Source organism: Chiloscyllium plagiosum, unplaced genomic scaffold (genome assembly GCF_037043375.1).
Source record: "Chiloscyllium plagiosum isolate Xiang-an unplaced genomic scaffold, Cpla_swu_hap1 HiC_scaffold_12, whole genome shotgun sequence".
Taxonomy (NCBI): domain Eukaryota; kingdom Metazoa; phylum Chordata; class Chondrichthyes; order Orectolobiformes; family Hemiscylliidae; genus Chiloscyllium; species Chiloscyllium plagiosum.
The window spans coordinates 51910579-52054757 of record NW_028270150.1 but is presented as its reverse complement, the minus strand read 5'-3'; the positions used below and the strand labels follow the sequence as shown (position 1 = coordinate 52054757).

At 40.4% G+C, this 144179-nt stretch overlaps 3 protein-coding genes across 8 annotated transcripts in view; 2 read left to right on the top strand and 1 right to left on the bottom strand.

Moving 5' to 3' along the window:
• Window positions 1-44582, top strand: part of ccdc80 (coiled-coil domain containing 80) — a 51950-nt gene extending 7368 nt beyond the window's left edge. Inside the window, exons 2-7 of one of the 2 annotated variants that reach the window (XM_087992812.1) lie at window positions 6544-6646; window positions 9100-9233; window positions 28741-28892; window positions 32286-32389; window positions 35865-35945; window positions 41847-44582. In XM_087992812.1, the coding sequence (XP_087848938.1) occupies window positions 6544-6646; window positions 9100-9233; window positions 28741-28892; window positions 32286-32389; window positions 35865-35945; window positions 41847-42163 (891 nt within the window). In that variant the 3' untranslated portion in view covers window positions 42164-44582. Of the gene's footprint in view, window positions 1-6489; window positions 6647-9099; window positions 9234-28740; window positions 28893-32285; window positions 32390-35864; window positions 35946-41846 lie in introns of both variants that reach the window. The other variant, XM_043700868.2, reaches the window with a different exon arrangement.
• An 18219-nt stretch (window positions 44583-62801) lies between these two features.
• slc35a5 (solute carrier family 35 member A5) lies at window positions 62802-92010 on the bottom strand. Of its 3 annotated transcripts, none has more exons than XM_043700869.2 (7): window positions 91937-92010; window positions 87296-87442; window positions 81969-82067; window positions 77361-77494; window positions 73251-73318; window positions 66194-66980; window positions 62802-64736 (listed from the first exon to the last, which is right to left on the bottom strand). In XM_043700869.2, exons 2-7 carry the CDS (start codon window positions 87417-87419, stop codon window positions 64668-64670), a joined length of 1281 nt encoding a protein of 426 aa, XP_043556804.1. In that variant the 5' UTR covers window positions 87420-87442; window positions 91937-92010; the 3' UTR covers window positions 62802-64667. The 3 variants fall into 3 exon arrangements, with proteins under 3 accessions (XP_043556804.1, XP_043556805.1, XP_043556806.1); XM_043700870.2 differs by having other exon boundaries at window positions 91826-91954; XM_043700871.2 differs by lacking the exon at window positions 91937-92010 and adding an exon at window positions 89888-90330.
• A 107-nt stretch (window positions 92011-92117) lies between these two features.
• On the top strand, window positions 92118-128129 carry atg3 (autophagy related 3). Of its 3 annotated transcripts, none has more exons than XM_043700874.2 (12): window positions 92227-92292; window positions 96450-96497; window positions 99518-99559; window positions 104951-105000; window positions 108201-108271; window positions 108538-108645; window positions 110042-110176; window positions 114039-114076; window positions 118599-118751; window positions 119149-119276; window positions 123300-123368; window positions 127666-128129. In XM_043700874.2, exons 2-12 carry the CDS (start codon window positions 96462-96464, stop codon window positions 127745-127747), a joined length of 912 nt encoding a protein of 303 aa, XP_043556809.1. In that variant the 5' UTR covers window positions 92227-92292; window positions 96450-96461; the 3' UTR covers window positions 127748-128129. The 3 variants fall into 3 exon arrangements, with proteins under 3 accessions (XP_043556807.1, XP_043556809.1, XP_087848937.1); XM_087992811.1 differs by having other exon boundaries at window positions 92240-92292; window positions 96450-96506; XM_043700872.2 differs by lacking the exon at window positions 96450-96497 and having other exon boundaries at window positions 92118-92292.
• Window positions 128130-144179: the final 16050 nt, after the last annotated feature.

The following is a 144179-nucleotide window of genomic DNA, read 5'->3' as shown; positions in this document are numbered from 1 at the left end:
CTCCACCTCAGAGTTCTGAAGAGATAGTGCAGGCATTAGTGGTGATCTTTCAGGAATCACAAATCAGGGAGAGTCCCAGAGGACTAGAAAATCGCTAATGTAACCCCCCAGTTTAAGAAGAGAGTAATGCAAAAGATAGGAAGTTATAGGCCGATTAGGCTGACTTCGGTCGTTAGTAAAATTTTGGAGTCCATTGTGGGGATGAGATTCCTGAATAATGGGAAATGTATGGTAAAATAGGACAAAGTCAGCAGGGTTTCATCAAGCGGAGGTCATGCCTGTCAAATCTGTTTCTTTGAGGAGGTAACGAGCAGGTTAGACCAAGGAGAACCAATGGATGTTATCTATCTGGACTTCCAGAAGGCCTTTGATAAGGTGCCGCACAGGAGTCTGCTGAGTAAGATAAGGGTGCATGGTACTAGCATGGTTAGAAGCTTGGCTGTCTGGCAGAAGGCAGAGAGTGGGGCTAAAAGGGTCCTTTTTGAGATGGCAGCCAGTGACCAGTGGTGATCCGCACAATTTTTCATTTTATACATTAATGATCTGGATACAAGAACTGAGGATATTTGCCTAAGTTTGCAGATATTTCAAAGATAGGTAGAGGGGCAGGTAATATTGAGGCGGCAGGGATCTTGCAGCAAGATTTTGACAGGTTATGAGAGTGAGAAAATAAGTCCTCAAAAATTGCTGAGAAAAGAAGTGGCAGATGGATTACAGCGTGAGAAACTGTAAGGCCATGCACTTAGATAGGAAGAATAGAGGCATGGACTATTTTTTAAATGGGGAGAAAATTCATAAATCTGAAGTGCCAAGGGACTTGTGAGCCCGAGCCCAGGCTTCTCTTAAGGTAAACTTGCAGATTGAGTCAGTAGTTAGGAAGGCAAATACAGTGTTGTCATTTATCACAAGAGGACTAGAATATTAAAGCAGGGGGATACATCTGAGCATTTATAAAGCTCTGGTAAGATTACTTATGGAGTATAGTGAGCAATTTTGGGGCCCATATCTCAGGAAGAATGTACTGGCCCTGGAGCGGGTCCACAGGAAGTTCACGAGTATAATCCCAGGAATGAAATCTTTAACATATGAGGTTCTTTTGGCCTATACTTGGAGTTCAGAAGTATCAGTGGGGATCTAATTGAAGCTTTCAGAATACTGAACTGCCTGGACAGAGTGGTTCCATTGGCAGGAGAGACCAGGGCCAAGGTGCAGCATTAGAGTAAAGGGAAGACCTTTTAGAACAGAGATACAGAGAAACCTCTTCACCCAGAGAGTGGTGAATCTGTGCAATTCATTGCCACAGAGGGCTTTGGAGCTCAGGTCATTGAGAATATTTAAAACAAAGATTGATGGGTTCTTGATTGTCAAGGGGATCGAAGGTTACAGGGAGAATACGGGAGGATGGGGTTGAAAAAATTTATTAACCATGATCGAATCGTGGAGCAGACTTAATGAACTGAATGGCCTAATTTCTGCTCCTATGTCTTATGGTCTCTAGTTCTCATGACTTGAAAGATAATAGAAAAATACATTTGGTATTTTAAAAGTGTTCAAATAAAGAAAGTAGACTTTGTCTGTTCAACATTGGATTGTACTGTTAGTTTTAGTTTGTAAATAATGTAAATATGAGTTATACAGTGTAAATATCTTCTTGAATTAAGCCAAACCAAAGTTTAGAAAATGCAATACTACAATTTTTGTGTGGAAATAATTACTTTACTGATAGACATTATGCACACTGTGTATTTATGCATATAACAGTTCTTTAGCTCCAGAATATCAGTTAGAAACACAGAAGATAGAAGCAAGAGTAGCCCATTTGACCCCTCAAGCCTGCCCTGCAATTCAATATGATCATGGCTGATCATTGAACTCGATACCTTAATCCCACACTCCCCTATAAAAAATGTCTCAGGCAATTAAAATCCAAACAAGTAACATGAAAACAAGGTCAAGTCATTGGTTTAGATTTTAATTGAGTTGAAACTGGTTTATCAATTGTATCACTTAACAGGAATGTCTCCAACACTTTGCATCCATACTGACATCTATTGATAACTGCATTTGATCAATGAACTGGCAGGACCTGACTCAATTTACTAAATATTGTATTCTGGATTAGTGGTGCTGGAAGAGCACAGCAGTTCAGGCAGCATCCGAGGAGCAGTAAAATTGACGTTTCGGGCAAAAGCCCTTCATTAGGAATAAAGGCAGAGAGCCTGAAGGGTGGAGAGATAAGCTAGAGGAGGGTGGGGGTGGGGTGGGGTGGGGTGGGGAGAAAGTAGCATAGAGTACAATAGGTGAGTGGGGGAGGGGATGAAGGTGATAGGTTAGGGAAGAGGGTGGAGTGGATAGGTGGAAAAGAAGATAGGTAGGTAGGACAAGTCATGGGGACACTGCTGAGCTGGAAGTTTGGAACTAGGGTGAGGTGGGGGAAGGGGAAATGAGGAAACTGTTGAAGTCCACATTGATGTCCTGGGGTTGAAGTGTTCCGAGGCGGAAGATGAGACGTTCTTCCTCCAGGCGTCTGGTGGTGAGGGAGCGGCGGTGAAGGAGGCCCAGGACCTCCATGTCCTCAGCAGAGTGGGAGGGGGGAGTCGAAATGTTGGGCCACAGGGCGGTGTGGTTGATTGATGCGGGTGTCCCAGAGATGTTCCCTAAAGCGCTCTGCTAGGAGGCGTCCAGTCTCCCCAATGTAGAGGAGACCGCATCGGGAGCAACGGATACAATAAATGATATTGGTGGATGTGCAGGTAAAACTTTGATGGATGTGGAAGGCTCCTTTAGGGCCTTGGATGGAGGTGAGGGAGGAGGTGTGGGCGCAGGTTTTGCAATTCCTGCGGTGGCAGGGGAAGGTGCCAGGATGGGAGGGTGGGTTGTAGGGGGGTGTGGACCTGACCAGGTAGTCACAGGGGGAACAGTTTTACCTTTACTAAATATTATATACAGCGCCATTGCTTTTGTATTGTTCAGTGAGGGTGTTTTGCCTCTGCCATACTCATGATTTTACATTGTCCCCTGGTCTTTCTCCTCCCATGGTTGTAATCACTGAAAACAATATCTTGACTGTTTTCTTGTATCCTTTATGATTCACTTCCACACGATTTTCCAGCCTCACTTCCTTCTGTTCATGTCTGTTTTCTCAGTTGTTCACCACTGCATATTCAAACTTCCAATTTCCTAAATTCTTGCTTTCAGTTTGCCCCATTTCTATCTTTAACGCCTTTAGCCCTGACAAAACATTTAATTGTTGCCAATTCTGCTTCTTTCCCTGATATGACCCTGTCACATTCCTAGCTGAAATTAAAGGATACAACTTCTTCAGCGTACAAAAGCAAATTATTGTAAATGCTGGAATCTTGAAATAAAAACTGAAAATGCTGGAAAAACTCAGCAGGCCTGGCAGCATCTGTGGAGAGAGAAACATAGTTAGTATTTCAGATTGCTGACCTTTCAGGTGAACGGCCTTAAACAGTGTTAACTGTACAACCAGTTTAGCTACTGATCCTCAGATCTTGCTGAGTCATAGCAAATTCTTTAAAGTTCCCCAAACTCCACCTGTAGCTGCCTTCTTTATCCTATATGCATGCTGTCATTTAGTAACAGCATTTGCAGCCATAGGGTCACATTAGTGTCAGTGACATCCAACTTCACTTCTCCACCACTTGGCTCAACCCCTACCACTGTCTGTAAGTTGTTGGACTGCTTATAAAACCATAACACATAGGAGCAGGAGTAGGCCATTCAGCTCCTTGGATCTGCTCTGTCATTCAATGAGATAACTGCTGATCTGATAATCCTCAACTCCATTTCCTGCCTTAATCCCGTAGACCTTGATTCCCTTACTGATTAAAAATCAATCTCAGCCTTGAAAATATTGAATGGTGAACCCTCAATGGCCCTCTGTGACAAAGAGCTCCACAGATTCACAACCCATAGGCCCTCTGGTCCTAGACTCCCACAAGAGGCAACAACCTTTCTGTATCTACCCTGTCATGTCCTCTAGGAATCTTGTGTATTTTAATAAAGTCACTTTTCTATATTCCCATCGAGTGGTGGGCGGCACGGTGGCACAGTGGTTAGCACTGCTGCCTCACAGCGCCAGAGACCCGGGTTCAATTCCCGCCTCAGGTGACTGACTGTGTGGAGTTTGCACATTCTCCCCGTGTCTGCGTGGGTTTCCTCCGGGTGCTCCGGTTTCCTCCCACAGTCCAAAGATGTGCAGGTCAGGTGAATTGGCCATGCTAAATTGCCCGTAGTGTTAGGTAAGGGGTAAATGTAAGGGTATGGGTGGGTTACGCTTCGGCGGGTCGGTGTGGACTTGTTGGGCCGAAGGGCCTGTTTCCACACTGTAATGTAATGTAATATCATGTAAAATGTAAAAATGAGTACAGACCCAATCTATTCAATCTCTATTCAACAACCAGTCTTGGATGAAGCACAATTTCTTTAATTCAACGTGTGGAAGACTGAAGCTATCACCTTCTGAGCCACACAAAACTCCACATTCACCGTCGTAACCCCCCTCTCTGGCCACTGACTCAGGTAACAGTGAATTATTACAATCTCAGCATTCTATGTGAAGCAAGCTGTGCTATTAGTATCATATCAATTTGCTGCTGAAATACTCATTTAGGCTGTTGTTACTTCCAAATACAACAGTCCTAATACTTTTCTTGATAACAATCCATGCACTGTAAGTTTCAAAGTCTTTGTTCCAAATCTAGCAATATATTTTTCACAACAGTATTTTTCAAATTGCCTTGTGGTTCTGGCTTATTCTATTGTAAGTTCTTCCCTACTATATGCAATAACGTTTTGGTATTAAAATTCACGATTATACTTTGCTGTTTTCTTCACTGACATTCTGGCACCAACATATCACAAATTAAACTGTGATTGTAATTTTGTCTGGCTTCAGCAAGACTGTTGATTTACACTTCAAAACATAAACATGCAATTGTTTTAAATGCTATTTACTTAATTATAATGTGAAGTTTTCTTTAAATTGACAGATTTCAAAGAACCTGGCATAAATATTGGATACAGGTTATGTTTTATTTCTAAACTTTAACAATATTTAGTCATTTCAGACAATGATCATATTTAAATCATTCACGTGTTGGCTTCAGTGATATGCGACACTAATTTTGCAAATGTTTGTCTTTATCCTTCTTCAAAGCATCTGTTCTTTAGAGTTTTAGATCACAATTGTAATACACTCATTATGGAATAAAAGTGGCATGTTCACAAGTGCTGCAGGATGTTAATGTGCTTGGTGGTCTGCTGAATGATGGTAACACATTCACTGCTAAGCATCAAAAAACACTTCGCAGAAGTGGCAGAATGCAGACTTTGAACTACATTCTGCTGCAGATTGTTTGCCATCCTGGAAGGAACTGCTACCAGCCATAACATGCTGGCTAGGCTAGGCTAGGCTAGGCTAGGCTAGATGAGCGTTGGACATTTTGCCCTTTGGAGCACACTAGTGTGTATCACAGGAATAGTAGGAGGAGGACAAAGAAGCTGAATGGTTGTCAGAATCCAATAAGTGTTGGGCTTTAGGGGAGGGGAGGGTCTGAGATCTCAAGGAGAGGGTTGTGCGGAATGGATATTGGATGACAGGCAATGAAGATGCTGACCCCAATGCGCTAGTATAACTTAATGCCCAAGAAAGCTGGTGGCACAGTGGTTAGCACTGTTGCCTCACAGCGCCAGAGACCTGGATTCAATTCCCGCCTCAAGTGACTGACTGTGTGGAGTTTGCACATTCTCCTAAATTGCCCATAGTTTTAGGTGAAGGGGTAAAATGTTGGGGTGTGGGTCTGGGTGAGTTGCGCTTTGGCGGGTCGGTGTGGACTTGTTGGGCCGAAGGGCCTGTGTTCACACTGTAAAAATCTAATCTAATCTAATAACCCTCAAATGACATGTCACCTCACTGTCTTTATTCAACATGGCTGCAAAAATAATACTGCCCACTGGCCGTGTCAACAGTAATATGGCCTTTACAGTCTAATATTCCGATCAGTTGGTTTTATAAAATGTTCAGTTGACCTTTAATTATTTAACGGGGTGCTTATTTTGCCATCAGCCCATCTTTGTTGTTGAAGGGACAAGTCAGGGCTTAGGAAAAATGGTGCGCTGGGCACTTGTCATATTTTACATCTCTTCTCTCCCCTTGCTGACAGTCTGGCAGGGGGAGGATTTCAAATCCAACCTTTGGAAATTCACAGTGACTGTTGTCACTGAGGTTAGTAAAAGTTCAATACTTGAATATATTATTGTGATGCAGAATACAAGTTAGTCTGAAAATTATTGCTGTACATGTGATGTGAGACTTTTCACACCTGCAGAGCAATGTTGCATGACATTTTCAGGGGTGTAACATACATAAGAACATTATTTGTGTTTAAAATATTAGTGTTCCTTTACATTGAAACTTCAGACTATTTTACTTCTCCAATTTGAACTTTTCCTTCTTACTTATAGCTTATTACCTCTCCAAATGACAGAAACAACATGTATGAACAGCAGCGAGATGAGTATTTAGAGCACGTCTGCGAAATGGCACTAAGAAAAATCTCAATTATCACCATTTTTGGACCTTTGAATAACAGCACGATTAAAATTGATCATTACCAGCTGGGTCAGTATTTTAGTATTTTTCCTCTTGGTCTGTTATTTTCTTCCATAACTGATTCATGGTTGTGATTTTTAGCATATTCATTATTTTACCAGTGGCACTTGTGTTGTTTTTGTGAGTGATGTCCAGTGCTTGTCTGTCTAATAGTTGCTGCAGGTTTCTCCAAACATTAGAGCAGCAGTTTATATTTGGGGCCACGTAGATTTTTGTTATGTGAGTCTGTGAGGTAGAATGAAGTTCCACATTCTGGCAAACACAAGAGAGCCAATGATATGAACCTTTTTTCACGTAGCTGCATATATTTAGACAATTTTCTTTCCTGAGGAAATGAATTCGGGTTATTCCTTAGTCTGGCGAAAGTTTGCAGTGTGTGTCAGGATATTGGTTGCTGGAGTGCAGTGATGAGTCCAATTATCATGCTACATCTTATAGTTTCTGCACCTATTTGAGTGGGCATCTGAGAAGGCAGGGCAACTTAATTACAAGTAGAAAGGTAACTAGAATTTTCTGGGGGGATGAAGAAACACTGGGCTCACTTTAGACAAGCTATGTTATTATCAGAACTGTGAATGAAAGGCAAGACAATAGATCACAACAGTGGGCAAACAAGAGCTGGGAGAAAATAACCTGTGGAACATTCCAACCCCTGCTCCAAAACCAACAATAACACCATTAATCATTCTTCAAGTTTGTTGACAAGTTTGACTTGTTTTTGGGTGTAAGTTAGACTTACAATTCTGTTAAGTATAGGTATAAAGATGTAGGCATGTGCCTGGTGGGTGTTTCATCCTGCTTAATTCCACAATACAAAAATATTTTTAAATGTTTTTTTAAAATCTTGACAAGTGAACAGCTTTTTCTCATACAATACAAACTATCTTCCTTTTGAAATGTAGTTTTCTTGCATCTGTGTTCTGGATGGAAGATGAAAGACTTCAACAGTGTGTCTCTTTTTTTCAGTGATACTTAAGCTCTGTAGTAATGCACAATTTTTAAACTTTGGCTAACCTCATCTCATGCTACTAATTTTCTAAACCTGTAAAAAAACTGCCTCATCAATTATTCTTGGTGGTAGAAACAGAAAGTAAAAAGTCTATGATTTTTGAGTTTGCACTAAACGGAGTAAAGTAATGCAAGAATGCAGTGTAACTGCTGCTCATTAAACTTCACAAGTGCTGTTGGTACTGCATTCAGAGGTACAGTGCAACATCAGAATTACGCATTTGTGTTGTGTGAAAACCCATGGGGAACTTGGTTTTGCAGTGAACAACTGCTCTGGAAACTGGTCTCAGGTTACTCCAAATTGATGGGGTCAAAACTATTCACAGAAAGCAAAAGTGTTATGGCACAGAAGAAGGCCATTCTGCCTATCATGCCTACACCAGCTCCTCAAACGAAGGTCATTACCGAGTGCCAACCTACTGCTATTTCTTCATACCTTTGCATGTTATTTTTAGTCAAATCATCATCTAATGCCATCTTTAATGACTCAGTTGAACTTGCCTCTACCACACCTTTAGGCAGCACATTCCATACCCTAGCTATTCACTGAGTGAACAGGTTTTTTACACACATCAGCCTTGCCTCTTTCCAGACTATTTTATATCTGTATTCTCTTGTTTTTATTCCTTTATAAATAGGAACAGTTTGAATCTATTCAGTCCAGCTGATGATTTTGAAAACCTCTATTAGATATCCTCTTAGTCTTCTTATGTTCAAGGAGAACAGTCCCAACTTCTTCAGTTTATCCTCAGAACCAAAGTTCCTCAACCCTGGAAGCATTCTTTTAAACCACTTCTGCACTCTCTCCAGTGCAGTCTAAAATGTGGCAGCCAGTTCTATGCACAGTACTCCATTTAAGATTTAACATATGCCTGTACAAGTTCAACATCACCGCCTTGCTGTTGAATTCTATGTCCTTGTAATAAAGCAGAGAATACTGTATGCTTTACCTAACTGTCCTCTCTACCTGTCCTGTCACTTACAGTGATCTGTGTGAGTTAAATCTGGATGCTTTTAGCACGTCTAAATAGGCTTAAATGCACAACACAACCTGAAATAGGTTTTGAGATGATAAGTGTGGAATTCTACTGGACAAAATTATTGTTAAAATGATGTCTTGCTATATTTTACTATTTCATTTAGTGCAACAGAAAGAAAAGGGCTTGGATTGTCAGTATTCCTGATACGATTGACACAATTTAATGTGTTTTATTTAATCTGGCTTTCAATGTGCATAAATGGTGTCCTTCCAATTTATGTGAAATATTGTGATAGGGGTGTAAATGGGAAGATTTCAGCACTCCTTTGAACCATGCTTACCCATGCTTGTTTGTTCATATCAAGTAACTTGATTTATAAAAAACTATAAATGATGTCATTTAGTAAGGAATATAAGTTTAACAGTTTTCTTATTTAGAAATATATTAATTAGTTATATGTTTCATTATCTTAAGACAATGAGAAGCCAGTGAAAGATATAAGACACGGTGATTTGGATCAAGGCCTCATCACTGAACTTCGCAAAGAATATGGGATAACAGAAAATGAGTTCTTCATGGTGCTAACTGATGTGGATATGAGAGTCAAGGTATGAGAACATTATATTTTATGTTCAACATATGTCAATATGGGGCATCAGTTTAGTTATGATGATCTTTGTACAGTCTGTCATTTGTCAGTTTGATTACATTGACAGCCTAAGTAATTTGACAACTCGATCAAGCTGTCTAATTTTATTGTTTCCAGGATTCTCCCCTTTCTCTGAGGTGTTGACTCATTGTGCATTTTGTATTGATCACATGTGACTCTGAACAATGAGGTGCAGTGGCCATCAATATATTGCATCTTGCTGTCATGCAATAAATACACACTTAACAGTATGGCATAATCTAATAACACTTGTGAGAATACCTGTCTCTTCCCTTAATTGGCGATACTTTAATAGCATTACATTTCAATTCTGTCAGTGACTTGTTAATTGTGGAGAAAAATTAACTTCCTTAAATTTTTCTTTGCAAGAGGAAAGCAATTTCACTCCCAAGACAAGCTTTTTCATTCATAGATTCAGTGATATGGAGGCCACTCTTGCTGCTGTCCTAATTGAGATCTATACTTTAGGCACAGATGAGGAATCATGGCCATGACTTTCCTTAGGTACAAAGATGATCATTAGCTGCCAGATTCACATAAAGCACACATTGAAATCTGGATGAAGTGCTTCAGATATCTTGGCAGATTGAGGGACATCTTGGAAACAGCCCTTCCAGAGACTTCCAGATCATTACCATCTGCTATATGCTCCACAACTCTATAAAAAGATAACCATGGAAATGATGAGCTCACAGTAAAGGCCAGAGCAGGCTGTTGATGCTAACCAAACAGAAATTGCTGTAGAAATACCAGTGCAGCCAGAAAGATTACTTCACCAGACCCATTGTCCAACAGACAGTAGCCAAGTTTTTGAAAACCACAGCAAAGAAGCAAGCCTTACTGAGCAAAATCATTCTAAACATTGTTATATATTTTTAGGATGTCTTCCAGCTGCATCTCCTGTAGTTAGTGATGAAGGCTGCTGTAAAGTCTCTATAAACTAAAATGTGACCTTATATGTACAATGCATTGCATCATTGCCACAGCTAGAGCAGAGAACTTGCTTACTGTAGGTTTCTCACTGGAAATGATATGAACATTCTTTTCTGGAGAACTGGAGAATGATCACTATAATCTGTAAGGTAAGAAACTAAAGAAAGGAGCAGTCACTTTATTGGGAGCTTTTGACTGACCACCTCCCAACCCTCCACCATTAGTAACAGAGACACGGAGGAGCAGATTGGGAGACAGATTTTGGAAAGGTGCAAAACTAACAGGGTTGTTGTCATAGGTGACTTCAACTTCCCTAATATTGATTGGAACCTCCTTAGTGCTAATAGTTTGGACGTAGTAGATTTTGTCAGGTGTGTCCAGGAAGGATTCCTGACTAACTATGCAGATAAGCTGACCAGAGGGGAGGCCATATTGGATTTGGTGCTCGGCAACAAACCAGGTCATGTATCAGATCTCTAGGTGGGAGAGCGTTTCAGTGATAGTGATCACAACTCTATGACCTTTACTATAGTCATGGAGAAGGATAGGAGCAGATGTTATGGGAAAGTGTATAATTGGGGGAAGGGGTATTACAATGCTATTAGGCAGAAACTACGGAGCATAAATTGGGATCAGATATTCTTAGGGAAATGCATAACAGAAATGTAGAGGTTGTTTAGGGAGCACTTGGAATGACAAAAGATATGGAACATGTAGTCAAGAGGAAGAAGGAAGCTTACATAAGGTTGAGGAAGCAAGGATCAGACAGGCTGTAGAGGGCTATAGGGTAGCTAGGAAGGAACTGAAGAATGGACTTAGGAGAGCTAGAAGGTGGCATGAAAAAGTCTTGGCGGTAGGATTAAGGAAAACCATAAGGTGTTCTACACTTATATGAAGAGCAGGTGGATGGCCAGAGTGAGGGTAAGAATGATCAAGGATAGTAGAGGGAACTTGTGCCTGGAGTTAGAGGAAGTAGGAAAGGTCCTTAATGAATATTTTGCATCAGTATTCAGTACTGAGAGGGACCTTGTTGTTTGTGAGGACAGTGATGATTTGCTCAAATACATTGATGTTAAGAAGGAGGATGAGCTACAAATTTTGATAAGTTCCCTGGGCCAGACGGGATATACCCGAGGTTACTATGGGAAGCAAGGGAAGAGATAGCTGCACCTTTACCAATTATCTTTGCATTCTCACTGTCCACTGGAGCAGTACCAGATGATTGGAGGCTGGCAAATGTTGTTCCCTTGTTCAAGAAAGGGAATAGTGATAACCCTGGGAATTACAGACCAGTCAGTCTTATGTTGGTGATGGGCAAATTATTGGAGAGAATTCTGAGAGACAGGATTTATGATTATTTGGAAAAGCATAACAAGATTAGAGATAATCTTTATGAGGGGCAGGTCATGCCTCACAAATCTTTGAGGATATGACAAAACACATTGATGAAGGTAGACCAGGGATGTGGTGTTCTTTGAATTTTAGTGAGGCATTTGTTAAGATTCTCCATGGTAGGTCATTCAGAAAGTAAGGAGACATGGGATACAAAGAAATTTGGCTGTCTGAATACAGAATTGGCTGGCCCACAGAAGACAGAGGGTGGTAGTCATAGAGATGCACAGCATGGAAACAGACCCTTCAGTCCAACCTGTCCATGGCGACCAGATATCCCAACCCAATCTAGTCCCACCTGCCAGCACCCAGTCTATATCCCTCCAAATCCTTCCTGTTCATATACCCATCCAGATGCCTTTTAAATGTTGCAACTGTACTAGCTCCACCACTTCCTCTGGCAGCTCATTCCATACACATACCACCCTCTGCGTGAAAAGGTTGCCCTTTAGGTCTCTTTTATATCGTTCCCCTCACCCTAAACCTATGCCCTCTAGATCTGGACTGGCCCACCCCAGGGAAAAGACTTTGTCTATTTATCCTATCCATGCCCCTCATGATTTTGTAAATCTCTATAAGGTCACCCCTCATCCTCGACGCTCCAGGGAAAACAGCCTCAGACTGTTCAGCCTCTCCTTATAGCTCAAATCCTCCAATCCTGGCAACATCCTTGTAAATCTTTTCTGAACCCTTGTTCCACAGATCAGTTCTGGGACCTCTGCTCTTTGTGATTTTTATAAATGACTTGGATGAGGAAGTGGAAGAGTGGGTTAGTAAGTTTGCCAATGACACGAAGGTTGGTGGAGTTGTGGATAGTGTGGAGGGCTGTTGAAGGTTGCAACGGGACATTGACAGGATGCAGAGATGGGCTGAGAAGTGGCAGATAGAATTCAACCTGGAAAAGTGTGAATTGATTCATTTTGGAAGGTTGAATTTGAATGCAGATTACAGGGTTAAAGGCAGGATTCTTGGCAGTGTGGAGGAACAGAGGGATCTTGGGGTCCACGTTCATAGATCCCTCAAAGTAGCCACCCAAGTTAGAGTTGTTAAGAAGATGTATGGCGAATTGGCTTTCATGAGCAAGGGATTGAGTTTAAGAGCTGCGAGGTTATGCTGCAGCTCTACAAAGCCCTGGTTAGACCACACTTGGAATATTGTGTTCAGTTCTTGTCATCTCACTGTAGGAAAGATGTGGAAGCTGTAGAGAGAGAGCAGAGGAGATCTACCAGGATGCTGCCTGAACTGGAGAGCATGTCTTATGAAGAAATGTTGAAGGAGCTAAGGCTTTTCACATTGGAATGAAGAAGGATGAGAGATGACTTGATAGAGGTGTACAAGATGATGAGAGGCATAGATAGAGTGGATAGCCAGAGACTTTCTCCCAGGGTGGAAATGGCTATCACGAGGGGGCATAATTTTAAGGTGATTGGAGAAAGGTTTAGGGGAGATGAGAGAGGTAGGTTCTTTACACAGAGAGTGGTGGGTGCATGGAATGCACTGCCAGTAGTGGTAGTAGATTCAGATACATTAGGGAGATTTAAGCGACTCTTGGATAGGCACATGGATGATAGTAAAGTGAAAGGTATGTAGATTAATTTGATCTGAGAGTAGGATAAAAGGTTGGCAAAACATTGAGGGCTGAAGGGCGTGTACTGTGCTGTACTGATCTATGTTCTACGTTCTCAACACAATTAAACATAACAAACGACATTCCACTTGATTCAAGGATGTTTACTTTACCTAGAAAAATAACAAAAGGATCAACATTCCCACACCATCCAATTAATATTACTTTTGGAACAGCATCTTGTTTCGTGAAACATACAATTGAGATATAATCTGCTCCCTAGAGCCTTCAAATCTTTCATTTATGACTATGACACAGTCAATAGGAAAATAGAGAAAAAGCTACAGGCTGGACTGAAAGTTCTTCAATTTCTATTGAAGTTCAAACTGGGACAAAGGAAATCAAGAAGATTTTAATTAAAAACAGAAAGCACTGGTGAAACTCAGCAAGTCTGGCAGCATCTGTGAAGAGATTAACAGAGGTAACAATATGTCACTTTAGGAAGATTTCCTTGTAATTAAATGATAGTGTTAACCAGCTAGATTTTAAGCACAGATATTTGCCACTACCATCAATTTGTCAGTATCTGTCAATAGGCATTAATGATTCAGTGGGTCACCTTTCCATGATCAGAAGTTATACCCATTGAGAAACTAAATGATGTTATTACTTAATCACATCACAAACAGATGTTGAGGTTTAGAGGGTATGATTCTTGGGTAAGACAAGACAGGTTTGAGTTCAAGCAGGGATTTAATTCCAAAAATTGAATACAACATGGATCCCAATGTCATCCCACCTTCTGGGTTCCACCTAGATTGTCTTGAAGGCAAGTGATGAGCCCTGTGAAGTTGTCAGACAAGGCATTTAAGTTTGATATTAGATAGTTAAATACTGTTTTAAGCCTCAATATTGGTTTAATAGCAGGCTGCCTGTTTCCTAACCTATTACCAATATAAATGTGTAACAGGAAGAGCTTCCTTCGTGCAGGTGACAAGCAAGAAGGCTTGCCAGGTTATTCCTAACTTTTTGAACGTGACTTCACACATGTCCAGCACCTCACTCAATGGCAGCTGCACTTCCCTTCTACAAACCTTCACCACAGCACGGCCACAAGCCAAAGGGCTCAACCTTGCATCTATGATGAGGAACAAAAGAAGGAGCAACAATTCCAGGAGCAGTGCCCATTCTCCTCATCCAAATACCATTCCACATGGCAGAGAGGGTGGAAGGAGGCTAGGCCCCCCAACACAGGGTCTACAGGCAGAGAATCAACTTTCTGAACATGTGCAAGCACTACTGTCTACATCTTTACTGTGGGCTGTTCTTGACATCTACAGTTTCCTAGACAAAGTCTACCTTCCAGTGGTCTAGGCTGACAGATATTGCTGATTGCCCTGAAAATGTCTATTACTAGGACAATGGAGAAAAACATCTGGGTCTCTGCTGCACCTGAGGCTTGTGTAGTTGTCTTTTGCAAAGAAAGACAATTGGAGTTCTGAGTGCTTGGAATGGGTCATGTGGGAAGCAGAGAAGGGTTAGGTCTGTAGGGATGACTGTGCAGCATGGGTGTGAGAAGGCTGATGGTGAGGGTGGGTGTTGGCTGTTCAGATGAGGATCTGATGCTGGGGAGAGAGGAATGAGTGCAGATACAAGGTATATTAGTCTGAGGTTTTCTGTGTAGGCGAAGGCTGGAAAAGTCAGTGTTGCATGTCAGGTCTCATGTCCTCCTCAGGTTTTGGGTCCTTGTAATTGTATTTTCTCCAAGTTGAGGAAGTTGTTGACTTCTTTCTCCCATCTTCGAAGGAGCTTATCATACCACAACCATTCAGATTCCACAGCAAAGCCTCTTGGTAAGAGGGATGATCAGAGAAAAAGCTTTTCCAGACCTCCTTTTTCCATGTGTCAGTAGAAAATTTTAATTTCCAGTTTTTAAAAAAAGTCATAAGTTGTGATGTCACTGGTTAGGCCATAATTTATTGTCCATCTTTTTTTACCCAGAGGGCAGTGCAGAATAATGTTCATTGCTGTGGATTCAGGTGTAGACCGGACCAGGTGAGGACAGCAAATTTTCTTCCTGAAAGGAAATGAGTGAATCAAATGGATTTTTGACAAATGGTTACATGGTTGCCAGTGGTTGGCTTTTTATTCCCAAACTTTAATTAATTCAAGTTTCACCATCTGCTGTGGTGGGATTTGAACCTGTTCCCAGGATATCAGCCTGAGTTTCTGAAGTACATCCGGTGATACCACTACACCACCACTTCCACTTACTCCTCTTCAGGAGTTTATTACAACTTATTTGATGCAACCTCCTTAAACACATTATCTACATCGTTTGGTATATGTGTCCTGGAAGATGAAGTAGTGTGGGGAGACAATAGACAATAGGTGCAGGAGTAGGCCATTCTGCCCTTTGAGCCTGCACCGCCATTCAATATAATCATGGCTGATCATTCCTAATCAGTATCCTGTTCCTGCCTTATCTCCATAACCCTTTATTCCACTATCTTTGCGAGCTCTATCCAACTCTTTCTTAAATGAATCCAGAGAGTGGGCCTCCACTGCCCTCTGGGGCAGAGCATTCCACACAGCCACCACTCTCTGGGTGAAGAAGTTTCTCCTGAGCTCTGTCCTAAATGGTCTACCCCGTATTTTTAAGCTGTGTCCTCTGGTTTGGCACTCACCCATCAGTGGAAATCTGTTTCCTACTGCCAGAGTGTCCAATCCTTTCATAATCTTATACGTCTCAATCAGATCCCCTCTCAGTCTTCGAAACTCAAGGGCATACAAGCCCAGTCGCTTCAGTCTTTCAGTGTAAGGTAATGCTGCCATTCCAGGAATTGACCTCGTGAATCTACGTTGCACTCCCTCAATAGCCAGAATGTCTTTTCTCAAATTTGGAGACCAGAACTGCACACAATACTCCAGGTGTGGTCTCACCAGGGCCCTGTACAGCTGCAGAAGCACCTCTTTGCTTCTATACTCAATTCCTCTTGTTATGAAGACCAGCATGCTATTAGCCTTCTTCACTACCTGCTGTACCTGCATGCTTGCCTTCATTGACTGGTGTACAAGAACACCCAGATCTCTCTGTACTGCCCCTTTACATAAATTGATTCCATTGAGGTAGTAGTCTGCCTTCCTGTTCTTGCCACCAAAGTGGATAACTATACATTTATCCACATTAAATTGCATTTGCCATGCATCTACCCACTCACTTAACCTGTCCAGGTCACCCTGTAATCTCCTAACATCCTCATCACATTTCACCCTGCCACCCAGCTTTGTATCATCAGCAAATTTGCTAATGTTATTGCTGATACCATCTTCTATATCATTAACATATATTCAAAGTTTGTGCGAAGATTTGTAGCTCGGGTGCTCGTTGCTGTGGTTCTGTTCACCGAGCTGGAAGTTTTTGTTGCAAACGTTTCGTCCCCTGGCTAGGCGACATCATCAGTGCTTGGGAGCCACCTGCGAAGCGCTTCTTTGATGTTTCCTCCGGTGTTTATAGTGGTCTGTCCCTGCCGCTTCCGGTTGTCAGTTTCAGCTGTCCGCTGTAGATTAGATTAGATTAGATTACAGTGTGGAAACAGGCCCTTCGGCCCAACAAGTCCACACCGACCCGCCGAAGTGAAACCCACCCATACCCCTACATTTACCCCTTACCTAACACTACGGGCAATTTAGTATGGCCAATTCACCTGACCCTGCACATCTTTGGACTGTGGGAGGAAACCGGAGCACCCGGAGGAAACCCACGCAGACACGGGGAGAATGTGCAAACTCCACACAGTCAGTCGCCTGAGGCGGGAATTGAACCCGGGTCTCTGGCGCTGTGAGGCAATAGTGCTAACCACTGTGCCACCGTGCCGCCCACGGTGAATTTGACTGGGACAACACTACTATCATAGGGCAAGCCAGACAGAGAACAGCCAGGGAATTCCTAGAGGCATGGCATTCATCCACAAACTCCATCAACAAACACATTGACCTGGACCCAATATACCAACCACTACAGCGGACAGCTGAAACTGACAACCGGAAGCGGCAGGGACAGACCACTATAAACACCGGAGGAAACATCAAAGAAGCGCTTTGCAGGAGGCTCCCAAGCACTGATGATGTCGCCTAGCCAGGGGACGAAACGTTTGCAACAAAAACTTCCAGCTCGGCGAACAAAACCACAGCAATTAACATATATTGTAAAAAGCTGCGGTCCCAGCACGGATCCCTGCGGTACCCCACTGGTCACTGCCTGCCATTCCGAAATGGAGCCGTTTATCACTACCCTTTGTTTCCTATTAGCCAACCAATTTTCAATCCAATCTAGTACTTTGTCCCCAATACCATGCGCCCTAATTTTACTCACTAACCTCCTGTGTGGGACTTTATCAAAAGCTTTCTGAAAGTCCAGGTACACTACATCTACTGGATCTCCCTTGTCCAACTTCAGAGTTACATCCTCAAAAAATTCAAGAAGATTAGTCAAGCATGATTTCCCCTACATAAATCCATGCTGACTCTGTCCTATCCTGTTCCTACTATCCAGATGTGCAGTAATTTCATCCTTTATAATAGACTCCAGCATCTTTCCCACCACTGAGGTCAGACTAACTGGTCTATAATTTCCTGCTTTCTCTCGCCCACCTTTCTTAAAAAGTGGTATAACATTAGCCACCCTCCAATCCTCAGGAACCGACCCCGAATCTATTGAACTCTGGAAAATAATCACCAACGCATCCACAATTTCCCGAGCCACCTCCTTCAGTACCCTGGGATGCAGACCATCAGGCCCCGGAGACTTATCAACCTTCAGACCTAACAGTCTCTCCAACACCAAATCCTGGCAAATATAAATTTACTTAAGTTCAGGTCCTTCAGCTACTGTTACCTCAGGGAGATTGCTTGTGTCTTCCCCAGTGAACACAGATCTGAAGTACCCATTTAATTCCTCTGCCATTTCTTTGTTCCTAGTAATATATTCCCCTGTTTCTGTCTTCAAGGGCCCAATTTTAGTCCTAACCATTTTTTTGCCTTGCACATACCTAAAAAAGCTTTTACTATCCTCCTTAATATTCTTGGCCAGTTTACCTTCGTACCTCATTTTTCCTCTACGTATTTCCTTCTTAGTAATCCTCTGTTGCTCTTTAAAAGCTTCCCAGTCCTCAGTTTTCCCACTTATCTTAGCTATGTTATACTTTTTCTCTTTTAACTTTATATGTTTCTTTACTTCCCTCGTCAGCCACTGCCGCCCATGCCTCCTCCTGGGATCTTTCTTCCTTTTAGGAATGAAGTGATCCTGCAACTTCTGCATTATACACAGAAATATCCGCCATTATTCCTCCAGGGTCATCCCTGCTAAGGTATTACACCATTGAACTTTGGCCAGTTCCTCTCTCATTGCTCCATAGTTCCCTTTATTCAACAGAAGTACTGTCACTTCTGACTGTACCCTCTCCCTCTCAAATTGTAGATTGAAGCTTATTGTATTATGGTCACTACTTCCCAATGGCTTCTTCACTTCGAGGTCTCTGACCAATTCTGGTTCGTTACACAATACCAGATAAGAATCCATCTCTGAGGCACTCCACAAAGTCTCTTTCTTGAGGCCCAATACTATCCTGATTCTCCCAGTCCACCTGCATGTTAAAATCCCCCATAACAACTGTAGTGACATCTTTGCGACAGGCCAATTTCAGCTCCTGATTTAACTTACATCCCACATCCAGACTACTGTTTGGGAGCTTGTAGATGACTCCCAAGAGGGTCTTTTTACCCTTAGTATTTCGAAGCTCTATCCATACTGACTCTACATCCCCTGACTCTAGGTCCCCTCGCGCAAGGGACTGAATATCGTCCCTTACCAACAAGGCCACCCCACCCCCTCTGCCCGTCAGTCTGTCCTTACGATAGCACGTATCGCCTTGAATATTCATTTCCCAGACCCCGTCCACTTGAAGCCACGTACCAGTTATCCCCACAATATCGTATTTGCCAATTTCCAAAAGAGCCTCAAGCTCATCCATCTTATGTCTAATGCTTCGTGCATTCATGTATAGTATTTTTAATTTGTTACTGCTCTCACCCTTCCCATCAACCCTTATTTCACTCAACCTTACAGCATGATGCCTTTCCGAGTTTTCTGCCTCATTGATACAGTTGTCTTTCTTGACTTCTCTTGTTCTAACTTTCCCTTCAATTTCCTTTTTAAACATCCAGTTTGTCCCCTCCCCCCCGCTACTTAGTTTAAATGTAGCGATGTTGCAGTAGAAAACCTGCCTGCCAGAATGCTGATCCCTAACCTATTAAGGTGCAAGCCGTCTCTCTTGTAGAATTTATGCTTACCACAAAATGTACCCCAGTGATCCAAGAACTTAAATCCTTGCTTCCTGCACCAGTTCCCAAACCACACGTTCAAGTCCATTATCTCCCTGTTTCTGGCCACACTAGCCCGAGGAACTGGAAGCAAACCGGAGATAACCATCTTGGATGTCCTGCTTTTTAGCCTTCTTCCTAGTTCTCCGAAGTCTCGCCGTAGTATGTTCCTCCTCTTCTTCCCGACATCATTTGTGCCGACATGTACCACCACCTCTGGCTCTTCACCCTCATCCTTGAGGATTTCCTGCACTCTGTCCGCGATGTCTTTCACTCTAGCACCAGGAAAGCAACACACCATCCTTAAATCCCGTCTGCTGCCACAAAAACCCCGGTCAGTTCCTCTCACGATGGAGTCCCCTATTACCACGGCTCTGTGCAATGTCTGACTCTTCCACTCTGCCTCTGCGGCAACTTTTGATTGACAAACTTGGCCGCCTTGCGAACTGGCAGTGTCATCAGTCTCTGTTTCCAAAAGCTTCAACTTGTTCCTGACAGGTACTTCTCCCGGGGTCTCTTGCACCTGTCTCCTCTCCGCCTTCCTCATCGTCTGCTCTCTTCTGGCATGATTGGTGTAATAACATTGCTGAAGGTCTTGTCCAGAAAGATCTCGTTCTCTCGGATGAGCCGAAGGTCCTCGAGTTCGTTCGTCAGCGCTGCAATATGCCTGAGCTGACTTACTCAGGCTTGTAAAACAAATAAACATATGTACTTTAATGTGGCATCTTCAAAAGAAGTTAGTTAAGTTATATTCTAGATAAATGAATCCCTTCAAGTAAGTTGGGAAGATGAAAATGTAACAAGAATCGGATAGGACTAGCCCTGTACTTCAGGTTGCACCTGCCCACTTCCCCAACTTTCTCAATACTTTAATATTCAATCAAGTCCACTGTGGTGTCTTAAAAAGTTGTCATGGATTGATTTGTCCTCCAATTTGAGTTCATTCCCTCCTTATAACAACACCAGTTTTTCCAAAAACGTAGCCTCAAGGTGTCAGGAAATTTAAGGAGCATTTACAACAATACACAAATGCTCATCAAGTTGAACAGTGATTGAATGGCCATTGTGCAACTTAGTTGAGAAGAAAGATTTCCAGTATTAAATATGGATGAATAGGATTATTCAAAACTGTCAGATAGAAACCAGCACAGGCCCCTAATATTTAGAATCATAGAGTCATAGAGATGTACAGCATGGAAACAGACCCTTCGTTCCAATCCCTCCATGCCGACCAAATATCCCAACCCAATCTAGTCCCACCTGCCAGCACCCGGCCCATATCCCTCCAAACCCTTCCTATTCATATACCCATCCAAATGTCTCTTAAATGTTGCAATTGTACCAGCCTCCACCACTTCCTTTGGCAGCTCATTCCATACACGTACCACCCTCTGCGTGAAAAAGTTGCCCCTTAGGTCTCTTTTATATCTTTCCCCTCTCACCCTAAACCTATGCCCTCTAGTTCTGGAATCCCCGACCCCAGGGAAAAGACTTTGATGGACATTTTGGATCTATGTAATTCTGTGGAAATGAAAAGATGAGAGAGGAATTGATGTGGATTATTTGAAGTATTTCTGATGATGTTTCATGGGTAGTTATGGTCTCACAGTCTTTATTAGTGTCTAGTTTTTTCCTGCAACTAGCTATTTTTATTTTCACCTCTCCCAAGAGTTGCTGCTAATAACTGGTGAGGAGAGTAATGCACACAATTACGTTATGAAATGGGCAGGGTGGACATTTAAGGGCCGAATGTGTTTTCCCAACATTTTCCTCTGATATGTTGTACAATCTGAGATGTAAGTTCTAGCTAGTATTTAACCTGCAGAATAGCAACTCTTGGAAGGATTCAGTGGGCTGTAAGACTGTACACCAATATTACTGCCTTGAAAGGACAGCAAAAAAATGTCGAACAGTTTATGAAGAAAAGCTTGCAGCACACTTGAAACAGTTTCTTTTTATAGGATATTTTTGAATAGCCTTGCTATGGAATCTTTTCAGATGCATTTGCCGCCAGTACTTTAGATGTTGCTCATGATATTCCGCAATAGCTATATAGAAACGTGGGAAACAGCATCTGGAGTGGAGCATTGGGCCCTTTAAGACTGCTCTGCAATTCAGTATACTCATGGTTTACCATTGTTCCTGTATTTGTTGGAGCATTTTTTTTTGCCTTTCTTGGATCCATAATGAGTTCAAGCCCAGGTCCTCTGAATCTGATTATGCGTGAGCAAGAATTTTCCATTTCCCAAGGATTTGGCAGCTGTGATTTCCATTGTCTTCTGCTTCAGAATACAATGCCTTTAAAGAACACCAGAAGCCTTTAGTTCTGTCATTATGTTCATGTGTAAGTGATCTCCAGGCAGCCTGCTGCGCAGGTGGGAGCTGCCTCAGATTACATAACTGATGTAAATGCCAAATGTTGCAGGAATTACATCATGTAACTTCACTCAGTGATAGCAAACACATTCTACTGTTCCTGTCAGGTTTGCACACCATCAGTAATTTCTACTCTGTAGTCACTAACTGGGTTCTTCACCTGCAGAGTATAGTCGTTCCCATGGAGTTGAACCTGTGATCCTTGGAGCTTCATGGTGTCAGTCATAATTGTTGACACAAACTTTCCTGAAAGAATATGTCATAAAATGAAAAAAAAAACAAGTCTTAATACGTTGCAACTTTGTCCTCACCCATCATCCCACCAGCCTGCACATCGAGAGGATTGTAAGTTGCCATTTCCACCATCTCCAGCAGGATGCTACCACCAGACACACATTCCCTTCCCCTCCCTTGTCAGCCTTCTGCAGGGACTGTTCCCTCTGGGACACCTTAATTCACTTCTCCTTCACTCCCAATGTCCATGGCACCTTCCCCGGCAGAAGCCGTAACTCCTGCCCATCTACTTCCTCTCTCCTCACTATCCAAAGCCCCAAATACACCTTACAGATGAAGCAGCACTTTACCTGCACTTCACTCAGTCTAGTCTACTGTATTTTCTATTGACAATGAGGTCTCCTCTACGCTGTGGAAACGAAGCGCAGACTGGGTGACCGCTGGACCATTCTATCCGCAAAAAAGACTGACTTCCACTTGCCTGTCACTTCAACACACTGCTGTGTTTCCTGGCCAACATCTCTGTCTCGGGCTTGCTGTAATGCTCCAGCAAAGCTCAGCACAAGCTGAAAGAACACCTCTTTTTCCACTTGGAAACTTGCCAGCCATCTGAACCTAATATCAAGTTCCAACAATTTCATGGCTTGAGGCCATGTCTTTACCTCAACCCCCAACATACCAGACCTCGTCACCAGATTGGCTGCAACCACACACAACTGTAGTCCCCATTAGCGGGCATTCATTCGCCCAGGCTGACTTTTAACCACTCCTTTGTCTGTCCAACTGTTTTTCTCTCTCTTTGGGCTCTATCTCCACTTATTATTTATTCTCCCCCCCTCCCTCCACCCCATCTTCTGCTTACACACCAATCTTCTCCTAGTCTCCATCAGTTCTGAAGAAAGGTCACTGGACCTGAAGCGTTAACTCTGATTTCTCTTCATAGAAGCTGCCGGACCTGCTGAGATTTTCCAGTAATTTCTGTTCTTGTTTTTGATTTCCAGCATCCGCAGTTCTTCTGGCTTTTTGTCTAATACTTGGGCAACTGTTTGATTTTTGAAAAGAGTGTCTTTTAAAAACTTATTATCTACAATTCTATACAGGCAGATCATCTTCCAGTTTAGATATCCAAACATTGCTTTATTAATATAACTGGCCCAACAGTAAGCTAAGCATCAAGTTTTTCCATAGTCTTCTCCCTCCCCATCAGTGCAGCTTCTTTAAGGCTACATCCTTCCAAAAATGTTGCTTTCTTTAATCTGTGATCTCTACGTGTTGCCACATCATGAGTGATCACGCCTTTAGTCATATAGGCTTTAGCTTCTGTAATTCCCTCCTAGACATCCTTTCCACAATAACCCTCTCTTCTCAGGTGCTCCTTTTTTCACGAATGCATGCTCACATTTTCTAATAACTTTCTAAGTTGACCAGCATCAATTTTCATCCAACTGTGTTCTTGAGCTATTTTATTTGAGGACATGCTAGAAATGATGTTTATTGTAGTAGACCGGGTGGAATGAGGCTTCAGTGTATATTATTGGAAATTTACTTTTTAAAACTTTTTAAAATATGTCCACTCAAATGTTATTAAACACAACTAAATCGCTTGTTCCTACCACCAAGTGACCCATTGTACTTTTCCTTTCTTATCCACCACCACCTAATTACCCGTTTTTCCGAATACTCAATTTGTATATAAAGACCATCAAGCGCAATGCAGTACCACCAATGGTGAGGAAAAAGGTAGGAAGAGAAGAAGGGGATTAAATTAAAATTGAGTTTGGGGGAACACCAGAAATGTAACCACTGGATGTCATTATAGCAAACAGTTAAGCAATTGATTAAGTAATTGACTCGGTGGATATGAAGGGGGACAGGTGGATACGAAGGGGGACAGGTGGTATTGAAGTCTGGACAAGCTGTAAGACTGAGTAAGAGGGAGCTTACAGTGCAGTGATAGTACCTCTACCTCTGATCCAGGAGGTGGAGCACAAGTTCAAGTCTCACCTGTTCCAGAGGTGTGTAATAACATTTCTGAACAGGAAAATCTAAACTAAGTGGAATGAAAGTAGGGACAGCTCTTGCAGTTATACCAGACAACAGGAATCAGGGAACTATAACAGAAGAATGAACTCCAGGAATGCACAGAATGTGGTCAACAGGTGCTTTAGATGTGACTCAGAAGACCGTTAACGCAATGTGCAATGAAATATTCTAAATGGAATAACAAGGTTTGTAAAATTATGCATAGCACAAAATGTTTGGAATAAGAACATGGTGATACTGATCAGGCAGAAATTGTACTATTTACAAGAAGCATTTGTTCAGTAATGAAATTATCAACTTATTCAGTTGCGCTGAGTTGGACATTAAGTGCATGAACACAGTATAATAAGCGGATTGGTTCAAATGTTACCAGATTCTTTAAATAGCATAAAAAAGAAGTAAATTTAAGAACTTTAAGAGTTCTACCTGCTTCGGGTTTGGTGATGTGAGCCTTAACTCAAAAATAGGTGGGGACCAGACTGGGGACACTGGCTAAGTTCTGAACTGACAGTGGTAGGGAATTTGCCAAATTACATAATTAAAAGAGTTATGTGTAAAAGTCTGAACACTGTGGTAATGAACACAGCAGTGGAAAGTCCCATCATTAACGAAATGTGTGAAAGAAATCCTATGGAAATAGATGAGATCCTTCATAAAATCTTTGCAGACCAATTGAATTATAATTAATATCTACCATGGCATGGGCATAAGAGCTCACTATGCATGGTTAAGAGCTACAGTCCATATCAGTTGGCTTTTGGGAGAAATCTAAAAGTTCTTTCAATAATGAGCAATGATCCCAGACTTGAGAAGGAATCATAATTAGCTTTCACTTTTTCTAAGCACTTGAGTGGTCTGTGTGCAAGGAGAAATGTGCTCATTGAGTTTGAGATTTAAGAGAAAATTCAGCGAACCTTGCAATACCATATAAAATAATCAGAAATACATTCTAATCCAGGGGACATGGTATATAATGAAGGAGTATTTTGAACAACGAGGTCTCCCACTGAAACACATGCACGCAATGCTGCAGATTTGGTTTTAACAATAAAATGGCAGCTTATTACACACAAACTAAAATAAAAATTGAATAAAGCAAACTGTTTACTTATAACACAAATTTAAAGATTTCATAATAGACAGTGAGATACAAGCCTTTTCATCCCAACAGCACTCATGTAAAGTACTTATACCAGAGGGAATTTACATCTCTTTCACCACAGCTTAATTAACTGTGAGGGTTCAGTTTGTAATCTGGAGAATCTGATAGCTGCTTCCTTGATTCTTCTTCTGGTTGAGGTTAGATTTTCTCAGCTTCACGGTTCAGGGTAACCCCTTCGGGGCTTTAACCTAATACATCTGGTCCATGAGTTTCAAATTAAGCTCCTTACAGTGAGGTAACCTATTTCTTAACAGTTCTAAATGTTCTCCCTTCTTCAGGGGCAATTGTCTTATATATCCAGCTTCAACCAAGACTTCTGCAAAAGTAAAATAAAAGGATTTTCTTTGGCTATAGATTTTTCTATTAAACCAAAAGAAATTCTGAATCCCTAGTCACTTATAAAGCTCACTCAATAACAACAAAACCCCATTATTCTCCAGGAGATATCTCTCTTTCTCTTTTTGTGTTTTAAAAGAAATCACCATGGCTACAGAAATACTTAAAAGTTAATTATTAAATCATTTCACAGACACAGACTAAACCTACATGACAATAGTTAAAAATCTAAACAGTAAAATAAATGGCATTATAACTCACATAAATAGCACATCATATATCACAATCCGAACATGTCAGAAAGTGATGCGGCATCATATGCTTATATTCATGTACGTTGGACAATTGAGAAACAGATTGAATATGGACAAAGTGATACAAAGACAACAGGCAAGGCTATTTGTCCAGACAACAATGACCGTTGTTAGCACTGAAATAACATGTACACCAGAAAGGACCAGCGAATGGAGAAATGCCACTATTACAAGGAAAGCAAGAAAAGCCACTTGAAAATGCAAACATTGGCTAAATATGCAAGATACGAGGTAGGAATTCAGATCTATTGATTAGATAAATAATATAAAGTTGTAGGGGCAAGAAAACATAGTTTGATTTCTGAAAGTGGAACTTGAAGTGTACGTGGCTTTAGGAAAAAAAAATCTGTGAACTTGCAAAAATAATTTTGATCACAGGAGGGTGAGATTTTATACTCTGGAACAAAATACAATGACGTGAGCAAGAATGATGGAACAGGCTGGAAATACTATGAAAAATAGAAGCTTTTCTGATTGAGTGGCTATAAATAGTTTAGGAGATAAGTTGGTTAAGAATGCCAAACAAAAAGAATAGGAGAAACAGAAAGAATTTAGTCTTGTACATCAGGTACTGGAGAGCAGACAGACAGCCTTATCATTGAGATGGAAATGCACAGAAAAATGTTTCTAAGATGAGACAGTTAAGGGCAAAGCCAGACAAGTGGCTCATAATTTCAAGCAAAGCTTGGTAATCAAGATGTTAGAGTGGATCTCTCAGTTGCAAAAGATGTGATCTTGAAGGTCTGCCCAGCTCTTTTAGCAACATACTGTTCAGAATGGATGTCAATCAGTTTTAGCATGGAGAAAAATTTCAAAGAGAAATATTTCAAAACCACCTAAAGAGGCAGATGATATTGAGGAGAAGCTATGGAAATTAAACAGATGTGCTTGTATGTGGAATGACGCAGTGAGGATCTGGTATTTCTCAGTTTACATTTGTCTTGCTGAAAGTAGATTGCATTCAGCTTAAAGCTGACAGCAATGTTCTGAAGAAGTGTCATTCTGGACTGAAGACATTAACTTGATTTCTCTCTCTACAGATGCTGCAAAACCTGCTCAGTTTCTGAGGCACTTTCTGTTATTATTCCAACAATGTTCTATTGGTATCACAAAGGGCAATTTCCAGGCATTTTGTGATAACGTTGATGATTTCCTGTGATATGGTTCTGCAGAATTTGAGCGATGTGTGATAGATAACAATGAAAAGTGAATTTTAAGATTAGAAGTTGAGCTTTAGCAGCCTTTAAACAAGTAAGGTTAGACATTAAGCAGAATAATTTTAGAATGAATTTTGATCAACTGACTTACTTGGAAAATGTTAATCACATTTTGATGGATCAAACCAGGTACTCACAAAAGGATGATTTTACATCTAGAGAAGAAACAGTCCAGTTAAGAAGTTAATTGGAGTTAAACTAGTTGTACAGTCTGCCTAGACCCAATCCAGTTGTAATATATTGGAACTGAATACTATGCTGAAACAAGCCACTGTAGAGGAAATCTTGAAAGCAAATCAAATTTTAAAGAAATTACATTTGGGAAAATGTATAATTGAGTTTGCAGCTCTGTATGATCCAGAGGATAGGAAGTTTATCCTTATTGGCAAGGCTTCACTTGCTAGTCTTCAGATAGCTATTCAAGTATGGCAGAGTGTTACGTGTTCTTCGTTTCTTACAGAAATCCTATACAAGGGACAGTATGAGAAAAGTTTGCCCATAGAATGTTGTGTGGATATGTTTTCTTTATGGGATAATGAACATTCAACAAAGGGGCGTTGCTTAAAATGGGTAAGAATTGACCTTGCTAGCATGAAAGAAATGTTAGAAAAATAGATTTCTAATAAAATAGGTAGGTGCAAGTCAGCAGTTGTCAGATATTGTCACAAAAAGGTGTTTCTTTTCCAAAAAATCATTGATATCCTCAAAGAGAGGCACTTGGTAGTATAGGAAGTTATAAGAACATTTCAAAAAATCAAATTTTGCTCGGTTAACTTTGTGATCAAGTTTTTAAAATTTAAGTAAAGAAGTGGGAGAGTGAAAGTTTGATTATACTGTATGGAATATGAAAACATGTTGCTGTTCAGTTGTATAATTAAGATTTGTACAATATGAAAAAGGTATCTTGTTGAATTTTCCATAGTATTGTTCAAGGATTGTTTGTTTGCATTAAGTTTTATTTAAAAATGAGGGGAACCAGTTGTGTGTAATAACATCTCTGATCAGGTTCATTGGGAAATATCTAAGACCAAGTAGTTCGAACTCTTGTGGCACATTGATAGTGCCCCTACCTCTTGACTACTAGACCCAGTTTCAAGTCCCACCTGCCCTGTGTCAATGTCAATGCATATTTGAATAGGTTGGATTTTTTCAAACAAATAAAGTAGTGAGGATCATTTCCACAGGGCTTGTATTGTGAAGCAGATGTGTTATGTTAAAATTATACAGAATGAAGGTCAGACCACACTTGAAATACGGTGTGCAGTTCTCAGGTATTAGGGAAAGTGAATAAAACATTTACAAGGATGTGACAAGAACTGAGTAGTTAAAATTCCATCTGCAGTGAAAGATGTCTTCTTTCTGTCTCACTAACTGCTTTGGATCCAGATTGACATTGGATGGGTGCTATTGTGGTATTTTGTTTTCATGTCTAACTGAATCCTACAAACAGAAAGAATTGAAGTGATAACCAAGGATGTTTGTTTCCATAGCAACACTATGAAGTACCAATCGCTATGCAAGCTGTGTTCAATTTGATTGACACCTTCACAACAAGAATCAAGGAGATGGAAAAACAGAAGAGAGATGGCACATCATGCAAGAAAGAAAATAAACCTAGATCATTGGAAAATTTCCTATCCAGGTACGTGTGGTTTTAAAACTAAAGGGTAGTACAATTGAAACACATTTTAAAGTGCTTTTTTTATATTGCTGAATTATTTGTCTCCTGCTGTCTGAACATTAACTTGTACTTTTATGTTGGGAACCAGTCACATTTGACCCAGTGTAAAAATAATCTTGTATTTTTGTGCAGTCACTGTGAAATTATATTTTGGAGACTGGATACGCAACACACAACTTGAACACTGATTTCATTTGGCTGAATCTTAAATTTTTTGGCAAAGTATGAGTTGAATCATGTTTCTTGGAAGGTCCTCTAGCCATGAGACCAAGTGAGGTCTTTTGCCATACCTTACCAAACTCACCTCATTAACTATCTACACTGCCTCTATAGTGATCATCACATCCAATTCCAGCCTCCTGTTATCACGTCATTTTCAGAATAACTCACCACTCAGCAGTTGTCCACTGGAAAATCAGCATCTCTTGAATCTGTCCCATCTTTGAAAGCCGCTGTATACCTGGATGAACATTGGCATTCCGAAGCTGCCCTGCTTAGTCAAGGATATTTCCAGAAGAAAGGGGAAGCGGCACCACAATTTTCCATTGGGAACCTGGAGGTCCTGGTCGAAGGGGTGGTACAAAGGAGAGGAGTCCTCTTCCTGGAAGATCAGCAGAGCAGGCCACACCAACTGACCCTGGCAGCCTGATCTGGGTCAGTGTCACATCCATGGTGTGGAGGAACCAGCAGCAGTAGCATAAAAAGGTCACTGATCTCCTCTATTCTGCCACAGTAAATGCTACACACTTCTTTCCGCACCTCACACTCACTCTATATCTGCTACTACACTTACCTCACTCCAGGGCTCATGCTCTGTCACTCTAAATGAAACATGCATCACCTTCCCTCACTCACCGTCTTCTCTCACCCATTGTCATTCCCCCTCCAACCTCAATGCATCATGCTGGGAATCAAAAATGAGCAATGGCAAAGCAAATGGCTCACAAGGTAAGTGGCTTGACCTGAGGGATTGAGGTAGCACATTGCCTTGTTTGAGGACTGCTGATCAGAATTGGTACTGCATGGCAAGGCATGGGTTATGTAAGCATGCAGGTGGGTATGAAGTGAGTGAGCTCTAAGAGAGCAAGTGAGCAGCCCTGAGTTGTAGCCTGGTCCAGCCTGTGAGTTGGGTCCCAGCCCATGCACACAAAGTGTCTCTTGTCCAGGCTTTCAATACTAGATGCTGGAGGGTTCTGCAAAGCAATGTCTATGCTTTCTGACTGGCCTGTAAGTGGATTGGAGCGATGCAGTGATTTGAAAATGCCACGCATTAGTGGCTCACGATGAAGGTTACATATGGCTGGTGCCTATGGATAATACCTTGAGCCCCTGTTTGTTTATACACAGCATAGAAATCATTTGAGCAAGTGGAGAGCTGAATCCACCAAGTACCCACTCTGATATCCTTGTTGTGTTTAATCAACGTGTAGCTAGTTTTGCTCATTTGTTAGGATAGAACATTCGCTATTAAGAGTCAGTGTCAGTGTTGTGGAACAAGGAAGTCGCACAGGCAAGTTCATTTTTCAAATTTTAGAAAAGAATGCTGTATCTGTAAAACTGTGGGTGCCTTCTTAAAAATGCACAAAAGTAGGAATCATTTACAGAACAGCAAAGAGTAAAATAACCACTCAGACAAGGTATTAATGCAGTAAAGCCAACAGTATTAGGAAAAATGCCCAAGTTGTTTGAGTTGATCCAAACAATTCAATCTGTATGAAGCCTGTTAAGGTCAGTGGACAGCTCTTTAATTTTAAGCTTGATACAGGGACGATTGTGATTGTGTTATCAGGTCATTTATCATTGGTGAAGAAACAGAAGTTACAAACATAACACTAAATCATCCAAGTGGATCCAAGCGCTCAAGATTAAAGGTACATTCTCAGCTGCTGTGCAACACTGAGAGTGTAAGGTAGTACAGAATGTATACGCAATGCATAATCAAGAAACCTCACTGTTGCACATCTTAGTCTCAACCTCCTGAAGTCATAGGAGATGTTTAATTAGTTACAATGGACAGCAAGCTGTTCAAGAGGGATCAAATTTGATTAGTCTGTCCCAAGACAAGGCAGTCAGAGAAAACATGGTCCAGGAACACACAATTATTAAAGAACCAGCATAGGAGTGATTAATAGAACATTCATTCAACATTAAGAAGAAACCCAAAGCTAAGAAAGAATCTATTGAAATTAACTACAATGGCATAAAAATGTGTTTCATATGCTCAAAAAGAATCAATGCCTGGCAAGCCAAAATAGACAATTCAAGAGGACCAAAAGTCTGATCTAGAATGTGCTACCATTTATCAGTATTGTTTTGAAGGATGGTAAAACCAAAAGTCCCATTAGTTGACTGAGAACACATACCTTAAGCACTAGCAAAATTTCACATCATTGATGACCTGCTAGTAGTTGACAGAAGACTCATTATTCTAGCTTCTCATCATGAAGATGTCCAGGAAAGAGTACATTGTGGATAGTTAGGGATGGCCAGTGTACAGCCTAGGCTCAAACGACAAAGTGGTAGCATGGGATTGCATGATAGATTGAAGATTTCAGATCTCATTGGGAAATCTGTGATTTCATAGAATTGACACATTTGAAAAACACTCCTGCCATGATAGAAGAAAATGTCAGTTGACAGAAGTCGGTAGCGTTTGTTTGCAGGCAAAGAGAAGAGGAATAAGCATGACAACAACCCACTTGAGCTCACTGATCCATCTTTGACTGAAATTGATCAGGAATTTTCTGATTCTGGCCAATAAATTAATAGCAATTTTGAATATGATCTCAGATGATGAAGTAACAGAGGAATATTTCAATTATTCATCTTTGCACAAATTAAAGATGGGATTGCATAAAATTGTGTAGGAGCCAAAACTCAGGTGAGACAACCAATATCCACAAATTCAGGACATGCTCAGGAAGAAATTGTTTGGTTCAGAAACACAGGATGCTTGAAAACAGAAACTAACTGTTTCAACAGAGCAGCAATCTTCAATCAAGAAAAGTCATGAGATTATAAGTCCCCATAATGGAGTCATGCAGCAAACTTGATTCAGCAGGCAAGAGTTCCTCAGAAAGAAATTCAGGAGTAAAGAGTGCTCTCAAGAAGATAATTGACTAACGACTTGGTTTAGCATTTCTGCTATACTAAGTATCGTAAGTACTGCAATTGCTGGAGATCTGAAATAAGGACAAGAAATCCTGGAGATACTCAGTGGGTCTGGGAAACTGAGTTTACATTTTATTCCAATGTATCTATTTTTCAGCCACTCACTGTTGATGACAGGAGCTACTGAGCAAACCCAGGGCCGACTCCGCAATGGTTTTCACTTGCTTTGTTTCTTTTCCTCAGATTCCGTTGGAGGAGACGTTTATTTATTATTTCTACCCCCACTGATGAAGAATGGGCCTATCAACATCAGCTTTATGCCTTAAATTCACAAGCTTGCAACCTGGGTATGATTCAGCTTCTTTACAATGTATATAACCTTCTATTACATAGAAGAGAGCCATTAGGGATGCATAACCGTTAATTTGCTAAGAATTTTGTTGCCTAATCACAATTTGTTTAATTCAGAATGGAAGAAAGCATATAGTTAATTCTTTTGCAACTTACAGGAATCAGCCTAAAATGATTATAGAAGAATAATTTAAGTAAATGCTTAATCCCTGTTCTGGTTCCCAGTTGGAGATAATTTGTAAGGTACACTGCAGTTCACCGAACAGAAGCTTAATTCATGAAGAGTAAACTGGCTTCATTAATAGGGCCTATCTTAAGGGGATATCTTTTCAGTTTTGTGTATCTCCAAATGAGAATGACAATTAGAGGCCCCTTTGGACTGTTTACATGTTTGCAAAATGTTGTAAAATAAATACAGGAAACCAGGAGCTTGATTCAATGTGTCACAGAAATAAACAGCACGTACAGTGCCGAAACAGGCTGCTTGGTCCATGTGGTATTTATGCTCCGCTTAAGTCCATTTCCTCTGTTTGTCATCTAACTTTATCAGCAAAATCCTTTTTTTTCTATCTCCTTCATTTTTATCTGTGGATAAACATATGAATTTTTCATAAGTGCATTGACGCTAGTCGCCTCAAGCCCTCTGTCTGGTAATGAGTTCCACTTTTTAAATATTCTTTGGAAAAGCCTCCTGAACTCCTTATTAGATGTATTAGTAGCAGTCTTTTGCTTATGCCTTCTAACCTGCTCTCCCCTTAAGTGGATACAGCTTCTCCTCATTAACATCAGTTAATTCCTGTCATACCTTAAGAACCTTCATAAGCTCTATTGCACAAGCATCCGGTTTGTTCAATACTTCCTGATAGTTATAAGCTCTTATGTTATGTTATCATGTACAAAATCATATTTTGTACTTGCTTCACTGCTTCCACGTTCTTTTTGTAATTTGCATCTGGAAAAATAACACTATTTTAAAAAGACTAAACATTTTCCTTTAAGTATGTTTCCTAGTAAATCTTCCTGTGCTTGTGCAAGGGCTTACTGAAACAAAATGTAGAGTGAAACTCTTCATTTTTCAGTGTGAGTAATGCAAATCAGAACATTGAGACTTGGAACTTTGTTTAGATTATCATTAACAATAACTGAACATGTTGATATAAAAACAAAAACACTAGAATTCCACAGTAGGTCAGGCAGGCAGCACTAATGGAGGGAAAGAACAGTTCATATTTCAGATGTAACATTATATTAGAGCTTCAAGTGTAGCTTTTATGAAGGAACAGAGTAGCGGGAAGGACAATCTGGGTGTTCATCTATACAAGAGAAACTAAGATGGCCAGACCTTCACTGCTGAGTTGGGTAACTCGATTCATGGAGGTAAGGTGAGCAGAGTAGATGCAGAAAACAGGTGGGCCTGCCATTGTTACTTTTGTTGCATTGCTACAGGCAGCCACTGGGATGGTGGGTAATCAAACAGGCTGGTTAGAAGGCCCACCTCAGGTCTCTGGGACTTCACTCCTCTTGCAGTCGACACTGCTAGGCTGTGAATCCTCTACCATCCACTTCCTATGCCACCTTCTTGAAACACCCATACAGTCCCATTACCCCATAGACCAATGCCAACGTATGCAGTCCAACTGCCCTGTATGACTCCCACATTCTCTATGCCAACTCATGGATCTTCCATGGCCATTCACTAAGTATACACTACATTCCTCACCAGTGAACCTTATAGTAACAATGAGCCATTCACAAATCTTCTTTTGAAAGAAATTACACTGTTATTCCTACCTGTTTGTAAAAGTGTGAATCAGACAGACTATTAAATTCCACATAACAGAGGCTCATTTTAAGCCTCCTGATCTTGTCCAAATAAAGTTTGAAACATCAACAAAAGTAATCAAAGAACAATTTGTTAGAATTAAAAGTGGTAATCAAACAAAATCAGAAGGTCCCTCCAGCTGTCAAAACAGTTCACTGCTGAGAAAATCATCTTGTGAATCTGGTCTGTCAAGCACACATACATCACAGAGAAAAGTGTAAGAACTCTTTCAGTAGAATGGATGGTCTCATGACTCATGTTTGACTGAGAGCCCACTTTCATTGAATTCATTGGAACAATGTAGAAGATCAAAAACAAGGGTTCTTATAGCACAATGATAGTGTCCTGGGCCTGGGCTCAACTCCAACCTGCTCCAGGGGTTCGTCGTAACACGTCTGAATAGGCTGATTAAAAATGTCGAGATGGCATGGGACAGAGGTTAGAGTGGAATGGAGAATTTAAGTGATTGGGAGATTAGGGTCAGACTTAGAGTCAGTAATTCATTTGTGTTGCTGTTACAGATTGAGCTCAGGTCTGATTAACAGTGGTGAATTATTCCTAAACCAGACACTTGCAAAAACATCATCACAAACTGTAAATCTGATCAAAGTGACTTCTGAAAACTGTCCTATGCTAGAAACTTCTGGTCAAGGAATTCAATGTGCTGTGGTCATACAAGTCTAACATTGTGAATGGCATGCATACGTTCCAAGCTGGAAAGGTGTCATCCATCATTTTGATTTTGGCATCAAATGTGGAGCCAGCATGCAACTCTAAAACCAGCATTAAGCTTTTTGCGTATGTAAATAAGCAGCTTTGCACCCATTTAATGGGCTCATTGATACATTGATGTGTAAAAAGCAGACCTGCAGACAGCCTAGTCAAGGGGATCACTTAAAACATCTTCTCAAGGGTAAGTTCTTAAATAATTATATAATGTACTGTGGAATTGTGAGGTGAGGGGATGCTCACCTCAGCTCCATTTGAAAAACACTGGATGCTGACAGTTATCAATTGCCACGTTTTCTTCAGCAGCACCCCATTACCTCATTCCATCATTCCCATTTGTCTTCATCTTGTGAAGACATATTTCAACAACCAGAAATTAATTTGTTCTTCATTGGCAAGATAGCTAGAGAACCTTCAATCAGCTCACTGTCATCTTGTAACAAAGGTCTGGGAGCCAACATTAGATCATTCCAGTGCTCAGTTCACATGGGAAGGTTGCCCAAACCAATGTCTAAATTACCATATCTAGTTGAGAAGTGAATATGCAATTCATGTCCAGTTAGGAAATTGTAATATTGACCTCATGGTTTTATTCCTGTAACTCATCGGGAACTATATGATGTAACATACCTTTTCCTCGCTTTTTACAGACTTATATTTCCAAATTTTTGCTTCTGCATCTATTTCATTTATTTTTCTTACTCTGTTAATGATTTTTTTTTAGCACTTACACTTCCAAACTAAGTTGAGTGTACTGAGCTAATTAGCTTATCTGGAATTTGTGAATCTTAAATGGAAAGAAGAACATTGCAGAAACATAATAGCATAGCTTTAAGTTTTCCTTTGTAGCATTTACTTAACTAGTTGTGGTCAACATATTATTTCATAATATTAACACAAGGATAAATCTCTCTTTTAAGGTTTACGTCATTTGGCTGTTCTGAAGTTGATGGGTGTGGGTATTGATGTTGGAGGTGTTTTGGAACTCTATCCAATAAATGGTAAGAGTACTTTCATTATGATCAGATATATTTAAAAATACTTATGCTGCTATGAGAGCTGAAATTGTATCTGGTGATGACAGCCAACATGTTCCAGTGCAAACATGGCACTATTTAATAAGTAAATAATGATTGTGCCAGAGGAACAGCTTAAGAAGCAAGAGGCTTTGCAAGATTGCCTGATTCTTTTATTCTCTTTGCTAGTTTTTAAATTAAGGTTATAGCAGTAACTGTTAATCTTCCTTTAGCAGGAAGATGATTCTGTAAGTTTTAATTTTTAAAAATCCTTTAAATCCAATTAAATTACAACTGATTTTGAAGAGGTGATTAAATGCAATGTAACAGTATGCATTCTGTGTTCCCTGTCAGAAGTTACTTTACTAATGAGTGTTTTCTGAGACAGAGCTTTGTCCCTGCATGTGGTGTTGAGAGTGTGTAATGAATGGGGCCTGAGATGGTAGTGAATAGGGTTTGTGTCCTGATGATGACCATAAGACACAGGGTCTTGAAAATTACAGAGTGAAAGGAGGTGGACTGTTTGCCACTCTTGACTAACAGATTGGTTAAAGAGCAACCCTGTGCAGAAAAAGTCTAAGAGAGCTAAGAGAGGGCATGAAATATCTTTGGCGAATAGGATCAAGGATAACCCCAAGGCATTTTATGCATATGTGAGAAACATGAGAATGACGAGAACGAGGGTAGGTCCGATCAAGGACAGTAGTGGGAAACTGTGTATTGAGTCGAAAGAGATAGGAGAGGTCTTGAATGAGTACTTTTCTTCAGTATTTACGAACGAGAGGGACCGTATTGTTGAAGAGGAGAGTGTGAAACGGACTGGTAAGCTAGAGGAGATACTTGTTAGGAAGGAAGATGTGTTGGACATTTTGAACAACTTGAGGATAGACACGTCCCCCTGGCCTGATGGGATATATCCTAGGATTATGTGGGAAGCAAGAGAGGAAATTGCAGTACCGTTGGCAATGATCTTTTCGTCTTCACTGTCAACGGGGGTGGTACCAGGGGACTGGAGATTGGCGAATGTTGTGCCCCTGTTCAAAAAAGGGAATAGGGATAACCCCAGGAATTACAGGCCAGTTAGTCTTACTTCTGTGGTAGGCAAAGTAATGGAAAGGGTACTGAGGGATAGGATTTATGAGTATCTGGAAAGACACTGCTTGATTAGGGACAGCCAGCACGGATTTGTGAAGGGTAGGTCTTGCCTTATAAATCTTATTGAATTCTTTGAGGAGGTGACCAAGCATGTGGATGAGGGTAGAGCAGTGGATGTAATTTACATGGATTTTAGTCAGGCATTTGATAAGGGTCCCCATGGTAGGCTTATGCGGAAAGTCAGGAGGCATGGGATAGAGGGAAATTTGGCCAATTGGATAGAAAACTGGCTAACCGGTCGAAGTCAGAGAGTGGTGGTAGATGGTAAATATTCAGCCTGGAGCCCAGTTACAAGTGGAGTTCCGCAGGGATCAGTTCTGGGTCCTCTGCTGTTTGTAATTTTTATTAATGACTTGGATGAGGGAGTCGAAGGGTGGGTCAGTAAATTTGCAGATGACACGAAGATTGGTGGAGTTGTGGATAGTGAGGAGGGCTGTTGTCGGCTGCAAAGGGACTTAGATATGATGCAGAGCTGGGCTGAGGAGTGGCAGATGGAGTTCAACCCTGCCAAGTGTGAGGTTGTCCATTTTGGAAAGACAAATAAGAATGCGGAATACAGGGTTAATGGTAGGGTTCTTAGTAAGGTGGAAGAACAGAGGGATCTTGGGGTCTATGTTCATAGATCTTTGAAAGTTGCCACTCAGGTGGATAGAGCTTGTAAGAAGGCCTATGGTGTATTTGCGTTCATTAGCAGAGGGATTGAATTCAAGAGTCGTGAAGTGATGTTGCAGCTGTACAGGACTTTGGTTAGGCCACATTTGGAGTACTGTGTGCAGTTCTGGTCGCCTCACTTTAGGAAAGATGTGGAAGCTTTGGAGAGGGTGCAGAGAAGATTTACCAGGATGTTGCCTGGAATGGAGAATAGGTCGTATGAGGATAGGTTGAGAGTGCTAGGCCTTTTCTCGTTGGAACGGCGAAGGATGAGGGGTGACTTGATAGAGGTTTATAAGATGATCAGAGGAATAGATAGAGTAGACAGTCAGAAACTTTTTCCCTGGGTACAACAGAGTGTTACAAGGGGACATAAATTTAAGGTGAAGGGTGGAAGGTATAGGGGAGATGTCAGGGGTGGGTTCTTTACCCAGAGAGTGGTGGGGGCATGGAATGCGCTGCCTGTGGGAGTGGTAGAGTCAGAATCATTGGTGACCTTTAAGCGGCAATTGGATAGGTACATAGATGGGTGCTTAAGCTAGGACAAATGTTCGGCACAACATCGTGGGCTGAAGGGCCTGTTTCTGTGCTGTATTGTTCTATGTTCTATGTTCTAAGTCTGCCCCAGAGTTGTGACATGCAATGGGCAACATTAACAGGTTGAAAGTGGGCCTTGTGTGTCTCACTGGGCAAGAAGTCTCACTGTCTCAAGCTGCCAACTAATTATACTGGCTGCACTTCCAATAGTCTTGGCAGCTTCAGAGCTCAGTAGAGGGAGGGCAGGCTGGTCCATGAAACCGTGGGTCCAGTACTTAGGTCAATGATGGGACATTGGTCACAAGTTTGGCAATATCACGGAAGTGGGTGGTAGAGTCGATTTTTAAATATAGATGGGTAAGAAGAAAGTTCGGATACTATTTTATCAATAGCACTTCCTTGCTACCATTTAAAAAAATGCTTTTCCAAAAGACCTGCCCTCACCAAGCATTTAATGACATGAGTAGGAAAGTTTGGAATCAGTTGGGCTTTTAACAAACTAAATTAACCCTTAGTTATTTATTCATTTATAGTAGATGTTCTGTTGATTACAGCACTCATGATCACCCCCGATCCCCTCATTATGGGGGTGTGTTCAGCAGTAGGTAGCAGGATGGGAAATGGGCATCCACTCTATTTTAAATGCTTGTCCACCCTCCAGCCAGAATCTCACCCTGTGGAAGCACTTAGTATCCACCCCAAGACTTTGTTTGATGGTGGAGACATTAGTCTCAGTCATCAGGATTTCTTCATAATTCTGTTTTTTTACATATACAATGAGCAATTCTTTCCTGTTTCCATAGATTTGCAGTAGAAAACATGTCAGAAACAATCCTTTCTTCAGACATTTTTCTTAAATATTGTCACCTGAACGAGTTACAGACCTTTTTATAAAGGTCTTTTTTTTACTTTTCAGCCTCTTGCTACCTTTCAGTGTTCTCAGTAAAATAGTCGCTTTAATATGTTCTGAAAAAGTAAGTGCAGTCATAACTTTAGTGAATTCATTGCATCCTAACTGAGTTTGTATCTCATTTATTTCCTGTCAAATATTGGATTATCAGAATTAATATGGGAATTCATTTTTGCATTGGGGTTACCAAAAGAATTAGAATCACGCTAAACATCTCCTGCCAAAAATTGTATTACAATGCATGTACAAACCAAAAGCAGCGTAAAAATGTTTACAAGGCCAAGAATTGCGTAATTACTATTTTATCATTACAATATTTGGCTTTTTATGAGTAAAATTGTTATGGCCCAGACCAGACTCCCTCAGAATATTTTAAGAAGGTAGCCTGGACCCTAGCGTTTTCTTATTTCAAAGATTGACGTGAAGTGCATGTTCCAGATGTGATGCAATTGGTCAAACTACTAGATATTAAGCAAAACAGATCTATTTAAACACTATAGTTACAATACATATACAAAAAAAAAGGAATTTATAATAACTTAACTATTGGAAAACTTAATCAAATAATAGATACAGGACCAATACTGCTCCAATACAGTAACATTACATTAGCACCCCCCTTGACAAAAAGGTAAATTCAGACATAGATTCTTACGTGTCATTCAACATCAAGAGAGATTTCAGGGAAAGTCACAGTTTGGAATCATTTACTGAAGCTCCAAATCTTCGGAAACTGAAAGCTTATAACTACTACAGCTAGAAAACTAAAAAAAAAGCCTGGACTGGGAGAACTGGACACTGCCCTTCTATTGTTACATCTGCTTTAAAGAAAACCTAAAGGTTTCCTAACTTATTGACTTAGGCCAGCTCCAGTAGTTCGTTTGGCGCCTCTGCCTTTATACCTCTCTTCAAAAACAAACCCAGGACAAAGTAACCTTTTTAAAGTGATAGCATCATCACAAATATATAACAGGATATTGTCTACATTTGTATAATTGCCACTGTGATTCCTGCAAGAGAGTAAATTGGTGGAACAGAGGTGTGCTGGGCTGGTATAGGAACTGTTGGCATGCTTTGAGCTCCAAAACTGGGAAATAGACCAATCAGAATCAGAAAGCTGACCAAACAAAGTCTGCTCATATTGTCCTTGAAGAGTGCTTGGCTAAATCAAGGTAAGAATTCAGAGAGTTCACTGCTTTGTTCAACATCTTCACTTTCTATGTGAAAAAATATTTGATGATTTGTATCAGAACTGCTGTCTGAAAGTGTTTCAGTTCATCTTCAACAGGTTTGGCACTTTATGCCACTATAAAAAGACAATACTCAGTCTAAATCACAGGGTCTTCCTGGAGTTAACTCTTTCATATTTGCATTGCTCAGGAAAATAAGTAAAATAGACCACTATCTGTATTTTAATTGCTACAATCCATTAAATATTTTTAATTCAAAAGAAACGTTAAGCCTCCTGCAAGACACATAAACTATTATTGGGGTTGCACAACTAAATTAAGCAATAACATTTGTGAAGAGAAACCAATGTTTTTTCAATGTAGTGGGATTGCAAAATTTATTTAATACTGTTGTCAAGGCACCATTCTATTGGACCATGTTTTGTCAATTAAAATGTATCCAGTCCCTGTGTGGACATACATTTTATATCAATGCATCTCTCAACCCAACAATATGATGTGACTCAGTTCTATTTTGGTTAAGTAACTTTACTGAAGCTCCATGAGGATTTTGTTTTTTTCAGATGTGGCAGCTTTCAGAGTTTGAGCTTCTGCTTAGATACTTCTTGAGCTGTCAAGCTCTCTGTGCATAAGACAAAATTCAAGAATGTAGCAAAACTTAACTTGAAACTCCTGCGAGGGATGTGGTTACTCTGCTTCCCAAGTAATTAGATACTGGGAGGAAAAAATACTTCTAATCCTGTGCTGCACAGTATTTCACGGCTCAACCAGTCAGTTCTGATTTTAGGGAGTATGCGTAACAAGATAAGAGGATTTATAAACAGGATTTTTTTTAAGGAAAGATAAAAGGCTTCATATTCCCAGTAATATCATATAGAATGCAATATGAGTATGACCAAATAGCAGAGATGTCACACCAGTATTGCAATAAAATGTTAAATATTGCAAAGCCCAGAGCTTGGCAGGCTTCTCGGTTGTCATCCCAATCTTAGTGAAACTGGCAGAACAATTTTGGACATCTGTATGTAATTTAGTTTATAACACATCAGATTAACAGAATAAAAAAGTAAATATTTTTGCATTTTGACTATATTAAGATATTTTAGCCTCAAAGAATAAATTATTGTACTTATGGATGTTTTCATAAATATTATTGTTGCTTTGCAAAATAAGCTGTATTTGAATATAATTTATAGGCTGAAGGAGTCTATTCCGCAATGGAATATATTCCTTGTAAGGTTTAAATAATCCTTTTTAGTAGTATTTTGCCTCGTAGTCAAATAACATTTGGATTTCCCAGTGTAAACTTAATCTTCAGTAAAATATGACTGATTTAGTATTTTTAGGAAGGATATGTTTGGAAATAGCAGTTTCTCAGAAATTGTGTTGAAAGTTAAGAAAATTTTTAAAACAGCTTGATGGCTTTGCTTGCTACATTTACAGGAAGTGCAACTGTTGACCGTGAAGATCTCTCTCCATCATTGGTGCAAGATATCCGGAATTATTTCCAAGTGAGCCCGGAGTATTTCTCAATGTTACTAGTCGGGAAAGATGGAAATGTCAAGTCATGGTATCCAACTCCGATGTGGAATATGGCTATAGTTTATGACCTTGTTGACTCCATGCAGCTTCGACGACAGGAAATGGCCATTCAGCAATCCTTGGGTATGCGTTGCCCAGAGGATGAGTATGGATATGGTTACCATGGTTACCAAGATGGATATCATCAACAGGGTCACTACGGTGGATATCATTACTAAAATTAATAAATTATATAATTTTGGTTTAAGCCACAAGGATTAAATTTCAAAAGCAATCTTAAAACCACAATGGATACCACATTGAGCTACAGCAATTGAGAAAAATGTTCATTTTTGGTTATATTTGGAAATGCTTAAAGACTAATCACCGAAAGCTCTACTGACTTAGAAAACAACCTGTAGTTTTGGAATCCATATTATAGCCAAGGTTTTTGTAAGGAAGTTTGTGCAGCTGATGCTTATGAAAGTTGAGCATATTCATAATTTAGAGGTGCTTGTTTGATCTAATATATTTATTGTGTATCAAAGTGAGAAAGATTTGTACCAACCGTAAGGAACCAAATAGAAATAACCCCTGTACACATCAGATTCCAAGATAAGTATTAAGGAAAGATGTCCTTCCTAACCTACAGTATGTAAAGTTATATCTACACTGAATCTAAAAAGCCAAAGGAGTTTAACAAAAATGAGTCTAGTTTTATTACCATCTACTCTGATGTTGTGAAATGTTGCAACAGAACAAAAATGTTTCCAAGGCAGAAGATGCAAGTCATTTCAAAAACATGTTTAAAATTAGCTTTACACTAGTTACAGAGAACACTTTTTAATAAATACAGTAACCTACAACTCGTTTCAGTCTCACCAAGGAGGACCTGAACATAAACTGTGTACCGTGCTATCGGTTTGTATAGTTATGGTGAGTAAAGTTTGAAGGGCTGTAGTCATGTTGTACTCTAACAAATGAATAAATTCCTTTATAAAGAAATGCCTGAACAAAGCATGGGTAGATCAGTATTTTGGGTACGGCCTCTTGTATGGACTAAAACTGCTCTTGGATTGGCATAGATTCAGCACAGAAGGAGGCCATGTGTATGGAGGGAGGGTTCCTACTTTTTTCAATTTATTGGGGTGGATTGGGAACAAATGGTCTCTTTTATTTTAAAAAGTACACATTGCTACAATTAGAAGTTCAGTCCTAGCCAATTTTGATTCCTTAACCAACATCATTAAATTACATTATTTGGTCAGTATCACATTAAAGTAGTGTTTGTGAGACCCTGCTATGCACTTATTGTTTGAAATGTTTCTACAGTTACTGGAGTGACTGGCTTTCTAAAGTACTTAATTGGCTGCAAAATGCTTGCAAAGTTCTGAAGTTATATTAGTGCAAGTCTTTATTTATGTGCATTGCTGCCAACTTGTGGAGATGAGTTGAATTAATATTTTTCACTAACAGTCAGAAAGCTATGGCACAAGTGTGTAGGGAAGATGTGTTTTTATATCTCAGTGGAATTGTTGCACAGTATATTACGGTACATAACTGTTTCTAGTCACAGAAGGTTAGTTTATAAAACAGTACAATTCAAAACTTTATCTAGTAATGAACAAATGTGTCAGAGAAATTCTCGAGAATATTTAGTAAGCAAGGGTGTGTACTGTATAACAATGACCTTCGCATTAGGTAGATTTTAAATGTGTATGAGTTGTGGAAAACAATCACTGCTTTCAGTTTTATTAGTTACAGTGTCCCACTAATTGAACTCCTGGTCAACTTGGATATTAGTTTTAGACACAGTATATGTTTTCCTTTCACTTTATATCTATGTGTTATTCGGAAATGTAGAAAAGGACTGGATTTTTTTTATTTAGGAAAACAATAATAACACCAGCAATTGTTTGACTAAATGGTGCAATTATTTCATTGGAGTGGTACAGTAATACTGGGTGTAAAGAAAATTCCTGATATTTAAATATGTATTTTTCTTCACAGTAAAATAGAAAATGCTAGAATTTTGTAGTAGTTCCATTCAGTACCTGAGCAAGGAAGTGAAATGTTTGTGTTTTAAGTAGACACAATTTATAGTCATACAGCAAAGAAACAGACTTCGGTCCAAGTAGTCCATGCTGGTCATATTCCCAAACTAAACTGTCCCACCTGCCTGCATTTGGCTAATATCTGAACAAACCTTTCCTATTCATGTACTGATCCAAATGTCTTTTAAATGTTGTAACTTTACTAGAATCCACCACTTCTGGTAGTTCAATCCACACACAAACCACACTGTGTTTAAAAAAAGTTGTCCCTGATGTTCTTTTTAAAACTTTCTCCTCTCACTTTAAGAATATGCCTCCTAGTTTTGAACTCCCTCATCCTTGGAAAAAGACTATTGCTAGTCACCTTATCTGTGTCCTTTTTGATTTTGTAAACCTTAGTAAGGTTCACCCCTCAACCTTCTACGCTCCAGTGAAAAATGTCCCAGCCCATCCAGCCTATCTTTATGACCAAAACCTTCCATTCCCAGCAACATCCTGGTAAACCTTTCTGAACACTCTCCAATTTAATAAAATCCTTCCTGTAGCAGGACAACCAGAACTGTACACAGTACTCCACAAGAGGCCGCACCAAAGTCCTGTCCAACCTCAACATGACATCCCAACCCCTACTCAAAGGTCTAAGCAATAAAGGCAAACATGCTAAATGCCTTCTTAACCAAACTGTCTACATGTGACACAAATTTCAAAGAACTATGTACCTAAATCCCTAGGTGTCGCTGTTATACAACATTCCCAAGGGCCCTACTATTAATTGTACACATCCTGGCTTTGTTTCTTTTACCAAAATCCAAATTAAACTCCATTTGCCTCTCCTCAGCCCATTGACCCAAATGATCAAGATCTCTTTGTAATCTTAGATAACCTTCTTCACTGTCCACTATACCACCAATCCACAAATTTATTAAACACGTCTATTAAAGTCCATGTAAACAACGTCTACTGGTCTGCCCTCATCAGTCTTTTTGGTTACCTCCTCAGAAGGTTCAATCAAGTTTGTAAGAGAATTTCTCTTGCCCAAAGCAGTGCTGACTATCCATAATCAGTCCTTGCCTCTCCAAGTGCATGTAAATTGTACCTTTCAGAATCACCTCCAACAACATACCCACCACCAGTGTCAGACTCACAGGTCTATATTTCCCAGGCTTCTCCTTACAGTCTTTCTTAACTGAAGGCACAACATTAGCTATGCTCCAGTATGCCAGCACCTCACCTGGTTTAGAGATGATACAAAATCTCTGCTAGGGGTGCTGCAATTGCTTCTCTAATTTCGCACAATGTCCTGGGAAATACTTGATCGGGTTCCGGAGGTTTATCCACCTTTGTTTTCCAGGACCTCCAGCATTTCTTCTTCTGTAATGTGAACTGTTTTCAAAACATCAGTATTTTATTTTTTCCCAAATTCTCTTGCCTGCATTTCTTTCTCCACAGTAAAGAATGATGCAAAATATTCATTTATTATCTCTCTCATCTCCTGAGGTTCAATAGATAGACAACTGCATTGATCTTTAATGGGCACTATTGTCTCCCTAGTTCCTCTTTTGCACTTAATTTACTTGTCGAATATCTTTGGTTTATACTTAACCTTATCTGCCAAGACTACTTCATATACCTTTTTTGCCATCCTGATTTCACTGTTAAGAAAGCCCCTGCATATTTTATACTCTTCAAGAGATTAATTTGATTCCAGTTGTCTATGTCTGAAATAGGACTCTCTTATTTTTGATCAGGACCTCAATGTCTTTATTCATCCATTTTGCCCCAATCTTACCAGCTTTGCCCTTCACTCTTACACAAACAGAATGCCTCTGAATTCTGGTTATCACATTTTTGAAAGCCTCACACTTGTCAGACATACCTTTACCCCTGAACAGTTTACTTTTGAATGTTCCTGTCTCATATCATTAAATTTGAATAACTCCAAATAAGAATTTTAAGTTTATTCTTTTCTATAACTATTTTAAAACGAATAGAATTACAATCACTCATCACAAAGTGTTCCCCATTAACATTTCAGTCACTTGCCCTACCTTATTTCCCAAGAGAAGGTCAGATTTAGCTCCTCTAGTAAATGTATTTACATAATTGATAAAGAATATTATCTTGAACACATTTAACAAATTCCTCACTACCCAATTCCTTAACACTATGGGAGTTGCAGTCAATGTTTGGAAAATTAAAATCCCCTTATTATAACCTTATTATTCTTACATATCTCTCATATCTTTCTCTGCATAATTGCACCTCAATTTCCCTCTGGCTATTGGGGATCCATAGTACAATCCCACCAAGGTGATTATCTCTTTCTTATTTCAAATTTCTACCTAAATAGTTTCACTGAACAATCCATCGGAAATATCCTCTTTAATTACAGTAGTAATGTTTTCCTTAATCAATAACGTCATGCCATATCCTTCCTTGTTCCTTTCTATTCCTTCTATAGCATCTAAAACCCAGAACATTGAGCTGCCAGTCCTGTCCTTCCCTCAGCCAAGTTTCTGTAACAGCTATGACGTCCCAGTCCCATGTTCCCATGAATGTCCTGAGTTCGTCAGCTTTATCTGTCAGACCCTTTGCATTGAAATAAATGCAGCTTAATTCTTCAGAGTTACTTCATTCTCTGCGTTGTTCTTGTCTGTCTTTCCTGATAAACTTGTTCTTTTTTGATTCAGAACCGTGGGTGGCACAGTGGTGCCAGGCACCTGGGTTTGATTCCTGCCTCTGGTGCCTGTCAGTGTGGAGTTTGCACATTTTTCCCCCATCTGTGTGGGTTTCCTACAGGTGGTTCGATTTCCTCCCACATTCCAAAGAAAACAGGGAAAACAGCCCCAGCCTGTTCAGCCTCTCCCTATAGCTCAAATCCTCCAACCCTGGCAATATCCTTGTAAGTCTGCCTGAGGAAGAAAATGGGACAGCAAACAATAGGACAGCAAAAAATGGCTGCAAAACAGGTGCCGAAAATAATGAGCCTCAGTGTTAGTCACTTTTTTAATTTATTCATTCTATACTTAAAGCAATGAATTGTCCCATCTCTGCACCCTACAGAAACAATAAAGTAGGGTTAACTTAAAAACAGTATTCTTGAGCTTCCTATGTATTGACTACTGAAGTTTGATGAAAGATTTGCAAGGACCGCCGTGTATACCCAGCATTTCACCAGTCTTAACTGAAGTTATAGCAGCTTCCTTTGCTTTGCTCCAGTAATTTTTACCCTGAAAAAAGTTATTAATGGATTGAATTGTCTATTGATATTTTCTGTTGTTTTTCTGAAACTTATCCCTTGTTATGACACTCCCCTTTGATGGTTTATTTAATAATTACCATTTTCAGCTGAATGCGTGCTAAAACTGGCTGACTATCTGTGCTAATATGCTGCCCTAGAAAACTGGAAGGAGATCCGCTTGTTGACATTTTCTCAAACTTGCAAAATATCACTGTTGTCAAAATTACTGTTGTTATTATTGTTGCTGAATCCCCTAGGACTTCATGTTCTTTTGAAGATTTTTCAACTTGTTTCCTGAAGTCAAATGTGTCAGCCATCTGTTATTGAAATCTCCTTGAAGTGGTAACGTCACTGGGTTAGTAATCCAGATGCCCAACACCTGGGAACACAGGTGCAAAACCTGCTGGTACACCATCCTCTCACTTCCATTCGGGGCTTCAAACAGTCCTTCCAGGTGAGACAGAGGTTCACCTGCTTTTCCTCCAACCTGGTTTACTCTACCTGGTACTCCCAACGTGATCTTCTCTACAGCGGGGAAACCAAAAGTAAACTAAGGGAGCACTTCACTGAGCCCAGAGCTGGGCCCACAGGGGCTGACCTGACCTCATAGTCACTGCCCATTTTAATTTCCCTTCCCACTTCCTTTCTGACATGACCATCCTAGGCCTCCTCCATTGCCATAATGAATCAAACCGCAAATTGGAGGAACAACACCTCATCTTCCTCCTGGGCAGCCTACAACACTGAGGACTCAACATTGAGTTCTCCACTTTCAAATAACCTCCCTTCCCATCCCCCGAGTCCCTTCCCTGTCCCTCCTCCTCCCTTCCATTCCTCTCAGCCAACTACTGGATTCATTTCTCCCATCAGCCAACCAGGTCGTACCCTCTACCTGTCTCCACCCATCCCCACCTCACCACCCCCTTTATCTGCAGCTCCCCTTACACCCACCCCCAGTCCTGAAGAAGGGTTACACCCGAAACATCAACTTCTCCACCTCCTAATGCTGCCTGGCTTGCTGTGTTCACCCAGCCTCCTGCCTGTCTACCTCAAATCCCACCTCAGCAATAGGTGAAATTTACAATTATTAAAATCTAATAACCATGGCAAGTATCACTGATTGTTGTAGAAATTCATCTGATGCCCTTTAGAGAGGGAAATCTGCCATCCTTTCCTGGTCTGGCCTAGTTGTGACTCCAGACCCACAGTAATATAGTTTATTTTAACTTCTCTCTGAAATATCATAGCAAGTGACTTAAGTCAAGGGGAATTAGGGGTGGACAATAAATGCCAGTCTTGCAGATGACACTCATATCCCATGAAACATTAAATTAAACTGATGAAAATCAGAGTGCTTTTCAATGAGTGGCTGATTCACAAGGGCAGAATTACACCAGGTGACAAGTTGTTGTTTTAGATCCAGTGAACAATCACTGAGGTAAAATAGTCGTAATGAAACAAAGTACCAACTAACCAAGAATTCTGCGCCAAACATTTCAGTAGTTCACATGAAAAGCTGGCTCTGTTCACCTGATTTAAGATACATATATTCCCTAGTAAACAGGTCAATCTTATATAAAAGAACTCCGCACTAAGTCACTCTTCATTTACATGTGGAGAGTCCTGTCAAGTTCTGTTCATGCTGAGGGCCAGCTGATAGAGTGAACAGAACTTTTTTTTATAAATATTTTTATTGAAAACCTTTTTAATTCTTTTACAAAACATTTATGTACAAAGAAAAAAAAAGCAGTACAAGCAAGGCCATAACACAATACCATTGTTAGTAAATAACCTACTATTCTACCAAAACAAATATAGCTACTTAACTTAAACTGCAAACATATTAAATAAGTACTAACTTAAACTGAATTTAAAGAAATTAAATAATATCTCATTACTTTATTCTGTCTCACTCATCACACCTCCACTGAGGCTCCCATCCCTGGGAGCACCATCTACAATACCAGTATTCTTTATCCCCCAGTCTCCTCCTCCCAGGGCCCCACAGGCACCCACACTGATTCCCACAGCTATTCCACTGCCCTAATTAATATTGCTGATAAATCTGCATAAATATAATTTAAAAAGGACGCCATGTCTTGTAAAACTGCTCCATTTTGTGGTGCACCATGTTTGTGAGGTAGTCTTGGGGGAGATGCTCCATCACCAGCCTACGCCACCCCATAAGACCTGGGGGGGGGGGGGGGGTTCTGATGTCCAGCTCACCAGAATGTTCTTCCTCGCACAGTGGGTGGGAATATTACACAGAGAGGGCACATTTGGCAACCCCAGAAGAAGAACTACCTAATCCATGTTAATTTCAATCCCCAGATAGCCTTCAGCTCCCTTACTCTTGCATTTCATTATGTCTGGATCTTACATCAGGACCAGTAGCAGTGTGTGAGAGTGTCTATACTAATTTTACATTAGGGACACCCTGATGATTCTTCTCTCTTGAACTTGGCTAGCCTCTCTGGCACCATATGAGCCCTTCAATTGCATGGCCTGCACTCTGTTACGTACTGAGATTTTCCTTACATTCTCCCATACTTCCGATGAAATATCCTCTCCTAACTCTCAATTCCACATCCTACAGTGTCCTTCCATGTCCCCCAGGGTTCGACCTTTCTGTAAATGATATAAAGTACTGAGTGAAAGAGCACCTGTACACCAGAGTATTCTTTTCTCCACGTCTGATTTGTAACACTGGACCAGGAGCGTGGTCTTCCTCTGTACATAGTCCCTTATCTGGAAATATCGGAAAAGGTCCCTATTAGGCAATCCATATTTCTAACTTAACTAACTAAATGACATCAGGACCTCCCCCTCAAATAAGTCTCCCACACAGAAAATTGAACAGAACTTTTGATGCTCCTGTTTATGTCTGTCAGCTAGGGCTCCTGTTTAGAACAGGTTAACAGCCCCAGTCAGGGAACTCATACACTTTGAGGTCCACCTGGCTGACCTCATTACAATCATTATGCTAAGAGCTCGATTTGCAAAAAAGATACCAATAGCACATTTCAGAATGACTCTTGAACGTATGCAAAAGAATTTTGTCCTGTGATATACTGACAACAGATGACTACTTGAAAATAAGCTCATTGCATTGAGTCCTTCTGTCAACTTGTTCAATCTTTGGCCTTTTGCAGCAAACCAAATTTGTTTCCATTTCAAATCACACTTCCCTACAATTTATAAAGACTTCAATAAGTGGAAGAGTGCATGAAGAAAGCTATGTTGCAATTGTTTAAACCATAGCTCACTAGAGCTACTTAAATAGCTCACTATTACACCTATTATATGTAAAGGTTTCTGGATTTAAGATGCAAGTTAGAAACCAGTCAACTGGACATTTTGTGAAGCACAATTATATTACTCAGTGCAATATTCTCATATTCAGTTCAGTCTAATTTCATCTTTTCACTTAAGATAACTTTTCAAGTTAGTATAATTCTTCAAATCACCCTGAGATCAATCCAGTTAATAAAAGGGTTGGAATTTGGTTAATGCGCGATGTAATCATACAAATAACTTTGACTGAAAAAGTGATACAAATCAAATCTTCTGTGTTTTACATCAGATTCATGAAAGTTAAGACAAATAATCTGTCTAAATTTAATCCAGGTTGCATTGTTAGTAATGGCAGCGTAGTGTTAAATATATGATGATCATAAATCATTGTAAAATTATTTCTAACATTTATACAAATGTACACATGGAAATTAATCTTGTGAACTGCCTGCATTATTACCCTGTTCTAGAATTGTAATGCAAATTCCAAAGAGAGTGAGATTGTCAATTTGCAATGGTCTTACATCTCTGACTTAAACATGCCTCCAATCAGACTGCAGATTCTAGAGTTACACAGTCTCTCTTATATTCATGTGTATTTGAACATTCTTCAGAAATGGTATATCTTAACAGTCACACCATAGATGCTATGTTTTACCAGTGTAGCCATTTTCAAACAATGTTTTATACTTGTTTAAATAAATCTCACGGGTTATTGTCCAAAGAGCTAAATTGGAGGCCACCATTCAGTAAACAGTGTTTTATTTCGGCAACCTGCTGTACTTTGTACTGACGTCTGTCATAGAACATTTCTGTTATTCTATTCTAAGGTTAAGGTATAGGCTATTTAAAAATATTTTCACCCAGAGAGTGGTGAGCATGTGGAATTCTCTGCCACAGACAGCAGTTGAGGCCAAAACATTTAATGTTTTCATGAAGGAATTAGATATAGTTCTTAGGACTAAAAGGATCAAAGAGGATGAGGTGAAAGGGTATGAGGTGAAAGCAGAAACAGGGTACTGAGTTGAGCGATCAGTCAAGATCACGTTGAAAGGCAGAGCAGACTAAAGGATCTAATGGATTAGGCCTGCTTCTTTGTTAGATGTTTCCATTTCATCTCGACAAACCATCTGATTCATAGCTTTGCCCCCCCAATACCAAGTGCAAGCTGACCATCTGCTGCCTCATGCAAACTCTGATACTGTTATCCTCTTCCAAATCCAACTCCATGACAGACGTTAAGTTCCAATCAAGTAAAACAATTAACTATTGGTCCTGGAAATCTGAAACACACAAAAATGGACATTGCTGGAGAAATTCATCAGGTCTGGCAGCATCTGTGCAGAGAAAGCAGAGCTAACATTTCGAGTCCTGGTCTGTTCTGAAGGTTCACAGTACACAAAACATAAACTGCTTTCTCTCTACAGATTCTGCCAGACCTGCTGAGTTTTTCTAGCAATTTCCATTTTTCTTTGTTTTGTCCCAGTGTCTGTTTAGAAATCAAAAAGTAAATCACTTTGACAAATTGAGCTTTGTTTCACATTTGTGCAATGTTTCTTTAATTTGTAGTGTATTCTAAAAGGATGGTTAGTTGTATCTGTTTTATTTACAAATATTATCAAGGGAATATTAAAAAGAATAAAGGAAGGGCCAACTTCAAGGAGAGAATACCTGCAAAGACTGTCCCATGAATAGAAGGAAGAGGAAAGTTCTGACGATAAAGTCCTTAAATTAAACAGGTTATATGTCTTACATTTGCAAAGGTGATTTACATGTGGAGCGAAATAGATTGGTTTAATACTTCTGTAATCGTTTTTTTGGTTCTTATTAATCTGTTACCCTGATGGCAAGAATCTGCTAGTTTGATAACTAATACAGTCTGCAGAGAATGAAAGTTGTTCTTAATTGCACTTGATTGATGCCTGGGTTAGAAAGCAGATTTGAAATAGTCATTGCAGAAGCTCATTGTAGAATATTCATTGGTACCATGTAGAGTAGAGTGGAGAACCAAAGGACAGTACTTTTAACTACTAAGGAGAGGCAGGTTTGGGTGCTTGTTAAATCCTCTCAGAGTCTAGCCTAATAAAGAACCTGATATCATCCCATCCTTTCAGTGTTTCACCAGGCAAATTAGAAAGAGATTGGCAATAGCCTTGAAGCAGTCAGGAAGGTAAATAGATTATACAAACAAATATCACTTCAAACCTGATTTCTGGTTTCAACAGTCAGCAAAACAAATTCTGGAGCTGTCAGTAACTCCATAGTAGCAGCTAGGTGAATGCACTACAGGGATTGCTTCCTCATTAAAACCAGCAAGATGAAAGGGTTGGCTTAATCAGACTGAAGAACTCGACATGCCCAAGTGAGAGGCTACTGTGTTTGTAGCAATCCTTCTCAGACATGCTTATCACTGCTTGGCATACCCACTTCTGATTATCACCCTGTTTTACACGTGGCTCAGTTACAGATCAGCTTTCTGTATGACATTGAGAGCAGCACAACCTCACATCTCTGATGAAGAGCAAAGCAATCTGGAACACCAATACCAACAGTGCCAGAGATAAGAGCAGCGATGTCAATTCCGGCACCAGGTACATTCTCAGCCATTTTCTGTTCCATTTAATAAGACTGTAGAAACATAGAAAATACAAGCAAGGGAAGACCATTCAGTCCATTATGTTTACTCCACCATTCAATATGGTCACAACTGATTGTGTATCCCTATACTCCCTGTGTTCTTCCCAAACCTTTCTATACCTTTAGTGACTAGGAATCGGTGTATATTTTTAAAATAGTGATATGGCCTCCACGGCTTTCTGGGGAAGGGAATTCCACCCTGTAGGTGAAGAGATTCCTCCATATCTCAATCCTAAATGGGCTTCCCCATACCCTGAGACTGTGATCCCTTATTCTATCCCTGCATCTAGTTTATTCAGCACTGTGAGGATTTTGTGTGTTTCAGTCAGACCTCCTCTCATTCTTCTTAGCTACAGGTCAAGCTGACCAAATCTCCCCACACACGACAAACCTGTTATTCCAGCCTGGTAAACGTTCGCTCTATCACAGGCGTATCTTTCATAGAGTCATAGAGATCTACAGCATGGAAAAAGACCCTTCGGTCCAACCCATCCATGTGAACCAGATATCCTAACCCAATCTAGTCCCACCTGCCAGCATCCGGCCCATATTCCTCCAAACCCTTCCTATTCATATATCCATCCAAATACCTCTTAAATGTTGCAATTGTACCAGCCTCCACCACTTCCTCTGGCAACTCATTCCATATACGTGCCACCCTCTGTGTGAAAAGGTTGCCCCTTAAGTCTCTTTTGTATCTTGCCTCTGTCACCCTAAACCTATGCCCTCTAGTTCTGGACTCTCCGACCCTAGGGAAAAGACTTTGCCTATTTACCCTATCCATGCCCTCATGATTTTATAAACCTCTATAAGGTCACACCTCAGCCTCTGATGCTTCAGGGAAAACAGCCCTAGCCCACTCAACCTCACCCTATAGGTCAAATCCTCCAATCCTGGCAACATCCTTGTAAATCTTTTCTGAACCCTTTCAAGTTTCACATCTTTTCAATAGGAAGGAGACCAGAATTACACGCAATATTCCAACAGTGGCCTAACCAATGTCCTGTACAGCCAAAACATGACCTCCCAACTCCTGTTCTCAATACTCTGACCAATAAAGGAAAGCATACCAAATGCCTTCTTCACTATCCTATCTACCTGCCACTCCACTTTCAAGGAGCTATGAACATGCACTTTGTTCAGCAACACTCCCTAGGACCTTACCATTAAGTGTATAAATCCTGCTAAGAATTGCTTTCCCAAAATTCAGCACCTCACATTTATCTGAGTTAAACTCCATCTGCCACTTCTCAGCCCATTGGCCCATCTGGTCAAGATCCTGTTGTAATCTGAGGTAACCCTCTTCGCTGTTCACTACACCTCCAATTTTGGTGTCATCTGCAAACTTACTAACTGTACCTCTTATGCTCGCATTCTTAGGTAAGGAGACTAAAACTGCACACAATACTCTGTGCATTCTCACCAATGTTCTTTATAACTGCAGTGCAATTGCCTTGCTCCTCTACTCACATCCTCTTGCAATGAAGACCAACATACCAGTTTCCTATCTAGCTGCTTGCTGCACCTGCATACTCGCTTTCAACAACTGGTGTGCAAGGAAACTTGCCTTTGTATATCAACATTTCCCAATCCACCACCATTTAAACAACACCATATCATTGTTTTTTTTCCCTTTGGAATGGACTTGACACACCCATATAGTTGACATCTCAACTTGTCTAAAGTTTCTTTAAATCCTGCTCTCCACTTACAGTTTCTCCAAGTTTTATGTTGTCAGCAAATCTGGAAATATTTGGAAATGAATCCCTCATCTAAAAGATTATGATATATTGTGAATACCTGGGGTCCAAACACTGATGCTGTGGTGCCCCCCCATAGGTACTGCCTTCCAGTCTGACAAAGAACCATTATTCCTACTGTTTCTTGTCTCGAACCAATTCTCAATTCATGTCAGTGTTTTGCTATTAATCCTATATGCTTTAATTTTGCCCACTAATCTTGTTTTTGACTTTATCAAGAGCTTACTAAAAATCCAAATGCACAATATTCCTCATCTATTCTGAGTTATATCCTCAGGAAATTCGAATAGGTTTGACAAACCCATTTCATAAATCCAAGTTGACTATATCTCATCTTGTTGATAGCTTCTAACTATTGCATCCTTTATAACAAACTCTGGCATTTTATCTGTCTCTGATATTAGGCTAACCAAGTGTGTAATTCCCTGTTTTCACCCTCTCTTTTTAAATAATGAGGTAATATTTACCACCATCTAAACTATTGGGACTGTACCAGGATCTACAGATCATGGCTGATCTTATTTGTCACTTTAAATCTACATCCCATTCCTACTCCTGATAACCTTTTGCAATGTTGTTTATCAAGAATCCGTACCTTTGCCTTAAAAATACTCAAAGACTCTGCTTTCCCCACCTTTTCAGGAAGAGTTCCAAAGACACAGAAAATAGTTTTCTAAATCGTGGGCCGAAGGGCCTGTTCTGTGCTGTACTTTTCTATGTTCTAAATGGATGACTGTTTATTTTTAAACAATGACACTTAATTATGGATTCCTTGACAAGAGGAAACCTCCCCTCCACGGTCAACTTGTCAAGATCCTTCATACTTCAATCAAGTTGTTTCTTACTCTTACTCAGACTCAGCACAAACCTAGCCTGACCAAACTTTCAAAGTATTAGTCTAATAAACCTTCCGTGAACTGCTTTCAATACATTTGAACCCTTTTTCATAGTTACTTTACCAAGTGAAATGCTGCGATTGACAAGAATGTGCAGTGTTAGCTTTTCCTGGTCATGGTCACACAGGTTATCATTTGGGACTTTGATTAGAACAATTTCAGAACTTGCAGGAAGAGAAATCTTACCAGCAGGATTCAGACGTGAAAGTTCTGGAAAACGTGGGCACAGACTTTAACAATACCTTTCTGTTGGCTGACTGTAACTAATGCAAGATTAATGGTTAGATTGTTCTCTGCCTGAAAAAGGTATGACAAAGGTATGTTGAAAATAGGAATAGCTGTATTAATATTGAATTACTTTGAAGCAAAGGATTTTTTCAGCTAATAAATAGGTAGGAAGATCTACCAACATTTAATCTGTTATGATGGGGTTCACCGAAGGAAGAATGTTAGCTAGAACAAGAGCCAAACTCCCCATTCTTTGAACATTGCCATGGAAATGTTATTACCAATCTGAACAGCTCAAGTATGACAATTTAACATGTTCTCTGAAACAGAATAGAACACTTCTGTACAACTTTAAATTGATTGAAGACATTTTTTTAAGGAGCTGCCAGGAATGGCTAAAGATAATAAAGGACAACATAGTGGCAGCGATAGCATTGCAACAGATAAGGCCTTCTATACCAAAATTGGTTTTACAGCCAAACCAAAACTAATTCCAACGTAAATCCTGATAAATGCAATATAATAAAAGTTAAAAATCTCACAACACTAGGTTATAGTCCAACAAGTTTAGTTGGAAGCACTAGCTTTTGGAGCGCTGCTCCTTCATCAGGTGGTTGTGGAGAATAAGTTCGTAAGACACAGAATTTATAGCAAAGGTTTACAGTGTGTTGTAAATGAAATTATATATTGAAAAAGACCTGAATTGTTTGTTAAGTTTCTCACCTTTCAGAATGAACATGTTAGTTTCAGTTCTTTCATATGTAAATCCCAGAACTTTCCTAAAGTTACATTCTCAAGTGAACTTTAACAATTGGTGTCATGGCAGCCCAGATGATGAATTGAAGGTGTGAGGTGCCCTGTGTGAGGCTGTCTGTGCCACAATGTTCAGACAGATTCTAATCTAAAAAACGGATTTACAGAACCTTACATGGATTCATACAGTTTTTGAGCAAAATAAAACGTAATTCTGCAAGTACAAATTCACCCCACAAACTTATATGTGTGGGTGTATACATGTGTGGTTTTGTGTGTGTGTGTGTCTGTGTTGGGGGGGTGGGGTGGTTATGAGTATCTGTGAGAGTGTGTGTGTATGTGTGAGAGTGTGAGTGTAAAGGGGTATAAGTCTGTAAGTGGCCAAGCAGAGGTTGGTGGCCAAGTTCGGTACCCATGGGAATGGCCTCAACCTAGACTTTGCATTCAGGTCATACTACAGGTGACCCCACTGCACTACACATACACAAACACAGACACACACACTCCCACAGGCCCATAAATTCACACAGACCCTCTCTCATACACTCACACATACACTCCCACACTTACATGCACACTCTCACAGAATTATATCCCTTTACACTCACACTCACTTACACTTATAACCGCTACCCTCCCCCACCCACACACACACACACACACACATATATATATGTTTGTGGGGTGAATTTGTACTTGCAGAATTAATTTTATTTTGCTCAAAAACTGCATGAATTCATGTAAGATTCTGTAAATCTGTTTTTTAGATTAGAATCAGTCTGACCATTATGGAACAGACAATCTCACACAGGGCACATCACACCCTAAATGCATTATCTGGACCGACATGACACCAATTGTTAAAAGTGCACTTGTGAATGTAACTTTTAAAAAGTTCTGCAATTTGCATATGAAAGAACTGAAACCAACATGTTCATTCTGAAAGATGAGAGACTTAACAAACAATCCAGGTCTTTTTCAATATATAATTTCAGTTACATCACACTGTGAACTTTTGCTATAAATTCTGTGTCTTTACGATCTTATACTCTACAATCACCTGCTGAAGGAGCAGTGCTCCGAAAGCTAGTGCTTCCAACTAAACCTGTTGGACTATAACCTAGTGTTGTGTGATTTTAACTTTGTACATTCCAGTCCAACACTGGCATCTCCAAATCAATATAATAAGTTTTATTTAACAGAATAAACTGAATGATTTAGAAGTGTTATTTAGTGCCACTTACTGGATTTTACAGTATTACAATTCACCATGAATGAACTTTTACACGTTTTGTTGAATTGTTTCAAAGTGGATATTATTAGTGGTTAATGGTTGCCAAGGTTTCAAAGTGATTAGTTTGAATTTCATGGAAAATCTAAATCCTTTTATTCCTCATCAATGCTACACTCATCCCTATGAAGGCAACCTCCCAAAAGGCTCCCAAAGTACAGAAGCTTTCCAGCCCTATGTGCCATTAAACCATTAGCTCAATAATGCTGCCTGTCCACATGGCAATCCTAGAAACTGCAACATAACATCAAGAGTTGGTGCATGTGGGTCTTGATAAAATATGCTATGAATGATGTTAATCCAATCACCTTTTCTGATTGAAGTTGGATACTGGATTCTGTCAAATCCATAAGACCATTAGACACAGACACAGAAGCAGAAGCAGGCCATTCCGCCCATTGAGTCTACTCTGCAATTCAATGAGTTCATGACTGATCTGATCAATTCCACTTTCTTTCCTTATTCCCATAACTCTTGATTCCGATAGATTAAAAATCTGTTTATCTGAGCCTTGGGTGTACTTAATAACCCAGCCACAACAGCCTACTGTGGTAAAGAATTCCAGAGATTCACAACCCTCGGTGAAGAATTTCCTCCTCACGGCCTTAGCTCTATCTCAAATAAACAGCCCCCTATTCTGAGATTGTGCCCTTTGGTCCTAGATTCTCCCACAAGAGGAAACAACTTTTTAATAGCTACCCCATCTAGTCCTCTAAGGACCTTGTGTGCTTCAATAAGGTCACTTCTTGTTCTGCTATATTCCAATGAGCATAGACCCAACTTACTCAACCTCAGCTCATACAGCCGTTCATCCATAACTGGTTTCAGCCTAGTGGACTTTCTTTGGACTACTTCCAATGCTAGTACTGTATATCTATCCTTAGATAAGGGAACTGATGAAAATGGATGCCGTGATGGCTCAGTAGTCAGCTCTTCTGCCTCACAGTGCCAGGGACCCGAGTTAAATTCCACTCTTGGCAGACTGTATAGAGTTTTCACATTTTCCCTGTGACTGTGTGAGTTTCCTGTCTGCTCTGGTTTCTCCCACAGTCCAAAGACATGCAGGTTAAGTGAATTGGCTATGCTAAATTATGCAGGCTACATAGGTTAGCCATGGGAAATGCAGGGTTATAGCTTGGGTGGTTCGCTCTTTAGAAGGTCAGTGTAGACCTAAAGGGCTGAATGGCCTACTTCTCCACTGTAGGGATTCTGTGGTCCTATTTAAGGACCCTCTTGCTCCTGATTGTTTAACATTTTTCACAAGCATTTCACAAAATGGCAATGTTTTCAAACAATCCCAAAACATATGCTTGAAATGTGAAATAGAGAGTTTCAGGTTGGTGACCTTTCTGTATTTCGCAATGCCAGACCAGCTGAGTATTTCTATCACGTTTTGTTTTTACTCTACTTGAAGCTGGTTGAAGGATTGCTTAGTTTTTGTCTGTAGCAATGTTACTTCCATTGTTTAGCATGCATACAATTCTGTGTAATAAAAATAGAACATTTATTTTGATGTAAGAGGCCTGATAGGTAAGGCAGATAAACTGACAACATTGATGGGAACATGGAACTGGAATATCATAGCTAAACATGACTAAGAGAGGAACAGAACTGGCAGCTTAATGTTCTGGGGTATCGATGCTATAGGAAGGATAGAAGAGGAGGCAAGAGAGGAGGAAGAGTGGTTTTTTTGATTAGGGAAAACATCTTGGCAGTACTTAGGATATTCCTGAGGGAGCATTCAGTGAAGCTATATGGGTGAAACTGAGAAATAAAGGGGTGATCACTTTGATGGGATTATACTATAGGCCTCCCCAATAGTCAGTGGGAAATTAAGGAGCAAAACTGCAGAGAGATCGCATTTAGCTGTAAGAATAAGAGTTATAATAGTAGAGGTTTTTAACTTTCCAAACATAGACTAGGACTGCCATAGTGTTAAGGGTTTGGATGGGGAGGAATTTAAGTGTGTGAAAGTAAACTTTCTCAATCAACATGTAGATTAGCCCTACTAGAGAAGGGGCAAAATTCAACCTCCTCTTGGTAAATGAAGTAGGGCAAATGACTGAGGTGTTAGTCAAGGAGTACTTTGGGACTGGTGACCACAACTCTATTAGTCTAACATAGTTATGGAAAAGGATGGCCACAAGTTAAGGTTCCAAATTGGGACAGGGCCAATTTTGATGGTATTAAGACATGAACTTTCAAAAATTGATTGGAGGAGGCTACTCCCAGGTAAAGAGACAGTTGGAATGAGATAACAAGAATTCAGAGATAGTACGTTCCTGTTAATGTGAAGAACAATGCTGACAGGAGTAGGGAACACTGGATGACTTGAGACATTGAGGCTCTGAAATTGAGGTCAAGAAATAGGAGGCATATGTCAGGTTTAGACAGCTGGGATCAAGTGAATCCCTTGAGGATAGGGAATGTAGGAATACACTTCAGGGAAATCAGGCAGGTTAAAAGTGGACATGAGATTGCTTTGGTGGATAAGGTAAAAGAAAATCCAAAGAGATTCTGCAAGTACATTACGGGCTAAAGAATGATTAGGGAGACAAATATGTGGAGCGACAGCAGATTGCCGAGATCTTGAACAAATATTTCTAGTCAGTATTTACCATGGAATTCATAGAAGCTTGGAAACTTCACACAATAGTAATATCTTGAAAAAAAGTGTCCACATTGCAGAAGAGATGGTGCTGGAGGTCTCAAAATGCATATATTTAACTTGGTACCTGATTAAGCATATCCCAGGACATTTTGGGAAATTAGAGAAGAAATTGCAAGGCCCTTAGCAGAGATATTTGTATCAACAGCCACAATTCAGGTCCTGGAAAACTGGAGGGTAGTGAATGTTGTGCCATTATTAAGAAAGGCTGCATGGAAAAGCCAGGAAACTACACTAGCGATTCTAATGTCAGTAATGAGTTAAGTTGTTAGAGGGGATTCTGAGAGACAGAATCTACATGCATTTGGAAAGGTAAGGACTGATCAGGGATAGTCAGCATGGCTTTGTGCATAGGAAATAGTGTCTCACAAATTTGAGTTTTTTTTTTGGAAGAGGTGACCAAAAAGATAGATAAAGGCAGAGCAGTAGACATTGTCCAGGTGGACTTTAGCAAGACCTTAGTCAAGGTTCTGCTTAGTAGACTGGTTAATAAAGTTAGATCACATGGGATCCAGAGAAAGCTAACTAACTAGATACAAAATTAGCTTGCTGGTAGGAGACAGAGGAGGGTGGTAGAGGGTTGTTGTACAGACTGGGGGCCCGTTATCAGCAATGTGTTGTGAGGAATGGTGCTGAGTCCACTTTTTTTTTGTCATTAATAAAGATGACTTGGATGAGAATATGGTTAGTAAGTTTGTAAATGACAACAAAATTGGTGGTATAGTAGACAGTATAGTACAATGAATCTTGATCAACTGGGCCAAGAAATGGCACATGGAGTTTAATTCTGATAAATGCAAGGTGCGCAAGGTGCTACATTTTGGTAACTCAAACCAGGGCACAACTTAGTAAATGGTAAGTCTCTGGGGACTGTTGTTGAACAGAGAAACCTAGGGATTCAGGTACATAGTTCCTTGAAAATGGTATCACAAGTAGACAGAATGGTGAAGAAACATTTGGCACATTTGCCTTCCTCAGTCAGAGCACCGAGTACAGGAATTGAGACATCATGTTATGGCTATATAATACATTGGTAAGGCAACATTTGGCATAGTGTACAATTCTGGTCAGCCTGCTATAGGAAGGAAGTTATTAAATTGGAAAGGGTGTGAAAAAAGATTTACAAGGATATTACCGGGACTGGAGGGTTTGAGTTATGAGAGGCTAGATTGTTTGGAACTTTTTCCCCGGAGCATACGAGTCTGAGTGGTGATCTTAAAGAGGTTTATAAAATCACAAGGGGCATTGCGCTTATGTCAATTCTCCTGGTCCTCAGATGCTGCCTGACCTGCTGTGCTTTTCCAGTGCCACATGTTTTGACCATGAGGGGCTTATTGTAAGACGTACAACCAAGGTCATTTCTCTAAGGTAGGAGAGTCCAAAACTAGAGGGCATAGGGTTAAGGTGAAAGATTCAAGACTCCTGAGGGGCAATTTTTTTTTCTTACACAGAGGATCTTGCATATGTGGAACAAATTGCCAGAGGTAGTGGTAGAGGCTGGGACAATTTCAACATTTAAGTGACATTTGGACATGTACATGCATAGGAAGGACTTAGAGCAATGTGGGCCAAATGCAGACAAATGGGACTAGTTTGATTTAGGAACATGGTTGACATGGATTATTTGGGCTAAAGGGCCTGATTCCAAGGTGTATGACTCTATGCTGGTTCCTTCTCTCTCCATATAAGCTAACATTTCATGAAATGACTTCAGAACCGAATTCTATGTCATGGTTTAACAAGGTCATTTTTATGAATGTTTGGTGCTGCTCCTCATTGAACAATGTGATTTGATGGTCATGATGTTAAGGGCATGCCTGATTATGCTGGTATACAATTTTGCCCTTGCTGATCACCAAAATGTAAAGAATTCCCAGTTTTGAACTGCTAGTTCTATTATTCTGTCCCACATAGAGTAGTTGTGACATATAGCTCAGTGTGAAGTTGGATTGTCGATGGTAGAAATGTCAATTTCACCCAAGCTTTTATAAGAAACAAAGATCTTCCAGTAAAACAAAACACTGATCATTGTAATTAAAGACAAAAAAAACAACGTAACCTGAGTCATTTTATTACAAAATAAGTAATTTAAGAAACATTTTTGTTAGAAAACTTATTGATTCATGCCTATTTAATATTTTTGAGAAGGTAAAATAATTGCTAAAACCATTTCAGAAACAAAAATCAGAGTAATTGATTGTCTTCATTTCGTTTTCTTTTATAGTTAACCTTATACTTTGCACTGTTTTCTGTTAATTTGTTCCTGTTGTATACAATCGTATAGTTTCTAACACAATAACGAGAAATATTTTAAATACCATTCCAAAGATCCTATCAATCATACTGAATATTTTCAACATTGTTTTTATTTTAGCATCCAGTACTTGCTTTTGTATTTTTTCAGATCAAAATTTAGAAAATGTTTGATCTGCTGTTTACTGTCAGAAATTTTTACTAAATACAAATGGTTAACACACATTTTTAGAATTCTTTGTACATTTAAGTACTATAATAAAAATTCACAGAATCCATACAGTCTCATGTATATCAACTAAAAATGTTTTTAACAAGGTACATTGCTTTATAAAGTTCATTTAATTGTCATTCATCTAATCTTTTAATTCAGTTTATACGCACTAATTAAATCAAGTACTTTTAATTTTACTTTTCATCTACAATTTAATCCAGAGTTAATGCTCAACAAAACATTCTGGAACTAGTTCAACACGGTGGCACATTCCATTAATAAACACTGCATTATTTTTAATGAACTCAGGGATTGTACCTCCCAAATTATTACTCCACAAATAATTACCAGTATTAGAATTGACCTCATTTGGAAATGCTATAAAGCTATACAGAAACAAGACCAACCAAGATAACAGTCTCCTGAAGTAGGCATTAAACTGCACTGGAGTACCACTTTACAACAGTATATTTGCACAAATCAAATAATTAATTTCAATGTCATGTCACAGAGCCAGACAAAGTACTTGTTCAGTTACTTTCATTATTTGTTTTCATGGTAAGAGATTTTCAAGTAATTGTTACTATAATAAGAAATGCTATTACTGAAATATAATAGAATAGGAGCAATAGAATAAATATGAGGATATGTAATGATTGAGATTTTACTCAGGATTAACAGGAAGATTATCAGTGCATGAACAGTAAAACACAGAAACCTGAAAGGTTGCTGTCAGAGATGCTCTGCTCCTTCGTACGCAGTACCCAGAGGGTGTAAAGTTACAGTACCTGTCACTAGTTACCAAGTAAATACACCAGAAAAGGTTCAGGCTTTCACGCTCTGGTGTGACATTTTAAACAGTGTAATAAATTTAATGCCAAACAAACTATGAATTTAGTCATCAAAGAATTTTTAAAAATTAATACTTCCCTTTATTTCAATTCCATGTTAACTATCAAACTCTTTTTTTTCCAGCTTTCAGTAGATAATCTTACACTGAATTAAATTTGTATGAAAATACTGCCTGGTTAAAGCTGTGTCTCTCCATAAAGATTCTTCAATCTGGTCTGTTGATGATGTAGTGTTGCTAATCCTGCTCCTTAAAGGTCTCAGATCCTTTATAGAGGTCCCTCGCTGATGAGTCTTTAGTAACCATAAGTTGCTATTCAAAGGTCCACAAACACACCAAGGCAGCTGTAAGATTGAGTGCTGTTCCTTTGGCATCAATTGCGAAATCTGAGTTTGTGCAATTTAACCATAAGATTTTTAGGAGTTAGCTTAATTTAAAGCCAAATCAGTCATTCTGGGATTATTACTTGAAAAGGCGGATTGCACAATGCTGATAATGGCCATGGAAGAATGGCTGACTTACATTTACAAGTCAATGCAAGTTAAGTACTAATTCACATTCATTAAAAAAGGAATAATTTGTGATTGTAAACTAAAAACAATTTTTAGAAGGAATCTTCATCTGTTTCTGAATCAGTGTTTGGTTTGGTCAATCTCTCCAACTCCTCACCATCCTAAAAGTTAAAACAATGAAGGAGGGAGAGAAAAAAATCAGCCTTTATAGTTTAAATAAAATCAAGAGGCAAAAACAAAAAATGCTGGAAATATTCAGTTCTAGCAACATACGTGGAGACAGTTTTGGCAAAAGGTCATCAATCTGGAATGTTAATAATGTTAGCTGCTCCACAGATGCTGCCAGACCTACCAAATATTTCCACCATCTGCTGTCATTCAGATTTCCAACATATGTAGAATTTCACTTCTCAAAATGCATTATGTTAACTTCACATTACAATTGCCTCATTACATTTACTGATGACACTTGTATAAACCCTGCAGTTCATGCACAATAGCTAAGAAAAACAATAGGGCATTGATCCATAAGCCCAGGAGATGTCAACTGTTTGTAGTTATGTGTGTTAGCAAGTCTTATTTTTACATGAATGGGACAATGTGAACTCCCAGTTAAAGTGGCGAATCTGAGGAGGATTCTGGAATTGTCAGAGCTAATGGGATGCAGTATGAGGTTTTGAAGGTAAGTTTGGTGTTATTTTGAAAATTAAACTAAGATGGTCAAACAGTTCCAATATTACCAAAATGAGAGCATAGGCATTTTTGAATTTAACTTTCAACTTTTGAAAGATAAATTGTATTATTATTCAAAGATCTAATTTTAAAAAAAGTATAACTTGGCAGGCCAAATGTATTGCAAGTTTCTATGAAAAGATACAAAAGGTATCTAATTACAAATAAAACTATTCTTGCAACAAATAAAATGCTGAACACTCCTCTGCTTCTGTGAAGTGTTTCTAAATGTCATGCCTCTTTTGCAAAACTTCAACAAATTGCCATTTTTCAATGCAATTCTTTGGTATGGTTTAGGTTTCACATGAGTGAATAATTTTGAAACTGAAGCACTACCTTCTGAACTTGCAGATGGAGATTTTACACGAGGGCCTTAAAAATAAGATGCATCCATATGTATGGTGGCATTGTGAGATTAAAATTGTTAAGGGAAACCTTTTTCTGCAGTCATAACTGAAGATTCGTCATGTTTACAGAAACACCAGTAAAATGAGCAACACAGAAGCACAGAACAGATTTGTGGCATTGCTGCAGAGGTAATAAGAACTAGTTGGTTCATTTCAGTCTCAGGCAGCTAATGCATGATTAAGCAGTCAACTGTCAGAAGTCCCCAGAAAGAATTCTTGCTTGGTTAAAGAATGGTATGACATGTAGCAATGTGTGCTAAGTATAAAATACATCCATCTTCAGTTTGTATCTCAATATGCATGTAAATACTTCTTACTAACTTCACATTGTAAATCATCAACAGTAACATGAAAGTGAAAGAATTTCTAAGTTTGGTTAGCATATATTAATGCATAAAAAATATAATTAATACAATGGTGAATATTGGTTTTGTTTCTTTTGTTATTACTTTGAGCAATAGAACATAGGGACTACTTACCCCACTGGAACGTTCCAGAAGTTCACCATTTATAACCTTGAATCTTTCTTGCTGTAGCATGTACGCAGGGTCATTTATTCTGCTGGCATTGTATATAAATATTGTCAGCAATATCACCGGGACTTCTAAGAAGAAGCTCAAGGAAGGTGTAAAATCAAATGTAAAGATAGATACTGCAGTAATAATGACAGTTATTATTTGGGCAGTGAGGACATGAAACATGTTGTCTTTGAATTTCAGAATAAAAGCCACAGACAATCCAAAGGCAGCAGTAATAAAAATTAAAGCCACAGAAAACATATTGTGTCCATAGAAGAAGCCACAGTTCTGGATGTGGACACGGGATTTAGATCGAAGTAGTAATAGCAGGCTATTAAATATAACTCCAAAAAGGTACAGTTTACTATTCTGGATAAAAATACTTTCAGTCAGCTGATCTCCTTCTTTCAGCATTTTCTCATTGTAGATGTTAGCCATGGAAGAGATAAAACACTGAATAATTATGAAGAGATGGCCAAATCCAAGGTTAAAGCTTTTTAGTGAACTTATGTTCCATTTCAAAGCTGGTAATAAAATTAGCGTGGAATTGATCTCCAACTGATGCTGTAAATTTTTATCTTGCGATGAAACAAATGGAATGCAGCTATTCGAAGCATTAAAGTGCATCGTGTGATTAAATGTGTGCTTTGCCACAACATTTTGGGTTACTCCAGACCCTGCTACAAGAGCTACGATGGAAAGGAATAAAATCACGAGTGATGCCCACTGCACTGAGGACAGGCGCCGCCTATTGGAAAATAGAAGCACATTATTATTACATGCTTAGTTTGCAAGATGTGGATGAAAGAACATAATTAAGGGATGCAAAAAGCCATTTAGTCTCCAATCACTATCACAAAAAGCAAAATACTTTTACCTCAAAAACACCAGAATTTTGGAATAACTTAATTTGTTTTTAATATAGCCAGACTCTATGACTATGATTTGATAAAAATTATCATTTGCTAAGCAAAGACATTTTTAAAAGACTCCAGAATGATTTCAGGGAGCTGGTATGGCACCCACACAATGCAATATTAGATTCTTGTGAATACAATAACTCACTACGGGAGCAGAGCAAAAATGCATAACCAGACTGGTGGGTAGTAAAGTCACAGCAGTTTTACCAGACCATTGGGCTGGTCTCTCATTACAGAGAGATGACTAGTGATGGTTCAACCCGAGAGTCACCACACCCAGGGTGAGGGGAGAGGATGAGAAAGAGAATCCTTCATGGTAACCTCAGCGAGTAAGGAATTGAACTCACACCATTGGTGTCATTCTGCATCTCAAATCAGCCAGCCATCCAGCCAACTGAGCTAAATCAACCCCCACATTATGCAAAGCAACAGCATAAGTGATATTTCTGTAAAAAAGATATTTTAAAAATTTTAATTTGGAAATAAATACAAACGATAAGGGATCATGTGTATCAGTGTATACGGTTAAAATGGTGCAAACCTTGCAAGGTTACACAAATCAAATTCAGGTAACATTTAAGATTATCTTATGGAACCAGTCTTCTAGCTCTGCACAGTTTCATTTTTTAACATTAGCAGTCATAATAAAATCCACAAAATAAATACGCCCTGAGGTGATAGAATATAAAGAAAACTTGAGACTATTCAAAACATAAAACTGGTGGATTAAGTTGTTAACTCTTAACTACTACAATCAATTATTACTTTGTAAAAGGTAGAAACTTTAATAAGCTTAATGTCAAAATGCAATTTACCAAATATTAATTAAACATGAATCCTTATTCCTTAATTTCTATACTTTATATTGTATTAATTCCTTGAATAGTTTTCAACTTTCCCGTGTCTACTTTATTGAAATAGCTTGTATCATTCTAAAGTGCATAGGCTTTTGAATGACTTGATTTTGTATATACTCAAACTATTTAAAATTGATTTGTACTGATTTCTCATCAGAATTCTTTGGGAAGGAAAACTAATTTTATTTACATAAAATGAATTTAGGTTCAAATCTAGTTGGTCGATTTAGAACTGGATCACGTGCCCCAAAATCGTGTTTAAAGCAAATAATACACAGAACAGCCTCAGTTATCCGAATGTCAATTATACGAATTTCTGATTATCCGAACAAGATCTCAAGGTCCTGGAAAAAACATTATCTGTTATCCAAACAATCAGTTTTCTGAAAAGTTATCTGAATAAAATACTTCCCACCTGTCTCGTTTGGATAAAAAATTGAGGTCGTTCTGGGTATATCAGAATTCATGGTTCACTAACAAAACAACAGCAAAGACTGGTTTAAAGTGTGGCTTGTTAGAGCGCAATAGCCAAAGCAGATTAAACAATGTACCTTTGTTTTATATGGAGAAATTTCAGCCTATAGCAACTAATTTTTGACATGGATTAACTAAACAATGCATGAACCCAGCGTGACTTTCTTTTCTATTAAAGTCATTTACAGGATAGTCAGTGGTATAATGAAGGGTAATGTTACGGGGCTAGTCATCCAGAGCCTGACGCTAATGCTGTGGCTACCATGTAATCACTGTCAATTGTCAGTAAACCCCATCTAGTTCACTAATGTCACTAATGGAAATCTGCCATCCCTACTTGGTCTAGACTGTATGTGAATCCAGATCCACAGTGGACTGATTTATAACTCCCACTGAAATGGTGTAAGCAATTAAGCAAATCAGTTGTTTCAGTCTCGATACAATGTCTTATGCACTGAATGAATCTGGACCAATCGTCGATATCAACCTAGGCAAAGGAAACAATGACAGAAAAACCCTGTGCTGTCAAACCTGCAAAGTCCTCCTTATTAAAGTCTGGATGCTTGTGCCAAAATGGAGAGAGCAGTCCAAAAGCTTGACATTGTAAGTCATGATTCTGAGAGTGAGAGTATGGTCCAGATACCACGAACCCGGAGTATGTCCTGTCCCACAATCGGACCAGATCCACCAGAAGTAGTGACACAGTGGTGTACAATTAGGAGGAAGGTTGCCCTGGGAGTCCTCAGTATTGACTCTAGGTCTGCTGAAGTATTATAGCATCCAGTCAAACATGCACAAGGAAGTCTTCTGCTGATTGTTACCTAATGCTTCCCTCTTGGCTGATGTGACATGGCATTTGGAAGAAAAGGATGGCAAGGACACACAATGTACACTGGTGGGCGGCTTCAATGTCCATGATCAGAAGTGGATTGGTAGCATCATTACTAACTGAGCTGCCAGACTGGGCTGATGGCAAGTGATGAGGGCATCGAGGGGAAAATCCCACTTAACCTCATCCTCACCAATCAACCGGTCGCAGATAGCCTGGCAGGAATGACAAACACACAGTTATTACGGAGATAAATACTCAGCATATTCAAAAAGAACAGGTACCCTATGAATAAAGTCCACCGATTAGACACAAACACAAACAAGTAGACAAAACACATCCAGAAACCCTAGCCACTCTCCCCTACATCAAAGACACCTTGGAAATGACTGCCAGACTACTCGGACCCATTGGCATCATGGTAGCCCACAAACCCACCAACACACTAAGACAGCAGCTAATGAACTTGAAAGACCCTATACAGACAACAAGCAAAACTAATGTCATTCACAAAGTACCTTGCAAGAACTGTAACAAACACTATGTTGGACTAAGGCAGAAAAGTAGCCACCAGGATACATGAACATCAACTAGCCACAAAAAGACATGACACTCTCTCACTAGTATCCTTACATACAGATGAGGAAGGACACCATTTTGACTGGAACAGCACATCCATCCTAGGACAAGCCAAACAGAGACATGCACAAAAATTCCTAGAAGCATGGCATTCCACCTGGAACTCTATCAATAAACACATTGACTTGGACACCATTTACTACCAGGAAAAAAACAACAGGAAATGACATCACCAACCCAAGGAAACAAACACATAAATAGAAAGCCGGTCACTAACACCAGTGCTTCACCGGAGGCTCACTGATGATGTTAGGAGAAAGTGAGTATTGCAGATGCTAGAAATCAGGGTTGAGACTGTCTGGTGGAAAAGCACAGCAGGTCAATCAGCATCTGAGCAGGAGTATTGACATTTCAGGCATAAGCCCTTCATTCGGAATGAGGCTTGTGGGCTGGGGGAAGCTGAGAGATAATTGGAAGGGGACTGTTGGGGAGGGGTGGGGGAATGTTAGCTGAGAATGCAATAGGTAGATGAGGGTGAGAGAGAAGGTGATAGGTCAGAGAGGAGGGTGGAGTGCAAGATGGGAAATGTGATGGTTCGGTCAGGAGGGCGGTGCCGAGTTGGAAACTTGGGACTAGGATAATGTTGGGGGAAGGGAAATGAGGGAACTAGTGAAATCCACATTGATCTGGTGTGGTTGCAGGGTCCCAAGATGGAAACATGACGCGTTCTTCGTCCAGGTGGGTGGTGAGGGTTTGGCGAAGGAAAAGGCACAGGACCTGCATGTCCTTGGCAGAGTAGGAGGGGGACTTGAAGTGTTCAGCCATGGGGCGGTAAGATTGGTTGGTGTGGGTGTCCCAGAGATGTTCCCTGAAATGATTTGCAAGTATGCATCCTGTTTCTCTGATTGGACCCCACCATGAGATATATTTTTCCCTTCTCACCCCTATCAGCGTTCCAGAGAGACCATTCCACCTGTGACTCCCTCGTCAGATCCACCCCCCGCACCCCCCCTCCCCACACCTGACTCCCAGCACCTTACCCTGCCACTGTAGGAAGTGCAAAACCTTCCACACCACTCCCCTCACCTCCATCCAAGGCACCAAAGGATCCTTCTACATCTGACAGAAATTTACGTGTACCTCCACCATTGTCATCTACTGCAGCTGTTCCACTCGACGTGGTTTCCTCTACATCGGGAAGACAGGATGCCTACTTGCAGCACATTTCTGGAATTTACCCATGTTGGTACCCACACTGTAATAGGACAGGTTCTGAGCACTCTTGGCTGGATCCAAACTGATCAGTAGTGATCCAGATACTGCTGAACAAGTGCCACTTAAAAGCATTAACCAACATTCCCACTAAGCTATGCAGCTGCATGTGTGCACAGTCACTCCTCTGTTCTGTGCACAGGGATCAGTGTTAGCCTGCCTTGGAGGCCCATGCAGCCCAGTTAAGAATATTAGAGGGAATTCAGCTGTGCGCTGATCCAAGCTGCTCCAGTACAGCTGCAACACTACCATCTACCTGGCACTGTGGAAAATTTCCCATGTCCTGTCAACAAAAAGCAGGACAAACCCAAGCCGGCAATTCATCGCTCAATCAGTCTACTCCTGATCATCAGCAAAGTGCAGGAAAGAGTGTTCACAATGCTTTTCATTGGCACTTGTTCAGCAATATCTGGATCACTACTGATCAGTTTGGATCCAGCCAAGAGCATTCAGAACCTGTCCTTATTAGTGTGAATACAAACGTGGGCAAGAGAGGTAAATTCTAGAGATGAGATGAGTGATTGCCCTTGCCATCAGGGAAATATTTTACTGGGTGTGGCATCAAGGGGCCCCAGCAAAACTTGAGTCAATGGGAATCATCAGAAAATCTTTCCATAGCACACGGAAGATGGTTTCACTTGTTGGTAGTCAATCACATCAGTCCCAAGGCATCTCTGCAGGAGTTCCTTCAGTAATTCCTTGAAGCTCTATGGTACTATCACCACTGAACTGGACCAGCTACATAAATGCTGTAGCTTGGAAGCAGCTCAAAGGCAAGCAGTTCTTCACTTCCCGGCTCCACAATCCTGTCAAACATCTATAAAGTCAGGAATACAATGGAATACTTTTCACTTGCAACTTCAACAACATTCCAGGCTTAACACCATCCAGGACAAATTTCCACCAAATTTCACATTCACTCCCCTTACCACTAATATAAAGAGTGGCCGTTGTGTGTACAATCTGTAATATGCACTGCAGAACTTCTAATCCTGCAATTCATACCACCTAGAAGGACAGCAGCAGCACGGAAACATCACTACCTACAAGTTCCCACCAAGCCACCCTGTCTTGGTATTATATTCATTCATTATTGCTCAGTCTAAATCCTGGAATTCCCTGCCAAACAGCAATGAGGGTACACCCACACCAAATGGACTGCAGTGATTCAGGAACGCATCTCACCGTCACCTTCTCAAAGGCAATTAGTGATGAGAATAAATGCTAGCTTAGCCAGTGATGCAGATCCCATGAATGAATTTTATAAAAGATTACTATAATTTGTCACAGCCTGAGGATTAGTTCTTGGCTCTTTCCTATTTCTCATCAACATGCTGCCCCTCGACGACCTCATCCAAAAGCACAGTGTAAGTTTCCATGTTTCCTGATGGCATCCAACTCTAAATCATCATCACCTCTCTTTCAACTTCCCACTGCTGTTATAATATCAGACTGCTTACCATATAGCTTGTACTGGAGAAGCCAAAACATTCTCCAATTAGATCTAGTGATGACCGAAGTCATTATTTTCAGTCTCCATGTCAAACTCTAGTTCCTTAGTTGCCTTCAGTTACTTAGGCCTCATGTTCCAAAGTTCCTTCTAAACTCCTCTACCTGGCTTTCCCTCATTTTTCTTTAAAACATGCCTTTTTGACCAAGATTTTAATCACCTTATCTAATATCTTCTTGTGTGACTCAGTGGAACACTGTCGAATAATTTATTCTGTTAAAGGCACTATACAAACATGCTGTTATTGTTGCTGTTCTACAATGGATTTCATGTTAGGACAAAGCAAAATTACTGCAACACCAAGTTCATCCGTTCCGTTCTCGATCTCGTAATTACCATTACCATTAATGTGGAGTTCGTAATTGTGTAATCTAAGAAGAAAGTAATTATAGTTTTAAATTAACTCCAGTGAAAGCCAACAACGGGTTTACTGAAGTCTTACAACAAAGATTTATGTAGATTCGGCCAACCTCTTTGCAGTATAAATAGATATTAGTTTTCTGTTCTACTTCAAGGAAATATGTTAATCTCTCCCTTTAAGTAGCAAGTTGCTACATGAATTAACCAGTTAACTTACTTTAGAACAATCCTGAACAGGAGAGCTGTTGTGATGATAACAAAATTTGACAACAAGACAGCCATCGCCTAAAATCATAAAAAAAGATAAGTTAGCCATTAACACTTCAGCCCAACTCAATCAAATTGCAGTATCTTAAAATAAACTATTATTCAGTGCTTGAATGAGAGCTGGTTCTTAATCCCATATATATAGTTTATAAAATGTAGAGCTTAAATAAAAAAGTTATTCGTCCAAAAGTGCTAAATGATATAAAATTTCAACTGGATATTTATGCTAGAATTATAATCACGGAATAAAATGAAAATATTTCATAGTTACATAGGAATAGATATATCACGACAATCTTCAATGGGAGAAGATTTTCTGAAATCATCTAAATGACAAACTGGTCTCACATGAAGTCACACAGCTAAACCAAATCAGCCTCTATATTTGCAAGACAGTAAAATTAAAACCTTCAAAGACCTTCAAAATTGACCCCAATGGTTTCTAACCAGAGTTCTTGAATAACCATTCTCAGACTTTGCGAATTATCAATTCTCAATACTGTGCATGTAGCTTACACAAAAGATTTAATATTTATTTCTCCATAATTATATTTTAATTTTATTCTGTGATTATAACTCTAGTATAAATATACAGTTGAAATTTTATATCATTTAGCACTTTTAGATTAGTAACATTTTAAACTTTTTATTTAAGCTCTATATTTGAGAATTAGTAATTTATTAAAAGTAGTTACTTAAGTAGAGCAAAAATTAAACAAAATAATCTAATTGGTCCACGCTTTCAACCGACTGCGTTGTTTCCAGCTCTATTCATACAAAAGATAGATAAAATAAAACCACAGTTAAGGGATAAATGAAAGAAAATAACAAAACTGGAGGAAAATAACAAAACTGGCCAAATCACTTAAATAGTTTTAATATGCATTATTTCACAGACATGGATAATTTGTTGTTTTACTGAAGATCTCAAACAGGGTCACTCTTTCAGTTTATTCCAATAAAAGCAGTAATACTTCTAACCTGGTTCTCTAGTCTCTGAGCTTCCAAGAGCTAATTAGGGAAGTTACAATCATAGAATCCCTACAGTGTGGCAACAGGCCATGTGGCCCAACCAGTCCACACTGACTCTCTGAAGAGTATCCCACCCAGACCCGATCCCCTACCCTAGTACTCTACATTTCCCCTAACTAATGCACCTACCTTACACATCCCTGAACACTATGGGCAATTTAGCATGGCCAATTCACCTAACCTGCACATCTTTGGACTGTGGGAGGAAACCAGAGCCCCCGGAGTAAACCTACGTAGGTACAGAAAGAATGTGCAAATTCCACACACACAGTTGCCCAAGGCTGGAATCAAACTCGGGCCCCTAGTGCTATGAGGCAGCAATGCTAACCACTGAGCCACGGTGTTACCCCTACCACTGAGCCACCAGTTAGGCAGTTTTTCTTACTGCTGTAGCATCAACAGCCAGATTCCGTTTCTCCCCCCACTGAAAACAGTCCAAAACCCAATGCAAATCCTGACCATTCTTGAAAGACCTACCATATCCTCCACAAAGTCCAAGTTACATTATGTCTACAGTTACCATGCAACACCTGCCATTTGCTTGAGTTAATAGGTATGTTCCAGACTTGCTGGAACCAATTCTCAGGGACTGACCTCATTAACAGCCAATTTCTGTTATCTGTTTATACTTCCCCATTGTTGAAATATCTGCAGAACTTTTATCAGGAACCAATCTGCAGTTAACTTCCTGGCCTGGCCTCACGGACAAATACAATCTTGTTTGGTCTGTTTTCCTTTTAACATAAGCTGTTACCCACAGTCCAAAAGTCATCTTCAGCTCACAGTTCACAGCTTCAAACCAAAACTGATTTAAAAAATAATTAAAATGAGCAAGGGCTGGAAAACTAGCAAGAAGATAGTAGGAGATGAAGAATGTTAAAACTCTCTACCCACTGTTGCTGTACTTCCTATTTCTATCTTTAGTTTCAATTTGATGACAAGTCCTAACATTCCTTTCCATACTATAATCTGTCTTTTTTTTCTTTTATTTAACATTTCTAATCCTCATATTAGAAGCATGTGTTTGACAAAATATTATAAAGCTAACACAAACACAAAAGTTTATTAAAAATCAAGTCAGGTCCATTAAAGATTGAGGCACTTCACACTCTTTGCACTGATATTGGGGAAACTATGCTGCAAAGAAAATATAACTGAGCTGGAAAGCCAGGGTGATGTACTGAGAACTGATACACATTTTAGGGCAATAGTTAATGAGTGGGGATTTGGAGTGGGATACACTTAGAGAAACAAGAGAAGCTGAGTGTTTTTGCATAAATTTTCTATTTGAGATTAGATTAGATTAAATTACTTACAGTGTGGAAACAGGCCCTTCGGCCCAACAAGTCCACACTGCCCCGCCGAAGCGCAACCCATCCATACCCCTACATTTGACCCCTTACCTAACACTACGGGCAATTTAGCATGGCCAATTCACCTGACCTGCACATCTTTGGACTGTGGGAGGAAACCGGAGCACCCGGAGGAAACCCACGCAGACACGGGGAGAACGTACAAACTCCACACAGTCAGTTGCCTGAGGCGGGAATTGAACCCGGGTCTCTGGCGCTGTGAGGCAGCAGTGTAAGATGTTAGTGTAGGGAAATTGAAAACTCAATTTTGTCCATTATGTCTACTCTGTCTCAAGCCTAGTCTGAGAAGAGTAATGTCCAATTTTCCAATTTTCATTACAGCCAACTAGTAGCTAGACTTCTGAAGACAGGTCACTGGATGTGAAGCATTAACTCTGTTTTCTCTCGACAGATGCTGCCAGTCCTACTGAGCTTCTCTAGCAATTTCTGTTTTTGAGTAACTAGTTAAGACAAAATTTGCATCTCTGATTTCTGTTTCCAATTTTTCAAATACCACTGCAACACAAGACAGAACCTTTCATCCAGGGTGGGCTTTAAATTTAGGTCTAAGATATCAATGTCAAATATTTACCTAAAGACACAACTGTATTTACAAAGCACTTTTTAACATAGATTTTACAAAATTATAAAAAGAGTTGCTTCAAAGAAAGAAGCATTTACAAAATTTGACACAATGCATGAAGTATTTTTGATGACCAGCTACTATTGTAATGCATGCACATGATAGGAATTTTCACACAGCAAAGTCTCACTGAGCGGCAAGGATAAAGCACCATATATAGCCATAGAGTAACCGATAGCCAGACACTGCGAAGAGAACTCTTCTTTGCATTTCTGGTGGGGTTGGGGTGGAAGGGGGCGGTGTTGGACAGGGTTAGGGGCAGGGGGATGGGCAAGGGGCGGGGTTGACGGGGGTGCAATGTTGGACAGGATTGGGGGGCGGACGGGAGGAGGCGGTGTTGGACGGGATTGGGGGCGGGCGGGGCGGTATTGGATGGGATTGTGGGACGATCGGGGGCGGTGTTGGACAGGATTGGGAGGCAGGCAGGCGGGGGGAGGACGGGGGGTGTTGTTGAATGGGGTTGGGGAGCAGGGGTGGGGGCGCATGGGGAATGGTGTTGGACGGGGTTGAGGGGGGACTGGGGTGGTGTTGGACAGGATTTGAGGGAGGGCAGGGGTGGGTGTGGAGTTGGACAGGTTTAGGGGCAGTGGGGCAGGTGGGGGCGGACATGGGGTGCAGGCTGGGGCAGTGTTGGACAGGACTGGGGGGGGGGTGGGCGGGGGTGCGGTGTAGGATGGGATCGGGGGTCAGATGGGATGGTGTTGGATGGGGTTGGGGGCAGGGCGGACAGGGAGAGTGGGGGCTCGTGTGCAGTGTGCTGCTGCACGGGGTGTGCTGTGTGTCGCCTGAATGAGGAGCGGACTTAACAGAAAACTTCGAGCTCCAGAGGAAAGGCATTGAATCAATTAACCAAATAATCAGTTATCTGAACGAAATAGTGCCCGACCATCTCGTTCGGATAATCGAGATTCCTCTGTAGTTTACTTTGTTTCCAGTAAATGTGAGGAAGTTCTATGTTTAGCGGGCCATATTTTCATTATGAATGCAAAGGGTCACATTTTTGTGCTGATGGCATTTTAAAATAAATACTTACTGGTTGGAGGTAGATCAGCACATAAAAGGTAATTAAATTATCCACAAAGTAGAGAAACCCTGGAACAGACCATTTCATAAATCGAAGAAAACCCCGACAGGAAGAGTATCCCAAACTCTTGCACTTCTGTCCCTCTGAGGAGAAAGAATGTATCAGTATTTTTTAAAAGAATTTTATAAAGATAACTCGTTAAGATTTAAGATACAATATATTCCTAAAGTAGCTTATTGGAGCAGAAGTACACTTTAAAAAGTTTGTGCTTGTTTGTCTCAGTGTGAGTTCTTGATCTCAACTAAATGCTAGGATAAGTAAGCTCTTCCCGAAGTAAGAGTGTGTGAAATTAAAATATTGGTTACCATTTTTCGACTGATCAATTTTAAATCAGTATTAGTGGAAAACAAAGACCTCCACCCAGATTTTACTGAGCGTCTCCATAAGAGCAAACATGCCAGAAGACATTTGGATCCCCAAACCAGGCAATTCTAATGTTCATGGGTTCAGTGCACACTGCGTGTATGTGGAGACAGGTGACCATTTAAATGATTCATTGGTTCCATTCCATTCAGATTTTGTGTCTGAAATTTGGAATGTGGAGATCAGACTATAGAAGAGCTGGATTGTTCTCAGCATGTCTTTTTCTGAATAGCCAAGATACTGTTTTGGAGATCTGAGGTACACCTGTGGATATGGTCTTAGGACTACTTGGGGTCCAGGGATCCTTTAAGAATTAAGAGGTCAGGGGCTTTTAAGATTATTAACAGTGAAGCAGATTTTCTGCAAAAATTACATAAATCTTTTGGAATTGTCCAACAAGTCACATCCTGTCCAGACATGTCAACCTGTCAGGAAATGTCAAAATCTGCTTTTATGAGTGAAAGCACTTTTTTTCTTAGTGTAGTCTGCAAAGTAGAGTTTTAAGTAATAAAACTTGTATTTTTTTTAATCCTGTATGCATGAGTACTTACAAATACTGGGTGAATTGACATAGTAGGTGAAGGGGAAAGGTTGGTTGGTAGAAAAAGGCATGAAGTTTGTATGAGAGTTTGGGGGTCCATGGTGAATGGGCCATAGGACAGGGGTAGTGACAGAAGTGTGATAGCTGGAGCAATATTTTACATTTATCCTTTTATTCTAATGTCTGTGCACAGTACTAGAGCCTCAAGGCAAGCTTTCACCCAAACTTCCTTGGGAACTTGTAGCCTCCTCAACTCTTCCTGGGTCACCTGGCCTGACTTCCAAACCAGCCCATCTACCCCAGATTACAAATGCAAAGCGCAGGTGACCATTTTTAAAGATCGGGATCACATGAATTATCTAACCTATGTTCTGAGAACTTGATGTGCAAATCCCACTTTGGCGGATGGAGATACTTTCATTTAATTAATAAATTACATTTAATTAATTACAAGATAATCCATTGGCAATCCTGAGACCATTATTGATTGCCTATAAAAATCTATCTCATTCACTGATATTCTCTAGAGAAGGTAATCTTTTATCTTTACTTCGTCTGGACTACATGTGACTCCAGACCTACAGCAATGTGCAAGACTCCTAAATACCATTTGAAATGGCCTAGCAAGCCAATCAATTGTATAACAAGTGCTGAAAAGTCTAAGGAAATGATTTAAACCAGATGGACCACCCAGCTTCAACCTTGGCACCAGAAATGAAAAATGTAAACCTAGTCCTGCAGGCGCCTCCTCGCTAATATTTGGGGTAGTGCCAAATTTGGGAGAGCTGCTCCACAGACAAGTCGAGCAAGTGTCTAACATAGTTTTACACACAAAATCACACCTTACAGACAAATTCCCTCACGCCACCATCACCACGCCTGGATTTGTCCTCTCCCAACACCGGAACAGAATGCCTAACTAACTCAAAATGTTCCATTTTAATCAAAGGGATAGGAGTGAACATTTTAAGATAATGTAGAGTAGTAATACAATGAAAATCTTTCAAAAATCACTGGAGTCAGGGAAAGTCCCAGATGATTGGAAAATTGTTGTTGTAACCCCTTTGTTCAAGAAAGGATCAAGTCAAAAGGTTAGCCTAACCTCGGTGGTAGGTAAGATTCTAGAATCCATCATTAAGGATGAGATTTCTAAATTCTTGGAAGTGCAGGGTCGGATTAGAACAAGTCAGCATGGATTTAGTAAGGGACAGTCATGCCTGACAAACCTGTTAGAATTCTTTGAAGAGGTAACAAGTAGATTAGACCAGGGAAACCTGGTGGATGTTATCTATCTAGACTTCCAAAAGGCCTTTGATAAGGTGCCTCATGGGAGGCTGCTGAGTAAGGTGAGGGCCCACGGTGTTTGAGGTGAGCTACTGGCATGGAATGAGGATTGGCTGTTTGACAGAAGGCAGAGAATTAGGATAAAAGGTTCTTTTTCAGAATGGCAGCTAGCGACAAGAGGTGTCCCGCAGGGTTCAGTGTTGGGGCCACAGCTGTTCACTTTATATATTAATGATCTGGTTGAAGGGACTGAGGCATATTGGCGAAGTTTGCCAATGATATGAAGTTAGGTGGACAGACAGGTAGTTCTGAGGAGGTGGGGAGGCTGCAGAAAGATTTAGACAGTTTAGGAGAGTGGTCCAAGAAATGGCTGATGAAATTCAACATGAGCAAATGCGAGGTCTTGCACTTCGGAAAAACGAATATAGGGACAGAATATTTTCTATAAAATGAGAAAATTCAGAAAGCCAAAGTAAAAAAGGGATCTGAGAGTGCTAGTCCAAGATTCTCTAGTGGCAAATGGAGTTTAATGCGGAAAAGCGTGAGGTACTTCAGAAATAGTAACAGGAATGCAGAGTACTGGGCTAATGGTAACATTCTTAGCAGTGTAGATGAACAGAGAGATCTCGGTGTCCAGGTGCATAAATCCCTGAAAGTTGTCGCCCAGATTGATAGAGTTGTTAAGAAGGCATATGGTGTGTTGGCATTTATTGGTAGGGGGATTGAGTTTCGGAGCAACAAGGTCATGCTTCAGCTGTACAAGACACTGGTAAGGCCACACCTGGAATATTGCATGCAGTTCTGGTCACCGCACTATCAGAAGGATGTGGAAGCTTTGGAGAGAAGAAGGTTGAGAGGTGACTTAATCGAGACGTATAACAAAATCAGAGGGTTAGATAGGGTGGACAGTGATCTTTTTCCTCGCTTGGTGAATGCTAACACAAGGGGACATAGCTTCAAATTGAAGGGTGATAGATTTAGAACAGATATCAGGGGTAGTTTCTTTACTCAGAGAGTAGTAGGGCTGTGGTACTGCCTGCTTGCAACTCACCAATGTTAAGGGCACTTTGGACATACATATGGATAATAATGGAATGGGGTAGGTTAGATCGGCATCAGATTAATTTCACAGATCGGCGCAACATCGAGGGCCGAAGGGCCTCTACTGTGCTGTAACGTTCTATGTTCTATGTTCTGAAGGTTAACTTGCAGGTTGAGTCCGTGGTTAAGAAAGCAAATCTAATGTTGTCATTTATCTCAAGAGGACTGGAATGTAAAAGCAGTGATGTGCTACTGAGACTTTATAAAGCTCTGGTTAGGCCCCATTTAGAATACTGTGTCCAGTTTTGGGCCCCACACCTCAGAAAGGACATACTGGTACTGGAGCGTGTCCCGTGGAGATTCACACGGATGATCCCTGGAATGGTAGGCCTAACATACGATGAACAGCTGAGGATCCTGGGATTGTATTCATTAGAGTTTAGAAGGTTATGGGGAGATCCAATAGAAACTTACAAGATAATGCATGGCTTAGAAAGGGTGGAGGAGAAAGTGAGGACTGCAGATGCTGGAGATCAGAGCTGAAAACGTGTTGCTGGAAAAGCGCAGCAGGTCAGGCAGCATCCTGAAGAAGGGCTTATGCCCGAAACGTCGATTCTCCTGTTCCTTGGATGCTGCCTGACTTGCTGCGCTTTTCCAGCAACACATTTTCAGCTTAGAAAGGGTGGAGGCTGGGAATTTGTTTCTGTCAGGCGGGGATACTAGGACCCGTGGGCACAGCCTTAGAATTAGAGGGGGGTCAATTTAAAACAGAAATGAGGAGACATTTCTTCAGCCAGAGAGTGGTGGGCCTGTGGAATTCATTGCCACGGAGTGAAGTGGAGGCCGGCACATTAAATGTCTTCAAGGCAGAGATTAATAAATTCTTAATCTCGCAAGGAATTAAAGGCTGCGGGGAGAGTGCGGGTAAGTGGCGTTGAAATGCCCATCAGCCATGATTAAATGGCAGAGTGGACTCGATGGGCTGAATGGCCTTACTTCCACTCCTATGTCTTATGGTCTTAAAACCTCCAAAGAAGCAATTTTATTTATATATGAATTAAACTGTAACAAACAGCCATACTAATTCCCCTGGTAGGTTTTATATTAGAATGTTACACCTTAGGATGTTAACAATATAACGTATAACTGCCTTCTCTTTCGGTACAAAGCCAGCCAGCTCATTACCAAACAAGATAATCGAGTCAATCTGATGCACACCGATCACGGATATTAATTTAATCTTTCATTCTCACTAGATGGCATATATAACCAACATCATTAAAACTGCTCAGAACTCTAGTAATAAGGAAGTAAAAGTTTGAACTCACCTTGTATCAGAACCCTTATTGCTAGAATGCTACAAAACACCAGTTTTACTGTCTCTGCACAAACATTCACTGTAGCTGGTAGATAGTCATATTCATTATCTGTGAAATATAATAAAAAGTTTTTAGTTTGTTAACCCTGACTGCAGACGATGAAAAGCTTTAAACTACAAGAATTTCACAAGAAATTGCCCTGTTCAAAAGAAATCTCCAAACAATTAACCATTAAAGCTAAACACCAGGGACAAACAATATTTGCATATTTTGTGGTAGATTTCAAACCATGGATCTAGCTAGATCTTACTAAAATGCTCCTCTTTACTGTAGTAGTTTATTTTAAGCTAGTGTAAACATAGAAATATTAAGAAATAACTACAAACTGGTGGTCAATACTTTATATCATATCTGTGATTTTTTGCTGTCAAGCTATGCGAATATCTAGCTCTATTTGCATTCCCATTCCCTTCTCTGAGCAATGCATCATACCTAAATTCGACATGCACAGGCTTCCAGATATTTTAGAATTAACCTGTTCAGAGATGTTGTTTCACACCTCTGGATCAGGTGGGACTTGAATCCCAGTCTCCTGACTCAGAGGTAGGTACACCACCAGGACACCACAGGCCACCAAAGCTACAGACTTCTTTTTTTTATATAATCAACCTGTTCTGAGATGTTATTACACCCTGGAGCACATGGGACTTGACCTCAGACCTCCCAGTCCTGGGGTAGAGATGCTACCATTACACCACAAGAAGACCTCAAACACAGACTCCTTTTATTTAATTTAACCTAATTTTCTAATCAATCTATTCAGAAATGTAATTACACGCCTCTGGAGCAGATTGGACTTGAGCCCAGGTCTCTCTGTCCAAGTGCAGGGACACTACCACTGTCTACAAGAGGGTCCCGCCTGGATCTACTTTTTTTATACTACCACTGAGCCAAAAGTTGACCCTAGCCTATTCTATTTTTTTATTATTAATCTATTTTTTGAATCAACCTGTTCGGAAACATTATTAAACACCTTTGGAGCAGGTGGGTCTTGAACCCAGGCTTCCAGTCTAGGTGTAGGGACACTACCTCTTTGCCATAAGAGATGCCCAGCCATGGACTTGTTTTTTTTTTAATTTAACCTATTTTTCTAATCGATCTGTTCAGAGATGTTATTACAAACCTCTGGATCAGGTGGGACTTAAGTCCAGGCCTTTCGGTCCAGGGATAGGGACATTATCTCTGTGCCATAAGAGGGCTCCAGACACAGACTTCCAAGGTCTCTGCAAGTATTGCTTACAGCTGCAATAGTGGCTAATTATAACCAATGAAACAAGTACACTTGAGCTGTGCAGTCATTGAAATTTAAAACAAAACTGTACTCCCACTTTAACAAGGTTTCTATTTATAAGTAATGCTGAGTAAGCTTTGTGATCTCAGGAAGTCTGGTGTGAACAAGATATCATGGAGGATTGGATATTAAATGCCTTGACAACAATGCTCGGAGCCAAATGAAGTAGTATTTCCTATTCAAATTCCCATCTCCATGATATCTGCCAGCCTGATCCTCCCTCACTCATCGATCACCAGCTTCCAAACAGTTACAAACCCTGTGATCAAACTCTACCCAGCTGCAGCAACTATCCTGCCTTAACCACAATCTCACCAACCCCGCTAGCCAGATGCCACACACCTATCACTAACATCTCAAAGCCTCCCATCAAATTATGGTCAATATTTTGTGAATACACCATGCTGGGATGATCTGAAACTCCAGACCATCTATTATGTTGGCTGTCAAGTAAGAAATCTGTAGAAAGGTTTTTGAAAACACTTTGCTGCTTGAGTCTGGTTATTACTGCTTGGTTGCCCATATGACTTCTCTCCCCCTCAATCAGCACATGGTTCAATAAATATTGGGGCCATTCTATCAGCAAAGTGATAGCATTGCTCATGCAAACTTCCTATCTGTAACAGAAGCATTTTGTAACATAATTTTATATACAATGAAATGTATGCCCTTTTCCAATAGTCTAAAAGAAATTGACTTGAAGAAAGTACAACTGCTGTTTTTGATGTAGTTATGTTAAATGCAACCAGACCGAAAGTCACACAAATTTGAGGCTGCTTGCTACTGCAACAAAAGATTTGCAATCATTGGGTTGTTCCTAAAAGTATAAGGAAAGTATTAAGCAAATTGTAATTGCTGAGGAATTTTGTTTTTGAAAGCATTTTTGTCTGAGCATATCTTGATGTACAAACCAATGTCAACACTACTACCTTTAACAGTAATTTAATGCAGCTTCATTACCGAGCTCTGCCCTTTCACACAGTTCACCATCTGGAACTTTTCATCAGAGGTTCCAGCATACATCTGATGTATTAATGCCTCAGAAAAGCCTTAGTTATATTTCACATTCAGATACACACTAAAGTGATGATTTTAGCAAAGAAGATCTAATTTTGGTGGCCATAATAAACTGCCGAGTGTGAATGTTTCGGATATGTTAATAAAACTACATTACAGCAGCTAATTCTGTCAAAATAAAAAAAATATTAACTGCCATCAGTACAAGGATGCAATTTAGATCTTATGCCAGTTAGTATCTGAAAACAGTTTTATTAACAGAATCCTCATAATTTAACCAAACTCCATAACACCAAACATTTGTGCGAATTAAGTCTTCTTCAAATAGGCTCACTATCAAAAAATGATTTCCTCAATGAAAGTTTGAGTTAATGATCAACAACAGAAGAAATCTTTATAATAGTTAATGAGTGTAGACACAGATAATATCCCAAAAATACATTTTTTGCTAAGTTTTCAAAATCCTGGAATTCCCTCCAAACAGCATTGTGGGTGTACTTACACATCTAATGGATTGCCATGGTTCAAACAGGCTACTTATCACCACTTTCTGAAGGACAATGAGGGGAGGGCAATAAATGCTGGCCCAGCAAATAACACTCAGATCCCATGAGTGAATTTAGTGGGCTCATTCAAGAGCAGTTCTGGTCACCCTGGTATAGGAAGGATGTTATTAAACTGGAGATGGTTCAGAAAAGATTTATCAGGTTGTTGCCAGGAATAGAGATTTTGAGATATGACTGGATAGGCTGGGACTTTTTTCACTTGACCATAGAGGTTGAGGGGTGACCTTATTGAGGTTTATAAAATCATGAGGGGCATAGATAAGGTGAATGACAAGTGTCTTTACCCTAGAATGGGGGAATTCAAAACTGGGGGCATATGTTTAAGGTGAGAGGAGTAAGATTTCATGAGGACAACTTTTTTTTATTCTTACAGAGTGGTTTGTGTGTGGAATGAACAGCCAGAGAAAGTGGAGGATGCAGGTACATTGATAACATTTAGAAAACAGTTGGATATGTTCACAAACAGAAAAGATTTGGAGGGATATGGGCCAAACGCAGACAGGTGGGACTAGTTTAGTTTGGGAACATGGTCAGTGTGGATTGGTAGGACTGAAGGGTTTGCTTCCATGCTGTATGACTCTATAAGAGTTTAATGTCTGAATAATGCAGCATGTGTTTTTCCTTGTTGTCTGCAGGAAAGGTAGTTCCAGACACAAGAATTTAAAATCTTCCTCAGTGTAAGGAGGTTAAGAATCCTGCAGCAAGTAACTCACTGCCTGACTTTACCTGTCCACCATCTACAGGGGATAAGTCAGGGTGTGCTGGGAGACTCCACATCTGCTTAAATGGGTGGAGTTCCAACAATACTCAAGAAGCTCGACTGGTATACATCTACAAACATCCACTCCCTCTATCATCAATGTTCGGTGTCAGAAGTGTATACTGCCTGCAAAATGTAGTCCAGACATTTCCCAGTGCCCTTAAGTGACTGGTGTAATGTTATGCAGGTTGGCTAATTACCTAGGCTCTATTAATAAAACTATTTTCAGCTACTCGCTGACTTAAGATCTGAAACTGAATCCCTGTAATGATGGTGGTTTATTTCTTTCATAGCAGCTAGTTTTGTCAAAGTAATGTGGCATAATGAACATGTGATCCAAAATCTCCACACTCAACAATTACTTAGGGTGATCACCAAAATTACATCAAATATAATTTTCTCCTTTGCTAAAATCCTCACTTTGGTGTCTATCTTAACGTGAAATACAATGAAGACTCTTTTAGGTATTAATACTGCCAAACCAAAGGGCAATAGCAGGACAACGGCAGTAAAAATATGAGAAAACCACCATTTATAAGTTCCTCTCCAAGCTATTGACCATCCTGACTTGGAAATATATCACCATTCCTTCAGTGTTGTTGAATCACAATCTTGGAATTCCCTCGCTAACAGCACCGTGGGTGTACTCACACCAAATGGAATGCCACTGTTCAAACAGGCAACATACCTCCGCCTTCTGAAGAGCTACAAGGGAAGAGCAATAAATACTGGCCCAGCCAGTGGGACTCAAATTCTCAGCTGAGTGAGCTGAGAAAAAAATTCTATAGCTAAGAGGTCAGAACTAAAAGTCATGCTCATACACTAGAAATACTTATATTATAATAATGAAGCTATTGTAGGTTTCTACTATATTTCTTACACAAATTTTAGATTTGAATATTGGCTGACAGTAAATGCATTTAAAAGCTTCATATGTAAACTAGATCAACAGGGTGTAACTGAAGGAAACTGGTGAAATGTAGCAAGGATTGTAATTGCAAGAAGTTGTTAAAGAAAGCTGGAGTGAATAAATTTCCAATTATCAATAGCAGGAAGAAAGGAAATTTTGAGAGTAAAAGATCTGTAACTTCTTTCTGATTGCTAGTCTGATTCCATCCAACAGTCCAACAATCTTTTCTTCCCTCCACAGACCAGCCTGATCCCCACATTACATCAATTTTTCCTTTCCTATTCATTGCTATACCCCAACATACATGTCCCTGTCCCCTCTCCTCATGTGCCAAGGGTACACTGTTCCTCCTGGTTTCTGCATTTTGAGCCTGGATTTCCAGGACCTATTTCTGTAATCTTGAATTGTATGCTTCTGTCACTGTCTTCCTCTTGACAGCGCTGGATTGAGAGATTGGCAGAGAACAAACAACGGCCCTCTCAACCCAACAGGCTGTCAGACAGAAAGCAGAATAAAAATAAATAATATGCTTTTACAAACATTTCCATTATTACCAGATCTCCTCCCCTGCACACAAGTGTTCCTATTCCATCCCTGTGAATATCAAGGACCATAACATTAAAATAATTAAAGTTATCAGACTACAAATAAAACGTGGAAGATTAAATTTCAAAATATCGTGTTTAGTGATTAAGTGCAGAGCAAAGAATTGCAAAGGGCAATTGCTGGCACCTTCATTAGCAGAAAGCTTCATTAGAAGAATCCGACTGCATCCGAGTATGATGTATAGTGCACCCAACACCAACGTATATACTAACGAACGGGAACAAAGGGAAGCAAAGGATTTGGAGATCATTTCCAACTTCAGTACTTGAGCATCTGCCAAAAAAAATTACACAAGGAAAAATAATTAGAGATCTAAACTCCCTAAAGTAGCTGCCAAAAATACTCAATGAAAATCATAATATTACAATTCTAATGTTTTTCAAGCAAATTTGGAAATACCACAATGTTCAGTGAGTTATTTGCACAATCATAGAATAACAATACAGAACAAGCCCATCAGCTCATAAAATACACTACTACCTACACTAGTCCTACTGTCCACCACTAGGCCTAAATCTTTGAATGTTATGACATTTGACATGATCATCAAGTACTTTTTAAAGATTGTGAGGTTTCCCACCTGAACTACTCTCCCAGGCAGTGCATTCCAGACCCCCACCATCTTTTCCTCAAATGCCCTCTACATCTCCTGCCTTTCACCTTGAAGAAATGTTCCTTTGCTATTCATCCTTCAACTAGCAGCTTTCTGTTCTCCTATCCATGCTCCTTAATCTTATACACCTCTCTCAGGTTCCCCTCAACATTTTTTGCTCCAAAGCAAAAAACAACTTGAGTTTATCCATCCTCTCTTCATAGCTGAAATGCTCCAGGCCAGGAAAAATCTTGGTGGATCTCCTTTGCAACCTCTCCAATGCAATCACATCCTTCCCAACAGTATGGTGACTGTTCCATTATGGTGACTGTTCCACAGAACGGTACACAGTACTCTTGCTGTGGCCTAAACAAAGTTCTGTGTGAGCTACAACACAATTTCCCTGCTATTACATCTATGTCATGACTAATAAAGGCAACAATTTTGACTATGCCTTAACTACCCGAGTAACCTGCCTTGTCATCTTCTAGGATCTGTGGACAAACACCCCAAGATCCCTGTTTTTCTGGGTAACCTAGTATTATTAAGTACTCCCTTGTCTTGCTTCTTCTTCCAAAGTGTATCATCCCATATTTGTCAAGATTAAATTCCATGTGCCATTGATCTGCCTATCTGACCAACCCATTTACATCTTTCTGTAACCTAACACTTTCCTCCTCACTGTCATCCACCTGGCCAAGCATTTTAACATCTGTAAACTTATCATTCCCCTTCACCCAAAATTCTCACCAATATCATTTATGAATGTCATTAACAAGAAAGAACCCAGCACTAATCCGTGTGATATGCCACTGTACACCAGGTTCCAATAACCCCCAAACAGCCTTCTCCCATTACCTTCTGTCTCCTGTCACAAAGCAAATTTTGGACCCATCTTGCCAAGTTGCCCTGGATCTCATGAGCTGTTTCTTCTTTCCCAGTTTCCCACGATGAACCTTGCCAAAAGCCTTAATGAAATCCATGCAGACTACATCAACCGCCCTACCCTCATCCAAATGTTTAGTCACTTCCTTGAAAATTGCACTAGATTTGGTAAGAATATCCTCCCTCTGACAAAGGCACACTGATTATACCTGCCACTCTAAATGGAGATTAATTTTATCTTTCACTATTTTCTCCAATAATTAAGGATTTGGGAAAAGTGGGAAGTTTTAAACTTGACCCTAACAGTTGAATAAGGATCATCATAAGGAATGTGCAACTGTGAGGCGCCCTGATCAGTGACAGCACTGACTACATAGTCAATGTAGTTCTCCACCCAGTAATTGTTCAATTCTGCTGATGGGCTCACCCGCAAGTAAGAAGTCATAAATTCCTTCACCAAACGTAAATGCAATGTATTCCAAGCAAGACATGCTGTTTATGTCTGCGTTACATGCTGCAGGCATGCAAGGTGTGGGTTATCATTGCACTGCTCCGCCATCATTTAGTTGACCACTCAAATCATAATTTAACATCTCCAATGAAAAAAAAGATTAATTTTCTACACGTTCGAAAAGAGTTAAAGGGAAATTTATCCTTCCTTCTTTTGCATTCAACATTCCCATACTGCTGGGCTCACTGTAACTTTGCAGCCAAGCCAATAAATGCTGGGTATTAATACAGTGGCTCAGTTAGTATTTGAAACGGCAGCTCAATCTTTATGTCAAAACTCTTCTAGAGTTTTTCTATGATCTTGCTTCACATTCGATTCAGATTATGTCATATTTAGTATCATTATCTTGCAAATTGTGGAGGCCCCAAATCAAACCTTTTTGAATGGGCCCCCACAAGACAAATACTGATAATGAGTGGGATATTCTAATCTCCTACACAAGCTGTCTTACAATCTTTGAACATAATTACTAAACATATGAATTGATTCATTTTTTTTTTAAATTCATTCATAAATTGTGGTTTTTGTTGGTTAAGCTGGCATTTATTGTCCAACCCTAAATGCTTAGGATGATGAGCTGTCTTCTTGAACTACTTCAGTACTTCACATGCAAGAACACTTGTAATGCTTGCAAGACAGCTTGCAGGTGGTGATGTTTCTATACATCTGCTGCCTCGTTTTTACGTATCCGGTAGAAATAACAAATACAAGCTATTTTACTCTACTCTACCTTGCCCTTCTAGAAAGTAGGGTTCGCAGGTTTGGGAAGTGCCATTGAGGGAGTGTTGTTGAGCTGTTGCTGTACATTTTTTAGATGGTGGAGACTTTTGGCACTGTGTGTTGACGATGAAGGAAGTTAATGTTGATGGCAGTGGATGATGTGGCAATCAAGCATCCGCTTTGTCCTCGAGGATGTCAAGCTTCTTGAGTATCCAGTGCCTTCAGCCATTTATTGATATCACTTGGAGTTAAGCAAATAGGTTGAAGACTGGCATCTGTGATACTGGGGACCTCGAACTGAGACAAAGATGATCATCTACTTGGTATTACTGGTTGAAGACTGATGCAAATATTTCAGCCTGGTCTATTACACTGACATGCTGAGTTTCCCCATTGTTGAGAATGAGGGTATTTTTACATCCTCCAGTGAGTTGATTAACTATTCACCATCATTCACAATTGAATGTAGCATAACTTTGGAGCTTAGATCTGGTCTGTTGGGATTCCCTTAGCACCTATCTAATGCATGGTGCTTCCTCTGTTGGGCATAAAAATAGTCGTGTGTTGCAGCTTCACCAGGGTGATGCCTCATTTTTAGGAGTGCTGCTCTTTCATACCTTCCTGCATTCTTCAATGAAAGAAGGTTGATTTTCCAGCTTCATGATAATGTAATGGGGGGGATATGTGGTGCGATAAGGTTACAGACTACGGTACTAATTCTGCTGCAACTGATGGCTCACAGTGCCTCATGGATGTCCAGCTTCAATTTGCTAATTCTGTTCACATTTTGTCCCATTTAGTATGGATAAGCCACAAAACATGATAGAAGGTATCCTAAATGTCAAACTGGGACTGTCTCCACAAAATCCTTATTGGTCTCTCTTATAAATATGGTCATGGGCAGATGCATCTGCACAGGGAGAACAGGTGAGGACAGTGTTGTGGGAGTATATATACCAACTAAGGGTTAGGGCTAGGCAGCACTCACCACGTGTTGAAATTCAGTCAGAGATGGGCAATAATTACCAAACTAGCCAGCAATGCTCACATCACACAAACAAATGGAAAAAAATCTGATTACAAATGTTCTCTACGCTCTTCTGATTCTTTAGCATATCTGATATCAATCACTCGATCACTGCAGCCTTTAGCTAACTAGATCCTATCTGAAATTCTCTTTCTACAACTCTCCACCTCAATTTCTCCTTCTAAGGCACTCCTTAAAACCTAACTGGTCAAGTGAATCAATACCTCTTCGTATGGATCAGCATCATGTTGGGTTGTAATGCTCCTTTAATACTTTTGATTATTATATACATTAATACATGTTGTTTTGAGGTAGAATTTTGGTACTCAAGCAGTGATGGGAATCTGGAATTCAGTGAAATGATGGTAGGGACAGAAACCCTCATTGCATTTAAAAATTAGACACGAAAGCTGAAGCTAGGATCAAATGGATAACTCTTTAGCCTTAGCTAATGAGCCGAAAGGCTTATTTTAGTGTAAAAATAATTAACGTTTCACATGGCTGATTAAACCACGTACAGACTAACCTATTTCTTGAGGAGGTTGGTGGCACAGTATCAAGGTTAGAATGACCGTGTTATATAACATATGGAATGGACTGGTGACAACTGACAGAAGCAAGTATCTGGTGCCCGACAGCAATAACAAACCAAGAGGCAGTAATTCACGTGAACTACAAAGACAACCTGTTTCCAAGACAATGCACCAACAACCTTTACTCTCAGGGGCAATCCTCAACAGAACAGCTGCCACAAGAAACTCTCACAGCTTGAGGTCTTCCACACCCACCTATAAAAGCTATTACCACCCCAGCGGGTCATGCCAGGTTGACCAAACGCGGCCCATGTTAAACCTGTCACGTTAACACACCTAAACCAGGTGAGAGACACAAACACAACAACCCACAGCATTTAACTAGCACCTGGACAGGGAAGCTGCCATCACCGAGTCTGCCACACAGGCTGCTGTTTGCCAGCCTGACTCCTCTGGACTGAAGCCGATACAGAGACAAGCCCAGTTGCCTGGCCTGTACCTGAGAGTTTGATGGAGGACTCCGAGGGGCTGCGTCCTCCCCGAGAGATGTCTCACGACGCTCCAGCCGGCCCGGGCACTGCGCCTGCGCCTGCGACGCATGCCCTCAGTGACATCATCACGCAGGGCCCGCGTTGAGCCTCGAGACTTGCGTCGGCCGCGCATGTGCGGGCGCAGTTGCGGAACTTGAGCTGGGAGTGGAGGGAGAGTCAGTGAGTGAGCTCCTGGAGCAGAGCTGCTGACGCTCACTGACTGCTGCATGCTCAAACCGAGAGGGGAGGCGACATGCAGAACGTCATTAACACCGTCAAAGGGACTGCACTCGGTGTGGCAGAGTTCCTGACGCCCGTACTTAAGGTGAGTGTTGTTTGTTCAGGCCTGTCACGACCATATTGCGAGTGACAGGATTGACTCTCCATCCAGCACTGAGGGCTGTGGAGGGGAGAATAGTGAGAGCCGGGGGGTGGGAATATTAAGGCTGGAGGGGAAATAATGAAGGGTGGGGGGTTCTGGGGACTCGAAGCATTGAGGGTGCTGGGGCTCAGAATTGTAACTCAATGAACTAAATGACTAGCCAGCTCATGACTTTGAAGGCTTTGTCTGGTTGGCCAGGTGCTTACTGAATGGCAGAATATATGAACAGCTCATGTCACCACTTAATGTTTAGACTCCTCTCACCCTTGTGATTGCAGACTCGGATTGTCCTGGCTTGAATTAACCAACAATTCAAGTCTCTTTGATTCTTAGCAAACATCATTGTCATTCTGCTGTAATCCACTTGTAAATTTATGTCGTTTTAAAATCAAAAATACAGTGTAAACAAGCAAAGCATGCTGCAAAGGCTGATTTGTTAAGTTGAACATTTGGGGAGTGAAGTTGTATAAGTGTTTGGTTAATCAATCAAGATAGTTTTGTAACTGTGAATTGAAAGGGAAATCTCAGTACATCGAGCTTTTGCTACATTGAGGTGGTTCTGAGTAGATGGCCCAGGATTTCAGCAGCAAGTTCTTGACCCTGATATCTATGTTCAATATCAATCACTATTATAATAACAATAAGGATACTGTTTTTGTTTTCACTTATGGGTTATAACTGGTATTATTTAAGTTGTATGTGGCTGTTATGAAGGAAATTGTCAGGCATAGAATAATGCAGCTCAGAAGGTGAATATTCATCCCATTTGTGTGTATTTACACTTTTAAAAAATATACCAATTAGTGAAAATACTGTGTTTTGCCCTGAACTCTTTCAGTTTCTCCTTTTTATTAGTACATTATCAATTTTCTTTCGTGATTTTTAGAAATTGTAAATGTTTTGAAGAGTTTTCTTCTGCCAGAACTTGGTGTGTAAAATTTTGTTCTGTTTTGTAAAGTGATTTCCTATTCATTTGAGATGTGGGCATAACAGGCTGCTTAGCAAGGCTGATGGTGACTTACCTTCTTGGATCTCTTCATAATTTTAGGAATAGAGACACCCACATGTTGTTAGAGTTCCATCATTTTAATCCATCAACAATCAAGTAAGAGCGATATTGTTCCAACTTAGGGTAGTGTGTGACTTGGAGAGGAACTTGAAGGTGATGGTATCCCATACTTCTGCCCCTGTCTCTCCATAAAATTTGAATGATGCTGTCAGAATAGTCTTAGTGAGTTACTGCTGTGCATTTCGTTGATGCGATCAAATGAAATAAGAGCAGAAGTTGATAATTCAGACCCTCAATCCTGCTATGCCCTTGTTTAATGTCCTGGATGATCTGTTTGTGTTTCAAATTCCACATCCCCATTTATTGCAATAATCTGTGATTCCCTTACCTAACACGAATCTATCTACGTTGCATTCCTGACGAAGGGCTTATGCCTGAAACATTGATTCTCCTGCTCCATGGATGCTGCCTGACCTGCTGTTCTTTTCCAGCATCACACTCTCGATTCTGATCTCCAGCATCTGCAGTCCTCATTTTCGCCAAGAATCTATCTACCTCTGCCTTAGAAATATTCCATGTTCCCACTTCTGCTACTTTTCAAAGTTACATAAACCCCTCTGACAGAAAAAAAAAGTCTGCTCCCTTCTGTCCTAAAATGTGATCTCTAATTTTTAAGAGGTATCCCCAAGTTCTAGACCTAACCATGAAAGCAATCATTTTTCCACATTCCCTTTGTCAAGATAATTTAGCATCTTGTACTGTTCAGTCAAGTCACTTCCCGCTCTTGTAAATTCAAGTGGAAACAAGTTCACTTTTCAAACTTCAATACAGGTATCAATGTAGTAAACTTCCTTTCAAATTCTTCCAACAATTCTTCAATTCATTTCTTAAGTAGACCAAGCTGCACCATACTTGAAATGTGGTCTCATCAATACCCTGTATAACTGAAGCATAATAGTGTGATACCATTTGCTGCCAGTGTTGATGATGTAGGAAGTGAATGTTGAAGGTGCTGATCAAATGGGTTGCTTTATCTTGGCTGATTGGCACCCCATCCACATCTTCAACATTGAAGTGTAAAGTGAAGTCATTCCTCAAACATTATCACTATCTGTGCACTATTATAAATTCTAACGTCTGCAAACATATATCGTGAAGATATGGCCTCAAATTATGTCACTTTAAAACAGTTTAAATGTTTGAAAGGAACTCCTTCTGGAAAGGGGAGCAAAGGGACATGAGAAAGCACACAGGTCATGTCTGGAAGATAGATGTGATCTTCATAGTAAGATTGGACTTTGTGTGTATAAATTATATGTTGTCAGAATTCAGGAAAAATAAGGGTGGACCAAAAAGGCCATTAAGCCTGCTCCATCTTGCAATAGAATAATGGCTGATCTTCATCTTCGACTCCCCTTTCCTGCCAACCTCACTTTTTCCTGGCTTCCATGAAATGCCAACAATCTTAACACAATCAGCATATTCTCTATTCCTTTTGCTCATGTTGCTGATTTAGCTTGCCCTGAAAAGATGTTATTTTTCACAGTTACTCTCTGTAATACTGATTTACACTGTCTAACATCACTCCGTATAAAAATAAGGGTCATAATGTACTAAAACACCAACTACAGTTATCATTGCCATGCTTTGCTTGTCATGGGCTTGGCACTCCTCTGTGCCATGCATTGAGTATAAGAGTTTGGAGATCATGTTGCAGCTGTACAAGATAATTGTTAGGCCACTTTTGGCATACTACGTTCAGTTCTGGTCTCCCTACTGTAGGAAACATTTTGTCAAACATGAAAAGGTGCAGAGAAGATTTTCCAGGGCTGGAGGGTTTGAACTATAGGGCGAGGCTGAGTAGGCTGGAGCATCAGAGCTGAGGGGTGACCTTAGAGAGGTTTATAAAACCATGAGGTTTAGGGTGAGAGAGAAAAGATTTCAAAGGGACCTAAGGGAACAATTTTGACATAATGAGGGTGGTGCATGTAAGAAATGAGCTGACAGAGGAAGTGGTGGAGGTTGGTACAATGACAGCATTTAAAGACATTTGGATAGATACATGAATAGAAAAGGTTTGGAGGCTTATGGGCAGCAAGGTACATAGTTTGGGATTATGTTTGGCATGGACTGATTGGACCAAAGGGTCTGTTTCTATGCTGTATGACTCTAAAAGGCATCTGGATGTGCACATGAAGGGTTTGGAGGGATATGGGCCAAATGCTGGCAAATGGGACTGGATTAATTTAGGATATCTGGTTGGCATGGACAGGTTGGACTGAAGGGTCTCTTTCCATGCTGTACAATTCTGACTGACTGTATGACCTCTTTTTTTTTTTTACTTGTTATTGGTTGCACTCTGATCATTTTGTTTTCATATCAGATAGTCTGTTTCACCTGCCTTCTAATTAATGGTTTAATTGCATTGAAGTTTATTTTTAAATGTCACATTGGTGCCCCATCTTTGGTGAAAACTAAAGTGTATTTGAATCATTTGAGGAATATTTGCTCCAATGTACACTATTACATCCAGCATATCTGTTCTATCAAATAATAAAACAATGCTGGTGTCCTTTACCAAACACTCACTTGGCATTCATATCAATTCACTTTTAAACTTAATCACTAAATTGTCTCCAGTATTCAAAAAAATACACTCACTCATTTGTCCCCTTTTTCCTAATAGTTAATAGTTAATAGCTAAGCTTGTGTAGACCTAAGAGTGTTGTGGTCACACCATGTGGAGCGATCAAACTTTCTGGTTGGTAGCTGCCTGTGTCTCTACAACGCACTCAGGCAGTGCATTCTAGATCATGATCATTTACTATGTGGAAAAAGCTATTTTGTTGCTTTTGCCTATTACTTTAAATGTGTGCCCTATTGTTCTTAATCTTACTGTGAGTGGCAACAGTTTCTCCTTATCTATGCTATCCAGACCTCTCATTTTTAATTTGATATGCCTCCCCGTTCTCCTCTCAGCTTGCTCTTCTAAGCAGCGCACAGTGCTAGTTTCTCCAATCTATATTCATAACATGAAGTTTCTCATCCTTGGCAGCATTCTCATAAATCTCTTTGTCCAATGCTCATACAGATTTCCTAAAGTATGGTGTTCAGAACTGGATGCAGTACTCCAGCAGAGGTCAAACTGGTATCTTTTACAAGTTTAGTATAGCTTTCTTTCTCTATGCCTATGTATACTTTATTACCCATGCTCTCAACCTCTTCCTTAATGACTTGTTCACTCAGTTCCTGCACCTCCTTTTGAATTGTACCCTTTCATTTATTTGTCTCTCTATTTTTGTTCTTATAAAAATGCAACATCATTCATTTTTCTATATTGAACTGTTGTCTATTCCATCAACTTGTCTGTCTTTTCGAAGTTTTACACTTTCCTGATCTCATTTCACAATGTTTCCAAGTTTCAAATATTCTGCAAATTTTGATTTGTGACCTGTATGTCCATGTCATTTATATGTATCAGGAAATGCAAGGGCCCTGCAGATCTGCAGCACAGACCTTCTCCAGTCCAAAGAATATCTATTAACTCCCACTTTGTGTCTTGGCACTCAGCCCATCTATCTCCATGTTAAAACTGACCTTTTTGTTCTCTGAGTTATCACTTTGCTCATAATTGTTGTGTGGCACTCTAATCAAGTCCCTTTTATAGGTTCACTAACATCGCATCAACATCATTATCCTCATCAACACTGTTACATCTTCAAAACAAAAAGTCACATCATTTGTGTATGATTTCCTCTGAGGAAGTCCATACTGGTTTTCCTTTATTAACACTTTTCGGTGTGGTCATTCATTTTATTCGCAATTATTATTTGCAGAAGTTTCTGTACAGCTGACATTAGACTGTTTTGTAGTTTTAGGACTTCTCTTTACATCTTTGTTTGAATAAGGATGTGATACTTGCTGTTCTCCAATCCTCTGGTACCACGCCTGAATCTAAGGAAAACTGAAAATCTATGACAAGTGCATCTGGACTTTGCACTTGCAATTCCCTCTGTACCCATGGATGTATCTCATCCAGTCTCGTTGATTTATCAGCTGTTAGTTCAGACAGCCCATCCAATATCTTTTCATTATCAAATGTAATTTCTTGTAGTGACTGAATTAACCCATTTTTCTCCATAGCCTGTGCAACATCATTTCCTTGGTAAAATTGAAAAGCAGTCATTAACTCTTTAACCATGCCCCACCTCTAGACATAAATTTTTAATCCTTAATTGGCACTGTGACTGTTTTATTATTTTATGACCCTTTTATTACTTATCTGCCGATTTGAATATTGTTGGATTTCCTTTTATGTTGGCTGCCATGTTCTTTTCATACACACTGTTTACTGCTCTTTTAGAATCGTAGAATCCCTACAATGTGGAAACAGGCCCATTGGCCCAACAAGTCCACACTGACCTTCTGAAGAATAACCCACCTGGATCCATTCTCCTACTCTATTACTCTACATTTAACCCTGACTAATGCACTGCATCTACACATTCCTGGAGGTGACCCACAGCAGTAGAATCTGATTGTTGGGAGTGCTGCTGCCCCTGATGGTGTTTCTGCAAACTGCAGGACGATGTGAACCTCCACCTGTACTCTAGGCAGGCGGACGGCCTCTCCCCGGTATGGACCCGCTGGTGCTTCAGCAGGTTGGAGGAATTGCTGAACCCCTTCCTGCACTCGGGGCAGGGGAAGGGCTTCTCCCTTGTCTGGACCCGCTGGTGCTTCAGCAGGGAGTAGGAATCGCTGAAGGCCTCCCCACGCTTGGAACAGCTGAAAGGTCTCTCCCCAGTGTGGGCGTACTGGTGGCAGTAGGAAGGAAGAATTGTTGAATGCCTTCCCACATTTGAGGCAGGGGGAGGGCTTCTTGCCAGTATGGACCTGTCGGTGGTCCGGCAAGTGGGAGGAACGAGTGAAATCCTTCCCGCACTGAAGATAGCTGAAAGGCCTGTCAGCCGTGTGGACCTGCTGGTGCCTCCGCAGGGAGTGGGAATCGCAGAGGGTGTTTCTGCACTCGGGGCAGCTGAAGAGCCTCTAGCCAGTGTGACTGCACTGATGAGTCTCCAGGGCAGATGGGACACTGAAGCTGTTCCCGCAGTTGCCACACGTCTGCGGTTTCTCCACTGGGTAGGATTCCTGGGGTTTTTCCATGGCCATAGCTTCAGCTGTGCACAACCGTTCTTTGAGTTTTCACCTTCCTTCTGGACCTTCAATAGTCAGCATGATCTCAGTTGTATTTTCTGCTTGTTGATTATTAGCACTTTTATTTTTTAAAGTGTCATCTTAATTACAGTGTCTTTTATCATCCAGGGACTGCTGAATTTGGCTTCCGTACCTCCTTGTATGAGGAAAATACCTTGACTGTATACACATGATTTCAACCTTGAATTTTGCCCATTGTTCTCTGTAACATTTCCTGTTGATCTTTAGCTCCAATGTATTCAACTGAACTCTATTCTTCTCCCATTGAAATAAAAGGAAATTACTGATGCCGCAACAGATTTGAAATAACATCAGAGGCCAGTGTCTGCTAACACTCGGAGTCATTTACAATTGTGCATGTAGAACAGCGGAGGGGGTGAGGATGGGAAGATCAGCACAGGCACAGGCAGGGAGATGATTGGGAGGGAGAGGGGACACCACCCCTGTCTCCTTCACCACCTTCTATCATCCTTCACATGTGTCCTGCCCTCACCTCTCACTTCTCTCCCTTATCACTCCCCACATCTGAGGGCCCTCGCATCAATCACCTCCCGCTGCCCCTACCCTGCAATCACTTTTGACTACCCCCGGCCCCCTCACCTGCACTTCGCCCACCAAAACTCTGCCCTCATTCAGCTGCCCTCCTCTCCCACCCCACCGGCCCCTCTCCCCCACACCCAACCCCAGAACACTACTTTTAAATGTACTTTCTACAACTTGGCTTTCTGCTTCTCCAAGCTGTAAAACCTGCAATTACGCACTGCTGTGATTTATCTCCAGTTCTTTTGAAATGGGTGTTATTTCAGTCATTCTGCTATCTAGTAAGCTGAGGCATTGGAACTTTAACCATCTCGAGTTAGTCACAGCACTAATTAAGAAATAGTTTGAATAATGTGCGAGGACTCTCCTATCATTAATGAATGTGTTCTTCCATTTTCAATGTAGGAATCAAAGTTTAAAGAGACTGGAGTAATTACCCCAGAGGAGGTAAGTCTGAAGAATTTGTTTAACCAAGCTGTTTAGAAGAGGAAGCCCTTTCTCTCATTTTTATTTGAGTGGATGATCTTGACTGTAATAAGTGTTGATTCTAAGTAAAGAACAAGCTGAATCATGGACCACTTTGATTCAAGTGACTTTTGGTCAAAATTCCCAACCTGTGCTCAAGGTTATTATATATAATAGAACTTCCCTTCCTCAGTCCACATGCTGGCAACAAACTTGTTATCCTAATTTTCAGCTAACTCTAAGCTTTGCTGTTTGACAGAATATTTAATGAAATCTTGAATTAAAAATATATTCTTTTGATACAGGTGTGATTATGAAAATATACCTGGAAAATCTGGTGAAAATCTGGACTATATATAACACGCACATACTAGAACACAAATGGTACCTGTTGACTGGAGGATAGCTAGTTATTTTAGTTAAAAAGAAAACAACCAGGAAACTTTAATCTGATTATTTTAGTGCCTCTTATTCCTGGTAATAAAACAGAGTGGAATCTTTTTCTCAAAGATGTAACCGATAAACACACAGTATAAACACACTCAAAGTATAAAAGATTTCAATAGCACAGATATCAAAACTGAAAGTCATGCTTGACCAACCTTTTAAAATAATTTTGAAGGAGTAATAAAGTTGGTACATAACTATGATCTAGTTTGATTTTTCAAACGTCCTTGATAAGATGCTTTGCAGTTAATTCTTGATTAAGATCAGGACGTCTGGATTTAGACAAAGATAGAATAGATCCGCAAAATAGAAACACGATAGGAGTTCACAGTATTCACTCATGCAAAAGGTGTGAAGTGTCGTTGTACAAGGATTTGCATAGATATCATATATTTTGTACTAATGATTTACATGAGAATTTTCCTCAATGTCTTGGACAACATCAAATCATAGTTACTGTGTTGAGATGAGGATTCATAACATATTGTTTAGGAACTTGAGTTCTAAAGTGGAGGCAAATGACTTTTAAAAGATTGCAAGAAATCATGTTACTTCAGATGAATGAATAGTGAGCCAACTGTTAAGATAACTTAGGATGTTTACTGACTTAGGTTTTACAACTGAGAGAAAGAGAAATGAGTCCAGAAGCAGTTTCATTCAGAGAGAAGCAAGGTGCATTAGAAAGAAGTCGTCCTTCTCAGTAGAGATGCTGTTTATTGGCAGTAAATGCAATTAGGGCTAGGGAAAAAGTCCTGAGAGGCTTAGAGAGCCAGAAGTAAACGATTGTGTATGTACCTTATTTATCTTATAGAGCTGCTGAAGATATGAGATTAAAGAACCCATATGGGCTGAGTTAACTGCTTATTTTAGAAGTCTTGGGAAAAGGCATTTTTTAAAAAGTGCATAAATTTAACAAAAATAAACTTTTCAGGATAAACACTCACTGAAGCTTAGGTGCCTAAGATTGTTGTGATTAAAAAGGTTGAATCATTTTAATATTTCTGATAAGAGTTTCAAAATAATAGGATAATATAACATAGTTTGACTATTTCTCTTTTGTGTAATAAACATCTTTTGTTTTTTAATTAAACATACATTGCAGCTTCTCATGAATATGTTCAGGATCTGACCTCCACAGTGAACATAAGTAAAAATTCAACTTATGTCACTTAAAATTAAAATCAGTTCTCATTCTGGGATATTACTTGTTTAGCATTGCCATCAGCTGGGATCATATCAAACGTGAGCTTTTAATAGAATCAAATTTTTTTGAAATCAGAAGGGGATCCATGAATCTTTGGAAACAAGTGCATGGAGATACTGGGTATCAAAATAGGAGTTATTGTGAAGTACTTTACATGGATTGGAATTTAAAAATGGCCTTGGCTTACTGCAGGTAGATGGTACAACAGTGGATTATTTGAAGTCTTTAACGAGGGCTAGTCTAAGAACAGGTGAGTTGCAAGTAGAAATAAAATCAGGTCCTTGAAAGGGTTAGATACTTAAAGTAATTGCTCATTATTTTGAATTAAGAGGAGGGAAACTTGAAAGTGGCGTATTAGCTGAGATTCAGTTAGAAATGAAAAAAAAATGAATCAAGAGAAATTAGCCTTAAATTGGAATTGATATGAAGAGAGGACAAGAAAAAAGAATTAGAACTACTAACAAGCCTGAGCTCCAGAGAGAGAGGGAGAACTAAGACAAAGTGACAACAAAAAAAAATATTATAGACTAGGAGTTCCGAGGAAGGGTCACTGAACCTGAAAAGTTAACTCTGATTTCTCTCCATAGTTGCTGCCAGTGCTGATAAGACTTTCAATTATCCAGTTTTTTCAGTTTTATATGACTAAACTAAAGCTTGGAGTAAAGGAACAAAATAAAATGTAGTCCCACTGATTCCAATGGCAGATTTGATTTAATAAGAAATCTGTGTTTAGTGCCTCAATTTACAAAGGGTGGAGTTAAAAGCTATTTCATCTCATTTGAAAAGATAGTTGTGAATTTGTTGGTGGGCAAAAGATACTTGGGTTTTAATTTTAGTGTCCTGCAAAGTATAGCAGTGAATGTATACTTCTGTGTGTGAGAAGACCAGTCTGCAGACAATGAAGCTGTTAAAAGGGCTATACTTAATGCTTGAGAGCGTGTTTTTGAAGCATATCAGTTAAAGCTGGGGATAAGAAAGTAACCTAATCAGGCCTTTGTGCAATTTTCAAGAGAAGGAAATGCCAAAGCAGTCTCTTCAGATTATCAGAGTGTTTGATTAGAAGGTAGGAGAATATTTCCACTTGTAGCGAAGCCAGATATAAGGGTGAAAAGAATATACAATCCACAATATCCATTTAGAGAATAAAACCGAAAATTGAAGAGCAAAAGGAGGCATGAAAGAATGTTGATGGGGAAGATTATGGAGAATCTCCCGATACTTTTTTTAAGTTTTAAGGGGAAGAGAAGAACCAGGTGAAGAGTAGGACCCATTATTGACCAAGGGGCAATATGTGCGTGAAGTATTAGTAGAGTATTAAATGAGTACTCCGCATCTGTCTTTACTCAGGAGAAGGATGCAAATGCAGACTTTGAGAAGATGGACAGTGAAGTTCCTGAGCAGATTGATGGAAGAAGTGAGGAGATGTTGGAGGTTGTGCCAGGTTTGGATGAGTTGGATCCTGCTGTGGGAGATGAGGGACATAATAATAAGAGCCCTGATCCAAATTTTTAAATCATCTCTGGCCACAGGGGGATGTGTCTGAGGATTGGAGACAGTTCGAAACAGACGAGGGAACAATAAACCAGTGGCGGTCACATCAGTGGCAGGGAAATGTTTGGAGAAAATGCTAAAGGACAAAATTTAGTGTGGAGAGACAAACTTGATCAGAGCATGATTCTGTTAGAGGGAGATCATGTTTAACAAATCTGGTTGAACTTTTTGAGGAGATGGCCAAGTGTGTAGATGAGGATAGGAGAAAGTGAGGACTGCAGATGCTGGAGATCAGAGCTGAAAATGTGTTGCTGGAAAAGCGCAGCAGGTCAGGCAGCATCCAAGGAACAGGAGAATCGACGTTTCGGGTATAAGCCCTTCTTCAGGACTCCTGAAGAAGGGCTTATGCTAGAAACATCGATTCTCCTGTTCCTTGGATGCTGCCTGACCTGCTGCGCTTTTCCAGCAACACATTTTCAGCTGTAGATGAGGACAGGACAGCTGATGTAGACCATATAGATTTCAGAAAAACAGTTGATGCAGTCCTGCATGGGAAGCTGATTTGGTAACAGCACATGGAATCCAGGGTAATTTGGCAAGTTGGCTCCAAAATAGGCTTAGTGGCAAGAGACAGAAGGTGGTGGTGGAAGGCTGTTTCTGTAATTGGAGTCTGGTGTCCAGAACTTTGGTTCGAGCACAGCTGAAGGACGGTGTGCAGTTCTGATCACCAGACGATAGGAAGATGTGATTGCCTTGGAAGGGGTGCAGAGGACATCCACCAAAGTGTTGCTTTGGATGGAGCATTTCAACTATGAAGAGAGGCTGGTAGGTTTGGGTTGTTTACTTCAGAGCAGAGAAGATTGAGGGGGGACCTGATAAAAAGTATACAAGATTGAGGAGCATGGACACGGGGAATAGAATATAACTGTTGACCTTATTTGAGAGGTCAAGACTAAGGAGGCATACTTTTAAAGTGAAAGATAGGAGGTTTAGAGGGGATTTGATGAAAAATATTTACCCAGAGGGTAGTGGAAGTCTTGAATGCACTGACCTGGGAGGGTGACCGCACAACCTTTAAAAATTACCTGGATAAACATTTGAAGTATCTTAACATTCAAATTGGTGTCTAGTCCGGGAAAGTGGGACTAAGGTAGTAGTAGTGTTTTTATGGCAGCAGAGTCGATGGGCTGAAGGGCCTCTTCTGTACAGTATGATTCTATGATCATTTGAAATAGTGGTTTGTTTCTGTGCTGTAGATTCAATGTCACCTCCTTTAACCTGATGTAGAATAGTTTCCTAATGTATCTTGGATAGTGTAGCTTTGGACAAGATATTTCAGTAGTTAGTGAGTTTTAAGAAGATTTGTAGCTTAGGTTGAGGTTCTGGATGTAGGTTTGCTCACTGAGTTAGAAGGTTCATTTTCAGACGTTTCGTCACCAGTCTAGGTAACATTCGTCCGGAGGCTCACTGAAGATGTTAACTGGTTATGGTGACGAGATGTCTGAAAATGAGCCTTCCAGCTCAGCAAGCAAACGTGCATCCATATTTCAGTAGTCATATAACAAATTATAGAGGTTATTCACCTTCAAAGGGAAATCTATAAGTTTATTTCTAAAATGTTGTTAGTGGAATACTTTGTGCTGAAGATTGCTTATGTACTTCTCGGTATTTCTTTGATAGTCAGATAAAGTAAGGGATTACTAAATTCCTCTTTTATTGTTACAAATCTTAAAACATTCAGGAAGTTAGCACTTAAGTTTGTAACCTCTCTTGGTTGAATTATTTGGAAAAACAAAACTTTTCTAATACACAACCAGAAATTACTGGTGAAACTCAACATTTCCTTTTTTAATATACTGATTAGAATGCTTTGGGCATTTGCGTTATACCTTGAAACTTTTGTGAAATAATTGATACTTGTTATCCTCTGGACATTTGCTTCTGACTGTGTTCCAACAGGCTATTAAGTTTAATCCTTGAAGGAAAATACATTTGTGACAGTTTTTTCCAATAATTGACTCTAAATTCAAATCTCTCTCATGGAAACATTGTTTTAAAGAATTTTGCATGACACCTTTCAATTGGTCAGAGTGCTCCTTAGTTATTCAAACAAATGACTGCGTAGAAAAATGCAGACATTCTCAAAATACTGTAGAACAAAGCATGATTTTCTTTTTCCCAGTTAAATGTACTTAATTTTGTGGATATCCACTTTCTTTTTATCTTTGCAGTTTGTGGTAGCTGGAGATCACCTGGTCCATCACTGTCCCACTTGGCAATGGTGAGTGAATAATGGATTGTGAAAATTTAAAGTAATAAATGAAAACTGAAACCTACATCTAGAACAAATGAATCGCTTTGAGCCTGTGTAATTCTGCATAACATGTAATTAAAATTTGTGATATGCAACATTTATCTGGAACGGGGTCGGGTGGTGGGGGGGTGGGGGGGGGGGGTGGTTCGAGTAAATCTAAATGCCTGACACTGGATGGAACACTACCTAATGTTATGTATTATGGGTGATCAGATAGAGCTTTATGATGTCTTGAGGGATTTAAAATATTATACCATTGTCACTACCAGAATTGAGAACCACAAACGTGCATGATTGTGGTGCCAGCATCACTAATAATTTCAGTTTTAGCTAGTCAAGCTAACTGTAGTAACATGATTGTTCCAAATTATATTAATGATCTGTTAGGATACAGATTCAGGAAATCAGAATAGAGAATATTGCCATATAATGTATATGTTAGAGGTTATTCACCTTTAAAGGGAAATCTATAAGTTTATTTCTAAAATGTTGTTAGTGGAAGATTGTTTAGGTATTTCTCAGTATTTCTTGATAGTCAGATGAAGTAAGGGATTGTTAAATTCCTCTTCTTTTGTTACAAATCTTAATACATTCAAGAAGTTATCACTTAAGTTTGTAACCTCTCTTGATTGAGTTACATGGGAAAATAAAACTCATCAATGGCCAAATGAAGCTTGTCGCAGGGAGATAATTGGAAATACCAGTTAGTAGAACAATCTAGTTGATACAGTGCTGAATAGCACAAATTTGACTACAACTTGCAGCATGAAACGTCTGTTTAATCGAATGGATGAGCTTATGCTGTGTAAAAGCCTTCTCTTGCATCCTTTCTCTAACCTGATAAATGTAATCCATTCTCAGTCATGTTTATCTAATTTTCCTGAAATGCATCTATACTAGCAACCTTTACTGCTCCTTGTTGTAAGGCATTCTGTGTTTAAGCATTCTTTAGGTAAAGAAGTTTCTCCTGAACTTCCCATGAGTTTATTAGTGACTGTCCTTAGATCTTTGACCTTACTCTGGTTTCACCGTCGGTGAAACCTTCCTCTTATTGTAGACCTTTTGACAATCCAAACATATTATATCTTTATCTAATCTTCATGGTATTGCTTTAGGTTGAGCAAGCATTGTCATCCATTTTAGATTCCATGCTGATTTTAAACTTTGTTTCCAGATGTTTTTCTATTAAACCTTTTGAAGATTCTATTATCGTTCATACCACTGACTAAGCTAATTACTTTGGTTCCCGAGATTGTTCCATCTCCCCTCCAATCATAGGCATCTTACAGTTTTCTGATGCTGTTTCTTTTCTAATAAGTATGGTAGTGTACACATGAGCTGGTGCTTATACTGTCATTCTCCTAACTTTCCAATATATCTGGATGCAATCCACCTAGACCAAGGGTTTTTAATCATCTCTGTTTGATTATTTCATCAATTATCTCTGCTTTTTTGTTTTAAATGTCTTATTTTTTTTTCCTAACCTCATATATCCCAACTTAGTTCCCCGGCTAAACAATGAGACAAATTTGATAATGCTGCCCGTTTTGCTAGAATTATGAGAGTCTATCCCTGTCCCTTTTTTTGTGCTGTTGGTGATTTGAAGATTACAAATTTTTATTTTCGAAGCTAATTTTACTTTTTTATTTCCCATTGTTTCTTTAGCTTTATAGAATTATAGAATCCTTACAATGTGGAAACAGGCCATTTGGCCCAACAACGACCCTCCGAAGAGTATCCCACCCACACCCACTCCCTTACCACTCTATATTTCCCCAGACTAATGCATCTAACCTACACATCCATAGACACCGTAGGCAATTTAGCTCAGCCAATTCACCTAACCTGGACATCTTTGGATTGAGAAAGGAAACTGGAGCACCTGGAGGAAACCCACGCAGATACTGGGAGAATATGCAAACTCCACACAGACAGTCGCCTGAGGCTGGAATTGAACTAAAGTTCCAAGCATTGTGAGGCAGCACTGAGCCACTGTGCCACATCTCTCTCTAACCTTTCTTTTGTCAGCTTCTCATTTGTTGTCTTGCACAGACTATGATAACAACTTAAATGAAGGGACTAAGTGGCATCTATTCAAACTTGCTGAATATACAAAACTAATTGCAAAAATAAGCTGTGAGGAAATCATAGTGTATAAAGCAATATAATGTTTTCATTGGGGCCTCTTTCCATTTTTCTTCCCATGTCCTTCCTCCTTTTCCAAGTTCCTTTCCACTTGCTTTGAGATATCCTGTATCTCTCATTTTCTAGCACACAGGCAAAACATCCTTCTGGACTCCTAGATGCAACTGTATAGAGAACATAGGACAAAATCTAAAACACTACTGATTGAATTTACTCTTTCCCCATTTGAACTGCATCCCATTCTATAATTCCATGATTAGTATTCTTGCCTGTATAATAAGCAATGTTTATCTTTGTCCTTGCATGTATCTGTTGCACAGGACCAGTGTCTGCACAATCTCCTTCTCTATGGCACCGTATCTTTCCTTACCCTATTGAATACCAGTCACACACTCCTCTTCCTGCACGTCTGGGGAAAACTATCCAAAGACTCTCTTTCCCTTATCATCACAGTGTCTCTAACTTCTATTGCAGGTCAACAACTCTGAGTTGCTTCTTGTGTCATTGTTATACTCTGATGATTTCTTGGATTTTTGGGTCACAAATACAGGGAGCCAACATCAGATCTCTAAGTTAGGGTTGATCCACTGAGAATCCTGTGTGACCCTGCCATGATTATTTAGGAAGGGGAGGATCAATGATTTTAAAATATCGAATGGGTGCATCTAAGGAGCTGGAAGAAATGGCATTGGCTTATCACTCAGGTTAAAATGGCAAACTCTGATCCAACAATAAAACTTTGAGTGGTTTCATGAAGGAGATAATAAGCAATCAGGCCACTGGTCGGCTGAAGTAATTTGAGACCAGACCAAATCGCAGGGATGAATCTTTAGCATCTCAGTTCTGTCGATGAGGATGCCATTTTCATTTGCAATAGAACAGAAAAACCTAGTTTGCCTTCAAAAAGTATGTAGCCCAAAGGAAGTGTTAATGCAAATTGTCATTTTAATTGATAAATATAAAATGATAAAAGACAATTTAAAATGAAATGATTGTTATCTGTATGCTATTGTTTTTTGCAGGGGAACTGGGGAGGATGCCAAAGTCAAACCGTACTTGCCCAAGGATAAACAGTTTATGGTGACAAGAAATGGTACCACTGTTTTCATACTGAATCAATTAATTATATCTTTTTCACTCAGTCATGATACACTAATTCACACTAATGTATCTTTTCAGTTTAAAATATTGCTGAACATCAAGTGGTTTAGTTGTTCACTGAGCAAATATACTTTATATTTTAATATGGTTAAATGGTCTACATTTTAATAAATAAAGCTATAATCTTGTGTAGCTTTAAGTAGAGGAAATCTACTGTACTGCTTGTATTGTTTCACAGTTTTTTCTATTCCCATATAGTTCCTTGCTATAAGCGTTGCAAACAGATGGAATATTCTGATGAATTTGAAGCAGTCATTGAAGAGGATGATGGTGATGGGGGATGGGTGGATACTTACCACAATTCAGGTATCAGAATAAAAAAAATCAAAAAAGGACCTTTAATTCTAAAATTGTCAAGAAATGTTACTCTTCTAATTTATTAAATGGTTTTGAAAAATAAATATAGATCAGAGCCAACTGAGTAAATTCTAGACCGTTTCTGTGGTATTTAGTCTGGGCATATTTATTTATATTCACAAAGCAGTAAGATTTCTGGAAAATTTACTTTTCAGCTAATTTTGCACAAAATTATAAAAGAATTGGTAAATCGCAGTTTCTTGAATTACTCTATAGCCACTTGTTTTCCTTGCTCGTAAACTGTGACTTAATCATTTACCTTAGAATTTAAAGATATTTGTGCCTTTATTTGTGCGTACATTGGGTTTCCTTTACTGACAGGTTTTGCAGTACTGGGATTATGTACCAGGATTTGAACTAATTAGTTTATCTGAGGATTTGCTATGCTTTTAAGAGCAAGGGTAATGAGGATGGTTGAAAATGCTACCTGAAAAAGTCAGGTGACCTGAATTATCCAGTAAATGGCAGAACCTTAAGAAGCATTAACATACAGAGGCATCTGGGTGTACAGGTCCACAGATCCCTGAAAGGGGCAACACAGGTGGATAAAGCAATCAAGGCATACAGAATGCTTGACTTCATCAGCATTGAATATAATGCAGCTTATATTACATCTGTATAAAATTTCAGTTAGGCCACATTTGGAATATTGCGTGCAGTTCTGGTTGCCACGCTACCATAAGGACATGGATTCTTTAGACAGGTTGTGGAGAAGTTTTATCAGGTTGTTACCTGGTCTAGAGGATTTTAGTTATGAAGAGAGGTTGGATAAATTCTGATTGCTTTCACTGAAAGGATTGAGGCTGAAAGGTGACCTGAAAGATGTCAACAACATTTATGACAGGCACAGTTAGGGTGGATAGTCAAAGGCTTTTTTTTCCAGGGTAGAAGAGTCAACTACAAGAAGGCACAGGGTCAAAGTGCAAGAGGGAAAGTTGAGGGGTGAATTGTGGGGAAAACCTTTCATGCAAAGGATGATGAGTGCCTAGAATGCACTGTCTGTGGAGGTGGTGGAAGCAGACACGTTAGTAAGATTTAAGGCATATCATGATAGACACATGAATGGGAGGTGAACAGAAGGATAGAAACCACATGGGGCAATAAGTAGTTGGTCTAAACTGGCACAGGCTTGGTGGGCTGAAGGACCTGTCCCTGTGCTATAAAGTATTGTATAATCTTAATGTCTGAATTCTCGTTGAGACAATTGTAATAACTCTCAACCTGTCTGTTTGTCTTCATGTATAACCTGACTTAATATGAAGTAAATATTTTAGAAATTATTTTGTTCTTATGCATTGCAAATGTTGATAGACATTTCATAACTGCATTTTCCTGGCGTTGACAGGTGTTGCTGGATTGACAGATTCTGTCACAGAGATTACTCTAGAAAGCAAAGACAACTCAAAGTGTATAGGCAGCAGCACAGCCTGTATGGATGATAATGATGAAGACGATGATGGAGAAGCTGCTGATATGGAAGGTAATAGCACTGCTATACTCTTAGTTCTCAGTAACAGTCCATTTGAAATACTCTAATCTTTCTGGGTTCCCTGACTCTCATTCATTTCCTCTGTATGAATCACTCTCTGACTTAAATATACTAATTTGCCGAGCCTTCCTGGCTCTCTAGAGAAATGTCCCTTTGTTTCATTTCAGACCATTTTTTCTCGACCCTTCAGCCAACGAACGTACTGCCACAGGGAGTGGTTGAAGTGAATAGTATAGATGCATTAAGGGGAAATTAAAATAAAATAATAATTTATTGTAACTTGTACTTTCACACAAAAACAGTGAAAAATGTTTAAATCACCATACAATGACACCTATATTAATAACAAGACCTGGATAAGATAAGCTGATGGCGAAAGAAAGGAATGGATTTGGGTGAGATCAGATGGAAAAAGGCTTGGTGAATCATAAAGATTGACATGGACTGGTTGGGCTGAATGGCCTGTGTCTCTGCCATGTAGCTTACAAAATGCGATATAAAATCTACCCTATCAAGTCCCTTAAACTTGTGTCTCAATGAGAAACATTTCTTATTATTCTTAACTCTAGGGATTTTGGGGCCAGCATGTGGGATTGCCCAATCTATTTTCATTGGATAATCTTCACGCTCGGAACAAGTATTTGTTTCACTCCCTCTAAGATTGGTATGGCATGCATTGCGTAAGGAGACCTAAATTGTACACAAGCTCTGGATGTGTCCTCCCAAGACTTTGAGAGAATACAAATGAGAGTTATGCCTCATTTACACTAATAATTTTGGAACAAAGTCTAATGTGCCATTTGTTTCTCTAATTGTTTGATACAAGGTCTCTAATATGAATGAGTTGGAAAGCATTGATGGAGAAACAATATTTCTGGAATTTAAAGCCATGAGCCATTATTAGAAGATAGTCGTACAGCTCGGAAACAGCTTAGGTCCAACTCATCTAAGCTAACCAGATATCCCAATCTGACATAGTCCCATTTGCCAGCATTTGACCCATATCCCTCTAAACCCTTCCTAACCATATACCCATCCAGATGCCTTTTAAATATTGTAATTGTGCTCAACTACCACTTCCTCTGGCAGCTTGTTCCAGAAGTGTACCACTTTTTTCTGCATGAAAAAGCGACTCCTCGCATTCTTTTTAAATTTTTCCCCTCTCATCTTAAACCTATGCCCTCGTTAAGTTTGGAGCCCCCCCCCCCCCCCCCACCCACCCTGGGAAGAAGACCTAGGCTATTCACCCTATCCATGCTCCTCATGATTTTATAAACCTCTATTAGGTCACCTCTCAGTCTCCAAAACTCCAGGGAAATTAGCCCCAGCCAGTTCAGCCTCTCACATAACTCAAATCTCCCAATCTCAGCAATATTCTTGTAGATCTTTTCACGTTTCGCAATGTCCTTCCTAAAGAAGGGTGACCAGAATTGTACATAGTCCTATACAGCTACAAAATGACATCTCAGCTCCTGTACGCAATGCACGGACCAATAAAGGCAGGTGTGACATATGCTTTCACCACCCTGTCTACCTGATACTCCACTTTCAAAGAACTATGCACCTGCACCCTCAGGTATCTTTGTTTGACAACACTCCCCTGGGACTGTACCATTTTTACTGTGTAAGTCCTGCCCTGATTTGCCTTTCCAAAATGCAATGCCTCACATTTATCTAAATTAAACTCCATCGGCAACTCCTTGGCCCCTTGGCCCATCTGATCAAACTCCCATTGTACTCTGAGATAACCTTTTTTACAATCCACTACACCACCAATTTTGGTGTCATTTGCAAATTTACCTCCTATTTTCACACCCAAATCATTTATATATGACGAAAAGCAGTGGACACAGCACCAGTTCTTGTGGAACTCCACTGGTCACAGGCCCTTTGTCTGCTACCTTCAAGCCAATTTCAAATCAAATTAACAATCTTTAAATTCAAAAGAGAAATGAGGGGAAATGTATTTACTCAGCAACCAGTTTTTAATTTGCTTGTGGGACATAGGTGTCACTGGCTGGGCAGGCGTTTATTGCCCATCCCTAGTTGCTTTTGAGAAGGTGGTGGTGAGCTGTGAGACTGTGGAACTTGCCCTCACATGAACTTGTTGAGACAAATAACTTGGGTGCTTTCAAAAAGAATGTAGATGTGTACTGGTTGGGAAAGGGAAGTGAAACATATACCGAAATGGAATAGAATGGAACGAGACTTTCATAAGGTACCAGACTCTTTTGTGGAAACTTATGAATATCTTCTCGAATTCTGTACAAATTAAATTCATAAAAGTTCCCTGGTTTACTACTAGTCAATCCTGATATCCATATTTATGCATTTGTAAGCAGGAGTCACTTGTCAACAAACAGACATGTAAACCTATTGAGACCATTGTTTGGTCTCAAGAGATCAGTTAATCAGGCAGGCATCCAAGATCAACCTGGGGCTTTTCTAATTGCTCTGTACAATTTATTTTTGTGCTAATACATCAGAGCAGCTTAAATAATGTATTATCGGACTACATTATTTTGTTAAAAGGGAAACTGATGAATGGGTTCTTACAATACTCCATTGAGACCAAATTTAGCAGCAGTTCAGTTTTGTTATCACTGATTAATAACTACTTGCTTAACTGTAATGGAGTGGAATTTTACTTAGAATCTATAGCTGCTAGGATTTCTTCATTCCTTCTCATTAGGGGAATAGATAACAGTCTGTAGTTGACAAAAACTGGCATTATGATAGCTGTGTTAGAGGTTTATAGAGTCATAGAGATGTACAGCATGGAAACAGACCCTTCGGTCCAACCTGTCCATGCCGACCAGATTTCCCAACCCAATCTAGTCCCACCTGCCAGCACCCGGCCCATATCCCTCCAAACCCTTCCTATTCATATACCCATCCAAATGCCTCCTAAATGTTGCAATTGTACTAGTCTCCACCACATCCTCTGGCAGCTCATTCACCCTCTGCGTGAAAACGTTGCCCCTTAGGTCTCTTTAATATCTTTCCCCTCTCACCCTAAACCTATGCCCTCTAGTTCTGGACTCCCCGACCCCAGGGAAAAGACTTTGTCTATTTATCCTATCCATGTCCCTCATAATTTTATAAACTTCTTTAAGGTCACCCCTCAGCTTCCGACGCTCCAGAGAAAACAGCCCCAGCCTGTTTAGCCTCTTCCTGTAGCTCAGATCCTCCAACCCTGGCAACGTCCTTGTAAATCTTTTCTGAACCCTTTCAAGTTTCACAACATCTTTCCGATAGGAAGGAGACCAGAATTGCGGTTGTTAGTAAGTTTAACATTACAGTAGATTATGGTTCTTTCTTTCATACTTTACTCCCTTTGAGATGCTGCTTAAAAGCTATCTCTTTGACCAAGCTTTGTATCAGTTGCCCTAGTGTATCCTCATTTAGTTTGATGCCCAGTCTTGTCTAACACACTCCTGGGGTCATTTTGCAATGTTAAAGTTTAGCTGCACATTGTTAATGTGGGAGTTAAGACAAACAAAAAATATGGAATTATCTCAAAATTATCGCACTTATCTGATTAAATTCTGTTGCCTGCTCATTACCCTATTATTTGTTATTATCAGCCATATACTATAGCAGTGCTGAGTACTTATCGTTTATTGAACTGTGGCCTGTTATTTGTGGTTCTTGTGTTGCTATTTTAGTTTTGGTTTTTGATTGCCCCAACTGACATATAATTTTGAACATAATTCTGTGGGTGAAAATAAAATTTTATCCAGTGATCTATGCTATTACATACCTTCAGTGGCAATTTAATGATTATATTGTTAAATCAGTGTATAGTTTGTTTTCTTGTTCTAGCGTCTTAGTAAATTTTCCTTTCTCGCAGCCTATGAAGAAAGTGGATTGTTGGAAGAGACAGATGATGTAAGTTACAAATTGCTACAGTGTTTAAAACAAAATATGTTTTAATTGCCCTCTTCAGTTATTTGCTGTTTGTTTAAACTTAGAATTGATGTTTCAGGAAAAGTAGTTTGGAAACTTGATATTTGTGTTAAATACAGAAACTTATGCACCTGAGTAATATGGTCTCACTGTTTCATTACACTGAGGAATTTTGAGATGGGTGGCATAAATAGCTATAAAGAAGTCCACTATTTAGTTTTGGTTGATAATTTGGATATTCCAGCATGTACTGCTTCCAGGAGATCCAAACAGTAGAAAGGATTGCAGCACTTGAAACACTTTGGCCTGTGGGATCTCATGACCGTAATACAGAGAAATATCAGGCCAGCCCAGGAAGACCGTGCAAATATTTTTGTTGAACCTCAAAGGACCAAGACAATAATAATCTAATATCTAGTTAACCCAACGACCTTCTATTTTAATCATTCATTCATGAGACGTGGATATTTCTTCCTAGGCCATAGTTTATTGCCCATCCCTGGAGATGGTGGTAGTGAACTGCCCTCTTAAACCCTTGCAGTCGTTCAGATATAGAGGTATCCAGTGTTGTTAGAAAACAAGTTCCAGATTTTTTGTCCCTGCGATTGTGAAGGCATGGTGATATAGTTCCACTTCAGGATGGTGTCTGACTTCAAAGGGTGATGGTGTTTCCATGCAGCTGCTACCATTATCCTTTAGTGGTCACAGTTTTGGAAGGTGTGGTCAAGGGAGACTGGGTGAGTTACTGCAGCGTATCTTGTAGACGGTACCTTGTTACTGTGTCAGTGCTGAAGACAATGAAAGTTGAAGGTGGTGTACCAATCCAGCTGGCTGCTTTGTACTGGATGGTGGCGAACTTGTTGAATGTAATTGGAGCTTCACCTATCCAAGCAAATGAGTACTCCAACATACTCCAGACTTGTGCCTTGTAGATGGTGGACTAACCTTGGGAAGGCAAAAGATGAATTACTGTCCACGTGATTCTTAGCCTCTGACCTGCTTTTGTAGCCACAGTACATGAGGCTGGTTAAGTTCAGATTCTTTTCAATGGTAACAGCCAGGATGTTGATGTTGTTTGGATTCAGTGAAGGTACTGCCATTGAACATTAAATGAGCAATGGTTAGATTCTTTTCTATTGATTTATCATTGCCTACTAGCACTTACATGGTGCATTGTTACTTGGTAACACATTAGCCCAAGCCTGAATGTTGTCCCAGATCATGCTACATATGTACGTGACTGCATCAATACACAAAAAGTTGTGAATGGCATTGAGCACAGTGCAATCATCAGTGAGAATTCACACTTCTGACCTTATGTGGGAAAGGAAATTATAACTCAAACATGCAAATATATGAATTTATTCTTTTGACTGCTCAAGCCTGATCAGGCATTCATTAAGATCATGGCTGACTTGTTTGTGGCCTCAACTCCACATTGACACTTGGTCTCCACAATTGAGTCACAGTGTCTTTCACTTGTGGGAGTTTATCCCATATTTTTACCCTTCTACAAATTATTTCATAAACATGTTGGCAAGCTGTTCCAGAGCACGACAACTTTGTACAAAAAAAAAGCACTAATATGTAACCTAACTGTTTTCTCACTTTGTATTGATGCCCCGACAGGCACAGCCCAGTCCACCATAGAATGAGTGGCTAGTGAGATAGTTGATGTGGCTTGGCTTAACATCTGTCCAAGGATAAATGTTTGAAGCTATTATTGAATATTATAGCAGGGCACTTGCTTAATAATCTTGAATTTATCCAAAGTCAGTATATTTTTGTGAAATTGAAATCATGTTTATTCTCCAATTTATTGGAGAAGCTTGAGGAATTAACATTCTGTGGAAATCTGTTCTTAGATTTCCAGAATGCTTTTGGTAAGGGGCCACATCAAAGATTATTGTGGAAAATAAAGGCATATGGTGCAGGGGATAACATTGGCATAGATAAGAAAATTGAGTAGCTTACAAGAAGCAGACAGTAGACGTGAAAGTGTCTTTATCTGGTTGGCACAATCTAGACTGATGTACTACAGAAAGCCTCAACATTTTACAATTTATATAAATGACCGGAATGAATAAACAGAAGATGTAGTTGTCAATTTGCTGATAACACAGAAGTAGGTAGAAACTTAAGTTGTGAAGTGGACATAAGATGCCCACAAAAGATGTGTAGATAGTTATGTCCGTGTGGTAAATAGAAAATAATGTGGGAAAATGTGAACTTGTCCATTTTGATAGGAAGATTTAAAAGAAAGCATTCACTAAATAGTGAGAAATTGTCACTCTGCATACTAGAACATTTAAATCTCTATGCATCTCAAAGGGCAAAACACTAGTATGGAGATGTACAGCAAGTAATTAGAAAAGTGAATTTGTATCGTTTATTGTGAAGGTCATTGAATACAAAAGTAGGAAGAATATCCTTCAATCTTACAATGCACTGGTGAGGTTACATCAGGAGTACTGTGTGCAGTATTTTTTCCTTTTAAGTTGGGAGAAGGTCTATTAAACTAATAACAAATAGGCAGCTCCACTGATGGGGCTAGGTTAGACAGACCGGTCTTCCATTGGTTGGAGTTTAACAGTATGGGGGGATTTGATTGAAACATAAGATACTGAAAGATCTTGACAGGGTAGATACAGACAGCAGGTTTTGGGAGAGTCTATAACTAGGGGTTACAGTTTAAAAATAAGACGCACTCCTTTAAAACAGTGAATTTTTCTTTAGTCTCTGGAACGCCTTTCCTGAAAAGGGTACGAAAGCAGAATCTATGAATGTTTTTCGGACAGAAGCAGATAAATGCTTGGTAAGCAGATGAGTGGAAGGTTATCAAAGCAGATGGGAATGTAGATTTGAGGTTATAAATAGATTCACTATCGGCAGCCAAATGACCACCTCCTGCCCCTTGTTCGTATGTTCATATCATTGCTAATCACCATCTAACACTCAAATAGATGATCTTATCACTGGTCTGTGTGATTGCCAGGCAGCAAAATGTCTTGTGTTCGGATATTTTTCTTGTAAAGGAAGGTTAGAGTTTGCCCTAGCTTATCCCTAGTAATCGAGTCCTAGAGATGTACAGCATGTAAACCGACCCTTCGGTACAACCTGTCCATGCAACCAAATATCCCAACCCAATCTAGTCCCACCTGCCAGCACCTGGCCCATATCCCTCTAAAGCCTTCCTATTCATGTACCCATCCAAATGCCTCTTAAATGTTGCAATTGTACCAGCCTCCACCACATCCTCTGGCAGCTCATTCCATACACGTACCACCCTCTGCGTGAAAAGGTTGCCGCTTAGGTCTCTTTTATATCTTTCCTCCCTCACCCTAAACCTACACCCTCTAGTTCTTGACTCCCTGACCCCAGGGAAAAGACTTTGTCTATTTACCCTATCCATGCCCGTCATAATTTTGTAAACTTCTATAAGGTCACCCCCTCAGCCTCCGACGCTCCAGGGAAAACAGCCCCAGCCTGTTCAGCCTCTCCCTATAGCTCAAATCCTCCAACCCTGGCAACATCCTTGTAAATCTTTTCTGAACCCTTTCAAGTTTCACAACATCTTTCCGATAGGAAGGAGACCAGAATTGCACGCAGTATTCCAACAGTGGCCTAACCAATGCCCTGTACCACCGCGACATGACCTCCCAACTCCTGTACTCAATACTCTGACCAATAAAGGAAAGCATACCAAATACCTTTTTCACTATCCTGCAACTCCACTTTCAAGGAGCTATGAACTTGCACTCCAAGGTCTCTGTTCAGGAACACTCCCTCGGACCTTACCGTTAAGTGTATAAGTCCTGCTAAGATTTGCTTTCCCAAAATGCAGCACCTCGCATTTATCTGAATTAAACTCCATCTGCCATTTCTCAGCCCATTGGCCCATCTGGTCCAGATCCTGTTGTAATCTGAGGTAACCCTCTTCACTGTTCAGTACACCTCCAATTTTGGTGTCATCTGCAAACTTATAAGAGTCTCATGCTCTACCGACTGAGCTAGCCGGGCCTCGCACTTGCTAAAGATAAATTAAATTACTTAGTGTGGAAACAGGCCCTTCAGCCCAACAAGAACACACCAACCCTCCGATGAGCAACCCACCCAGACCCATTCCCTTACATTTACCCCTTCACCTAACACTACGGGCAGTTTAGCATGGCCAATTCACCTAACCTGCACATTTTTGGACTGTGGGAGGAAACAGGAACACCCGGAGGAAACCCAGACACTGGGAGAATGTGCAAACTCCACACAGTTGCCTGAAGTGGGAATTGAACCCGGGGTCTCTGGCGCTGTGAAGCAGCAGTGTTAACCACTGTGCCACCAAGGACTGTTTTCTTTATTAGGGAATGACACGTGACTGTAAAGATTAGGATAATTGAGAAAGACAGTAAAGTTTAATTTAATTAAAATGCTACTATAGCAGTATTGCAATTTGGATTTGAATAAACAATCATTGAAATATGATATTCTTTTAAACTGTTTGCTCTAGGCAGCCCTGGATACGAGCAAGATAGAAGCGAGCAAGCCCAAAGCAGATGCTGTTGGAGAAGATGGAATTCTTCAGACGAGAACTTATGATCTATATATTACTTATGACAAGTATTATCAGACACCCAGGCTTTGGTTGTTTGGTTATGATGAGGTAAACAGGTAGTGTCTTATCAATCATTGTTATGTAAAGGGATTAGTATTTTACAATTGTTTGTGAGCTTTATTTTCTTGAACATTATATAGTGTTTAATGGTTATATTCGAGAATGTGGTGCTGGAAAAGCACAGCAGGCCAGGCAGCATCCGAGGAGCAGGAGAAGCCTTCATCAGGGGCTTATGCCCGAAACGTCAATTCTCCTGCTCCTCGGATGCTGCCGAGCCTGCTGTGCTTTTCCAGCACCACACTCTCGACTCTGATCTGCAGTCCACACTTTCTCCTAGTATAATGGTTATACCAAACTCTATTATTTTAATTATGATACAGATTTGTCATACGTGATTAATGTATGTAAAACCATAATCAACCGTTTGGCATGTTCCTATTTTCAGCAACGACACCCACTGACTGTAGAAGAGATGTATGAGGACATTAGCCAGGACCATGTCAAGAAAACAGTGACAATTGAAAATCATCCCCACTTGCCCCCACCTTCAATGTGTTCTGTTCATCCATGCAGGTATTCATTTGTAATTTTCAACAGTCTGCTAATTAATTTGGGAATTATGGATTTATCAGTGTCGATGAAAATGTAACTTTTAAAACACCTGATCTTCAACAATATTTATAATCTGAGTTATTCAAGGTTAAAAATAAATACTTAAGATAAACAATCTACTGTACTTGCAGGGCAATATTGGAATACAGGGTGACTTATAAATATCTTTGTAGTTATGGAAATGTGAATATTTATTTATCAAATGTGTAATGTACAATCAATAGTTGGACTGGCCTAAAAGTGAATTGGAGAAAATGGTGGATATTCTGGAATTCATATTTTGATGAATGAATTGTCAAGTAATGTTGGTCATGAATGTAAGCACATCCACAGTAAAATATTCAGTAGATTTGCTTACCCCTTTGGATTTTCCTGACTACACCTTATTTGCACTTCAAGTACAATCAGTTTATGTATTAATCCCTTCCATTTGAGGAAAAGCAAGGAGGAAGCCATTGTGATTGTGGTTGCAGAGCTAGGCTATTGCTGAACACACTGAGTTCTAGTCATATCTTTAATGAGGAATGTTATTTACTTTAAAAAATAGTCTTAGGGACACTCTGGTGCAGTTGTAATTTCCCTGTCTGTAAGCCAGGAGGCCTAGATTCAAATCCCACCTATTCCAGAGATGTGTAATAACATTTCTGAACAGATTGATTTGAAAATAAATAAATTAATCTACATTGTATGGGTTTTGTGGTGTGGTGGTGTCCCTACCTTTTGAGCCAGCGGATCCAGGTTCCAATCCTAAATGCTTCAGCGATGTGTAATGACATCCCTGAACCGACTTGATTAGAAAATATTGAAATTTACTTAATAGTGGCCTTATGCAGTAGTGGTGGTGTCTCTAACTCTGGGATAGGAGGCCTGAATTAAGTCCCAGCCATTCCAGAGTTGTATGGTAATCAATCTGAACAGGCTGATGAAAAATAGTTAAAGCTACATGAAAGGGTCCCTTGCAGTGCAGTGGTAGTGACCCTAACAGCCCAGAGGTATGTCATGAAATCTCTGAGCAGGTTGATTTTAAAAATAGCTAAATCTACACACAGGAGGCTATTGTGGCAAAGTGGTAATGTCTTTATCTTTGAGTCAAGAGGCCTGTGTTCAAGTCGCACCTGCCAGAAGTGGGTAAAAACATCCTTGAGCAGATTATTTAGAAAATATAAATTGAAATGAAAAGTGCACTGCTGTTCGAATTCTGGTAGTGATTTGCTCATTCTCTGTGGGCATGTCTGATTACTTGCCTCACCTCTTCCTGAGAGTTTAAGTGTCAGTTAAAACCAGGAAAAAACTTCACCCTTCTAGGTACCTTACCAAAGCATTTCAGTGACTAAGAAACTCTCTGTCCATTTCTGGAAAAAATAGAAATTCTGAAGTTTTGTTTCAAGCTTGGACTTTGGTATTAAGAGTTTTCAAAGGAATTGTTTCTACCATCTACTTGTAACTTGAAGACCATTATTTCAGGACTGTATCATGTCAGAGAATAGATAATCATGGATTGTAAAAGCTAAGGAAAATAGATGCCCTATGTGATAACTTTTAAAGTCAGCAATTTTTAAATCCTTGCAAAAGCACAAGCTTTAGGCTGGCCAAGTTTATTCACCAAACTGTCAGTATATCTTTCTAAAAGTTGTAAAACTTCATTATTGGCTATTGTCTCTTAAAGCTATAGTCAGGTTGTAAAGTGACTGTTATCATTTTCTTAAAATCAGTTTCTACTAGGAATCCGGGAAACTTAAACTCTAGACAGTTAAATGAAAAGCCAATGGCATGCAGCTACAATGAAAAAGAGTTATCAACTATTGTGGGTAGGGTGTTTGGTTGGTGAGGCTGGGCATCCTAATACAGAGGGTAAGATCATACATCATGGAAAAGGAAGGGATTAGTGATCGAGCACAACAGTATGTAGACCGAAGGCTGCTTTGAGGGATGTTGGGGGAGGGGTGAGGGTGGAAGAGAGCGTGCTGTTGTTCATTCTAGCTCACAAGGAGTGCTGGAAAAGGCATTTAACTTGTGGAGCCAGCAGCTACTGCGTCTCTTTCACTGCTTTTTCAGTGTGTCCTGTGCTTCCACAGCAGATACTTGTGTTACACAAAGCCCACCGCCATAAAAGTGGGAATGACCACATAAACTTCAGACTAGAGTTGTGTGGCTGACCATTTTTAACTCTTTCGTGCTGATCATGGGGGAAAGTGAGGTTTAATGTTGACACCAAAGTATCCTTTAATGAAATAATAGAATAAAGTAGTCAAAATACCAAAATACTTCCCAAAAATGCCCTATTGATAGAAGTTATAATCTAACAGTTCTCATTCATTTATTTAAGGTTCCAAAAGCCATACATTTTGTAGAAGAATGTGAGAAATAGAAGCAGGGGCCCTAGGTTCAGCTTAATGATCGTCCAATTGATCTACCGGGTTTTGAGAAGATTTGTAGCTCAGCTTGAGGTTCTGGATGTAGGTTTCCTCGCTAAGCTGGAAGGTTCATTTTCCAGATGTTTCATCACCTAACTAGGTAACTCAGCGAGCAAACTACACCCACTTGATCAACCTCCGTTTCACCTACTACTACCATCTCGGTATCCCTTAACTTTATTAGCGTTCATGCAGGCTGGTACATTTACAACATTTAACCGGCATCTGGATGGTTTTATGAATAAGAAGAGTTTAGAGGGACATGAGCCAAATGTTGGCAAATGGGAGTAGATTAGTTTAGGATATATGGTCAGCATGGACGAATTGGACTAAAGACTCTGCTTCCTGTGCAACTTTGACTCTATATGTTTTGAACATATCCATTGCTTGAGCATCAACAGCTCCTTGAGGTAAAGAACTCCACAGGTTTAAAACATTGAGTGAATCTCTTCTCATCGCAGTCCTAAATGCCCAACAGTTTGTTCTGCAGTTGTGTCCTCTAGTTCTCGACTGGTAATCATCAAGAAGTACCAGATGATGTACCCCTTTCAAATTGGAATAGTAATTATGGATCCACTCGCTTCTGAGTTAAATCTGTATTGTGAAAGAATTTCATGCAAGAAAACATTTAAATAATGATTTAAATAAGACAGCTATTTACATCCAGATATCTGTGAAGTGGCTACCTGCTTTTCACAGCAGTCTCTCTGTCATTAATGTGATGTTTAACTATCACTGCAGGATTGTACCTTTGTTACCATAGCAAAAACTGGTGTTTCCCCAATGAATGTTGTTGTGAAACAAAGTACGCTTTCACCAATGCGGTCACAGGGCATTTCTGTTTCTGGTTTTCCACGTGAGCAACACGATATTGAGCAAATGTTGCAAATGAATCTCAACCCAATTGTACTTCTGTTTACATTTTCAAAGTAAATACTCATTGTGAGGTGAGCAAGGATCCCATTTTTTACATGTTGTCTTTACATTTGAAACTCTGCCAGTTGTGGAAATATATCCTATACTCCATTGCTCAATGTAGTTTGCCAAATTATTTTCTAGCTTTCTTCTTAAATGTTGCAATTTTGTCACTTACTTCCTGTATGACAAATGTGATTGTGTAAGTAATGGTCATCACAATGACGTTTCAACTGAGGCTTTCCATGTTGCCAGTTATGGCACATCATGATTTGAGAAGCACTGTTATAGACTTTCCTTCCTGATGTTTCTCTTTAGTCTTTTATTTTGTGATAAACCTAGACTTGCATTGCCGTTCTTACAACATTATCAACCTGATGTCCTACCTTCTTAATGTCCAGTGAATCTGTGCCCCCTATTTCTCTGCTCTTCCATTTAACTGACCTTACAAATATTTGGAGTGCAGTTACTGCTTATGTTTACCAAAAATGGATCACCTTATTATTTGTAATGAATTCCATAACACACAATCCCCCAATTCCCCATCTTATTAATATCTGTTTTACAATGTTCAATGACATATTGGTGATTCTGGCAGGGTTTTGTGTGTATTTGTGAAGAGTAGTTTAAATGTGTCCAATGTTTTGTCTTTCAGGCATGCTGAGGTAATGAAGAAAATCATTGAGACAGTTGCAGAAGGTGGAGGTGAACTCGGTGTACACATGTATCCTTGAACATTAGCAAGCAACCAAAATGTTAATGACCATTTAGATTTTAACAGTTTTATTTATTGAGTGACAATTTAACACTCATCTACCCTCTTTTTTTAAAAAAGCTGATTGCGGTCTTGCTGAAGTTGTCTCCTAATGCACTGTGACACAACTTAATCTTTCAATGTATCTGCAGAAGAGCTGAGCTACATGGATTAGGAAGTAACCTTAGCTAGTCCGAAGTCAACTGATACACAATTAATACTTGATCCTTCAGCGGCAATTTATTTGTTTATCACCAATTGAAGGAAAGCAGCCTCAGCACAGAGTATAATAAACTAACTTCTAAATTCCCTTTGCTATTATTCTGATCCATTGTGCAATCTCTTTTCATAGAATTGACTACTTGATGAGTGGGTGACTGTGGTCTGGATGCAAAGAGCACATGCAATTTTTAGTTGGATTCTTTCATGCTGTATGCCAATTGTCAAAGTTTATAGCCAGATTGCCCAGTACACTTAGATCCCAATGTGACGCAGCTAACCTCCCAGTTTGGCTGGCTGGATCAATCTTCAAGGTCTTCAACTCTATCCTGTACAGTCAGGCCAGGGTTGACCTCCACAGACATTCTTCTAGGTTATATCATTAACTAGCTCTAGCTCCTGCTGATTTGTGTTCTGTGAAATTTCTATGCTTTATCCATTAAACTATGCAGGGTGCCAAATCCTGATCTTTTGGGATTGTGTCCTTTTCTTCTAGTCATGTTGTGCACTCTCTAGTCTCTGGATTTGAGGGAACAATCGTTTGTAGCAAGGGTAACCATAGACAGATGAGTGACTGCTGGAAGCAGAATTATTTTCTGTATTATGCATAGTGTGAAGATGCATTTCAATGAGAAGACAAAGACAGTGAGATGCTGAAAAGGCCAGCAGCCATTCTGCAATAAGTTCTCCCAGTTTTAATCTTAATATGTTTATGATTTAAATCTAATAAAGGAGAAGTCACCAAGTTTGTGAATCAGTACCTTTTTTTATCATAAGGCCATAGGATATCAGAGCAGAATTAGGCCATTCAGCCCATTGAGTCTGCTCTGCTATTCTATCATGACTGATAAGTTTCCAAATCCAGCCTTCTCCACATAAACCTTGGTCCCCATACTGCTTGAGAATCTATCTCGCTCTCTTTTAAATGCAGTCAATGGCCTTGGGTCCAGAGTCCTCTGTCGCAAGGAGTTCCACAGAGTTACCACCCTCTGGCTGAAGAAATTCTTCCTCATCTCAATTCTAAAAGGTTGTCCGTCATTCCTGAGGCTGTGTCGCCCAGGTCATAAGTTTCTCCTGTTATTAGAAACACCTTTTCCATTTCCAAGCTCTCCAGACACTCAATATCTTATAAGTTTCATCTGATTCCCCCCTCATCCTTCTACACTCCATCGGTACAGACCCAGCGTCTTCAACCACCTCAAATGACACCAAGCTATTTATCCCTAGGGTTATTTTTGTAGACTTCTTTGGACCTCCTCCAATAACAGCACATCTTTCCTTAGATTAGGGGCCCAAAACCACCCACAATATTCCAAATGTGGTCTGGCTCGAGCTTAACAATGTCAGCAGTACATCTCTGTTCTTGTTTCTTGAAATGAATGCTAACATTGCATCGACCTTCCTAACTGCCAATGTGCATGCTTACCTCGAATCCTGAACTGGGACTCCCTTATCCTTTTGTGCTTTGGATTTCTGGAGCCTCTCCTGTTCATAGAATAGTCTATGCCTCTATTCTTCCCATTAAAATGTATAACTTGTCACTTTACCACATACAAACAAGGACAGGACTTATATAATTATAATGGCAGGGCCCCAGATAGTATTGTAGAACAGACAGACCTCTGGGTTCAAGTACATAATTCTTTGAAATGTGCATCATAGGTTGACCGGGTGGTTAAGAAGGTGTTTAGCATACTTGGCTTCATTGCTTTGACCTTTGAGTATGGGAGTTGGAATGTCATGATGAGGTTGTAGAGGATGTTGGTAAGGTCTCTTGAGTACACGGTGGCTCAGTGGTTAGCACCACAGCCTCTCAGCACCAGAGACCCGGGTTCAATTCCAGCCTCAGGCAACTGACTGTGTGGAGTTTGCACGTTCTCCCCGTGTCTGTGTGGGTTTCCTCCATGTGCTCCGGTTTCCTCCCACAGTCCAAAGATGTGCAGGTCAGGTGGATTGTCCCATGCTAAATTGCCCATATTGTTAGGTACATTAGTCAGAGGGAAATGAATCTGGGTGGGTTACTCTTCAGAAGGTTGGTGTGGACGTGTTGGGCCAAAGGGCCTGTTTCCACACTGTAGGGAATTTAATCTGCTGCATGCAGTTCTGGTTGCCGTGTTACAGGAAGGATATTATTAACCTGCAGAGTGTTCAAAAGAGACTTACCAGGATACTGCTAGGAATGGAGGGTTTCAGTTATAAAAATACACTGGAAAGACTGGGACTTTTTCACTGGAGGGTAGGAGGTTGAGGGAACATCTTATTGAGGTTTATAAAATCTTTATGTAATTGCAAACGTCACAACGATGCCTTCAGTTCCTTCATCCAGGTTGTTAATATGTGAATAGTTACGGTCCAATATTGACCTCTACAGAACTCCACTAGTCACCAGCTGCCATCCTGAAAAAGATCCCTTTATTCAAAATGTCTGCTTTCTGCCAGTCAGCCAATCCTCTATCCATGCCAGTAACCTGCCCCTAATACCATGACCTCTTATCCTGTTTCACAGGCTCTTGTATGGCATCTTGTCAAAGGCCTTCTGGAAATCTAAATAGATCAAGTCTTCTGACTCCTTTGTCCAACTTGCTCTTTACCACCTTAAGAAATTCTAACAGGCTTGTCAGGCATGATCTCCCTTTGGCAAAGATATGCTGACCCTGCCCTATTTTACCATGCGCTTCTAAGTACTCTGCAATCTCGTCCTTAAAAATTGACTCTTAAAATCTTACCAATGACTGAGGTCAAGTTAACCAGCCTATCGTTTCCTGTCTTCTCCCTTCCCTCCTGCTTAAACGGGGTGTTACATTAGCTATTTTCCAGTCCTCTGGGACCCTCTCTGAATCCAGTGATTCCTGAAATATCACCAATGCCTCTACAATCTCCTTAGTTATGTCGTCCAGAAATCTGGGGTGTAGTCCATCTAGGCTGTCTGCTTTCAGACTCTTCACCTTCCCCACCACTTTCTCCTTAGTAATGGCCACAGCACCAACCTCTGCCCCCGACACTCTTGAAGCTCTGGTATGTTATTGTTGTCTTCCACTGTGAAAACTGATACAAAGTACCATTTTAGTTCCTCTGACATTTCTTTGTTCCCCATTACTACTTTGCCAGCATCGTTTTTCAGCGGTCCAATTCCAAACTTGCCCCTCTGTCATCTTTTATATATCTTAAAAAAAAATTCTTGCAATCTTCTTTTACATTTCTAGCTAGTTTACTATCATATATTTCATCATCTCCCCCTTTTTTGCTTTTTTTTTAGTTATCCTCTGCTCATTTTTAGTCTTCCTAAGTCTCTGCCTTCTCACTAATCTTCATCATATTCTCTTTTGTTGCCTTTATGCTGTCCCTGACCTCCCTTGTCAGCCAATGTTGCCTCATCCTCCCCTTTGTATACTTTTACTTCCTTGGAATGAATTTCTGCTGTGCCTCCCTAATTACCCAAAAACCCCTGCCATTGCTGCTCCAATGTCATCCCTGCTAGGTTTCCCTTCCAATCAATTCTGGTCAGTTCCTCCCTCGTGTCTTTATGATTACCTTATACTCAATTGTTATACCGTTCCATCTGATACAATCTTCTCTCTCACTGCAGGGTGAACTCTATCATATTATGGTCACTGCCCCCTAGTGGATCCTTCACGTTCAGTTCCCTAATCAAGTCTGTTTCATTACATATCACTAACTCCAGAACTGCATGTTCTACACCCCAACTGGGCTCTACCTAAAAGTCATCTCAAGACATTCTACAAATTCATTTTCTTGAGTTTTGCTACCAGCCTGAGTTTTGATTGCGTTTAAAATTATGTGGCAATACATAGTTCTCCTTTAGTCCAATTTCCATTCTATTTCTAATTTCAGTTCCTTCTCCCTTGTGGTAGTAAGAACGCTTAATTGAAAGTATTATTTATTACTAACCTCTTTGGCCACTAAGGACTTCCAGAGGCCAATTTAGGCACACAGGATTTTTTGTAATGTTAAAGATTTTGGTCTCAAAGTACTGCAATATTTATTGTTTTAATTAACGATGCTGTTTCCTTAACTTACTGATTTTCAGGTATCTTCTTATTTTTTTGAAATTTGTTCAAGCAGTCATTCCAACAATTGAATATGATTACACAAGACACTTTACCATGTAACTCAAGTTTACACAATCACAATATTATCAGAATTTGTTCTGAGCTGACAAAATGCTGCTGCCTTTCGATTGTAACTAAGAATTCGCTCAGCATAATTCTGACTATTGTTCAGGTTCAGTTCCTTTTCAGAGGTTCTGTAATGAGATTGGCAAGAGCTTGTCTGTTTATCCACACAAAGAAGCTGAATTCAATTACAAAACGTATCTGCTTTTTTTCTATGAACTCTCCATTTTGTGTTCCCTGGTCTACTTTTGAGTAAACAACTAAAGCAAATACATTCTCTCTAATTCATGTTTCATTGCATTTTGAAAGTAAGATGTATTGACTTCTATTAAATTGATTTATATTTGCAGTATACAAATAAATGAAAATGTCTGACAAAGGTTTTCTTTAAATGCTCTTTTTTCTTGCAAGTGGTCTTGTAGCACATTGTCAGGTTTTTTTGCTTGAATGGGTAAAAGACATTTTTAGCATTTAACTAGAAAATAGGAAAAAACAACTAATGTTACACAAGCAAGAAGGCAGGCTAAACTTGGAACAAGAATTGTGAAAGGAAACTATAATTCTATTCTTTTGGTACTATGAGCTGTTATTATCTTGTTTTGTTACTAATTTGTTCTTTGATAAGGTTCCCCACGAGAGGCTATTGCAGAAAATACGGAGGCATGGGATTGAGGGTGATTTAGCAGTTTGGCTCAGAAATTGGCTAGCTGAAAGAAGACAGGGTGGTGGTTGATTGGAAATGTTCATCCTGGAGTTCAGTTACTAGTGGTGTGTCGCAAGGGTCTGTTTTGGGTTCACTGCTGTTGGTCATTTTTTTTATAAATGCTCTGGATGAGGACGTGGAACGACTCATTAGTAAATTTGCAGATGACACTAAAGTCGGAGGAGTTGTGGATAGTGAAGAAGGATGTTGTAGGTTACAGAGGGACATAGATAAGCTGCAGAGCTGGACTGAGAGGTGGCAAATGGAGTTTAATGAGGAAAACTGTGAGGTGATTCACTTTGGAAGGAATAGATAGTACTGGGCTAATGGTAAGATTCTTGGCAGTGTGGATGAGCAGAGAGATCTCTGTCTATATACATGGATCTCTGAAAGTTGTCACGCAGGTTGATAGGGTTGTGAAGAAGGTGTATGGTGTGTTAGCTTTTATTGGTAGAGAGATTGCGTTTTGGAGGCCATGAGGTCATGTTGCAGCTGTACAAAACTCTGGTGCAGCTGCACTTAGAATATTGCGTACAGTTCTGGTCACTGCATTATAGGAAGGATGTAGAAGCATTAGAAAGGGTGCAAAGGACAATTACCAGGATATTGCCTGGAATGGAGAGAAGGTCTTATGAAGAAAGGCTGAGTGACTTGAGGCTGTTTTCATTGGAGCAAAGAAGGTTGTGAGGTGACTTAATAGAGATATACAAGATGATCAGAGGATAGATAGAGTAGACAGTGAGCCTTTTTTCTCTGATGGCTAGCAGGGGGATCATAGCTTTAAATTGAGGGGTGGTAGATCTAGGACAGATGTCAAAGATAGGTTCTTGACTCAGTAGTAAAGGTGTGGAATGCACTGCCTGCAACAGTAGTAAGCTCGCCAACTTTAAGGTAATTTAAATGGTCATTCCATAAACGTATGGATGGTAATGGAATAGTGTAGGTTAGATGGGCTTCAGATTGGTTTCATAGGTCAGTGCAACATCAGGGTCAAAGAGCCTTAACTGTGCTGTAATATTCTATGTCTGTTATAAGGCTTGGTAATAATACCCAGCAGTACATTAATTGTTTGATATTTTTTAAATGCAACCCACATTGAGGATAGTGGACAGTTCAAGACATTGATAAATTGTGAATTAGAAGCCAAAAAACTCTACAACATGCTTTCTTTTTTTACTGCTTTTAAAATGTAGTACTATAAATTGCATTTTACTGTTCTGAACAATATGACTTCATAAGGTTCATGCTCGGGAACATCATAGCATTGATGTACAACAATTCATTTCTCAGCAAGAGACAATCTTTGTAAACTTCAGTTTATAGTTTTTGGTAAACTTGCATTTATTTAAGAGGGAAACACAAGATTTTGTTTTCCAGTGTTGGTATTAATTGCTTCCTGATCAAACCAAATGTAAAATTTTATTTTTGCATTAAAAATATATTTAGTATTAAATTTCAGTGAAGGGGAGGGGGTGAATCTTCGACTGCACCAGTTCAATATTTCTGTTTCCTACACAAAACATTCTTTGGCATTCTATGTCTGTGATTTCCAATTTAGTACCAGTCTATGACAATATTTCATTGTATATAGATTAGTAAATTTCCAACTACATGTTCAAGGCCTGCAACAACATAGAGTCATAGAATCTCTACAGTGCAGATAGAGACCATTTGACCCATTTGAATCTGCTCAAAAGAGCATCCGACCCAGACTCTCACCCCCCCCCACTCTGTCCCAGTAACATTTACCATGGCTAATCTACCTGGCCTACATAATCCTGGACATTATGAATAATGTAGCATAGCCAATCCACCTAACCTGTACACCTTTGGACTGTGGGAGGAAACCGGAGCACCCTGTGGAAATCCACTCAGACGTGGGGTAAAGGTGGAATCAAGCCTGTGTCCTTGGTGCTGTGAGGCAGCAGTGCTCACTACTGTGCCATCCCACGATAGTATTAAATTATTTATTAATAAAATGGAGTGCATTAAATGCAAAGGTAATTCATGAAGAAAAGTATTTGTCTAAATGTTGAGCATATAAAAATAGCAGTGAAATGATGAAAAAAAATTAAATTTTATTTTAATATTACTGCAAGTATGTGAACATTTAAGAGTAGAAAATTTGCACCTTCTACAGTTTGTCTCCCATCCCTTGTCATTCTTTGACCCCAAGCTCCTCATTTCCATAGAGTTCACCACCACCTCCATTGACAATGTTCCCACTAAAACAGCTGACCACCCAAAGTCCGTCCTCCCCGACCCACATATTTCTTAATATAACCAATAGTTAAGGTGAGAAAGGAAACTGTTGAAGGCTATTCATTGTCTAAATATGTAAAAGTATTACAGCTGGGAGACAGAACTTTTGAACTGGTATATTTTAACCCTCTGCATAAAGTCTCTTGGCTGAACCTTGTCCATTCTTTTTTTGCAAGTGCGCATTAGATCAAGGTTTTTCATTGAGGTCTAGTGGGTTTTCTCTTATCTTCCTAAATGCCCCTCTAGCTACCTCCATTGCCTCCGTCGCATCTCTCTTGTCCGTTTCCAGCCCCATCTTACCACATGTAATTTGCCAAACAGTGCGCCATTCAGCTATCCTCAAAGATCAGCATCCCCTGGACTTGCATCATCTGTAAAAGGCTGCTGTGCACTGAGATGAACATTGGCAGTCTGACATCCCACCTCACCGTTGCAGGCACATAATCAGCATAGCTGCCACTCCCCTATCACCCTCAACACTGTTTAACCACTAGGCTCACACTTTACCTCTCTGGCAACATTCCATGTCAAAACCCTGTCCAGCTCATCTCTCCCTTATCCCCAAGTGCCTAGTGGAGATCTGCAGCAATTCATTGATTAGTAGGGAACCTCCCATACAGGCAGACAATGAGACAATCCCACACGAGGAAGAGCGTCCAGCCTGCAGGATCCTCTGAGTCGATTACTTTCCAGGCCCTGGTGAAATCTTGCGAGATGTTGGGGAAACAAATAGAAGAGAAGCTGGCTCCAATCTCTCTCATGCTGTAGAAGCATGAGCCACAGCTGGCAGACTTGGAGAAGAGGATGGATGAGGTGGAGCACAGGGTCACAGTGGTGGAAGCTGATGCCAGTTCATCCAAGGATAGGATCCAAGCCCTGGAGACGCAGGTCTGCAATTTGAGTAAGCAAGTGGATGATCTTGAGAACACGGGTAGGAGAAAAAACATTCGGATCATCAGTCTGCCTGAGGGTAAGGAAGGAGAGCGGCCTGCGGAATTTATTGAGAAATTCCTTGACTTGGAGGCTGGCATGAGAGGATTGAAGATAGAGAGGACGGAGATCGGATCTAGGTCAATGTCATCGTCCTTTCCTGGTGGGGTTCCATCACTATAGGCATAAGGACAGAATCATGGAAGCTTCCAGGATGCAGGGGAAGGATCCAAAGGTCCTAATTTACGAGGGCTTTAAGATCATGTTCTTCCAGGACTTCTCAGCGGCGGTGATCCAGAAACGAAAATCTCATGACAGTGTCAAGAGAAGACTGAGAGAACTTGGGATTTGGTACTCTGAGGTATTCGCCGGTACTCCGATCCACCCTAGATGGTGGGATGGTTAGATGCCTACCTATGGGCAGTTTGGGATGGGTAATTGCCCCCTCTGGGCAGGGGGTGTGCTCCTCTACTCAGCGCCATTTTGTTTTATATGTTGGTGTGTTTTTTTTTTGGTTTTTGTTATTTTTAATTTTTAATAGCTTTGTAGGTTTGTTTAATGTAGCGGTCTTAGTTTCTGTGTTCGGTGGATCATGTGACACTAAGACTCAGTGATTTGTGGTTCGAGTTCCTCCTGTCTGGAATTTAAATGTTACTGCATAAGATTATGGCTAATGACTTGATTAAATGGTGTACCTGGAACATCAGGGGAAGTCACTCACCAATTAAGAGGAAGAAGGTGGATATTGCTTTGTTACAGGAGACACACTTCGATGACAAGGAGCATCTGAAATTACAGCAGAATAACTTTGACCGAGTTTATTTTTTCATCATTTAATACCAGAAGTAGGGGAGTGGCTATATTGGTTCGGAAGAATCTCCCATATAAGTTCCTAGAGTGTGTTAAAGACACACATGGGAGGTTTGTAATTCTTAAAGATTTGATCATTGGAAAGAATATGGTGTTTTAAATATTTATTGCCCTCCAGCTCATCCCCTTAAGTTTTTGGTAGATGTGTTTTCTAAACTAATAAGTCTCGAATTCCGACGCATCATTATAGGGGGAGATTTTAACTGTCTCGTGGATCCCACAGTAGACAGATTGCTCAAAGGCGCCCCAGTACCCTCTGTACAAACTAAATGATTAGTGGATCTATGTGTGGAGTTAGGGTTGGTGAACGTCTGGAGGCATCTTCATCCTACATTGCAGGAATGATTTGGAGATGCCTGTGTTGGACTGGGGTGTACAAAGTTAAAAATCACACAACACCAGGTTATAGTCCAACAGGTTTAATTGGAAGCACAGTAGCTTTCAGAGCATCGCTCCTTCATCAGGTGTTAGTCATCAGGGATTTTGTTTTTCTCTAATCCGCACAGATGTCACACTCGGATTGATTTTTTTTTTACTCCCGTGGCAACTCTGGACTTAATGGCATCTTGTTCGATTGGTAATATGACAATGTCCGATCATGCTCCAGTGTACCTGTTACTTAAGATTAAGCATGCTATAGTGGGACCATGGCACTGGTGAATGGATCCCTTTATCCTTAAGGCTAATAGGTGAGTGGAGTATTTCTCAAGGGAATTTTGGGCGTTCTGAGGCATTAACTCAGGCTCGGTTAGTAGTCCATACATCCTTTGGGAAACTGCCAAAGCCTATATCGGGGTGTAGTTATTTCCTACTCTGCCAGTAGGAAGCGGCAGAAGGGTGAGCAGCAACGTCTCCTCGAGGCACGGTTGAAGGCAGCCAAGAAGGCTTTCTCTGACAGGCCATTGATGGTCAAGCTACAGGGGATTATAGCACTATGGTCTGCATTGAATTCCGTTCTCACGCAGACAGCAAAGAAAGAACTTGCTTTTGCAAAACAAAGATGATATGAGCATGGTGACAAACTAGGTAAGTACCTAGCATATCTCGCCAGGAAGAGAAGTGCCCTACAAACTATTACAGTGATTAGGGAAGAGTCTGGGAACCTAACATGTGACTCTAAAAAGATTAATGTGGCATTCCAGTGATTTTACTCTAACTTATACCAATCTGAGGGTTGTTGGGAAGCGTGTGTCAAAATGGAATATTTTTTCAAGGATCTGAAGCTCCTGGACGTGACCCCCAAACAAGAAACCTTTCTTAATGCCCCCTTAATGCCCCCTTCTGCAAGAAGTGCAGAAAGCTGTGAGGCAGCTTCAGAGTGGACAGGTGCCTGGTCCTGACAGACCTCCCAGCAATTCCTATAAGGAATTTATAAGTATACCATCAGACCTGATGCTAAAGATGTTTAATGATTCACACAGTCATGATTGTCTCCTACCAATCTCTGAGAGGGGCCAATATTTCACTTATTTTTTAAAAAGGGAAGGTCCTGGAGGACTGTACTTCACACAGGACCATCTCGCTCTTAAATGTGGACTTTAAAATCCTCTCCTAAAGACACTCGTGTTAAGACTGGAGATTGTGTTACCTTCTATTATTAAAGAGGGCTTCATAAAGAGCCGCAAATCCTCCAATAACATTAGGAGGCTGCTTAATGTAATTCAAGCATGCTAACAGCAGTCAATACAGGGATTGGTGATTTCTCTAGATGCAGAGAAGGCATTTGACCAAGTTGAGTTGCCATACCTTTTCTATATTTTGGAGTGATTTGGCTTGGGTGAAGTCTTTATAGGATGGGGAAAGGTTCTCTCCAGTGGCCCTCTTGCTGCGGTCATCACCAGTGGGGTACGATCAAGCAATTTTAACATTTTCAGGGGCAGCCGGCAGGGCTGTCCCCTCTCCCCACTGCTTTTTACTTTGGTGATTGAACCATTGGCGGAGGCCATTCATGGGGATCCCAATATACCAGCTTCAGAAATGGGGTCAAAATTACATAAGATTTCATTGTATGTGAATGATGTCCTCATTTTTTTGTCAAATTCCAGCAGTTTCAGTGCCTTGTCTGATGGGGTACAAGATTAATTTTGCAAAATCAGAGGCTATGCCTGTGGATGGTCTTACAACGGTGCTAGGTCTTGAGGGTGAATATCGATACCCACTCAGGTGGTCATGGGGGGGGGGGGGGGAAGGCTTTTGTGTATTTGGGCATATTCATTATGCCAGTTCTGGATCAGTTGTTCAAAGCCAATTTTGTTCAATTATTTGACAAAATCGAGCAAGACCTTCAAAGATGGGAGGCGCTTCCGTCTCATGGTTGGATCAGATAGCAATTACTAAGATGAATATACTCCCCTGTTTGCTCTATCCTAAACGGATATTCCCACTGATTTTCAATAAGCAAACATCCAGGAGGCCGAATGGCTGGTTCAGCTCCTTTATTTGGCATCGTAAGCAGCCCCTCGTTAAATTAGCTAAACTGCTATTGCCTCACAGATTGGGGGGAGTGGATCTTCCGGACATTAAAAACTACGAACTAAGCTCACTTTTTTGTTTTATGTGGGCGATTGGGTTTGTGGGGATTGTCATTCAATATGGCTAGATATCAAAGCCTCCCACGCAAGGTACCCCCTTACCAGTTTGCTGTTTTAGGACAAAATGAGGACAGTTAGGGAATATTACCATAACCCAATTGTCATCAATGCTGTTAAAGCATAGAAGGCAATTCAGTAGAGGGAAGGCAATATTGGCAAAACATCTTTTTTTACACCTTTAGTGGGTATGTCAGGTTTTCAACCAGGGATGACAGATTCAAGATTTAAACATTGGGCAGCCAGGGGTGTGTCTTGCATAGGCAATTTATTTGAGGGAGACTTAATGATGTTCTTCGATCAGTTAGTACCGAAATACGAGCTGTCTAATGGATCTCTTTCGTTTTTTTTCCAAATTAGAGATTTTATTAAAAAAAAGATTACATTTTTGACCCCTAAGAATCCGGCATAGAAAGCAGGGTGCTCAATGCTAAGAGTGCACTTTCTGTCAGCACTTAATATCATCAACTGGGGAGTGGCCCCTCAGATGAATTCGATCGACTCTGCAGGGTGTGGGAGAGAGCTAGGCATTGAGGTCTCCTCAGAGGCATGGGACGATATTTGGAAAAATGCAGGAAGATATCAATTTGCAATAGGACCCATGCTTTACAGTTGAAAATTCTCCACAGGGTCCACTTGGCTCTGGACCGTTTGTCAAAATTTAAACCAGGGATATCTTCAGCATCTTCCCAAGTGCAAGGTCTGCACGGGCACTCTTACCCATTGTCTCTGGTCTTGTTGTAGGCTTCAAACATACTGGAGTGCTGTGGCAGGTGCAATGGAGAGGATTTTGGGTATATGGATGGAGAAGGGCCCTATCTCTCTCCTTCTGGATCTGCCCACTGTATTTCCTGCAGACATCCATAAGAAAAAACTTTTCCGTATCCTCACTTTCTGCGCAAAAAAGAATATCTTGCTAGGTTGGGTGTCCAAAAACTCCCCGGGCCTGTTGGGTCGGTGGAAGATTGTTATTGAGCATATTCCCCTGGATTTTCTCACAAATATGATCCACCGCAAAACTGAGAATTTTTATAAGACATGGTAGCCCTTTTTGGAATACCTTGACATTGATGTATCTGCCGCACTAATAAGGGCTTTTATACAGCCATGACAATTGTGTTTTACAAGTCCAATGTCTGGGGAGGAGAAACTGTGAACATATGAGTGCCTTGTTTGGCTGAGCTGAGTTATTACTATTTATTAGTTTGTTGTTAGTTATTTAATTAACTAGCGAGTTTGTTTTTTTTGTTCTATATTTTTCTATATATGTTCATATGTTTGTACAGGAGGGTGGGTTGGGTTTTTTTGTACTGTTTTGTTATATTGTTTTGTATTTGTTATAATGTTAAAAAATCTAATTTTTCAATTAAAATATATTAAGAAAAATATTTTGAGGGGGTTTGGTCTGGTCCATAACGCCATGCAGCTCAGCATAACTTCAGGTACTGCACCACACCTTTCATTAGAAATTTTACAGCCTTTTGAACTCAACATTGACTTCAATAAGTTCGGATCATAACCTCTTCTCCCACATTTTTCAGACAGCTGTTGGTAATCCTGCTTTTCTCACTTTTGGATTATCTTGTCCATCTAAAATCTGAAACACAAAACAAAATACTGTGGAGCAAAAAAATCAAAATACAGCCCTAGGTCATTCTTCAATTACCCCTCCCCTTCTAGCAGCCTCTTCACGTGAGCACGGTGATGTAACACTTGCAGTTCTATTGTCTCACTCATCATAATCCAAGACTCGAAATGCACCTTAGTGAAACACTAACATACATGTGTTTTCAATGTATTTGCAGCTCTTAATGAACCTTGCTGTACAGTGGGGAGGTAAAATGCAAATTGATTGACTGCAGAACACCTAGATTCAACCCACAAGCCTGACCCCAGGCCTGCAATTGTATATCGTTAATTCTCCATGTTCTCATGATGTTTCTGTTCTCCGCCTCCTGCAATGTTTGAACGAGGCTCAAAGAGCAACACTTCATCTTTCAATTAACACTTTTCAGATCATTATCTCTACCCCCATTTTGCTTCAAATTTCTTGGCTCAACTTGGTTAAGTCCTTCTGTTTTTGCTTTTGGATGATAGCTATTCCTTATTCTGCCACTCACCCTGCTCAAGGCATTTTTAAATCTCTCCCATTACCACTCTATTTCAGCTTACAACACCATTCCTTTTGTCATTTAATAGCCCCCTGCCTTTTACCCTATCACAGACTTCCCTTTTACTCTTTTTCTCAGCCCCCTCCTTATCACTTAAAACTAATTATATTTCTAAACTTACCCTCTTCTGAAAAAAGGTCATAGACCTGAAACATTAACAGTGCTTTTGTCTCTGGATTTCCAGCAATAGCTGTATTTTTTTGGAGAAAGTGAGATTTTTAAAAAAAGCTTTATGTTTAAAACTTGACAAAACTGTTCTGCGGATGTCCTATAGTGAAACGGTAGCCTGCCTGATGAAATGCCACAGTTTCAGTCCTATTCCATACAATGAAGGTGCAATTGTAATATGGCAAAAGAAGTTGATGAGCAACCATAAATCCTTCCTACGTAAGTCAGTGGCAGCTGGTGAGAGGAGTCTCTCTTCTCTGATGGAACCACAAGAAATAGGAGCACATGCGGGCCATTTGGCCTCTTGAGTCTGCTGTACTATTCAATAAGATCGTGGTTGATGTGACTTTGCTCACATCCACTTTCTTACATTTTCCCCATTTACATTTGATTCTCATACTGATCAAGAATCTATCTATCTCAGCCTTAAATATACACAAGGACTGCTGGGAAAAAATTGAAATCTCTACCCTTAGTAACTATGACTCCAGGCTACAACACTCTAAATATATGTTGCCAAAGCAACTTGGATCTGGTCAGCTGGCTGGCCAGGGTTGATTAGATTGGTGCCAGCAGTAGTTGGGTTGAGTCCTGTTCTGGCTGGGGTGCATTTGGCACCTGCTTCCTTGTCCTAGCTGTGCTGGAGATGGTTATGCTGTCGGTCAGATCTGTCTCCAGGCAGAGGACTTGAAAGGAAAAGAACATTTTTAATTGACCAAGGTTGCGAAGTGAAAAGAGAGAGATAAACCAACAGACTCAATCAACTTTATGTTTACAATTCAGACAAATTTGTGTTTTGCAAATTAACTCTGAGCTTCCATAACACTTAACTGAGACTGTTCTGCTGACTGGTGATGAATTCATTTCAGCAAATGGCTTATCATAGCCTAAAATACCACACTTTGTACAGGTAAAGTTGCCATAGTCTGACTAGACCACAGGGCTCATTAAGAGAGATAACTGGTGGTGGTTTAACCTATGGATCACCGCACCTCAGACAAGGGGAGAGGTTGAGAAGGAGAGTCCTTCATTGTAACCTCAGTCAGTGCCAGAACTGAATCCAAACTGTTGGCATTCCTCTCCATCACGAGCCTGCCAACTGATCTAACCGACCCTCACTTTAGAAGTGTGCTGGAAGCACAGAAGTAGGATTTCAATCTTCAAATACTTTGGAAAGCAAAATGTTCTTTTATTTGCACAGCTGCAGTGGGTAAGTTAAACATTAATTGAATGTTTAATTTTGAATGAAAAAAACTTAAGCATATGATGTAACTCTTTTCCTACAATCTATAATATAAAACAAGAACTTGCTTCATCCAAAACGACTGCTTAGTCCTGTTACGTGCCCAACAAACGCACATTTCCCAAAGAAAGATGGGGCCCCATGTTGCATACCAGGTGTTAGCACCTTTTATATTGTTTGGACATATCTGTGGTTTACTTAAGGGAGTGGTACAGGAGCCTGATAGCAGCCACAGGGGCTCATAAGAGAAGAATGTGTGCTTCCCACAATATTTCACAGTCTTTGTAATGGGCTAAAGCTCACAGTTTAAAACTCCAATATTCAACCAAGACCTGCTGCAAGAATACTCAGCTGCTCAGTGGACATGTGTGGGGAGAGAAAGAGGTAACGTTTCAGGTTCCTCCCCTCACCAACACTGGGAAACCCATAACTAAAACAGAAATTCCTGGAAAAACTCAGTAGATCTGTAGAGAGAATAACAGTTAATGTTATGAGCCCAGTGACCCGTCAGAATGCAAAATGTCAGTGCTGAAGTATCTGTGCCGTTCTGCACGTGTGTCCATGTCTGTGCTGAAGTTTCCGTGTCATTCTGCACGTGTGTCGATGTCAGTGCTGAGGTTTCTGTGCCGTTCTGCACGTGTGTCCATGTCAGTGCTGAAGTTTCCGTGTCGTTCCGCACGTGTGTCGATGTCAGTGCTGAAGATTCCGTGTCGTTCCATACGCGTGACGATGTCAGTGCTGAAGTTTGCATGTCGTTCTGCACGTTTGTAGATGTCAGTGCTGAAGTATCTGTGTCATTCCGCACGTGTGTCGATGTCAGTGCTGAAGTTTCTGTGTCGTTCTGCACGTGTCGATGTCAGTGCTGACGTTTCCGTGTCGTTCCGCACATGTGTCGTTGTCAGTGCTGAAGTTTCTGTGTCGTTACGCACGTGTGTCGATGTCAGTGCTGTTCTGCACATGTGTCGATGTCAATGTTGAAGATTCCGTGCCGATCTGCACGTGTGTCCATGTCAGTGCTGAAGTTTCCGTGTCGTTCCGCACGTGTGTCGATGTCAGTGCTGAAGATTCCGTGTCGTTCCATACGCGTGTCGATGTCAGTGCTGAAGTTTGCATGTCGTTCTGCACGTTTGTAGATGTCAGTGCTGAAGTATCTGTGTCATTCCGCACATGTGTCGATGTCAGTGGTGAAGTTTCTGTGTCGTTCTGCATGTGTCGATGTCAGTGCTGACGTTTCCGTGTCGTTCCGCACATGTGTCGATGTCAGTGCTGTTCTGCACATGTGTCGATGTCAATGTTGAAGATTCCGTGCCGATCTGCACGTGTGTCCATGTCAGTGCTGAAGTCTCCGTGTCGTTCTGCACGTGTGTCGATGTCAGTGCTGATGTTTCTGTGCCGTTTTGCACGTGTGTTGATGTCAATGCTGAGGGTTCCATGTAGTTCTGCATGTGTGTCGATGTCAGTGCTGACGTTTCTGTGTCGCTCCGCACGTGTGTCGTTGTCAGTGCTGAAGTTTCTGTGTCGTTCCGCACGTGTGTCGATGTCAGTGCTGGTGTTTCTGTGTCGTTCCGCACGTGTGTCGATGTCAGCGCTGATGTTACTGTGTCGTTCCGAACGTGTGTCGATGTCTGTGCTGAGGTTTCCGTGTCGTTACGCACGTGTGTCGATGTCTGTGCTGAAGTTACTAGGTCGTTCCGCACGTGTGTCGATGTCAGTGCTGAAGTTTTGGTGTCGTTCTGCACGTGTGTCGATGCCAGTGCTGAGGTTTCTGTGTAGTTCCGCACGTGTGTCGATGTCAGTGCTGAAGTTTCTGTGCCGTTTTGCACATGTGTTGATGTCAGTGCTGAAGATTCCGTGTCGCACTGCACGTGTGTCCATGTCAGTTCTGAGGTTTCTGTGTCATTCTGCACGTGTGTCGAGGTCAGTGTTGAAGTTTCCGTGTCGTTCCACACGTGTGTCGATGTCAGTGCTGAAGTTTCTGTGCCGTTTTGCACATGTGTTGATGTCAGTGCTGAAGATTCCATGTCGCACTGCACGTGTGTCCATGTCAGTGCTGACGTTTCTGTGTCGTTTTGCACGTGTGTCGATGTCAGTGCTGAAGTTTCCATGTCGTTCTGCACATGTGTCGATGTCAGTGCTGAAGTTTCCGTGTCGTTCCACACGTGTGTCGATGTCAGTGCTGAAGTTTCCGTGTCGTTCTGCACGTGTGTAGATGTCAGTGCTGAAGTTTCTGTGTCGTTCTGCACGTGTGGCGATGATGTGCTGGACGTTCCATGTCGTTCTGCACATGTGTCGATGTCAGTGCTGAAGTTTCCGTGTCGTTCCACACGTGTGTCGATGTCAGCGCTGATGTTTCCGTGTCGTTCTGCACGTGTATCCATGTCAGTGCTGAAGTGTATGTGTCGTTCTGCATGTGTGTCGATGTCAGTGCTGAAGTTTGTGTCATTCCGCAAATGTGTAGATGTCAGTGCTGAACCTTCTGTGCCATGCTGCTTGTGTGTCCATGTCAGTGCTGAAGTTTCCATGTCGTTCTGCACATGTGTCGATGTCAGTGCTGAAGATTCCGTGTCGTTCCACACGTTTGTCGATGTCAGTGCTGAAGTTTCCGTGTCGTTCTGCACGTGTGGCGATGATGTGCTGGTGTTTCCTTGTTGTTCTGCACGTGTGTCGATGTCAGTGCTGAAGATTCCGTGTCGTTCCACACGTGTGTCGATGTCAGTGCTGACGTTTCTGTGTCGTTCTGCATGTGTGTCAATGTCAGTTCTGAGGTTTCTGTGTCGTTCTGCATGTGTGTCAATGTCAGTTCTGAGGTTTCTGTGTCATTCTGCACGTGTGTCGAGGTCAGTGGTGAAGTTTCCGTGTCGTTCTGAACGTGTGTCAATGTCAGTGCTGAAGTTTCCGTGTCATTCTGCACATGTGTCGATGTCAGTGCTGAAGTTTCCGTGTCGTTCCACACGTGTGTCGATGTCAGTGCTGAAGTTCCCGCGTCGTTCTGCTCGTGTGTCGATGTCAGTGCTGTAGTTTCTGTGCCGTTCTGCACGTGTGTCGATGTCAGTGCTGAAGTTTCTGTGTCGTTCTGCACGTGTGTCGATTTCAGTGCTGAAGTGTCTGTGTCGTTCTGCACGTGTGTCGATGTCAGTGCTGAAGTTTCTGTGTCGTTCTGCACGTGTGTCGATGTAGGGGTGAAGTTTCGGTGTCGTTCTGCACGTGTGTCGATGTCAGTGCTGAGGTTTCCGTGTCGTTCTGCATGTCTGTCGATGTCATCTGCTGAGGTTTCCGTGTCGTTCTGCACGTGTGACAGTGGTGAAGTTTCTGTGTCGTTCTGCACGTAAGTCGATATCAGTGCTGAAGTTTTCGTGTCGTTCTGCACGTGTGTCGATGTCAGTGCTGAAGTTTCTGTGCCGTTCTGCACGTGTGTCAATGTCAGTGCTGAAGTTTGTGTCATTCCGCAAATGTGTAGATGTCAGTGCTGAACCTTCTGTGCCATGCTGCTTGTGTGTCCATGTCAGTGCTGAAGTTTCCATGTCGTTCTGCACATGTGTCGATGTCAATGCTGAAGATTCCGTGTCGTTCCACACGTTTGTCGATGTCAGTGCTGAAGTGTCCGTGCGGTTCTGCACGTGTGCCAATGTCAGTACTGAATTTTCCATGTCGTTCTGCACGTTTGTCGATGTTAGTGCTGAAGTTTCCCTGACGTTCCGCACATGTGTCGATGTTAATGCTGAAGTTTCCATGTCGTTCTGCATGTGTGTCGATGTCAGTGCTGAAGTTTCCGTTTCGTTCTGCACGTGTGTCGATGTTAGTGCTGAAGTTTCTGTGTCATTCCGCACGTGTGTCGATGTCAGTGCTGTAGTTTATGTGCTGTTCTGCACGTGTGTCGATGTCAGTGCTGAAGTTTCCATGTCGTTCTGCACATGTGTCGATGTCAGTGCTGAAGTTTCCGTGTCGTTCCACACGTGTGTCGATGTCAGTGCTGAAGTTTGTGTCGTTCTGCACGTGTGTCGATGTCAGTGCTGTAGTTTCTGTTTCGTTCAGCACGTGTGTCCATGTCAGTGCTGAAATTTCCGTGTCGTTCTGCACGTGTATCCATGTCAGTGCTGAAGTGTATGTGTCGATCTGCACGTGTGTCAATGTCAGTGCTGAAGTTTGTGTCATTCCGCAAATGTGTAGATGTCAGTGCTGAACCTTCTGTGCCATGCTGCTTGTGTGTCCATGTCAGTGCTGAAGTTTCCATGTCATTCTGCACATGTGTCGATGTCAGTGCTGAAGATTCCGTGTCGTTCCACACGTTTGTCGATGTCAGTGCTGAAGTTTCCGTGTCGTTCTGCACGTGTGGCGATGATGTGCTGGTGTTTCCTTGTTGTTCTGCACGTGTGTCGATGTCAGTGCTGAAGATTCCGTGTCGTTCCACACGTGTGTCGATGTCAGTGCTGACGTTTCTGTGTCGTTCTGCATGTGTGTCAATGTCAGTTCTGAGGTTTCTGTGTCGTTCTGCATCTGTGTCAATGTCAGTTCTGAGGTTTCTGTGTCATTCTGCACGTGTGTCGAGGTCAGTGGTGAAGTTTCCGTGTCGTTCTGAACGTGTGTCAATGTCAGTGCTGAAGTTTCCGTGTCATTCTGCACATGTGTCGATGTCAGTGCTGAAGTTTCCGTGTCGTTCCACACGTGTGTCGATGTCAGTGCTGTAGTTTCTGTGCCGTTCTGCACGTGTGTCGATGTCAGTGCTGAAGTTTCTGTGTCGTTCTGCACGTGTGTCGATTTCAGTGCTGAAGTGTCTGTGTCGTTCTGCACGTGTGTCGATGTCAGTGCTGAAGTTTCTGTGTCGTTCTGCACGTGTGTCGATGTAGGGGTGAAGTTTCGGTGTCGTTCTGCACGTGTGTCGATGTCAGTGCTGAGGTTTCCGTGTCGTTCTGCATGTCTGTCGATGTCATCTGCTGAGGTTTCCGTGTCGTTCTGCACGTGTGACAGTGGTGAAGTTTCTGTGTCGTTCTGCACGTAAGTCGATATCAGTGCTGAAGTTTTCGTGTCGTTCTGCACGTGTGTCGATGTCAGTGCTGAAGTTTCTGTGCCGTTCTGCACGTGTGTCAATGTCAGTGCTGAAGTTTGTGTCATTCCGCAAATGTGTAGATGTCAGTGCTGAACCTTCTGTGCCATGCTGCTTGTGTGTCCATGTCAGTGCTGAAGTTTCCATGTCGTTCTGCACATGTGTCGATGTCAATGCTGAAGATTCCGTGTCGTTCCACACGTTTGTCGATGTCAGTGCTGAAGTGTCCGTGCGGTTCTGCACGTGTGCCAATGTCAGTGCTGAATTTTCCATGTCGTTCTGCACGTGTGTCGATGTTAGTGCTGAAGTTTCCCTGACGTTCCGCACATGTGTCGATGTTAATGCTGAAGTTTCCATGTCGTTCTGCATGTGTGTCGATGTCAGTGCTGAAGTTTCCGTTTCGTTCTGCACGTGTGTCGATGTTAGTGCTGAAGTTTCTGTGTCATTCCGCAC

Excerpts from the sequence above, each read along its gene's own strand:
- slc35a5 (XM_043700869.2), bottom strand. The coding sequence starts at position 87,419 with ATGATCTCCAAATCCTTTGCTTCCCTTTGTTCCCGTTCGTTAGTATAT. Across the intron at positions 77,495-81,968 it reads AATAAGGGTTCTGATACAAG|AGGGACAGAAGTGCAAGAGT; the intron begins GTGAGTTCAAAC and ends CTTTCTCCTCAG. Across the intron at positions 73,319-77,360 it reads TGCTGATCTACCTCCAACCA|GCGATGGCTGTCTTGTTGTC; the intron begins GTAAGTATTTAT and ends TTATGATTTTAG.
- atg3 (XM_043700872.2), top strand. The coding sequence starts at position 92,221 with ATGCAGAACGTCATTAACACCGTCAAAGGGACTGCACTCGGTGTGGCA. Across the intron at positions 99,560-104,950 it reads GAGTAATTACCCCAGAGGAG|TTTGTGGTAGCTGGAGATCA; the intron begins GTAAGTCTGAAG and ends TTATCTTTGCAG. Across the intron at positions 110,177-114,038 it reads AGAAGCTGCTGATATGGAAG|CCTATGAAGAAAGTGGATTG; the intron begins GTAATAGCACTG and ends CCTTTCTCGCAG.